Source organism: Oryzias latipes, chromosome 21, assembly GCF_053564925.1.
Source record: "Oryzias latipes strain Hd-rR chromosome 21, Olatipes_Hd-rR_3.1".
In the NCBI taxonomy this organism is placed as follows: Eukaryota; Metazoa; Chordata; class Actinopteri; order Beloniformes; family Adrianichthyidae; genus Oryzias; species Oryzias latipes.
This window is the reverse complement of record NC_136257.1, coordinates 35,337,694-35,481,441: the sequence shown is the minus strand read 5'-3', so window position 1 is coordinate 35,481,441 and position 143,748 is coordinate 35,337,694. Positions and strand designations below refer to the sequence as shown.

Genomic DNA, 143,748 nt, shown 5'->3' with positions numbered 1-143,748 from the left:
AGGAGTTTAATTCATCAACAAGACGTTGTCCATGATAATAAATCAGACCGAGAGAAAACCCTGACGTTTACCAAGATCTTTCTCGTTCAACTGTGAAGGAATGCAGGTCAGTCTTACCTCTGTCTGCTTAGTTTAACCCTTTATTGGGGACAAACATGTGACTTTTAAACCTTTGATTGTCCTCATTCGTCATAAATGAAGCTTTTGTGAGCGGACACACAATGCAGAGATCTCATCAAATGTGAGGGAAACGTCGTACAGAGCAACATGTTTGTCTCCCTGCCTGACAATTCAAAGGAATGATAAGGTCCAGATAGAGCTGGATGGGAGGAACCAAAACCATTGGACTTGTGGGAACATGTTCTTTCCTCAGAGGACAGAAGACCCCAGGTTGTGTGACTCATTTCGGTCCAGATGACTTCTGAAGTTTGCAGGCTGCAGGTATGAACTAAAAATAATGGTTTTGTTTGTCAGAGGGGAGTTTGGGTGTCCTCCTGCATGTGTGGGTTTTCTCCAGCTTCCTCCCAAAATCACACATCCTAGGCAGCTTTATTGGTATTGCACATTTCATGAACAAAGACAATTAAAAGGGTTTTGCATAAAACATTAAAAGAAGCAACTACAAGAAATAGTGATCATTGCAATACACGTTTACAGAAGGTTAAAAAGAACTGAATGTAAAGTCAACTTAAAATAGCAGTATGCATGCGAAATTTTGAATGCTAACTATAATCGGTGAACAGGTAGGTCTTTAGCCTGGTTTAACTGGTCTAAGGCTTTCTGGAAGTAGGTTCTAGATTTGTGGAGCATAGAAGCAGAAAGCAGATCCTCTATGTTTGGTTCGGTCAACTGATGACTCCAAAACTGTCTCTAGACTGAAGAATTGCGCAGCAAAACAGTAAAACCGCTCATCAAAACCTCAAATCTGAGAATCAAAATGCATAAATTGAGAACCAAAACCTATAATTTGCAACCAAAAGCTATAACCCAAAGCACAATCATACATCTCAGTTCCCGATTTGTTTTCTCGCCATTCTGAAATCCTGTTTTTGAGTTGCAGTTTTATTTTGAAATCGTCTTTTTGACTTCCGCTTTTATTTTTTGAGTTTTGATTCTAAAACCTGTGACACGTAAAAACAGTGTCATGTCAGTCAAGGGGAGGGGAGGCGGGACACCCCCACATCCAGAAGCTCATTGGCTGCCGAATAACACCAAGTCTTACGTCAACAGACCAGTTTAGAATGTGCCGGTAAGTTTTTCATGTTTTTCAAATCTTTTACTATGTTAAACTATCAAATTTTACTTTATTTAACCAGAGGACGCCAGCACAGTCAGATGAGGAGTTCCACCAGTAGCTGCTAGTGAAAAAAGATGTTAGAAAGTAAGACGTTGCATGAAAAACTACCACCAATGTTCTCCTGTGTTAGCATGCTAGCTAGCTCAATGTTAGCGGGGTTTCCAGCTCTTTTCATGACTTTTATGGATTAAACAAAGTCCATTTTTTACCACAGTGTCAGGATCGGTCATGTCAAACCTGGGAATAATTGCCAATTTATGCATTTTGATTTTCAGATTTGAGGTTTTGATGCGCGGTTTTACTGTCTGAGTGCGCATTTCATTAGACACTATATTGAGACCATATGAAACCCTCTAGTGGACTGGCAAACCATCCAGGGTGGACCGCCTCTGCCTGACAGTGGCTGGGAATGGATAGATGGATGGATGGATGGGTGGATGAGTTTTAGAGTTAAAAGACAGAACTTAGCCCTCCCTGTTGTAACATATAATTCCTAATGGGGAACCTACTGCATTTGGGACTTACTGAAAATGTTTGCCTTCACAAAGATGGAGGTCCCACAGGCAGAATGGACACCCTTGTTATTCCCATGTTGGGTGTTAAAGCCCTGTTACCTGATTGACCGGTGAGGATTCTTTTTTTTTTTTCTTTTTAACTTGTTCCGTCCAACAGCTGAGCAAACAGATTAGAGCTGAAGGCTTTTTGTGTTGGACAGGTTTTACTATCACAAAAACAGGTTATATAGCTTCGAGAAACCAGAGTGTAGATTTGTATAAACCCCTTTTTGTTGTATTATTTTTTATTTATTTGTTACATTTAGTGTGTGTGGGGAGGGAGAGGGGAAGAATGTGAGGGGGGGTGGGGGGGTGGAAGAGGTGGGGGATACAAGCACTGATTTGAATAAGTTATTATTTTAAGCTGTAACAATTATACCAGATCTGCTGGAAAGACAAATATTACATCAAAGGTGAAATTCTGACACTAAGATGAGCGAAAAACATCTGTCCATCAATACACTGTAGGTAAGGAGGAGGGATGAAGCAGACAGGGAGCAGTGTGGCAGTGTGCACGTGCACGTGGGGGTGGAGATACATGCACGCTGCCGAAGTGAACCGTGTGTTCATAAGGGGAGCCAGATCCTACCCAGCCAGACCAGCCAGACCAGGAAAGGGGAGGAGAGCCCCCCAGGCCAGGAACCCCCCTGGCACTGGACCCAGGCAGCCCGGGAGGGGAGGAGGAGGGGATCCCCCACCCACCCAGCCAGGCGCAGAGAATGCCCCCCTACAGGGGCCCCCCCGACGCCAAAAGGCATAAGCGAACCCGGCGTCCGGCCCCAAGGCCACAGGACAGGAGAGCTTGGCCATGCGGCAGCCATGGGGGCCACTGGGCGCCGGACACCGCGACAAGGGCCAGGGACGACGCCAGGGCCCCGAGAAGCAATGAGCCGCCCACCACCCAACCGGCGCCCCGTCTCCGCGAGCCAGTCTCGGCACCCGGCCCGAGCATCCCAGAGATCGCCGTGCACCCACAGCCACCCTCCATAACCCTATCCTCAACAACCCTCCTCCCCCGCCATATTATCTAAGCCTCCCTCCCCAACACCCTTAATGCCCTCCCCCCTCTGTGATGGGGAGGGAGAGCCCCAGAGGATCCCAGCGAGCCAGCCCCCAGGTCCGTCCCACTCATGCACTCTCCCACACATACTCACAATCTTCTGGTTACCCCCCGCCGCCACGCAGTAACCCCCTTCGGCCGACCGACCCCTCCAGCGCCGCATGCCCGACCAATTACCGCAGCCGAGAGGACACCCACAAGCCCGGCCGCCCTGAGAGGACCAGGCGGGTGAACACCGGCCGCCCCTCCCCGACCCCACCTATGTATGGAGGTGTGGGTGTGCTGTGTGTGTGCTGCAGGTAAAATAGCGGGTCTCCAGTGTGGGGGGCCCCACCGCACAGAGCCCCCCCACTCGGGGTCCCTCTGTGCCTGTGTCCAACATTTGTTTGGGTGAGAGCGGGGAGGAGCAGGCGGATGGGCACAACCGGGGGAAGAAGGCTCCCCCAGCCGGCCGCGGTAGGCACCCCCCCCTCCCAGGGCGGCCAGGCAGTCAGGAGGCGGCATGCCAGCCGCAGATGGAGGCCAGAGCCTCGTAGCGCCGAGAGACGGCCAGCAAGGAAGGGGCCCGGTGCCAAAACGGTGGGGCAGGGGGTCCAGCCCCACCATTCATGTCCTGACCTCCCTAAGGGGGCGGTGTGCTAGTCCTTTTTCTCCTAATTAAAAAAGGAGAAAAAAATAATAAGAAGAATAAATAAAAATTAAAAAATACAGCTACGACTGTGTGGTCCCACTGTACAGAGTGGGGCTGTGATAGTGCCCCCTGTGGCAGAGGTGGATGGTGAGTTAGATGCCAATGGGGAGGCTGATGACTCCGTGATTGGTGTCCTTGTGCCTATCACTGGGTCCAGTCTTGAGGTTCAGGGGCCTGGTTCTTGTAGGGGTGGGGCTGAGGCTTCAGCTACTTCTCTTGACACTTCCGCACCGTGTGTGCCAGTTCCCACAGTGCTTCCCTCAGCATGTGGGGTTGAAAGGGGGGCAGATGACACACAGTTGGCACCCATAGTGTCTGGGCCTGTTGGGCCTCGCCGGACGACTCGTTCCACTGCAGGGTTACACTCTAACCCTTTTCGTTTGCCCAGGTCAGTGTTACCATCTGATGGCAGATCAGTGGGGCACTGATCTTTTCTTGGGGGGGCATAAGTGTGACCAATGGGGATTTGGTTCGGGGGCGTGATACAATATATAAGGAGAACAGGTGTGTGTGTGGGATGTAACACTTGGCCGTTTCCGGTTTTGCGGTGTGTCGTGTCGGGAAGTTGCTGTTTCTGGTATGTGTTTGTTTTCACATTCATATATTTAGTGTGTTTAACGTTTCACCTGTTTCTTTCTTTGTGTATATCACATTATTGTATGTCATCTTTTGGTTGCAGTGCCGCTGCTTTGGTTTGACAATATAAATAATAAAAGGGCTTGAACCTTTCTATTGTCTTCGCTCTTGTTTCTGCCGTCGTGGCACGCACCTGCGGAGGAACCGGCTACATTTGGCGTTGTCAGCAGGATCGTTGCGTTACGGAGCGGAGGCGGCCGGAGTCTGACACGTAAACATCCAACATTAAGCACTGGGATGGCCACATGGCCATGGTCTATAGGGACTAAAGCCTTGGAGACAAGCAGTTCCCCTGGCAATCCCCCTTCTTCCGCGCTAAGTGCCTCCACAAGAGCAAAAGCATCTGAGGAGGAGTAGCCAAATTGTAAAGTTGCTGGAACAAAACACAGTACACCAGCTGGACAAGTAAAAGGAACAGTGGAATAAACATAAGTGTTCGTTGAACCAACCTGTTGAGACTGGCAAACTCTGAAGGCATTTTGCCATGCATCAGGGACCGAATGACTGCGCGTTTCATAACCATGGCCTTCACTCTCATAAAAACACTTAATCACGGTCATCCCCAAAATGCAGGGGACAGTGTTTTTACGTTGCCTCATAAGGTTAGTCTCTGGATCTTTGACCACAAGGATCCCTCTACCTTTTATGGTGACACCAAATGCATGAACATCTCTTTCAAAATAGTCCAAATAAGGTATACTTAAACCATTTGCGGCAGAGAGTGAAAGCCATTCACAATTTTTCAAAGACGGACGGAAGTGTTCTTTGAAAAATGACTCAGTGACTGTTGACACATTTGAACCCGTGTCCAAAAGACATTTCACCTGTACATCACCAATGAAAACATCGACAGTGGGACAAACTCCAATTAAACATTCAACCTCGAGTGTGTCAGATTTCTTTGATTCAGAGCCCATCACGTCCTCTCCTGTAGTTGGGCTCATCACCACAGGGGCAGAGAGTTTCCCTGTTGCTCGCCAACAATGCCCGAGTTGCCGCGACCAGAAGCGTTACGTGATCCAAAAACGGTCTTATTTCCCGGAGCTCCCCATCTACACTGACGAGCAATATGCCCCGCCCTCTGACACCTAAAGCAGATGGGTTTACCATCCGAGTCGAACCGTGGTTGGACCCCTCGACCAGCTGTCTGTCCGATCTCTACTGACAAATCTGACACCTTCTTAGCCAAGTCAGTAATTTGTTGCTGTTGCTGTTTCATAAGGCTGATCATTTCTGCATTTGGATCCACAACCGGCTTAGCTGTAACCACGTTTACATTCTGGACCTCCTTTTCCCCCTCAACCAGACACACGTCAGCTCTACGTCGGCTGTAAGATGCAGTCGCGTCCCGATCCTCCCACAGTAAAGCTTCTTTCCGCAGGTTGAAAAACGAGATGGCAGAATCCTCCCGTCTCAGAACCGAATCCCGCACATTCTCAGCAAACTGATCCCGCAAGGCAAAATCACTACACCAAGTGTAATTTACTTCACAGCGGTTGATTTCATCAATGATTGCCATGAGCGCGTGTGAGTCCTCACGGATCGTTCCCCCGTCACGTTGTTTTCTGTCAAAGAAAAGCTTCTGCGGGCGAGTCAACGAAGAAGGCTGTCCATAAATTTCTTTTAATATTGCCAGCACACTATCCGGGTCGGCCCTTTCTGCAGAAGACCGGTATTTTATTTCCTGCTTGGCCTCGCCCCCAAGATGGTCATATATATACATTGCCTTCTCGCTCTGCTGAAAATGACGGAAACTTAACACCGAGTTAATCTCATCCAGCCATTCGTAAAAGTCCGCACACGAACCCCCGGAAAACATTTCTTCTCCTTAGGGAGGTAAATGACACAGTCCTTCGGCCCAGTTGATGACCAACCACCTGCTGCTCCGTCCAATTGGGACGCCTCCGCCGAACCAGACCCAGCAAGTGAAGCTTCCTGCTCCCGCAGCTTCTCAGTCAACGCGTCATTCATGTTCCGCAATGCGTCCATGGTCGCTTTGTCCACAGCTATCCTGTCCTTCAAGGCCTGCAGCTCCGCTCGCAGCTCCTCCATGACGACAGCGGCAAAGGGAATCCCCGGGATCCCGTGATGACGTCAGCCAGCGAACACCTGATCCAGCCGCTGCTTTGGTTTACGTGTCAGACTCCGGCCGCCTCCGCTCTGTAACGCAATGATCCTGCTCACAGCGCCAAATGTAGCCGGTTCCTCCGCAGGTGCGTGCCATGACGGCAGAAACAAGAGCGAAGACAATAGAAAGGTTCAAGCCCTTTTATTATTTATATTGTCAAACCAAAGCAGCAGCACTGCAACCAAAAGATGACATACAATAATGTGATATACACAAAGAAAGAAACAGGTGAAACGTTAAACACACTAAATATATGAATGTGAAAACAAACACATACCAGAAACAGCAACTTCCCGACACGACACACCGCAAAACCGGAAACGGCCAAGTGTTACATCCCACACACACACCTGTTCTCCTTATATATTGTATCACGCCCCCGAACCAAATCCCCATTGGTCACACTACATATAAAAAAAAAAAACGCCCCTCTCACCCTCCGCGGGTGGTTTCTCCTCCAAGCTCGGGTCCTCTACCAGAGGCCTGGGAGCTTGAGGGTCCTGCAGTATCTTAGCTGTTCCTAGCACTGCGCTTTTCTGGACTGAGAGGTCTGAGGTCTTTCCAGGTATCTGTTGTAGCCACTCCTCCAGCTTGGGGGTTACTGCCCCGAGTGCTCCAATTACCACAGGCACCACTGTCACCTTCACTTTCCAAGCTTTCTCCAGTTCTTCTTTGAGTCCCTGGTATTTCTCCAGTTTCTCATGTTCCTTCTTCCTGATGTTCCCATCGCTTGGCACTGCCACATCCACCACAATGGCTTTCCTCTGTTCTTTTTCCACCACTACAATGTCTGGTTGGTTCGCCATTACCATCCTATCAGTCTGGATCTGGAAGTCCCACTGAATCTTTGCCCTCTCATTCTCTACCACCTTCGGAGGTGTTTCCCATTTTGACCTTGGGGTTTCCAGTTCATATTCTGCACACTTGTTCCTGTATATTATTCCAGGCACTTGATTGTGGCGCTTCATGTATGCTTTACCTGCCAGCATCTTACATCCTGCAGTTATGTGCTGGATTGTTTCAGGCGCCTCTTTACACAGCCTACACCTTGGGTCTTGTCTGGTGTGGTAGATCTTCACCTTGGGTCTTGTCTGGTGTGGTAGATCTACACCTTGGGTCTTGTCTGGTGTGGTAGATCTACACCTTGGGTCTTGTCTGGTGTGGTAGATCTATACCTTGGGTCTTGTCTGGTGTGGTAGATCTGAGCCTCTATCGCTCTGGTGCTCAGGGCTTGTTCCTGGGCTGCCAGGATGAGCGCTTCAGTGCTGTCCTGTAGGCCAGCCCTTTCTAGCCATTGGTAGGACTTCTTCATATCAGCCACTTCAGTTATGGTCCGGTGGTACATCCCATGCAGGGGTTTGTCCTCCCATGAGGATCTGTCCTCCAGCACTGTATCCTCTGTTCTCCATTGCCCGAGACATTCACTGAGCACACTGTCATTTGGGGCCTTGAGCTTGATGTACTCATGCATCTTGGATGTTTCATCCTGGATTGTGGCTTCTACGCTCACTAGTCCTCGGCCTCCTTCCTTGCGGCTAGCATACAGTCTCAGGGTGCTGGATTTGGGGTGGAACCCTCCATGCATGGTGAGGAGCTTTCGTGTTTTAACATCTGTGGTCTGTATCTCTTCCTTTGGCCATCTTATTATTCCTGCAGGGTATCTGATAACTGGCAGTGCGTAGCTGTTTATTGCCCGGGTCTTATTTTTGCCATTGAGCTGGCTTCTCAGGACTTGCCTTACTCGTTGGAAGTATTTAGCTGTTGCAGCTTTCCTTGTTGCCTGCTCCAGGTTGCCATTTGCCTGTGGAATTCCAAGGTACCTGTAACTGTCCTCGATGTCTGCTTTTGTTCCTTCTGGGAGTGAGACCCCTCCTGTGTGGACTACCTTGCCTCTCTTTGTCACCATCCGGCTGCATTTCTCGAGCCCGAATGACATCCCAATGTCAGTACTGTAGATCCTGGTGGTGTGGATCAGGGAGTCAATGTCACGCTCGCTCTTAGCATATAGCTTGATGTCATCCATGTAGAGGAGGTGACTGACGTTGGCCCCATTTCTGAGTCGGTATCCAAAGCCAGTCTTGGTGATTATTTGACTGAGGGGGTTCAGACCTATGCAGAACAGCAGTGGGGACAGAGCATCACCTTGGTATATCCCACATTTGATGGACACTTGTGCAAGTGGCTTCCCATTGGCTTCAAGGGTGGTTTTCCACAGCTTCATTGAGTTTCCTATGAAGGCTCTTAGAGTCCTGTTGATGTTGTACAGCTCCAAGCATTCAGTGAATCATCTGTGTGGCATTGAGTCATAGGCCTTCTTGTAATCAATCCAGGCTGTGCACAGGTTGGTGTGTCGTGACTTACAGTCTTGAGCGACTGTTCTGTCAACCAGGAGTTGGTGTTTGGCTCCTCTGGAGTCTCTACCAATGCCCTTCTGTGTGTTACTCATGAATTGATCCATGTGCCTATTTATCTTGGTTGCAATGATGCCTGACATGAGCTTCCATGTTGTGGACAGACAGGTTATTGGCCGGTAGTTGGATGGGACTGCACCCTTTAAGGGATCCTTCTGGATCAGGATCATTCGCCCTTCCGTTATATATATATATATATATATATATATATATATATATATATATATATATATATATATATATATATATATAAATAAAATAAAATAATAAAATAAAATAAACCCACCCAAGTGAGTCCCTTAACCCCTGCTGTGAATGCAACGTCAACCCCCCGGAGGCCAGGCCATGCGCCAACTACTGGCCACGGCGACACACCGGCCGCGGGCAGACAACCCCAGGCCCCAGAACCCCAAGCCCCCCCCAGCCCCCGCCATGGCGACCAGCCACCCACAGCACGGCACAAAAATCCGTTGGATGGTTCTTATTTATGTTTTGTAAAGAATTGAGGTAGCATCTTACCTGCCGGATTTACTAAAATCTTCAGATTTTATCACATTCTTTCATTTCTGAGGTGGCTGAGATACAGCAGTGAACCAGTACACCGGACCAGCCTGGCACAGCTCAGAAGGCCTTCTCACTGCTGACTAACCCTGCTTGGTGGTTAAAAACATAACCACTCAGTCAGTTCCAGTTGCAGGATAGGTTTTTGCTTCGTTTGTTTCCCTGGAAAACACAACAAAGAGCTAAATGTCATGAAGACTAGTGGATGAAAAACATCTACCAGCTGACATAGTCAGGAGCTGAGAGCAGAAGACGCTGACCTAGAGCTGATGTTCAGCCTGTCCTTCTGCAGGATCCAACATTCAGGATTTCTGTCAAAACTTGCTTCAGGAATGTGTTTCTTTGTTGCTGTCCCGATCCTGTTTGTGAGGTACTACTCGAGCGTTCAATGGAGAACGGCAGGAATGGAGGTGTTGCAACACAGAAAGCTTTGCAACATTGCAGCGCTGCAGATTCCTGAAAAACACAGATGAGGAAACTTGCAGATTATTAAAGGAACATTTAAATGTGAATGAAATGAAGCCTGCTGAAATGGATTGTCTGGAGGTCTCATGGAGGTCTCATGTTTTAAAGGACAGCGGTCCCTTCAGGGGCTGTGCTCGGTGTTAGGAAAATGTTATTTGGGCTTTTGGTGGAATTCAAGAAACAATTTACAGCCACTAGATTTCAGCTTAGGAACCCATCAGAGCCAAAGGTGAAGAGTTCACTCACACCAGACTGTCTGACTCCACAGGACCTCACTCACGCCTACATGGACAAAGATCTCTCATGTGACCTGCAGGCGTGAAGCATCTCTGGAGTTCTGGAGAGGCGGAGCAGAGCCTAAGGTTTTGCTGTGGCCTTACAGACCAGTCTCAGATTGGTTTTAGCAGAGCCCCCTCCCCATGTTTTCCTGCTGGTAGAACTGGAATTTACTTTAAGAACTGGTCTTGATACCAAAAACAATTTTGTCCGGAGCAGCCGGAGGTCCGGTCTTTGGTCCCTGATCCTGTTGCATGGCGATCACATAGTTAGTGGCACTAAAGAGCAGCCTATAGCTGAAGGCTGTGCCACCCCCATTCTAATTGAGGAAATTCCAGAAACATCTATGGAGATGCAGAGCAAAGTGTTCTCTTTGGAAAACATGAGTTTTTTTTAGAAAAGACAGAGCTGTTCCATAAAGCCGTTAAGAAAATGAATTCTGCTTCTGAGAGGCAGCAACGCAGAGAAGTTAAAACTGGACCCATTTGATTTATTCTGTCTGTTTTCATTCGCATTTTCAGAGACGTTTTGGACCGGTAGGGGTCTAACCCTTGTTCTATCCTAGGCACTTTAACGTTGGGAGTGGGGTCATCTAGACCCACTAGACCAGGGGTCACCAACCCTGTGCCCGCGGGCGCTAGTGCGCCCGCGAGCACCCCTTGTGGCGGCCGCAGAGAATGCACCCCAAAAAAAATCTTTTTTTTTTTTTATTGAAGCAAATATTCAACAAACAACCACGGCATGTCTGTCAATGACAACAATATCAATTCTGAGATAAAGGTAGACAAAGAAAACCCAAATATGTAAACAAATATAACTTAAAAAATAATCACTAAAAGTAAGGGTCTATTACAAAAGTTTAAATAGATCAAATAAATTACACAATTTCTGGACATTCTTATGATTCATGTAATGTAAAGATTTTGAGAATAGGTTGAGGTGGTTGAGTAATCCATTAATGTGAGGATTAATATTCCTGTCTGTTTGTATTTACATTTATGTTTAAAAAGTTAAAATTAAGTTAAAGTTCTAAAGGTTTAAAAGTTTAGCTTTAGTGTGTTCAATAAATATTTATCTTGTTCGGCTGCAACCTAAAGTCTGTTTTGAAATTAGGCTCCCTCTGCAACTGAGTTTGCCCCCCCCCCCCTGTAATACGAGTCTAGAAAATTCATGCATGTTTTTGTGTGTAAAATGAGCAAATAAAAATAGGGCACACAAAAGGAAGTCCTCAAATTGGGTGATTTTTGGGGGGGGGGGGGGGGGGCGCCCTTCATACCACTTGGTGCCCATGAAATAGCCCTCGGTCTCAAAAAGGTAGGTGAACCCTGCACTAGACAGTGCTCTGAACCTTTTTTCTTCAATGATTTGTGATCTTCACTGGTGTCCATGGATTACATGAAATCTTTCCACCTTTATCCACCTTTGTCATGGTAGGGAGAACACCTCAATGGAAGGGGGGGGGGGGGTCATGTAAGATAGCACAAAGGTTAAAGACCCACCCGGTTATTGATTGTGGATGAAATGAATATTTGGAACAACTTTGGTGTTTTTAGAGTGGTTTCATGAACACAAACATGCCAGGACTGGAAGGACATTGTGATGAAATTCAAAGCACAAACTACAGCTAAGGAGGTTTCTCTCCTCATGAGGAAGCATGTCTGTGGATTCTTTCTCATCATAGTTGATTCCTCAAAATCAAAACAGCCTTTTCTTATTGAAGACGTTTCATTTCTCGGCCATGAATTAAATGAACTTTCTCATTTGATCTCAGAACTGAGTAGCCGAATCAGTTGTTGACTGTCCTCGCTTCCTATTTTCATGTTTCCTCATTAGATACACTAACTTAATTGGTTTCAAAAATGATGTATTCATATTTATTTAACAGAAAAGGGCTGGGTTAAACCCTCACAGAGCTGAAATTACAGCCCCCCCAGACACACACTTCAGCATCGTTAATGTCTAAAGAGAAATCTGAATAAATCACGGCTTAAATCATGCCGGTCTGATAGATTTATAAGGATCAGTCCAAACTCCAGTCTCTCTATATAATCCTCCGTTATGTCTGAGAAAGGCCAGTTTCAGCTCCAAAGAGGCCATGAAGCAACAGTGAATTTTCTCACATTTATTTAGAGAAAGGTTTCATGAAAGCCTGTTGTGTTGTCCGAGTCCCACGAGGCAACGCCATAAACCAGAGTCTAGCTAAAAAGTGTCTGAATGGCGTCTCATAAGTGCAGAATTCCAGCCAGACCATAAAATCAAGGCGCCGCATGCATATAAAGAATCAGACACCCCCCCCCATTACATGCTGGACACATTCAGACAGTCCTGGGTTATTTGGGACAGAGCTCTTGACCTACAGAGTGTGCCTTGCTCAGAGGCACTTCAGATGTTTGGTGGGTCTGCAACAGGTCAGAAGATTGAGATTAACCCCCCCACCCTCACACATAGACCCCTACATCTAGACAGTCTCTTGCTGTAAACATCTCCCCACTCATAAAAGGGGTCCTCTACCTGCAGGGTTAAGACGATGATGAATTAGGCTCCTCCCCCTCCTGGGGACAGTTGGAAGAAACTGCATAAACCATTGCAGAACACAGATTTTGTGTCTTAAAGCCACTTTGGTTAAATGCTGAGCTTTTTCTCTTTCTAAGAACCCCCCCCCCCCCCCCCCCCCCCCCTGAAAGTCATGGATCATAGCACAAACCAGCTAAAATACAGATTACCCTCTTCATGCCTTCCCCTGCCCCCCCTGAAATGTGGCCTTACTACAATCCTCTCCTACCCCCCCCCCAAAGAAAAACAAATAAATAAAAAAACACCACCCACTGTTCCAGTAGCTCCTCTAATCATCTGCCCCCCCCCCCACACACACACACACACACATGTCAGTTTAACCCTTGTGTGGTGTTCATATTGTTGTTACTCAGCCAGTGTTCGTGGGTCTGGTGGACCCGTTGCATGTTGTGGTTTTTAATGCCTCACAATCAAACACTTTGATGTTAAACTACTCGACAGATGTTTACCTCATCCAATTACAATCAGTTTATTTGGTTAATATTTGCCCTTTACCTTTGTATACATTGCTAAAAAAACTATTTTAATAAATTGGAAAAGCAAAAAAAATATAAATATAAGTCAACACAGAAATCTGCTGCTTGATCATATCAGCTTGGAAAAAATGTCAGCCCAAAGTTCAAGTAACTTTGAAAGAATTCGGTCTCTCTGGTCTCCCATAGCTAACTCCGTGACTTAGGGGGTGGGGGGGGCATGGTCGTCGCTGCTCCTTGCCCTTCTGCCGTGGGCCGGGGTGGGGGTCGGGGCCTCCGGTGCCTGGCCGGGGGTGGTGGGGGCTCCGTTGGTCGGGGGGTTGGGTCCGGCGCCTGGGTGGGGCGGCCTGGGGCGCTGCGTGGTCCTCTGGGCTTGGGTGTGGGGGTGCGTGGTGGGGGGGTGGGGTGGTGGTCTGGCTTGGCTTGGGGGGGTGGTCCCTTTGCCTGTGCTGGGGGGGGTTGGCGGGGGGCGCTGTTCGGGGGGGGGGCCCAGCGGCGCTGGATGGGCTTCCCGTCTACACCTGGGGCTGGGATCGGCCCTTCCCTGGCTCTGGGGCGGGACGGGACAACCCTCTTGGGGCCCCCGGTCGCTCTGGGTGTCATCCGCTTCGGCTGCGGGGTCTGGGGGTGGGGTGGGGGTCTTGTCGGCCCTGTCCTGTGGGGGGGCATTCTGGGGGAGGGGGGGGGGCACTATTGGTACGGGGCAGGGGGGGTTGACGGGTCGGGGTCTCCGCTGAGGCCATCGGCGGTTTCCCCGGCCGGTTGGCTGCCTCGGTCCCGTCGAGGCCTGACCAGAGCTCTTCTAGGGCCGGCGTTTGGGGGTGGGGGCCTGGGCTTGCTCCGGGGGGGGGGGGGGGGGGGGGGGCGGCGCTTTCTGGCTCCCCTCTCTCTGTGTGGGGGTGGTGGTGCTGGGCCTGGGGTGTCTGCGCCTCCGGGGGTGGGGCCCCGGGGCTGGGTGGGCCTGGCCCCCTTGCTGGGGGGGGGGGGGGGGCGGGGGACAGCTGTTTGACCACCGGGGGACAGTCTATCATCTGTCCCCAACTTACCCCCTTCCTCATATAACCTCATAATAGGGTGAGGGGGTGGGGGGCTTAGCCTGCGATGAGCCTTGGGGGGGGGGGTTTACTAGGCAGTGACCCCCCTCCTGTGGTTGCCGTATGGAGTGGGCCCCCCCTCTTTCGGTTTTATTTGCACCTTAGACATGTAGGGTCCTTGGTAGGGGGGGTGCTTGGACATCACTGCCAGCAAGCAGCAGATGTCCTCCTAGCACCCTACCCGCCAATTTTAACCGCACCTTAGACATTTAGGGCCCCTTGGTGGGGAGGGTGAGGGGACGTCACTGTGAGTAATCAGGAGACGTCCCCTTAGTGCCCTACCCGCCAATTTTAACCGCACCCCCCTTAGTACACACACCCCTCCCCCCTCAATATATACATCCCAACATAAACACACACACATGCACACACACTCTCTCAAACACACATACACGCACACACATTTTGCAAGGAAGGTGGGACCTAGGACCATCTGTCCCCTGCTTCTTCCCTGGTGGGGGGTACGGGCCCCTTTGCAACGGCGGCTGTGTCCCCGGGGTGCCGGCTTCCTGGGCCCGGCGGTGCTCTCTCCGCGCGGTGGGGGGGTTCACATTACATCTGAGCCGGGGGTGTTAGTGTCCCTGGGGGGTGGGTTCTGGTCCTTGCTCCTGAGTGCTGGGCCCCGCCAAATTTCCAACTGTGGCCGAGCCTGGTCGGGCCATATTTACAACACCCCTTGTGGGCCCTCTTTTTTCCCCGGGGTTCCCCCCTTCTGGGCGGGGGCGGCGGGCCCCTGCCTCGCTCCTCCCTGGACCAACCGTGGGCCGGGCGGATGGCTGCCTGGAGTGCGGAGTGGGTCTCCCTTGGGGGGTCCTGGCTCGTACCTGGGGTTGGGGCAGGGGGATGCCCGGAACTCCTGGGTGGTGGTGGGGTGCTCGTCTGGGGCTGTGGGCGTCCTTCTTCGGTGGGGCCCTGCGTTGGGTTCTCCCGGCGCGGCGGGGGGGGCTGCTCTCCTGGTTGGGCTGGGGCGGCGCCCTCTTTCCCTCCGTGCCTCCCTGCTCTCTGGCTCTGGGAGGCACGGGGGTTCCCGTGTGGCGTTGGGGGGATTCCGGCTGCCGCTGCTGGTGCGGTGGGGGTCTTGGGGTGGGGATGGCTGGGCACTCTCCCTCCTTCTTTTCACGTTCCACCATCCATTTTAGAAGAACATAAACACTCACCTGAGCACTGGTGTTAGCTCAACAAACTGAATGACTGAAATATTTCACACTAGTTGGTTTTAAGGCATAAGTATGCGTGTGAACACTATCTGTTTTGTGTACATGTCGACAGGTGGACATTTTTGCAACTAACAGGTGTGTTTATAACATTTGAGTGTGTGTGTGGACAGGCTCCGCCCTTTTTTTTTTGTTTTTTTTTACATTTGAACCTTACCATAATGATTAACAACCAGTAAACTTGGTGCTTTATGCTGCTTCATGGTCTTATCCCCCTTCCCCTCCTATTATCACCCCCTACCCCCCCTCTCTCTAACGTCCCTCTCTCTTCTTCCCCTCTTTCCTTTTCCGTCCGGTCCAACACCAAAGATTTTCAGACATGTTTGAAATCAATAAAGTTTGGCCTCAATTACAAAAGGGGTTTATTCAGACATACCTTTGGTTTGTCTGAAGATTAATAACCCCTCTTGTTAAAGCAAAATATGTCCAACCCAAGAGGCCCTCAGCTCTCATCTGTCTGCCCAGCTGTTGGACAGGACAAGTTAAAAAAAAAAATGTATTCTGATATATGTTCTTCACAGAAAATGAGCCAAGGCCAGTGAGTCTGAGTTCTAAAAATTAATTAATTGTATCATTTTTCTTTTGATAAAAAATGAAAACGGGTCCCACAGACCCGAACACCACATAAGGGTTAATGCAGCTGCTTGTTTTCTGTGGCTAAAAAGGATTTTGAACCTTTGATCTTCTGATGCATTCAGGGGCAGACAAAGGAGCCTCTGTGTACTTTATGGATTCTAGGTGGGTCTGTAAGGTCACTATTTGGTGTCTCTTCTTGAAATGGTGGAGCAGTTGAATCCCTGTGGATCAGGAAAAGCATTAAGACCTTGGAAACTTGACAGAGGCTGAAACTTAAATGTAACAGATCCGTGTGAACATGGATTCCAGTAACATTCATGTTGCTTCTGCATGTGTCCCGAACATACACAGCTCTGTGCAGCAGATAGCCAGACGCTCCCCAGCCTTCAGAGCAGTCGTGAACCTGCCTTCATGCACTTTTCAGGGTTTTCATCTCCAGTTTCCTGCTTTTTTTCACATGAACCGAAATGACCATGTGTGGAGAAAAGACACACGTTTGGAGGAAAACCAGACATACGCCTCCTTTAGTGATCTTCCTCCAGCTAGTTTTAGAACCTGGTTCAGTATTTTTACATTTCCATGACCTTCAGCTACCTGAACACAATTGTGTTGCCTTTTAATGTATTAAAAACAGCACGTAGCTTCACATTAGTTTAATTTTATTCGGCCGTCTTACTGTTTCTTTCTGCTTTTTTTCTGCTGAGGTTGTTCCTAATCAATTCAATTCAATTTTATTTGTATAGCCCAAATTCACAACAACAGTCGTCTCCATGGGCTTCATATCGGTAATTGAAAAAGTTAAACATAAAATCAAAAGGATCATGAAACCATAGAATTCAATAGGAAAATACTAAAATGAACTAACAAACTGACTAAACTAAACTCGACATCCCTGCCCTTAGACCCCCCTTCTATAAGGAAAAACTCCTAAAAAGACCGGATTCCAGAAAAAACAAGAAACCTCAGGGGTGTCCACATGAAGGAGGGATCCTCCCCCAGGACGGACAGGCGATTTACCAGAACTCTTAGAGAAGAATTAACTTATCTAAATCTACAACTACATATATAAAAGTCCAGCAGACGAGCTTCATCCATCCAGAGTTGGGGGGACGGCTGGGGGCACGGAGTCAAACCGGAGACAGGATCCACAGCCAGGTGAAGGAGCAGGACCAGAGACGAGGTACTCGGTCAGGAACAGGAGCACGGATGAGCCAACTGGAGTCTGGAAGCACTCCCACTCCCCAGGAGGGGAGAGGAAAAGAGGGACAATACATGAATCACTGCACCAAACAGAGGCATGGAGAACTAAATGATGAATAATGATCAAGAATAGAGGAGAGGAAGGGTAGAAGTAGAAGAGAAAAGAGGACAGAACCCCAGAGCACCATAGTTACCCCAGCTTCAACTTCTAGCAGCCTTTTAAAAGAAATAGTTATTATTAAGTTTAATTTAAACACATTAACATTAAGTTAAATAATCTCTGAATACTAACTAGTCTGACAATAAGCCTGTCCACAGAGGAATGTTTTCAGTCTAACTTTGAATGTAGAAACTGAGTCGGCCTCTCTTCCATGAGCTGGGAGTTTATTCCATAAGACAGGGGCTTGGTGGCTAAACGCTCTACCTCCAACCGTACTTTTACTAATTCTAGGAACCACAAGCAGTCCTGCATTTAGTGAGTGAAGTGTTCTGATTGGATGGTAAGGGACTATGAGGTCCTTAATATAGGACGGGGCCATTCCATGTAAGGCCTTATAGGTTAACAGGAGGATCTTGAACTTGATTCTAGAATCAACTGGGATCCAGTGAAGTGAAACTAACACAGGAGTGATGTGATCTCTTCTGCTAGTTCCAGCTAACAATCTAGCTGCTGCGTTCTGAACAAGCTGGAGACTTCTTAAGGAACTCTTAGGACACGCTGCTAACAAGGAGTTACAGTAATCCAGCCTCGACGTAACAAATGCATGGATGAGTTTTTCAGCATCACTCTTAGAAAGTAGATTTCTGATCTTAGCAATATTCCACAGGTGAAAAAAGGCAGTTCTACACGCCTGAGATATGTGAGCCTTAAATGATAAATCCTGGTCAAATAAAACCCCAAGGTTTCTAACTGTGGAATTGGGGGCTATACTTATGACATCCAGGGAGACTATCTGATCAGACAGAGTATCTCTGAGCTTTTTAGGACCTAGTATAATGACCTCAGTTTTTTCTGGGTTCAAGAGGAGGTAATTAATTGTCATCCAGGTCTTGATGTCTCTGATGCAGGCGTTCAGTTTCTCTATCTGGTCATTCTGGTCAGGCTTCATGGATAAATACAACTGCGTATCATCGGCATAGCAATGAAAATCAATGCTGTGTTTCCTGATTATGTTTCCTAGGGGTAGCATATAAAGCATAAACAGGATCGGTCCCAAGACTGAGCCCTGTGGGACTCCATAGTTGACTCGAGTGCACTGAGAGGAATGGCCATTTACATTAACGAACTGATACCTATCGGACAGATAGGATTTAAACCACTGGAGAGCAGATCCTCTGATCCCTATGTCCTGCTCTAGTCTATGGAGTAAAATACCGTGGTCGATAGTGTCAAAGGCTGCACTGAGGTCCAATAGGACCAGAATAGAAAGTAGTCCCTTTTCTGAGGCCAATAACAAGTCATTAGAGACTCTAACTAGTGCAGTTTCCGTGCTGTGGTGGGGTCTAAACCCCGACTGAAAGTCTTCAAAGTGGCTGTTGTCCTGTAGGTGGCAGTAAAGCTGCTTAACTACAACTCTTTCTAGGATTTTAGAAATAAAGGGCAGGTTTGATATCGGTCTATAGTTGGCCAAGATGCTAGGATCCAAACTGGGCTTTTTCAGAAGAGGTTTAAGACTTGCATATTTAAAAGACTGTGGCACGTAACCCGTTTCCAGAGAGGCATTTATCATTGTTAATATGGAATCATTAATTAGGGGAAAAGTTTCTTTAGAAAGTCTAGTGGGAATTGGGTCTAGCAGACACGTTGAGGATTTGGAGGACGTAATAATTGATGTTATTTCCACTTGATCCACAATAGTGAAGCAGTCTAATGTTACAGAGGTTTCTATGGATGCCTCCACTTCTACCGCTTCAGCCTGTTCTGGGCTGATAGTAGGAATAACTTGATTTAACTTATGTCTAATATTTGAGATTTTACTATCGAAAAATGTAAGAAAATCATCAGAGCTGAGAGAAACAGGAACATGTGGTTCTACTGAGCTCTCACTGCTAGTTAATCTAGCAATAGTACTAAAAAGAAATCTTGGATTGTTTCCATTCTCTGATATTAAGGTTGAATAGTACTGGCTTCTAGCTCTACGCAGAGCTTTTTTATAATTTAATAGGCTATGTTTCCAGATATCCAGAGACTGCTCTGAACCGGAGCGGCGGCATTCTCTTTCCAACTTACGGGTTTCTTGTTTGAGAGAACGAGTTTCAGCGTTAAACCACGGTGCTACTCGGTTTTGTCTGACAAACTTAGGTTTCAGGGGGGCAACAACATGGAGTGTACTCCTGAGGGCTTGTAAGGCATCATTAACAAAGTGGTCATTTATACTAGGACTGATACTATGGGAGCTGGACTCAGAGTATTTTCTCAGAATATCACTAAGTACTGGCTGAACTGTGTGTTTAAACTCAGACACAGAACGGTCAGTAAAGTTCCTTTAGGCTGTTTCTTACTCAATTGGGCAGAAGGATGTTCTAATGTAAACTGGAAGGTGATCAGAAAGTGATCAGAAATGATGGGGTTAAGAGGAAGGACACTCAGCTGGCTGATCTCTATACCATGGGTTAAAACAAGGTCCAGGGTGTGCTTATTACAGTGAGTGGGTTCATTCACACTTTGGGTGAAACCAACTTCTTCTAATAAAGCTGCAAAAGCCTTTCCTAGGCAGTCACTGGGGTCATCAACATGAATAGTAATATTAATCAGATCAGGGGTTTTAGGAGGATGCGGTGAGGCCTCTAATCTGCTCCCGTGGTTTCCCCATCCCGTCATCTGCTTCTGTTTCTGTCAGAATGCAGCTGGAATTTTTCCAGCTTGAAAGTCTGTCCTCCCCTAGTCTGATTTATTTAGCCCAACACTATTTAGTTTAGAAATCAGCTATTCTATTTTATAACTGGTTTCATGTTCTTACACAGTTACCGGCATGAAGCCCATTCAGACGACTATTGTTGTAATATTGCGCTATATAAATAAAATTGAATTGAAAAGAATTTATGAAGCTGATTGTCTTCATGGGGTGACTTTGTGTTCAAATGCAGACATGAGCAGCAGATGCAATACAGTAACAAACAGAAAACACAGGTTTGCATTGTTTGGTCAGCAACGTTCTGATGTGAACAAATACTCGGACGGTCTGTAGCTGCCCTCAGACCGGGTATCTGCCCCCCTCTGCTGTTGTAAGATCAGGCTTTGGGGGCTCCAAAAGAACCTTGAAGGAGTTATCTGGGGGTTGGAGGCTACCTCTTACAGGTTTTAACTGCTTAACCACTATTACCCCTGGCTCCATGTTCCTTTATTAAGTCCTGCCTTTCCCAGTGCTAACACAATGGTTAAACACTGTGTCAGGAGTAATTAGGTTCAAAAGGCTTCTGACCCTGATATAATCAACTCTGAAAGGATCATCCAACTGTTTGCTGGGATAAGCACTAACTGTGGCACCAGGATAATTCACTGCATTGAGATGCTCCACCACAGGACGATCTGCTGCTGGACGATCCGCTGCTGGATGATCTGCTGCAGGACATAGTGATTACACTGTTATAACGCAGTGATCGGACCATTAACACGTAGTGATCGGACCGTTAACACGCAGTGATCGGACCGTTATCACGCAGTGATCGGACCGTTATCACGCAGTGATGGGACCGTTATGACGCAAAGATCGGACTGTTATCACGCAGTGATCACACTGTAATCACGCAGTTATCACGCAGTGATCGGACCGTAATCACGCAGTTATCACACCGTTTACACACAGTGATCGGACCGTCATCATGCAGTTAACACGCAGTGATCAGATCGTTATCACACCGTTAACAGGCAGTGATCGGATCGTTATCACACCGTTATCACGCAGTGATCGGACCGTTTTCACGCTGTGAACACGCAGTGATCGGACCGTTATCACGCAGTGATCAGACGGTGATCAGACCATTAACACGCAGTGATCACACTGTTAAAACGCAGTGATCGGATCGTAATCACACTGTTATCACGCAGTGATCGGACCGTTAACACGCAGTGATTGGACCGTTAACACACAGTTATCACGCCGTTAAAATGCAGTGATCGGATTGTAATCACACCGTTAACATGCGGTGATCGGACCGTTAACACGCAGTGATCGGACCGTTAACACGCAGTGATCGGACCGTTAACACGCAGTGATCGGAACGATAACACGCAGTGATCGGACTGTTTTCATGAAGTGATTAGACCATTAACATGCAGTGTTCGGACCGTTAACACGCCATGATTGGACCGTTATCCAGAGTGATCACACCGTTAACACGCAGTGATCGGACCGTTATCAGCCAGTTATCACGCAGTGATCTGATCGTTATCACACCGTTATCATGCAGTGATTGGATCGTTATCACTCAGTGATCGGACCGTTAACACGCAGTGTTCAGACCGTTAACACGCCATGATTGGACCGTTATCATGTCGTGATCACACCGTTAACACGCAGTGATCGAACCATTATTACGCAGTTATAACGCAGTGATCAGATCGTTATCACAGCGTTATCACAGCGTTATCACAGCGTTATCACAGCGTTATCACGCAGTGATCGGATCGTTATCACGCAGTGATCGGACCGTTATCACGCAGTGATCGGACCGTTATCACGCTGTGATCGGACCGTTAACACGCTGTGATCGGACCGTTAACACGCTGTGATCGGACCGTTATCACGCAGTGATCGGACCGTTATCACGCAGTGATCGGATCGTTATTACGCTGTGATCAAACCATTATCACACAGTCATCTGAACGTTAACACGCAGTGATCAGACCATTATCATGAAGTGATCGGACCGTTAACACGCAGTGATCGGACCGTTAACACGCAGTGATCGGACCGTTAACACGCAGTGAGCGGATCGTTAACACGCAGTGATCAGACCATTATCATTTAGTGATCGGACCGTTAACACGCAGTGATCGGACCGTTATCACGCAGTGATCACACCGTTAACACGCAGTGATCGGACCGTTATCAGCTAGTTATCACGCAGTGATCAGATCGTTATCACAACGTTATCACACCGTTATCATGCAGTGATCGGATCGTTATCACGCAGTGATCGGACCGTTAACACGCAGTGTTCGGACCGTTAACACGCTGTGATCAGACCATTATCATGCAGTGATCGGACCGTTAACATGCAGTGAGCGGATCGTTAACACGCAGTGATCAGACCATTATCATGTAGTGATCGGACCGTTAACACGCAGTGATCGGACAGTTATCACGCAGTGATCACACCGTTAACACGCAGTGATCGGACCATTATCAGCCAGTTATCACGCAGTGATCAGATCGTTATCACAACGTTATCACACCGTTATCACACCGTTATCATGCAGTGATCGGATTGTTATCACGCAGTGATCGGACCGTTAACACGCAGTGTTCGGACCGTTATCACGCAGTGATCGGAACGTTAACACGCTGTGATCGGACCGTTATCCCGCAGTGATCAGAACGTTAACACACTGTGATCGGACCGTTATCACGCAGTGATCGGATCGTTATCACGCAGTGATCAGACCGTTATCACGCAGTGATCGGAACGTTAACACGCTGTGATCAGTGTGTTAACACGCAGTGATCGGACCGTTAACACGCAGTGATCGGACTGTTATTACGCAGTTATCACGCAGTGATCAGATCGTTGTCACACCGTTATCACAGCGTTATCACGCAGTATTCGGACTGTTAACACGCAGTGTTCGGACTGTTAACACGCCATGATTGGACCGTTATCATATAGTGATCACACCGTTAACATGCAGTGATCGAACCGTTATTACGCAGTTATCACGCAGTGATCAGATCGTTATCACACCGTTATCACAGCGTTATCACAGAGTTATCACAGAGTTATCACGCAGTGATCGGATCGTTATTACGCAGTGATCAGACCATTATCACACAGTGATCGGAACGTTAACACGCTGTGATCAGACCATTATCATGCAGTGATCGGACCGTTAACACGCAGTGATCGGACCGTTAACACGCAGTGATCGGATTGTTATCACGCAGTGAGCGGATCGTTAACACGCAGTGATCAGACCATTGTCATGTAGTGATCTGACCGTTAACACGCAGTGATCGGACCGTTATCACGCAGTGATCACACCGTTAACACGCAGTGATCGGACCGTTAACACGCAGTGATCGGACCCTTAACACGCAGTGAGCGGATCGTTAACACGCAGTGATCGGACCGTTATTACGCAGTTATCACGCAGTGATCAGATCGTTGTCACACCGTTATCACAGCGTTAACACGCAGTGATCGAACCGTTATTACGCAGTTATCACGCAGTGATCAGATCGTTATCACAGCGCTTTCACGCAGTGATTGGATCGTTATCACGCATTGATCAGACCGTTATCACGCAGTGATCGGAACGTTAACACGCTGTGATCGGATCGTTATCACGCATTGATAAGACCGTTATCACGCAGTGATCGAACCGTTATTACGCAGTTATCACACAGTTATCAGATCGTTATCACACCGTTATCATGCAGTGATCTGATCGTTATCACGCAGTGATTGGACCGTTAACACGCAGTGTTCAGACCGTTAACACGCCGTGATTGGACCGTTATCATGTAGTGATCACACCGTTAACATGCAGTGATCGAACCGTTATTACGCAGTTATCACGCAGTGATCAGATCGTTATCACACCGTTATCACAGCGTTATCACAGAGTTATCACAGAGTTATCACGCAGTGATCGGATCGTTATTACGCAGTGATCAGACCATTATCACACAGTGATCGGAACGTTAACACGCTGTGATCAGACCATTATCATGCAGTGATCGGACCGTTAACACGCAGTGATCGGACCGTTAACACGCAGTGATCGGATTGTTATCACGCAGTGAGCGGATCGTTAACACGCAGTGATCAGACCATTGTCATGTAGTGATCTGACCGTTAACACGCAGTGATCGGACCGTTATCACGCAGTGATCACACCGTTAACACGCAGTGATCGGACCGTTAACACGCAGTGATCGGACCCTTAACACGCAGTGAGCGGATCGTTAACACGCAGTGATCGGACCGTTATTACGCAGTTATCACGCAGTGATCAGATCGTTGTCACACCGTTATCACAGCGTTAACACGCAGTGATCGAACCGTTATTACGCAGTTATCACGCAGTGATCAGATCGTTATCACAGCGATTTCACGCAATGATTGGATCGTTATCACGCATTGATCAGACCGTTATCACGCAGTGATCGGAACGTTAACACGCTGTGATCGGATCGTTATCACGCATTGATAAGACCGTTATCACGCAGTGATCGGAACGTTAACACGCTGTGATCGGACCGTTATCACGCATTGATCACACCGTTAACACGCAGTGATCGGACCGTTAACACACAGTGAGCGGATCGTTAACACGCAGTGATCAGACCGTTATCACGCAGTGATCGGAACGTTAACACGCTGTGATCAGACCGTTAACACGCAGTGATCGGACCGTTATTACGCAGTCATCACGCAGTGATCAGATCATTGTCACACCATTATCACAGCGTTATCACGCAGTGGTCGGACCGTTAACACGCAGTGATCGGACCGTTAACACGCAGTGTTCGGACCGTTATCACGCAGTGATCGGAACGTTAACACGCTGTGATCAGACCGTTAACACGCAGTTATCACGCAGTGATCAGATCATTGTCACACCGTTATCACAGCGTTATCACGCAGTGGTCGGACCGTTAACACGCAGTGATCGGACCGTTATCACGCAGTGATCGGAACGTTAACACGCTGTGATCAGACCGTTAACACGCAGTGATCGGACCGTTATTACGCAGTTATCACGCAGTGATCAGATCATTGTCACACCGTTATCACACCGTTATCATATAGTGATCACACCGTTAACACGCAGTGATCAAACCGTTATTACGCAGTTATCACGCAGTTATCATGCAATGATCAGATCGTTATCACAGCGCTTTCACGCAGTGATCGGATCGTTATCACGCATTGATCAGACCGTTATCACGCAGTGATCGGAACGTTAACACGCTGTGATCGGACCGTTATCACGCAGTGATCGGACCGTTAACACGCCATGATTGGACCGTTATCATATAGTGATCACACCGTTAACACGCAGTGATCGAACCGTTATTACGCAGTTATCACAGCGTTATCACAGAGTTATCACGCAGTGATCGGATCGTTATTACGCAGTGATCAGACCATTATCAAGCAGTGATCGGAACGTTAACACGCTGTGATCAGACCATTATCATGCAGTGATCGGACCGTTAACACGCCATGATTGGACCGTTATCATATAGTGATCACACCGTTAACACGCAGTGATCGAACCGTTATTACGCAGTTATCACGCAGTGATCAGATCGTTGTCACACCGTTATCACAGCGTTAACACGCAGTGATCGAACCGTTATTACGCAGTTATCACGCAGTGATCAGATCGTTATCACAGCGCTTTCACGCAGTGATTGGATCGTTATCACGCATTGATCAGACCGTTATCACGCAGTGATCGGAACGTTAACACGCTGTGATCGGATCGTTATCACGCATTGATAAGACCGTTATCACGCAGTGATCGGAACGTTAACACGCTGTGATCGGACCGTTATCACGCATTGATCACACCGTTAACACGCAGTGATCGGACCGTTAACACACAGTGAGCGGATCGTTAACATGCAGTGATCAGACCGTTATCACGCAGTGATCGGAACGTTAACACGCTGTGATCAGACCGTTAACACGCAGTGATCGGACCGTTATTACGCAGTCATCACGCAGTGATCAGATCATTGTCACACCGTTATCACAGCGTTATCACGCAGTGGTCGGACCGTTAACACGCAGTGATCGGACCGTTAACACGCAGTGTTCGGACCGTTATCACGCAGTGATCGGAACGTTAACACGCTGTGATCAGACCGTTAACACGCAGTTATCACGCAGTGATCAGATCATTGTCACACCGTTATCACATCGTTATCACGCAGTGGTCGGACCGTTAACACGCAGTGATCGGACCGTTATCACGCAGTGATCGGACCGTTATCACGCAGTGATCGGAACGTTAACACGCTGTGATCAGACCGTTAACACGCAGTGATCGGACCGTTATTACGCAGTTATCACGCAGTGATCAGATCATTGTCACACCGTTATCACACCGTTATCATATAGTGATCACACCGTTAACACGCAGTGATCAAACCGTTATTACGCAGTTATCACGCAGTTATCATGCAGTGATCAGATCGTTATCACAGCGCTTTCACGCAGTGATCGGATCGTTATCACGCATTGATCAGACCGTTATCACGTAGTGATCGGAACGTTAACACGCTGTGATCGGACCGTTATCTCGCAGTGATCGGACCGTTAACACGCCATGATTGGACCGTTATCATATAGTGATCACACCGTTAACACGCAGTGATCGAACCCTTATTACGCAGTTATCACAGCGTTATCACAGAGTTATCACGCAGTGATCGGATCGTTATTACTTAGTGATCAGACCATTATCAAGCAGTGATCGGAACGTTAACACGCTGTGATCAGACCATTATCATGCAGTGATCGGACCGTTAACACGCCATGATTGGACCGTTATCATATAGTGATCACACCGTTAACACGCAGTGATCGAACCGTTATTACGCAGTTATCACGCAGTGATCAGATCGTTATCACAGCGCTTTCACGCAGTGATCGGATCGTTATCACGCATTGATCAGACCGTTATCACGCAGTGATCGGAACGTTAACACGCAGTGTTCGGACCGTTATCACGCATTGATCACACCGTTAACACGCAGTGATCGAACTGTTATTACGCAGTTATCACGCAGTGATCAGATCGTTATCACAGCGCTTTCACGCAGTGATCGGATCGTTATCACGCATTGATCAGACTGTTATCACGCAGTGATCGGAACGTTAACACGCAGTGTTCGGACCGTTATCACGCATTGATCAGACCGTTATCACGCAGTGATCGGAACGTTAACACGCTGTGATCGGACCGTTATCACGCATTGATCACACCGTTAACACGCAGTGATCGGACCGTTAACACGCAGTGATCGGACCGTTAACACGCAGTGAGCGGATCGTTAACACGCAGTGATCGGACCGTTATCACACAGTGATCGGAACGTTAACACGCTGTGATCAGACCGTTAACACGCAGTGATCGGACCGTTATTACGCAGTTATCACAGCGTTATCACAGAGTTATCACGCAGTGATCGGATCGTTATTACGCAGTGATCAGACCATTATCAAGCAGTGATCGGAACGTTAACACGCTGTGATCAGACCATTATCATGCAGTGATCGGACCGTTAACACGCCATGATTGGACCGTTATCATATAGTGATCACACCGTTAACACGCAGTGATCGAACCGTTATTACGCAGTTATCACGCAGTGATCAGATCGTTGTCACACCGTTATCACAGCGTTAACACGCAGTGATCGAACCGTTATTACGCAGTTATCACGCAGTGATCAGATCGTTATCACAGCGCTTTCACGCAGTGATTGGATCGTTATCACGCATTGATCAGACCGTTATCACGCAGTGATCGGAACGTTAACACGCTGTGATCGGATCGTTATCACGCATTGATAAGACCGTTATCACGCAGTGATCGGAACGTTAACACGCTGTGATCGGACCGTTATCACGCATTGATCACACCGTTAACACGCAGTGATCGGACCGTTAACACACAGTGAGCGGATCGTTAACACGCAGTGATCAGACCGTTATCACGCAGTGATCGGAACGTTAACACGCTGTGATCAGACCGTTAACACGCAGTGATCGGACCGTTATTACGCAGTCATCACGCAGTGATCAGATCATTGTCACACCGTTATCACAGCGTTATCACGCAGTGGTCGGACCGTTAACACGCAGTGATCGGACCGTTAACACGCAGTGTTCGGACCGTTATCACGCAGTGATCGGAACGTTAACACGCTGTGATCAGACCGTTAACACGCAGTTATCACGCAGTGATCAGATCATTGTCACACCGTTATCACATCGTTATCACGCAGTGGTCGGACCGTTAACACGCAGTGATCGGACCGTTATCACGCAGTGATCGGAACGTTAACACGCTGTGATCAGACCGTTAACACGCAGTGATCGGACCGTTATTACGCAGTTATCACGCAGTGATCAGATCATTGTCACACCGTTATCACACCGTTATCATATAGTGATCACACCGTTAACACGCAGTGATCAAACCGTTATTACGCAGTTATCACGCAGTTATCATGCAGTGATCAGATCGTTATCACAGCGCTTTCACGCAGTGATCGGATCGTTATCACGCATTGATCAGACCGTTATCACGTAGTGATCGGAACGTTAACACGCTGTGATCGGACCGTTATCTCGCAGTGATCGGACCGTTAACACGCCATGATTGGACCGTTATCATATAGTGATCACACCGTTAACACGCAGTGATCGAACCCTTATTACGCAGTTATCACAGCGTTATCACAGAGTTATCACGCAGTGATCGGATCGTTATTACTTAGTGATCAGACCATTATCAAGCAGTGATCGGAACGTTAACACGCTGTGATCAGACCATTATCATGCAGTGATCGGACCGTTAACACGCCATGATTGGACCGTTATCATATAGTGATCACACCGTTAACACGCAGTGATCGAACCGTTATTACGCAGTTATCACGCAGTGATCAGATCGTTATCACAGCGCTTTCACGCAGTGATCGGATCGTTATCACGCATTGATCAGACCGTTATCACGCAGTGATCGGAACGTTAACACGCAGTGTTCGGACCGTTATCACGCATTGATCACACCGTTAACACGCAGTGATCGAACTGTTATTACGCAGTTATCACGCAGTGATCAGATCGTTATCACAGCGCTTTCACGCAGTGATCGGATCGTTATCACGCATTGATCAGACTGTTATCACGCAGTGATCGGAACGTTAACACGCAGTGTTCGGACCGTTATCACGCATTGATCAGACCGTTATCACGCAGTGATCGGAACGTTAACACGCTGTGATCGGACCGTTATCACGCATTGATCACACCGTTAACACGCAGTGATCGGACCGTTAACACGCAGTGATCGGACCGTTAACACGCAGTGAGCGGATCGTTAACACGCAGTGATCGGACCGTTATCACACAGTGATCGGAACGTTAACACGCTGTGATCAGACCGTTAACACGCAGTGATCGGACCGTTATTACGCAGTTATCACGCAGTGATCAGATCGTTGTCACACCGTTATCACAGCGTTATCACGCAGTGATCGGACCGTTAACACGCAGTGATGGGACCGTTAACACGCAGTGTTCGGACCGTTAACACGCCATGATTGGACCGTTATCATATAGTGATCACACCGTTAACACGCAGTGATCGAACCGTTATTGCGCAGTTATCACGCAGTTATCACGCAGTGATCAGATCGTTATCACAGAGCTTTCACGCAGTGATCGGATCGTTATCACGCAGTGATCACAACGTTAACATGCAGTGATTGGACCGTTATTATGTAGTGATCACACCGTTAAAACGCAGTGATCGGAACGTTAACACGCTGTGATCGGACCGTTATCACGCAGTGATCACAACGTTAACATGCAGTGATTGGACCGTTATTATGTAGTGATCACACCGTTAAAACGCAGTGATCAGATCGTTATTTCACCGTTATTACGCAGTTATCACGCAGTGATTGGACCATTAACACGCAGTGATCACACCGTTAAAACGTAGTGATCAGATCGTTATTTCACCGTTATCACACCGTTATCACGCAGTGTTCGGACCGTTAACATGCAGTGATCGGACCGTTAACACGCCATGATTGGACCGTTATCATGTAGTGATCGCACCGTTAACACGCAGTGATCGAACCGTTATTACGCAGTTATCACGCAGTGATCAGAGCGTTATCACGCAGTGATCGGATCGTTATCACGCAGTGATCGGACCGTTTACACGGAGTGATCGGACTGTTATCACGCAGTGGGGACACCGTTATCACGCAGTTATCACGCAGTGATCGGACCGTTAACACGCAGCGATCGGAACGTTAACATGCTGTGATCGGACCGTTATCACGCAGTTATCGGACCGTTAACACGCAGTGAGTGGATCGTTAACATGCAGTGATCGGACCGTTATCACGCGGTCAACACGTAGTGATCGGATCGTTATCACACCGTTATCATCCAGTGAATCGGATCATTATCATGCAGTTATCACACAGTGAACGGACCGTTATCACGCAGTGATCGGATCGTTAACACGCAGTGATCGGACCGTGAACACGCTGTGATCGGACCGTCATCACGCAGTAGTCACACCGTTATCACACAGTGATCGGACCGTTATTCCACTGTTATTTGTCTCTGTGTTCAAACAGAGAAAACATCAGGAACACTGGGACAGATCCCTCTTGTTGCAGGATAATTTGTCCCAGTGTTCCTGATATTTTCTCTCTCCAAAGCACATCCTTGGTGTTTGGATTACCTTTGTAATAACCGTTTACATCTTTTTTTTTTTTTTTTTTTTAACTTGTCCTGTCCAACAGCTGGGCAGACAGATGAGAGCTGAGGGCCTCTTGTGTTGGACATATTTTACTTTAACAAGAGGGGTTATTAATCTTCAGACAGACCAAAGGTATGTCTGAATAAACCCCTTTTGTAATTGAGGCCAAACTTTATTGATTTCAATCATGTCTGAAAATCTTTGGTGTTGGACCGGACGGAAAAGGAAAGAGGGGAAGAAGAGAGAGGGACGTTAGAGAGAGGGGGGCTAGGGGGTGATAATAGGAGGGGAAGGGGGGTAAGACCATGAAGCAGCATAAAGCAACAAGTTTACTGGTTGTTAATCATTATGGTAAGGTTCAAATGTAGTACAAAAAGGGCGGGGCCTGTCCACACACACACTCCAATGTTATAAACACACCTGCTAGCTGCAAAAATGTCCACCTGTCGACATGTACACAAAACAGATAGTGTTCACACGCATACTTATGCCTTAAAACCAACCAGTGTTAAATATTTCAGTCATTCAGTCATGCAAACTGTTAGTGCAAAGGTGAGCTAACACCAGTGCTCAGGTGAGTGTTTATGTTCTTCTAAAATGGATGGTGGAACGTGAAAAGAAGGAGGGAGAGTGCCCAGCCATCCCCACCCCAAGACCCCCACCGCAGCAGCGGCAGCCGGAATCCCACCAACGCCACACGGGAACCGGCAGGGAACAACCGCCGCCCGGGCGACCAAGCCCGCCACCCAGGCCAGGGCCAGCAGGGCCGCCGCAAGGCCCCCAGAGCCAGAGGCCAGGGAGGCACGGAGGGAAAGAGAGCGACGGCCCAGCCCAACCAGGAGAGCACCCCCCCCGCCGCGCCGGGAGAACCCAACGCAGGGCCCCACCGGAGAAGGACGCCCACAGCCCCAAACGAGCACCCCACCACCACCCAGGAGTTCCGGGCATCCCCCCGCCCCAACCCCAGGTACGAGCCAGGACCCCCCAAGGGAGACCCGCCCCGCACTCCAGGCAGCCACCCGTCCGGCCCACGGTTGGCCCAGGGAGGAGCGAGGCAGGGGGCCCGCCGCCCCCGCCCAGGAGGGGGGAACCCCGGGGAAAAAAAGAGGGCCCACAAGGGGTGTTGTAAATATGGCCAGACCAGGCTCGGCCACAGTTGGAAATTTGGCGGGGCCCAGCACCCAGGAGCAAGGACCAGAACCCATCCCCCAGGGACCAGACACCCCCGGCTCAGATGTAATGTGAACCCCCCCACCGCGCGGAGAGAGCACCGCCGGGCCCAGGAAGCCGGCACCCCGGGGACACGACCGCCGTTGCAAAGGGGCCCGTACCCCCCACCAGGGAAGAGGCAGGGGACAGATGGACCCAGGTCCCACCTTCCTTGCAACATGTGTGTGCGTGTATGTGTGTTTGAGAAGGTGTGTGTGTGCATGTGTGTGTGTTTATGTTGGGATGTATATATTAAGGGGGGAGGGGTGTGTGTACTAAGGGGGGTGCAGTTAAAATTGGCGGGTAGGGCACTAAGGGGACATCTCCTGATTACTCACAGTGACGTCCCCTCACCCTCCCCACCAAGGGGCCCTAAATGTCTAAGATGCGGTTAAAATTGGCGGGTAGGGTGCTAGGAGGACATCCGCTGCTTGCTGGCAGTGATGTCCAAGCACCCCCCCTACCAAGGGCCCTACATGTCTAAGGTGCAAATAAAACCGAAAGAGGGGGAGCCCACTCCATACGGCAACCATAGGAGGGGGGCCACTGCCTAGTAAACCCCCCCCCCAAGGCTCATCGCAGGCTAAGCCCCCCACCTCCTCACCCTATTATGAGGTTATATGAGGAAGGGGGTAAGTTGGGGACAGCTGATAGACTGTCCCCCGGTGGTCAACCAGCTGTCCCCCGCCCCCCCCCAGCAAGGGGGCCAGGCCCACCCAGCCCAGGGGCCCCACCCCCGGAGGCGCCGACACCCCAGGCCCAGCACCACCCCCCCACACAGAGAGAGAGGAGCCAGAAAGCGCCAGCCCCCCCCGGAGCAAGCCCAGGCCCCCACCCCCAAACGCCGGCCCTAAAAGAGCTCTGGTCAGGCCTCGACGGGACCGAGGCAGCCAACCGGCCGGGGAAACCGCCGATGGCCTCAGCGGAGACCCCGACCCGTCAACCCCCCCTGCCCCGTACCAATAGTGCCCCCCCCCCTCCCCCAGAATGCCCCCCCACAGGACAGGGCCGACAAGACCCCCCACCCCACCCCACCCCAGACCCCGCAGCCGAAGCGGATGACACCCAGAGCGACCGGGGGCCCCAAGAGGGTTGTCCCGTCCCGCCCCAGAGCCAGGGAAGGGCCGATCCCAGCCCCAGGTGTAGATGGGAAGCCCATCCAGCGCCGCTGGGTCCCCCCCCGAGCAGCGCCCCCCGCCAACCCCCCCCAGCACAGGCAAAGGGACCACCCCCACAAGCCAAGCCAGACTGCCCCCCCCCCCCACCACGCACCCCCACACCCAAGCCCAGAGGACCACGCAGCGCCCCAGCCCGCCCCACCCAGGCGCCGGACCCGACCCCCCGACCAACGGAGCCCCCACCACCCCCCGCCAGGCACCGGAGGCCCCGACCCCCACCCCAGCCCACGGCAGAAGGGCAAGGAGCAGCGACGACCAGGCCCCCCCCACCCCCTAAGTCACGGAGTTAGCTATGGGAGACCAGAGAGACCGAATTCTTTCAAAGTTACTTGAACTTTGGGCTGACATTTTTTCCAAGCTGATATGATCAAGCAGCAGATTTCTGTGTTGACTTATATTTATATTTTTTTTGCTTTTCCAATTTATTAAAATAGTTTTTTTAGCAATGCAAAGAGTTATGAAAATGATAGAGCCTAATCCTCCTTCTACATCGATGGCACTCATGTCACCAAGCACACAAAGTGACGGTGAAGCTGTGATTGAAACCTTAAGCCAGACTGATAGATCGGCACATACCTGCTGCCAGAGAGCCTGGACAGGCGTGCAGAACCATAGTGCATGCATGTAACTGTCGGGTAGATTACTGTCACAGTGCTGACAAATGTCTGAGTTACTGAGACCCATCTTGAACATCCTCTGTCCAGTGTAGTAAATTCTGTGTAGAGTTTTGAAATGGATTACCTGCAGATTTGGACTTTTTGTCATTTTAAAGGTGTTTAGACAAAGTTCTGACCAAAAACTTTCATCTGTGCTGATGCTCAAATCCGCATCCCATTTTGTTGTCGGAAGTGAAATATTGTTATCTAAATTACATAAAAGTTTGTATATTTTGGAGAGAGTTTTATTCATTGAGAAATTGATCAGAGTGGTAACTACATCTGGTAGCTTTAAATCGTTGTCTCTGTATTTAAACTTTTTAGTAATAATTGATTTAAGTTGCTGATATTCCAAGAAGTTATATATTCCATATTTGTCTTGAAGTTCCTGGGGAGTTATGAATCTTCTATCAATAATTATGTGCTCTAGTTGTTTTATGCCCCCTGCTTGCCAAGCTGGGAAGTGGATAATTTTTTTGTTTATGAGGATGTCCGGGTTGTTCCAGATGGGTGTCATTTTGCACGGTTGAATTGATGATTTTGATATTTTGAGAAATTCCCACCAGGCTGTTAAAGTGGCGTTTATATTAATACTTTTGAAACAATCCTGTTTTTTAACTATTTGGCTAATAAATGGAAGATCTGACAGGTTGATCTTTCCACATAACGCCTGTTCCAAGTCTAACCATGAGTTGGTTTCTGGATTATTTTTTAACCATTTTAAGATGTATTGTAATCTATTTGCAAGAAAGTAATTGTGGAAGTTAGGTAATTCTAATCCTCCACAGCTTTTTGCAGATTTTAAAGTTTTTAGACTAATTCTTGCAGGTTTATTGTTCCATAGAAAGCTTGATATGGATGAGTCTAATGTTTTGAACCATTTTAATGGCGGTTGTGTGGGAATCATTGAGAAGAGATAATAACCGTTTACATCTTTGCAGGCGACACAGAGACCTGTCAGGGGGTGTGTCCCACTCTCCTCTTTAGATGGATGACTCATTGTGCTCGCTGTTTAAACATCCAAGCTAGTAATTGCTGTTTTGTGACTTCTGTAGATGATACATCCACAGGCAGAGCTGCTCGCCTGGGAATGTTGCTTCGTTCATGTGGGAATAATGAAGCAGTTAGCTTAAATAATCTCTTGGGCTCAACAATCAGTGTTTTTGGTGTGAGACCCCCCCCACACACATACACACACGTGTCGTCGTTTATGTAACAATAAAGGTTTGTTTCTGTGACGAGAGTAGAAGACCTGCAGACAGACCCTTAAATTTGACTGTAACGCTTTGATTCCAGAGAAATGTCAACTCATTTCTCAGTGATGTTCAAACTAACCTGCAACATTCTGGAGTCCTCCATTTCGGCGTTTTGATAGATAGATAGATAGATAGATAGATAGATAGATAGATAGATAGATAGATAGATAGATAGATAGATAGATAGATAGATAGATAGATAGATAGATAGATAGATAGATAGATAGATAGATAGATAGATAGATAGATAGATAGATAGATAGATAGATAGATGGATGTGTGGATGGATGGATGGATGGATGGATGACTTTATTAATCCCACAATGGGGAAATTTCGTTTCTGTGGCAGCAACACGAAAATTATTATGAAAAATTATTATCAAAAATGAAATTCTTATTAAATAAATAAATATTAAATATCAAATAAATACAGCTGCAAAAGTGTAAAAAACATGCGGTCTGCAAAACATGTAAACTGTAAAAAAAAAAATATTACAAATTTTTTTTCAAAATACAGAAATAACTAATGAAGTTCACACCAAAAACAAAAAAAAACAACTTTTCAGTAATAAAAAATGAAAATAAATAAATAAATAAATAAATAAATAAATAAATAAGTGTATGAAAAAACACCCTGGGACCGTGGAGTGTCACTGTAACACAGTGTTGTACAGTCTGATGGCTGTGGGGAGGAATGACCTGCGGTAGCGCTCCTTCTTACACTGAGGGTGCAACAGTCTGGTGCTGAAGGAGCTGGTCAGCGCCTCTACAGTTTGGTGTAGGGGGTGGGAGGGGTTATCCATGATGGATGTCAGCTTAGCCAACATCCTCCTGTCCGCCACCTCCTCCATGGACTCAAGTGTGCAGCCCAGGACAGAGCCGGCCCTCCTAACCAGTTTGTTAAGCCTCTTCAAGTCTCTGCCTGCACTGCCCCCCCCCCCCCCCCCCAGCACACAACTCCATAAAGGACCACTGAGGCCCCCACAGTGTCGTAAAAGGTCCTCAGCAGCTGTCTGCACACGCCAAAGGACCTCAGGCTCCTCAACAGGTGAAGGCGACTCTGGCCCCTCCTGTACAGAGCATCCGTGTTGTTGGACCAGTCCAGTCTGTTGTTCAGGTGAACACCCAGATATTTAAATGTGTCCACGACCTCAATGTCTGAACCCTGGATGTTCACCGGTGACTGTGATGGTGAGGACCTCCTGAAGTCCAGGATCAGCTCCTTTGTCTTGCTGGTGTTAAGCAGCAGGTGGTTAACTTCACACCAGCTAACAAAGTCAGAGATGACCCCCCTGTACTCCTGCTCACCCCCCCCTGATACACAGCCCACAATGGCACTGTCCTCTGAGAACTTCTGCAGATGACAGTGGTGGGAGTCGTAGGTGAAGTCTGATGTGTACAGGGTGAACAGGAATGGGGAGAGCACAGTCCCTTGAGGTGCCCCCGTGCTGCAGACCACCACATCAGACACACAGTCACGCAGCCTCACAAACTGTGGCCTGTCTGTGAGGTAGTTGATGGTCCAAGCAACCAGATGTTGGTCCACTCCTGCAACCTCCAGCTTCCTCCTCAGCAGTGATGGCTGAATTGTGTTGAAAGCACTGGAGAAATCAAAAAACATGACTCTTACAGTGCTCCCAGGGGCCTCCAGGTGAGACAGGGCCCGATGCTGCAGGTAGATGATGGCGTCATCCACCCCGATGCCTGGTCGATATGCAAACTGCAGCGGGTCCAGTGCTGAGCTCACCTGAGTGTGGAGATGGCTGAGGATGATCCTCTCCATAGCCTTCATCAGGTGGGAAGTCAAGGCGACAGGTCTGAAGTGGTTCGGTTCCGTAGGACGAGGTACCTTTGGAACCGGAACCAGGCAGGAAGTCCTCCAGAGGACTGGTACCTTCTCCAGTCTGAGGCTCATATTAAATCTGAACAGCATCACCACACAGAGCTGGTCTGCACACTCCCTGAGGAGCCTGGAGGTGATGCTGTCAGGGCCTGTTGCCTTCCTGGCCTTTGTTCTCCTTAACTCCATCCTAACCTGATTCAGGGTGAGGCAGAGGGGGGTTGGAGGGTGGGTGGGCGGTGGCTGGTCTGGTGCTGTGAGTCGTTGGGGGGGGTCCTTTTGCTTCTGTTGGAAGAAGGGGAGAGTGGACTGTTTGGTGCTGAGGTGGTAACAGCTGCAGCTGGGAGGAGACGCCTGAGCTGTAAAGGTGTGAAGAGGGGGCCGAGTGGGTGGAGACTGGGGGCTGGGCAGAATCAAATCTGTTAAAGAACAGGTTCAGTTCATTTATCCAGGCTTGGTCACCTGTGACCTGGCGACCATTTCCAGCCTCAGCATGTCCTGAGATGTGTTTTAGACCCCTCCACACATCACAGATGTTGTTCTGTTCCAGGCGCTGCTCCAGCTTCTTCCTGTAGCAGTCCTTGCACTTCCTGATCTTATATTTCAGGTCCCTCTGTACTCTGTAGCTCCTCCTTGTCCCCAGAGAGAAAAGCCCTCTTCTTCTCATTTAGGAGGGTCTTCAGCTCAGGAGTGACCCAGGGCTTGTTGTTGGAAAAACACTGCACTGATTTTGTTTGCACTGTGTTTTCCACACAAAAATTGACATAGTCCGTGATGCAGTCAGTAAGACTGTCAATGCCCCCCCCCCGTGTGGACTGCAGAGAACGTCCCAGTCTGTGGTGTTAAAACAGTCCCTTAGTCGCTCTGTTACTTCCTCAGTCCAGATCTTCACCGTTTTAATCTGTGGTTTCTGCTGTTTCACCACTGGAGTGTACGCAGAGGACAGATGGACCAGGTTGTGATCAGAGCGTCCTAAAGGGGGGAGGGGGGCAGAAGCATATGCATTCTTGACGTTAGCATAGAAAAGGTCCAGAGTTTTAGTTCTTGTATGACAGTTCACATACTGGGTGAAGTTGGACAGGGTGGCGGAGAGGGGGGTGCATGCATGGTTAAAGTCCCCAGAAATCAGGATCAGGGCCTGTGGGTGTTGTGTCTGCAGCTGGGACACGGTGCTGTGCACGCGCTCACAAGCGACAGCAGCGTCAGCCGACGGAGGGACGTAAACAGTCACCACCAGCACATGGGAGAACTCCCGTGGAAGGTAGTACGGCCGAACGCTGACTGCCACCAGTTCAATGTCCTTGCTGCAGTGCTGTTCTTTCACAGTGATGTGGTTCCGGTTACACCACCTGTCATTCACGAACACCACCAGACCACCGCCTTTCTTCTTTCTGCTCTGCGCCGCGCTCCGGTCCGCCCGCACCAGCGTGAATCCAGTAACTGAGACCACGGAGTTTGTCATGTCCTGGTTGAGCCACGTCTCTGTGAAACACAGCAGGCTGCTCTCCCGGTACACCCGCTGCAGACGCATGAGCGCTGTTAGCTCGTCCAGCTTGTTAGAGAGCGCGCGGACGTTTCCATAGTAACGGATGGTAAGTATGGCTTGTACCTCCGTCTTCTCTCCCGGCGTTTAACTCCAGCTCTGCAGCCTCGTCGTTTCCTCCGTATTTCAGCTGGAACATCTGGCTTTCCAGCGAGGAGAATCTCAACTCGTCCAAGAGCTAACAGCTGATCTCGAGTTTAACAATGGAGCTGCATCCTAACGGATCCCCCGAGGCCGGTTCAAAAGGTTGAGAAAAAATAAAAAAACAAAAAGCAAAAGTAATGATGTTCCTGTCCTTTGTCGCAGAACTTTGTAATAGTTGTTGAAAAATACAAAAAACACAAATAAGGTGGAAGAAAATATTAAAAAACGCAAAGTAAGGAACACAAAAAGGTAGAGCTGCCCAGATAAGCTGCCACACACGCGGCGCCATGGTAACTATATGATCTGCTGGATTCAAATATTGTAGATCACCTGTTGGAGTTTACTTTAAGAAATGTTTGTCTTTTTATGAAAACCTTTTCATGTAGTTTATTCCATCCCAATGACTGATGATTATTTTGCCCTTTCAATTCAATTCAATTCAGTTTTATTTACATAGCCCAGTATCACAACAATAGTCGTCTCAATGGGCTTCACACCAATAATTGAACAAAGACATAGAATCAGTCATAAAATATGAACAACAGCTAATTGCCAAACTGAACTAAACAGACCCTGCTGCCCTTAGACTGCCCTTCTCAGTGAGGAAAAACCTGATACTAAGAAAAAAAGAGGAAACCTCAAGGGTGTCCACATGAAGGAGGGATCCTCCCCCAGGACGGAAGGGCGATGTACCAGAACTCTTAGAGAAGAATTGGCTTGTCTAACTGTACAACTACATGTGTAACCCTTGTTCTATCCAAGGCACTTTAACGTTGGGAGTTGGGTCATCTAGACCCACTAGACAGTGCTCTGAACCTTTTTTCTTCAATGATTTGTGATCTTCACTGGTGTCCATGGATTACATGAAATCTTATCCACCTTTGTCATGTTAGGGAGAACACCAATGCAAGGAGGGGGGGGGGTCATAGGATAGCACAAGGGTTAACTGGTAATTCTTTGTAACTCAACATTTCTCTTTCAATCACCCTTATAACAACAAATACACAAACATCTGGACTAAGCCTCTTTCTGGTGTCTAAGTGATTCATATTCACAATAAACACATTAAATACATTACATTTCAGTTGTGTGCAACTTAAATTATTTTTACCTTCATTAGAATATCTTGCTTTTATATGCTTTTTTATTTCAAATTGAATGACTGACTTTTTGCATCAAAAGCAAAAAAATTATTAAATGTTAATACATTGCAATGACTCAGTTCATTCTTCAACGTAGTAAGCAAACAAGTGCTAAGTTACCATTAAACTGGCAGTGATAACCCCCCCCCCCCTCGTTCACATAGGAGCCCATTAACTTGAACACACACACTGCCAAATGGCATGCAACTCACTTCTGCTAACAGCTCCCTGGCTTGTAGTTTGACACTTGAGATTTCCCACTTCCCATGAGTCTTAGGGGCTGAAGGCGGGGCTAACCCCCAGGCCAGTTGTAGCCTCTCTGATTGGTTCCTTCAAGTGAGTGTCAGTCAGAACGGACCAATGCCTTGATTTCACGTGTTTCAAGGTAATAATCAGGGGCTGGCAGACATATATTGAGGAGAACATTGAGAGCAGCTCTTTTGCAGACGGGTATTTTTCCATTCTCCAAAACGTAACAGGACCTTCTTTCAGAGAGATTTCAGCTCAATCATGTCCGGTTCTCTCCTTGCCTCATTAGTGACAAGCGGGGATCTCAGGCAGTCAGTCTCTGCATTAAAGGATCCATGAGAAAAGTGATCTGTGGTCGTTTCCGTCCAGTTGCGCAAGCAGCGTCACGTTTTGCGCTTTATTCATTCTGATTGCAGCTTTCTGCTGTGAACTCCACAAAGAAGGAAAGTGGAATGATGGCCGTTTTGAATGCACACTGAAAGCTTCAACTTGCTAATAAAGGAGACAATTTTTGTCAGATCAGGAAGAGTTTTTAATTTTCTCCGGGATATGTTTTGTTCTTTTCTGCCATGACCTATTTTACTGCTTCCAAAAGCTCATAATGATAAACATAGTGACTTGCTATTCTGTTCAGTAAAAAAGTAAGAATCTTCCCGTTCTTCCAGAAACGTCCTGTGTTTATCTTTATACTGCATTTGACCATTTTGACCATGAGGGTAACAGTCTGCACGCTGCGCCCTCCTGGTTGGGCTGGGGCGGCACTCTCTGTCCCCCCATGCCTCCCTGCTCTCTGGGGGCCCTGTGGCGGTCCTGCTATCCCTGGCCTGGGTGGCGGATGTGATCGCCCAGGGGGCGGTTGTTCTCTGCCTGCTGCCGTGTGGCGTTGGGGGTTCTGGCTGCAGCTGCTGCTGCGGCGGGGGTCTTGGTGTGGGGGTGGCTGGGCGCTCCTCCTCCTTCTTTTCACATTCCACCGTCCATTTTAGAAGAACATAAACACTCACCTCAACACAGGTGTTAGCTCACCTTTGCTCAAACACTTTGCGTGATTGAATGAAATATTTCACACTAGTTGGTTTGAAGGCATAAGTATGCGTGTGAACACTATCTGTTTTGTGTACATGTTGACATGTGGACATTTTTGCAGCCAACAGGTGTGTTGATAACATTTGAGTGTTTGAGTGTGTGAGTGGACAGGCCCCGCCCCTTCTAGATTTGTATTACATCTGAACCTGACCGTATTGATAAACATCCAAACCCCCCATCCCTCTCTCTTCTTCCCTCCTTTCCTTTTCCGCCCTGTACAACACAAAAAATCTTCAAATACGATTAAAATTAATAAAGTTTGGCCTCAATTACAAAAGGGGTTTATTCAGACATACCTCTGGTTTGTCTGAAGATTAATAATCCCTGTTGTTAAAGTAAAATATGTCCAACACAAGAGGCCTTCAGCTTTCATCTGTGTTCCCAGCTGTTGGACAGGACAAGTTAAAAAAAAAACAGTCTGCATGCACATCAAATCTTTATCTATGTTTTCCGGCATTGGGCGTAACCTGCGCAAATGATTGGAGGTCACATATGTGTCGGGAGCAGCATCAAACACACACACTGCCAAATTACTTTTAATAATATTTATTTTCAATACCCTCTGATGGTTTAAGTGTGGTTTAAGAGGGAAAAAATATGAAATGAGGCACAGTATATCAAAAATATGATGAGACGCAAAGAGCCGCACGCTCATTGGCCAAGAGAGCCGGGTGTCTAGTCTGACAATAAGCCTATCCAAAGAGGAATATTTTCAGTCTAACTTTGAATGTAGAAACTGAGTCGGCCTTTCTTCCATGAGCTGGGAGTTTATTCCATAAAACAGAAATGTAGATGACCCCCCCCCCCCCCCCTTCCATTGAGGTGTTCCCCCTACCATGACAAAGGTGGATGAAGGTGGAAAGATTTCATGTAATCCATGGACACCAGAGAAGATCACAAATCATTGAAGAAAAAAGGTTCAGAGCACTGTCTAGTGGGTCTATATGACCCACCTCACAATGTTAAAGTGTCTATGATAGCACAAGGGTTACAGGGAAGAAGTTCCACTTCAACCTCCTAAAACCATATATGGCTGCCAGTCAAGAAGCTGTAATGGAGGGATGGATGTATGGAAGGATGGATGGATGGATGGATGGATAGATGGATGGATGGATGGATGGATGGATGAATGAATCGATGGATTGATGGATGGATGGATTGGTAGATGGATGGATGGATTGGTAGATGTATGGATGGATTGATGAATGGATGGATTGATGGATTGAAGGATGTTAATACAGAGCCTTAAATTCTGGACCAGAATCTGACGTTTCTGTTCTAAGACCTCCAGCTGATGTGAAGAGCGGACCTGGATTCAGACTGGAGAAACTCTAACATTTCTATTTGGCTGAATGCCACGGAGGGGCGGGGGTGGTGGTGGCTACCCTTAGGGGTCGCTATGGCAGAAAGATAGAAAATGCAGGCAGTGGGTTGATGACCCCCATCCACATCCCTGCTAGTGTCATGACATGAAGGGTAAAATCTTCGTTGCCGTTTCCGTACATCTGGACGTCCTTACTCCATGTCTCGGGCCGTGGCGCTGACTCAGACGCTGCTAACAACCTGGTCCAGACTTTTGCTGGTACAGCAGTGCGGTTGATATGAATCAGAATCAGAATCCTTTATTGTCATTGTATATACTAATACAATGAAGTGGTAGAAATACTGTAAATCTAATCAAAATATGTACAAGAAACAGATAATGCAAGGATGAAAAAATAGGAAAAGGTGGAAACAACTACAATTAACGCTGTTAACACATTAACAGCTTTTCTTACATAACCCACCCATTCCCTTTGCTGGCATTGTGTGGGGGGGTCATCTAGACCTATTGTCTGCATTCAAAGGTAAGGGGGGGGCTGGAAGCACATCTCATGTAGAACCTTCCCTCTAATGGCTACACTTGACATGCAGGGGACAGCTGAGCGGGACATTCAGCCTGTAGGAAGAACCGACGGGGGGGTCTGAAAAGCAAAGGCTGAAAGAAGCTGAAGGTGGGGGGTGGAGGAAAACTTTGACCCAAATAGAGTTCAAGACTTTGGCTTTGACAGACGGAAAAACACGAGGAAAGCTCAAAGTTCAAGGGGGGCGTTTGTTCAAAACGTGCTCGTTGTCGAGGTGAGTGGGTCCATGGGGGGGTTTAGGGTCTTTGGAAGCACAGGTCCTCGAGCCCAAGGCAAGCTATGAGAGGAATACCAAGCTATTGGAACAATGGGGGGGGGGGGGGGGGGTGTCACCCCTGCCCAAGAGTCTTACACCACACTGACCGCTGAGAGTGCAACGACCAGCGGCAGGCCTCTGGGAATGGAAGGTGGGGCTTCTTTACAGATTCAGACTTTTCTTTTTTTTCTTTTTTTTTTATATACTGTATTTTATCCCATGGAGGGAAATTCTTTCTCTGCATTTGACCCATCCCCTTGGGGAGCGGTGAGCTGCACCCGAAACTGCGCTCGGGAGTCAATAGAGTTAAGGGTCTTGCCTAAGGACCCTCACTGGGTGATGTTAACTGCTCGCCATTGATATGGTAATTGCCCCCAGTACCATTGCTCATTCCCCTCCGGGAATCGAACCCTGGTTTCCTGCATGGTAGCTTCCCATCTTACCAACCGAGCTACCCAGCCCAGCCCAGGGGTGGCGAACACCCATTTTCATTTGAAAAAGAATGACCAGGAACCAGTTTTTTGTTGACACGTTATGGGTTACCAGAAACCAGCCTGGACTCGGGTCTGGACTCAGGTCTGGAGTCGGGTCTGGACTCAGGGGCTTCCGGTTCCGGGTTACGGGCAGGGCGTGTGGCGTGCCTCTCTGCGAATACAACTATCTTCGAATTACTTAAAAGGTTGATTTTCCCCAAAAAAGAGAGCTGACCATGCCCTCGAAGAAACCCCAGGAATACGAAGACCTCAAAAAGTCTCTTGACATTATTCAAGAAACGCTGAAAAGTTTTATGGAACAAGTGTCGGCTAAGCTAACGCCACTTTGGGAAATGATGGAAGAGTTCCGAAGATTTCGGGCTCAAAACGAGCAGCGAGAAAACCGGGTCGAGATTCTGGAGAAAAGACTGGACGATGTGGATCAGCAAGTAAGGATGAATAATGTCATTCTCACTGGAGTACCAATCATCAAGCCTCAAGCGAAACTGAATGCAGGAGCAAGCACTGCTAATGCTAGCGCTAGCGTAGCTAGCAGTGCTAATACGGAGATTGGTGCAGAGTCTCTTGAGCAGCAAATACATTCATTTCTCACATCTAAAGGGATTTCCCTGGATCTCAATACCATCGAGACCTGCCACCTGCTCCCCAGGAGAAAGGAGACGGATAAACCAGCGATCCTCATCAGGTTTGTGAATCACAAACACAAGCTAGCTCTGATGAATCAACGCAAAAATCTCAGAGGATCTGCTGTTTATCTGAACGACCATCTGACCAGAAGGAATGCACAAATCTCAAAACATGCACGGCTTCTCAGGAAGCGTAAGCAGATTGAGAACACTTGGGTTAAAGGCTGCAGGATTCACGTCAAACCACTCGGTCAACCGGACCGATCCAAGGTTCTGGTTGTGAACACCATGAAGGACTTTGAGAAGTGGTTGATGACGGTCGTCTGAAACAACATGGAGTAATAAACCAAAGAGCCAAATAATTTCAAGAAATATGACACGTGGATTCCTCACTTTCTCTGTATGTCTGAAGTCACCTGAATAACAGCAGAGTTCTGACCTGCAGACAACTTGACCTCAACTTTCACCGCAGCTGATATCAGCTGAAGAAGGATATGGACCTGAATCTAATGTCTGCAGACATAACATTGAAGAGAACTATAAACTCTGTTTAAACCCAGAAGATCAGCTGTTATCAGTAAAAGAAGAAATACCAACCTTGGACAATCGACAGTTATGGACCCTTTTTACTTTCCCCTACAGCATTACTTTATTATAAAAAAAATAATAATAAAAATACAAAAAAAATATTAAAAAAAGTAAAACAAATGATTAATCACTTTTTGAAAATTGTTAAATTGATTGACTTTTAATGATATTACTTCACTTTCTCCAAAAATTGATAAATTGATTCAAAAATCTTTCCTAATGTAGCATAATTTTACACATGTTTTTAACTTTTGATACTTGATGAAATTTTGCTATGAAAATTCCTGAAACAGTGTTGTGTCTACTTTACTGATATAGTATTATGTTTTATTCATATGAATGGCTTTTATAAGTAACATAATCTGCATATATTTCAGATGACTGATATGCATTTGCCATGTTGATTTCTAAAATAGTTATTTTTGACGTAATACTTAAGTAATTCATCTTTGTCATGTGCTTTATCGATATCTTATGATTTTTAATTCTGTCTGATAAAAACTGGGAACCGGATATTGATAAATCATGTAATAAAATGGTTATAGTACAACGGGGTGGGATTATATAAGTTCGCTTCCTTCCACTCCTTTTCAAGCAATATTTATTAATATGTATAATTATCCTAAGTTTGATTAGTTACTGTATGAATGTATAACTGATGATTATATTGCTGTTGTGTATTATTTGTACTTAATTGCTTGAAATAAACCATTTCAAATCAAATTCAAATCAAATCAAAGGTTTGGACTCAGGTCTGGTCTCAGGCCTGACCCAGATCTGTACTCAGGTCTGGACTCAGACCTGGACTCGGGTCCGGACTCGAGTCTGGCCTCGGGTCTGGACTTAGGTCTGGAGTCAGGTCTGAACTCAGGCCTGACTCAGGGTCTGGACTCAGGTCTGGACTCGGGTCTGGACTTAGGTCTGACCCTGGGTCTGGACTCAGGCCTGGACTTGTGTCTGGACTCAGGTCTGGACTCGGGTCTGGACTTAGGTCTGACCCCGGGTCTGGAGTCGGGTCTGGACTCAGGTCAGGACTCGGGTCTGGACACGGGTTTGGACTCAGGTCTGAACTCAGGTCTGAACTCGAGTCTGGACTCAGATCTGGTCTCAGCCCTGACCCAGATCTGTACTCAAGTCTGGACTCAGGCCTGACACAGGCCTGACCCCGGGTCCGGACTCGAGTCTTGCCTCGGGTCTGGGCTCAGGTCTGGACCCAGGTCTGTACTGGGGTCTGGACTTAGGTCTGAACTCGAGTCTGGACTCGGGTCTGGACTCAGGCCTGGACTTGGGTCTGGACTCAGGTCTGGAGTCAGGTGTGGAATCAGGTCTGGGGGAGGGGCCTGAGGATGAACATTTATGATTATAACTTTATTTCTCTCACGACTGCCGATGATGATGATGTTGAGCACTAACAGGACTCGTGCTGGTCTGTGACATCAGACTCCTGGACCTTGGACCAATAACACCACAACTACTGATTGACCTTCTCCGCCTGGTGTCAGTTGAAGGTCTGCAAAGCGACAACATAAAGGTTTAAGGCTCCTTCTAGACGTGACCTCGTTTGTCTTTGCAAGAGGAACTTGGGGATGTCCAATGGAACGCTCTACTGGGAGGGGGGCACATAAAACCACCTTAACGATGAGAGAATGGAATTCAAATATCAAATAAAACTGTGAAGGAAAGAAACAGAAACCAGCTGTTGTTCTGTTCACAGACTTTATGCAGACTTAATATTTGCCCCACCGTTTTTATCCTCACCATGGGGGCAATTTAAGGAACAACACAGCACTCTGGTGGGTAACAGAGGCCCCTTTGTGGCTTGGCCTGGGGGGCCACCAATCTCTAATAGGGTGTTCCTGCACTAGGAATCTGCTGCCAGCAGTGTGTACGGCACACTCAACACTGATGCCATCCGACTTTACATCCAGCAGACCAAACATGGTGGGGTTTTTCATTAGATCTACAAAAACCAGAACATGGCGAGATTTAGCAAACACAGATGAAGTTGAAGTTTTTAACCCTTGTGCTATCTTAGATGACCCCCCCCCCCCCTTCCATTGAGGTGTTCTCCCTACCATGACAAAGGTGGATAAAGGTGGAAAGATTTCATGTAATCCATGGACACCAGTGAAGATCACAAATCATTGAAGAAAAAAGGTTCAGAGCACTGTCTAGTGGGTCTAGATGACCCAACTCCCAACGCTAAAGTGCCTAGGATAGAACAAGGGTTAAGTCAGTCAGGGATCTACTCATTTCATGGGGGGGGGCAGTTTTAACTAAAAAACAGACCACAGATAAACTCATCCATGTGTTTGGAGGCTGTTCAAGGTTGTTTCTGAAGTTATCTGGGGTTCTGGTCTTTCGTCCATCCATCACATTCCCAGAGAGTTCAGGCTGGACTTGATACTGGACCTGGACCTGGACTGAGTCTTGCAGTTCTGCATGTCAGTCAGGAGGAACAGCCTTTGGCTTCAGCTGAAGCAGCTTCTCACTTTCCTGATCTTCTCCATTTTGTGGTTCATCCCGAGCGGCGCTTCATGTGTAAAACACTGTTGTGCAGGTCACTCCCACAGTGTAAATCATTTCAGATTACCTGGTATTGTGTTTTAAGTAATCACATTACACCATCCCTGCTTCATGGTAATGTGTTAAATGATTTCTGCTTCACTTTTAGTTCAGATAAAATCAGCTGTTTCTTTATTGTTCTCTAAGTGGAGACGTTTTCACATCTTAGCATCACAGTTTACAACAGCAACAGATCAGAAAAATATCAAGAAAAAATACAGATTAGGTTCAGAAAATGTTCGTGTGCTCAATCAACCTGAATAAGGTAAAATCCAAACACAAAGAAAGAATTCAAGAAAATGCAAATATATAATTTTTTTTGAAGGAGGCACTAAAATTTGGTTAATATACTGTATATTACACTGACCAAAAATATAAACGCAACACTTTTGTTATTGCTCCCATTTTTTATGGTCTGAACTCCAAGATGTGAAACATTTTCCACATACACAAAATAACCAGTTCTCTGAAATATTGTTCACAAATCTGTCTGCTAATTAGACAGCATGATTATTGCACAGGTGTGCCTTAGACTGGCCACAAGAAAAGGCCACTCTGAAATCTTCAGTTTTGTTTTATTGAGGGGGTCAGGGGACTCAGACAACCAGTCAGTATCTGGTGTGACCTCCATTTGCCTCATGAAGTGCGACACATCTCCTTCGCATAGAGTTGATCAGGTTGTCTATTGTGACCTGTGGAATGTTGGTCCACTCTTCTTCAATGGCTGTGCGAAGTTGCAGGATATTGGCAGGAACTGGAACACGCTGTCATATACGCCGATCCAGAGCATCCCAAACATGCTCAATGGGTGACATGTCCGGTGAGTATGCTGGCCATGCAAGAACTGGGATGTTTTCAGCTTCCAAGAATTGTGTGCAGATCCTTGCAACATGGGGCCGTGCATTATCATGCTGCAACATGAGGTGATGTTGTTGGATGTACGGCACAACAATGGGCCCCAGGATCTCGTCACGGCATCTCTGTGCATTCAAAATGCCATCAATGAAATGCACCTGTGTTCTTCACCCATAACATATGCCTGCCCAAACCATAACCCCACCACCACCATGGGCTACTCCATCCACAACATTGACATCAGAAAACCGCTCACCCACACAACGCCACACACGCTGTCTGCCATCTGCCCTGAACAGTGTAAACCGGGATTCATCCGTGAAGAGAACACCTCTCCAACGTGCCAGACGCCATCGCATGTGAGCATTTGTCCACTCAAGTCGGTTACGACGACAAACTGGAGTGAGGTGGAGACCTCGATGAGGACGACGAGCATGCAGATGAGCTTCCCTGAGACGGTTTCTGACAGTTTGTGCAGACATTCTGTGGTTATGCAAAGCGATTGTTTCAGCAGCTGTCCGAGTGGCTGGTCTCAGACAATCTTGGAGGTGGACATGCTGGATGTGGAGGTCTTGGGCTGGTGTGGTTACACGTGGTCTGGGGTTGTGAGGCCGGTTGGATGTGCTGCCAAATTCTCGGAAACGCCTTTGGAGACGGCTTATGGTGGAGAAATGGAGATTCAATTTCCTAGAAACAGCTCTGGTGGACATTCCTGCTATCATTTCAGCTAGTTACAGCAGCTCTCTCTTTTCTTCTCTTTTCTTTTGTTTTTTGGCCCGCTCTACGGCTTTTCCTTTATGTGGTCAATGCCTTTTGCAAGTCTGCACATAAGGAGACCAATTTTATTATTTTTGCATTCTGTTTTTCATTGTTTTTTAATTTGTTTGGGAGTGTGTCGGCGGGCCCCCTCAGCTTCGCACATGGCTCCATTGTTTACTCCAGGGATCAGCTGTTGGCTCTGCGCGGCCCTGCACCTTTCTACACCGAAAGACCTGAGGTTCCACCTGAAATACGGAGGAAACGGAGAGGCTGCAGAGCAGGACGTAGGCTTCGGGAGATGAGATATGGAGGTACAAACCATACGTTCCATCCATCATTATGGGAAACGTCCGTTCCCTGTCCAACAAGATGGACGAGCTGACGCCGCTGACCCGGTTGATGACACCGGACCGAATGAATCGACACCGGACTCCGTGGTCGCACTGGATGGATTCAAACTGGTTCGGGCGGACAGGAGTTTGAGAGACAGTGGTAAGAAGAAGGGAGGAGAACTGGCGGTGTTAATTAACGAGAGATGGTGCAACTCGGCGCACGTCTCTGTGAAGGAACAGTTTTGCTCCCGTGACATTGAGCTGCTCGCTGTGGGCATTCGGCCGTATTACATCCCGAGGGAGTTTTCTCATGTTATAATTTTTAACGTGTACATCCCTCCATCGGCCGACGCGCAGGCAGCCTGCGAGCAACGCCACGGAGCGGTGACGCGCATGCAGACCCGGCACCCGCAGGCGCTGCTTCTCATCAGCGGGGACTTCAACCATGCCTCGCTCTCCTCCATTCTCCCCACTTTCACTCAGTATGTTAAGTGCCACACTAGGGAGAACAAGACGCTGGACTTAATGTATGCTAACGTTAAGGACGCATATGACTCCAACCCCCTCCCCCCACTCGGCCGCTCTGATCACAACCTGGTGCATCTGCTCCCTGAAAACAAACCCAGGGCAAAAAGAGAGCCACCCCAGAAGGAGAAGTTAGTGAGAGCGTGGACTGATGAGGCCAGGGAGAGACTGAGAGACCACGGACTGGGAGACACTCTGCAGCTCTCATGGAGATGACATCGACAGCCTGACCCACTGCATCACTGACTACATCAGCTGACACTGTACCAACTCGGAGGGTGCGGTGTTTCTCCAACAGCAAGCCCTGGGTGACCCCTGAGCTGAGAGCCCTACTGAAGGAGAAGAGGAAGGCTTTTATTTCGGGGGACAGAGAGGAGCAAAGGAGAGTTCAGCATGAACTCAAATACAAGATCAGACAGGCCAAGAACAGCTACAGGAGGAAGCTGGAGGAGCGGCTGGAGAACAACGTTCGAGGTGTGTGGAGAGGTCTAAAGACCATCAGTGGTCACGGACAGAGAGCAGACACGGTGGCATCTGATGAAGACCAGGACTTGGCCAACCAGTTAAATCTGTTCTTCAACAGGTTTGACTCCAGCCCTCCCCCCTCCACTTCACACATCTCCAGCCCAGCAGCTAAACCAACCCCCACCCCCAATCACACTCATCACTGCACACCACCCCCATCCACAGCCGTACCATCTCTGCCCCCCACCTCCACCCCCCCTTTGCCTCACTTCTGATCCAGTGAGGAGAGTACTGAGGCGACTTAAGACCAGGAAAGCTGCAGGTCCAGACGGCATCGGACCTGGACTGCTCAGGGACTGTGCTGACCCGCTCTGTGAGGTGGTCACTTACATCTTCAACCTGAGCCTGAGTCTGGAGACGGTCCCGGTCCTGTGGAAGACCTCCTGTGTGGTTCCGGTTCCTAAGATGGCACACGCTAAGGAGCTGAACCACTACAGACCAGCAGCCCTGACCTCCCACCTGATGAAGACCATGGAGAGGCTCATCCTCAGCCACCTTCGCTCAGTGGTCAGCACTGCGACGGACCCGCTGCAGTTTGCCTACAGGCCGAACATCAGGGTGGATGACGCTGTCATCTACCTGCTGCACCGGGCGTTGACTCATCTGGAGGACGCTGGAACCGCTGTGAGGGTCATGTTCTTTGAATTCTCCAGCGCCTTCAACACCATCCGGCCAGCTCTGCTGAGAGAGAAGCTGGAAGGGGCTGGAGTGGACAGACGACTGACTGCATGGACGACCGACTACCTCACCAACAGACCACAGTATGTGAGGCTTCAAAACTGTGTGTCGGAGGTGGTGGTTTCCAGCACTGGGGCTCCTCAGGGGACGGTGCTCTCACCGTTCCTCTTCACCCTCTATACCTCGGACTTTACATACAACACTGGCAGTTGTCACCTCCAGAAGTTCTCTGATGACTCGGCCATTGTCAGCTGTGTGTCGGGGGGGGGGACGAGCTGGAGTACAGGTCAGTCATCAAGGACTTTGTGGACTGGTGTGAGCGTAATCACCTGTGCTTGAACACCAGTAAAACAAAGGAGATGGTGATTGATTTCCGGAGGAGAAAACCACAATTCACACCGGTGAGCATCCAGGGCTCAGACATTGAGGTAGTGGACAGTTTTAAGTACCTGGGTGTTCACCTCAACAAGAAACTGGACTGGACTCAAAACACAGATGCCCTGTATAAGAAGGGGCAAAGTCGCCTCCACCTTCTGAGGAGACTGAGGTCCTTTGGAGTGTGCAGGCCTCTCTTAAGGACATTTTATGACTCTGTGGTAGCCTCTGTTATCCACTACGCCGTGGCCTGTTGGGGGGCAGGCAGCACAGACCGGGACAGGAAGAGACTGAACAAGCTGGTCAGGAGGGCCAGTTCTGTCCTGGGGTGTCCACTGGACTCTGTGGAGGAAGTGGGTGGCCAAGCTAACATCATGGACAACACCTCTCACCCACGACATCAGACAGTGGAGGCACTGAACAGCTCCTTCAGTGGCAGACTGTTACACCCCCCATGCAGGAAGGAACGGTTCAGGAGGTCATTCATCCCAACAGCTGTAAGACTGTACAATGCCACAGTTTAAAAATGCATGTACAAACCGGTTTTTCATACATCCATAGCTCATCTGTATATTCTGTGTCCTTACTTTATTTATTTAATTTTATTATTAGGCATAACATGTGTTATGTTGTAATAGTGTACATAATTTATTACTTACTTACTTTTACTTTTTTCTATTTTTGCACATTTTTTTGTATTTGAATACTTGCACATTTGGGAACACCCCTCACTTTTGCACATTGCTGTCACTTTTCTTTTCTCTGCTCTTTGGAACTGCTGTGACAATTGAATTTCCCCAATGTGGGATCAATAAAGAATATCTATCTATCTATCTATCTATCTATCTATCTATCTATCTATCTATCTATCTATCTATCTATCTATCTATCTATCTATCTATCTATCTATCTATCTATCTATCTATCTATCTATCTATCTATCTATCTATCTATCTATCTATCTATCTATCTATCTATCTATCTATCTATCTATCTATCTATCTATCTATCTATCAGCATGCCAATTGAACGCTCCCTCAAAAGTTGCCACATCTGTGGCATTGTGCTGTGTGATACAACTGAAGATTTCAGAGTGGCCTTTTCTTGTGGCCAGTCTAGTGGCCACAAGGGATATACATCCATCCTACTCTGGATGGTGCCGCTCTTCTTTCTAGGAACATTTCTGCTAGCCTTAGTCTTGCAACCTGACACCCCAGAGACGAGACCCGGGCGCAGAGCAGCAGTGTAAAACTCTCTTCTCAGCCTCCCTTAGTGTTAATGCTGGTGCAAAACCCATGCAGGGAAAGTCAAGCAGTTCCTAGCTTTAGCTTATGTGCTGAAAGACAAATGAAAGGAGTGAGACACAGAAACCTTAACCCTTGTGCTATCCTATGACCCCCCCCCCCCTTCCATTGATGTGTTCTCCTACCATGACAAAGGTGGATAAAGGTGGAAAGATTTCATGTAATCCATGGACACCAGTGAAGATCACAAATCATTGAAGAAAAAAGGTTCAGAGCACTGTCTAGTGGGTCTAGATGACCCAACTCCCTATGTTAAAGTGCCTAGGATAGAACAAGGGTTAAAGAGACACCAGTCCTCTCAATAACAAGAAGCAGAATTATGATGCCATTAATAAGAGTTCTGCTTTAGTTTAGCAATTACCTATTGTATTTTATGACTGGTTCCATGTTCTTATTCAATTACCGGTGTGAATCCCGTTGAGACAACTATGTCGAAATGTCGGGCTATATAAACAAAATTAAATTGAAGGGAATTGAACCCTCGCAGCGGAGTGATGTGGAGCTCTCCTCCGCAAGGTGTTCCGCGTCGCACTGTGGAGGAGAAGCGATGTTGTTATGTATTTTTCAAGCGTTAGCAGTTCCACACTAACGTAGCTGACAAGCGACTATTGATGACGTTTAGTGGGAGTAATGTCTGAATTTGAATACACATTTTTCCATATCTCTCCATTTGGAGGGCGGAATTAGCGGTAGAGAGAAGCCGTGGGGCAGGGGAAGAATTCAGAATGGTTTACATCTACATCCCATGAATCCAACCAACAAAAACCCCAACCATGCAACTTGTTAGATCATCCCTTGATCTATTTTCTCCATTCAGATTTCTGGTGAGTTCATGGAGAAGTCATCAGCATCGGAAAAACACATTCCCACCTTAACTTTGAATATCCCATTTAAAACTGGTTTAACTGGCCTTCATTTGATGTATGTCATGTCTGAATTGGAGTATAACAAGAGTGTAGCGGCAAGCGTGAACCCTACAGGTGCAATTAATGTAATAAAGAGGCTCAAAGCAGACCTTAAAGAGGCAGTAAATGAATACTGCACATTTTCCCCCCATCCATTTATCTTCTATTTTGTTTTGTCCCTTTCGGGGAAATGGGGCTGCTGGAGCCTATACCAGCCACTCATGGGCAAAGGCTGGGGACACCCTGGACAGGTCACCTGTCTGTCACAGGGCCACAATCACACACTCACATTCACACCTATGGATAATTTAGAGTAACCAATTAACCTATGAAGCATGTTTTTGGATGGTGGGAGGAAGCCGGAGAAAACCCACTCATGCATGGGGAGAACATGCAAACTCCACACAGAAAAGTCCACCATTGATGTTCTGTTTCAGGTCCCCCAGCTGGGGCTCAAACCAGAGACCTTCTTGCTGTGAGGCAAAAGCGCTAACCACTGCTCCACCGTTCATCAAGTAAGACAAGAAAAAAATGGCAAACTGGACAAAACTTTCACAGCCCCAACCGCCACCCACGCCATTCAGTCTAACCATTTTGGAATACTCAACTAAACATGTGGCTCTGAGAGAAGCATGTAAGAAAACTCCAGATTGGCTCCAGAATACTGACCATAAATATTCAGCTGTGAACATGCCAACGCCTTCAAGAAAAGGCTCCAAGGACAGTTCCAAACACTGTGTAAGAATAAAAGGTTTCATTGAGTGACTGCAATGTCTACGTCAAATGTCTACGTCAAAGCAGCGTGGATTTCGGCCATTGATGAGACCAGCACTCAGACAGGACTGGCGATGGTTGGATGACCGTGGCCTCAACGTGATCCAGAGAGTGAAGATTCAAACTGCAGGCATTCCAAAGAGACCCAGACGAGAAAAAATAAGCCGGGATTCAAACCACAACACAAGGTTTTTTTGGCCCGACATTGATCACCTAGCGTGTGGGACAGAAGATTCTCTTCACCCTTGTTCTATCCTAGGCACTTTAACATTGGGAGGTGGGTCATCTAGACCCACTAGACAGAGCTCTGAACCTTTTTTCTTCAATGATTTGTGATCTTCACTGGTGTCCATGGATTACATGAAATCTTTCCACCTTTATCCACCTTTGTCATGGTAGGGAGAACACGACAATGGAAGGGGGGGGGGGTCATCAGAGATAGCACAAGGGTTAAATGATTTATTCTCAATTATTATTACAATTATTGTATTACTCAGCAAATACCACATTCACTGTTGCAAATGGAGAGGCAGTGTACTGTCTTTTCTAAATATATCATAGCTCAATAAAACCTGGAAAATGGCCAGATGAAGGTTTCAACCAAATTTTACTTGGTTATGGTTTTAGTTTCCTTTAATTTTTTTGGCTACTCCTTCATTTTCTTTCCTATCGTAAGTATTTTGTCATTTTGCTCATCACATGACCGTCTCATGTCTTTTCTGCAGCCTCTATAATGTTTCTGTATTATCCCCTGTAGGACTATGAATGCTTGTGATCTGTTCAATAAAGAAAAGACAGATCAGAGCTGAGGGCCTCTAGTGGTGGACAGATGTTGCTGTTACATGCGAGGGTTATGTTGCTTCAGACACACGAGGAGTTTATTTGTAAAAAACCCTTTCCGATGTGAGGATAGTTTATTTTTCTTTTGACAGAAGACAGAGGGACAGGGGTCAGTCACAGACTTAGACCCCAGCCAGTACTGAAACTGATCATTGAGCTTCTTGAAGTTCTATCTTCCTTTCTCAGCCCCCCCCCCCCCCCTCCCCCCACAAACCTGTGGTAAGGTTGGTAGAGACTGAGCCTCACTACCCCCTCTGTGGTAAGGTTCTCAGCATCATGAGTTTCTCCCATTATGCTTGTGTCAGTCAGGAAAACCTGCTGGGTGCATCTGTGCAGCTGCTGGGGAGTCCTGCAGGTGGATCCCACCACATCTGCTTGAGTCACACCTGGACTCTGTGATGGTGAGCCTCGTGCTACCTCAATGATTTCCCAAAGACTGGAGCACATGCTGAAGCTTCCACAGATGATGTGGTCCAGACGGACGATGAAGAAGCCCCGCCTCTGCAGCACGTCTTCTTCATCTGCTGCGGGGATTCGTGCTGTCATCACTTGAGAGAAAACATCTGAAATATTAATGTCAGGAATATTTCAGTGAAAATCTGCTTCTGTTAGGAATTTGTATTTTTTTATAATCAGCTGCTTCTGAATGATTTAGGACTTAATTTTTGTCATTAGATTGTCTTTTTTTAAAAAACCTGAAACGTTTTTTAACGTGTTGACCAGAGTTTTAGTAGACTTGCAGGTCAGAGATGTTCTGAAACTCCAACTGGGTTTTAGGGTGTGGCCGTCAGAGTGGGTGGTAACATATTGATGGACTTTGACTCCGCCCTTCCCTGGTACGAGGTTGAAGTCAGCGTCTAAAGTCATTCGTTACCCATAAGTTTTGAGGCAAAAGTGAACTAAAATCTAGCAGTCAGAAGGTAAGACCGGAGAACGTCCCGACCATGAACATGGTTTATGATGAGACAAAATCAAACTTCCTTTAGAGGCAGACAATATATAAACAGATTATATTTCCTCTGAGGCCCGGTTCCCAGCTGACCCACAGAGTGGTACCGGCATGCGGGTTGGAGATCTCTGCCATCAGAGAGTTTAGGCGGAACCACAACCAATAAACAGGTGGAAAGCCAGAGAGAAGATGTTTTAGTAAAACCGTCGGTTTGCCACTTGATACTACGGAACAATCTAATCGGGTCGCTTCAACGCGGCAGAATTTCCATCCTGACCTCAGCTGACATGAATATGGTCAGGAGGAGGACGTTCTGAGGTAAATCAGCCTCTTAGCCACGAGCGAGGGCATCAGGAATCTGAGGAGGCATTACGCCGCTCCCAAGAGGGTTTCTATTTTAGGCCCTTTGTCAACATTGTCTGTCAGGTCTGGCAATAGACTCGGTGAGTTATGACATCACCATCGGGGGAGGGGGGAGGGGGTTGTATGGAATGATGGGCTGTCTGTTCATGGTGAGACACTCTGCTGATCCAGGTAAACTTCAAGAAGATGTTTCATCAAACATGAGTCCATCCATCCATGCATCCATCCTTTCATCCATCCATCCATCCATCCATCCATCCATCCGTCCATCCGTCCGTCCGTCCATGTCAGCACTCTGTTCTTGGTGAGACGCTCAGCTGAATCCTGGTAATATTGGGTTTAGTCTCGATCAGCCGTCATAGCCTGATAAAAACCTGTTTTCTATTGAAAGCAGTGGAGCAAACATCACTGTCTCATTAACTCCACAACATCAACTGCTGTTAGAAGACCAGCAGTCATGGAAGAAGTGGGGTCGATGTTAAGGTCAGCCCAAAAAAACAAAACCCACTAGCTTTAGCTCAGACACTAAGGCCTTCAGCATGTTCACAATAAAAGCTAAGAGACTTGAAGAACAGACAGTTCTGGATAAAAAGAACTTAAAATAAGAACTTTGGATCCCAAAATGCATCTGAAGAATTTTTGAAAGGACGTTTCCTGAACACAAGAGACCAAATAGATGTTTGGTCTTCATGCTCTGTACCACATTTAGACATCCCTCTGAGGTGCAGGCAGTATTTTTCTAAACTGTAAACGCTGTGAGAACGTTGAGTCAGGAGTTGTCAGGTTAAGGTGCTCCACTTGTCTTTGGGTTTGGTGGATGCGTCTGCAGACCTTTTGCTCGTGTGCTGACAGATTCCAGCTCCTCTTAAAAACTCGGACATCAAAGCAGATTCAAGGAGAACCTTTGGCTCCCTGCTGACCAGTGGTGAGGAACGGCGGTGGAACACTGATCTGCTGGTTTTGGATCTGAAATGGACTGAAGGTTTCTGCTGGACATGTGAAGGTCTGTGCTCGTCCTCCAGGAGCCTTCTCCTTGTTTTCTGTTCCGCTTCCAGAATGATGGAAGGTGTTTTCTGCATTTATGCATCAGCCAGGGAAATATCAGGAAGGGATGGTGTAAGGCGTGGCCTCAGATCATCCGTGACCACTTTAAAGCAGCGTCTAGTGTCTGCTTTCCTGTGGGACACGCCCCTCTGAGGGCCCATTATTCTGGCAGGTGCCCTATTGTCCCATCCATGCAAGCCTTTCAGATGCACAACACTGAAAAATGCCCCAGGAGGGGTGGGGGTGACCTCACCTCAAAAGGAAGAAGACTCAGGAAAAGTTCAGCATCAAAAGAAGACTATGGTGGGGGGGGGGGGGGGGTCATGGCAGTGCTGAGTGACGAGGAGGAGCACAGGAAACCCATTTTGTTCTCTTTCCAGGTCATTTCTAATGAATTTTGAATCATTTGGTTGTTGAACATGTCATGACCCCCCCTCTGTTAGTGGTTGTGTCTTTGTGTGACCTTATGGGAAAGTCCTTGTAGTCTGAACAAACACAACAAAAGATCCGCCGACAGACCGAAAGATGAAGAACGTTTCCTAACGTTTTATCCCGCGCTGACATTTCTCAGGAAGTGAGGAGGCGACTGAAGCTGAGCAGATCAAAGACGTCACAAAGTTTACCTGGTGTCAGCCGCGCTCAGACGGTTGAGCTTTTCGTCCCTTTAAAACCCAGTTTGAAGTATCGATCCATGTTTCTGTCTCACTTATTAAAAAGGAGGCGTTCAAGTGTCCGACAAAAACCGCTGGCTCCTGTAAGAGACTCATGTAACCCTTGTGCTATCCTAGGCACTTTAACGTCCATCTCTCTCACCCTTCCATTGAGGTGTTCTCCCTACCATGACAAAGGTGGATAAAGGTGGAAAGATTTCATGTAATCCATGGACACCAGTGAAGATCACAAATCATTGAAGAAAAAAGGTTCAGAGCACTGTCTAGTGGGTCTAGATGACCCACCTCCCAATGTTAAAGTGCCTAGGACGGCACAAGGGTTAACCTGTGGAGACGTTTTTATGCTGCTTTACTGTTGAGGAAACGCTCTAAGAGCTTTAAGACTGTTTCAAATGTAAACTTTCCTTCTTTTTTGAAAATGTTGCCATAAACTGAACCAAGTGGTCATGAATGAACAACCGGGATGAAATCTAACTTTAAAACAGCTTCTCTGTGAAAAATTTGAGCTGCAGGACTTTTGTAGTTTCAGAGGTCTGCAAACATCTGAAGGAGGAACAGGTTTCCTCAGAAGGACAGGAACTCCTCATGACATGGAGTTCCCAAAAGAAACCTGCACCCGGGTAGAACCGGGAGATTCCCTGAGGTTCTGCTGAGCTGCCTAGACTGGTTCCAGTTCTACCATCATCTTTGCCCTGATGGGTTAAAGCAGGACTGTCTTGAACCCCCAGACTCACCACCCTGCCTTTGACCAGCTGGACCATGAAAAGTCCCCTTCACAGAACAATCAGTTGGTGTTAACCCTTGTGCTATCTTAGATGACCCCCCCCCCTTCCATTGACGTGTTCTCCCTACCATGACAAAGGTGGATAAAGGTGGAAAGATTTCATGTAATCCATGGACACCAGTGAAGATCACAAATCATTGAAGAAAAAAGGTTCAGAGCACTGTCTAGTGGGTCTAGATGACCCAACTCCCAACGCTAAAGTGCCTATGATAGCACAAGGGTTAAGTCAGTCAGGGATCTACTCATTTCATGGGGGGGGGCAGTTTTAACTAAAAAACAGACCAAGTGGCTAGGATAGACCAAGGGTTACACATACAAATGTTTGTTTCATTTTTAAGTCGTACCTGGCATTAGGCAATAAGGTTCATTTATGGTATTTTAGAAGTAGCTATTGAACACATTTCTGAAGGGAATTTGGTTTCTTTACTTGGTAATTGTGCCTCGAAATGAAACATTTTTTTTGTTTTTGAAAATTTCACATCCTTTTAAACTATTAAGTACTTTATCTTTTTTTTTAACTTCTTTGTATGTTGTGGGAGAAACAACTGTCATGTGCTTTAAGCATGGATTCTAAAAGTCCCAACAGGAGAGAGCTGGCTGAGGAAGCAGACAGGACCGCATCCCACCACACAAGCAGCTTTGTGGTCCTGACTTCTCCTTCAGTGCTTGTAGAGGCAGGAGGTCACCGTGGTGGAAGGTGGGGTGAGAAGGTGAGGAGACTTATGGCTTGACATGGAGACACAGTTGGGGGGGGCTGTGAGGTGGTTGACAAGGCTTCAGTTGTTACACTGAACCAGGGAGGAACAAGCCACACATGAGGACATTGTGAACTCTCACAAACAACCCAGTGAGTGCCGCTGACCTCTGCACCTCCACCGCCGCAGTGCCAGCTGAGGAAAATTGGAGAACAGGTCATTTGTGATGGTTTTGGAGCTCAGAGCTGGACTGAAAGCTGCTTTTGTCATTGACACCAAGAGCTAGTGTTTGTCTGCAGGTGATAACTCAAACACACTTTCACCTCCCAGCCCCCAAAGAAATCCGAAGAGCCTGAATATTCTGACCGGCGTGTTTACATGACACATTTTTGTTCTGATCAGGCGTTCATTCGATTAGTTTTGTCCATGAAAACGCAGATATTGATGCCCTCAGCCCTCTTCATAGAGACAGCAGCTCAGAGTTATTAACATTCCAGTGGTGGAAACCTTGGCCTGCATCGGGAAACGTGAAGAGACAACGACTGCCCCGCCTCCACCCCTCCCCGTCTGCTAGCTGCCTCCCCGCCCTGCTATTTGCCCTGCAGGTGACAAAATCCCTGCAGATCCACAGAATGTTTGCAGACCAAAGCTCTGGTGACACAAACCTGCACAGATATGCAAACTGAGACCGAGCAGTCGGCGTGCACATGCAAAGAAGCTACGACAGAAACTCCACGTGCACGCTCATCGTGCACAGTCCAGTTCTAACCCCGCCCTTTTGCATCATTGGATGTCAGAATAAAAACCCTCAATTATCAGAAGACAGAAGACATGAAAATCCTTAAGAAAACATTTATTTGACAGGAGCTGAAGGTTCGGACTGAAGTCGCAGATGAACAAACGATTCTTTAAATAGAAACTTGGAATTTGCTTCTGGACAAAAGCACGGCTGGTTCAAACCCTGATTCACTTTCTCCTTCTCAGCAGCTAAAGTCTTGGCCTCTTTGGTTCTATAAATCATGAAAATCATCTGAAACTAGAAAAATAACTTTTCCTGGCAGCTTTTGTTTTGCTGATCTCTCAACTTTTTCAGTGCAAATGTCACACAGATCCTTTTGAAAAGATCCTGTTTCAAGTATTTCAAGCCAGGAGGAAGCAGAGACGGCGTGGATGAAGCCGTTCCATTGCATAGCTCTCATGGCACGTATGAAGGGACCTGACGGGACGCTCAGGCCCCGCCCAAAGCATCTTTTCTCTTAAAGTCATACAAGTGCTTTTCAGGTTGTGCATTTCACCCCCCCATCTGACATCTCCGTGTCCCGTGCACGCACCTCGTGCACATCAATGCTGCAGAGGGGAAGTGCTGCTGTTCAGAGCCGAGAGTCTCAGAGCTTTACTGTTGGGGCGGCCGAGGGCAGGGTGAGCGGAGGGCGGGGTCATCCTTAAGCGCTTCATTCGTCTTCTTTCAGATGACCTGCCATTGTTTTTGACTAGAAATGGCAAACTAGCCCTGGTTTAATGGCGGGCCGTTGTCCCAGCACCGGCTTGAACAGCTGTGCAGGGCGGACGGCCAGCACGTTGGGTACCCGCACAACGGACGAGTACAGAAGGCTTTCCAGCCTGGGGGGGCCTCAGGCACAGCCGCACTCCTCCACGATCATGTTGGGCACATCCCTCTTTATGATGTTATACTCGTCATCGAAGTACAGCATGGACATGGTGCTGAGTTTGGTCGGGATGCAGCAGGAGCTCACGGAGCCGGTGTTCATGCCCCGAATGCGGTACTGGTTCACCACCGCCGTGTGGAAAGATGAAATCGACCCCGGAACCCCAGCCATGTAGGCGGGGCAGCTGCCCTGGCAGTAGTTACCATAGTACCCGGCCGGGGCAATAATCCAGTCATTCCAGCCGATGATGCGGAAGTCGATGTAAAACTGCTGCCGGCAGCATAAGCCCCCGCTGTCGCCGTCACACTCCAGCCCTCGCTTTCGGATGCGGTGCCGGCCGTCCCCCTGTTGTGCACGCACCACCAGGAAGGGCCGGTGCGACGGCTTGTCAGGATCCACCAGAACAGGAGCCACGCTCGCGGCCTGGCAGCCCTCACAGTGAACCTGCAGGTCCTGGCGGCGGTTGCCCTTCTCAAAGATGGCCCTCACTGCCTCAGAGAGCAGGAAGGTATGCCAGCCGCTGCGCTTCAGGTCAATCCGCTTGTCCACCCGGACCCAGTGACCTGCCTCCCGTCCCGCCCCCCCTGGACTCCTGTTAGCGCCGTTTGGAATGCCTGCTTCCAGGTAAAGGATCTTGACCGTGACCTTCCTCCGAAGACCCTTCTCGGGTCCTCCAGGCAGCAGCTGCAGGTACAGCCAAAGGTGCGCCTGCGTCACCAGCAGATTCTGATGACCCTCGTTTGAGATGTGGAAGAACAGGCCCAACCCAGGCGCTGTGCGCTCGTCTGTGGAGACAGAAAGGTTTGACAGTTTAATTTTTGACCCTTCAGGGTCGTCTTGATAGAACCAAACATGGAAGCACAGACGTTGTCGTTTCTCCTCTGACGGGTCAGTCCATCTCTGATCATCTTTGATCATCTTTGTACTTTAAAAGGTGAGATGGACCGAATCTGTGGAAAAGTGGAAATATCGTTCCAACAGAAACCAAACCAACATCAACAGCAGAGCAAGAAAACAGACGACTCCGTGCACGCAAATGTAGGACTTTGACAACCTTCAATGTTCCTGTAGTTTTGATGTGTTTCTACATTTAGATCAGGCAGCGTGTGATCTCCGTAGGACCGACCGAAGCAACATGAACGTCTGGGACTGATCTGTCACGTCTACTCAGATTCCTCTTTACTCACACAGATGACTAACTTTGATCGTTCAAACAAACTTAGCCGAGTACAAAGATTTGAAGGGTTTTTGTAGTAGTCCTGGTTTTCTGGCTGCTTTTCAGTCCAATCCTTGCACCCGAGCATCCGCAGGACTTGACGGGATGACATCATCTCGTCAGGCACTCCTATATGGGGTGGGGGGTTTCTGAATTGTTTAAGTCTGGATGAATGGAGCCAGAAGTTCTTAGAGTTTTTCTGGTTTAACGGATTCCCTCCGAGCCGGATCCTGAGCCCGCCGCTGCTCCTCGTGCACTTTGAGGATTTGACTGTTAAAGAAAGTGTAACACGCACACTATCACAGAGAGCCCCCCCAAGGGCCTTTTCCCAGCAGATACTTTTGCTGTTGCTTTCAAACATCAGCTGACCCCGCTGGCAGCCCCTTACTGGCTGGCTTGCTTCTGGATCGGGCTCAGTTGGCTTCTGGCTCAGAGTTTGAAGTGACTGGACTGAAAGGGGTGGACACGGCTGAGCCCGCAGGGGGTTCATTGAGTTCAAAGTTGGAGCCCAAACTAAAGCCCCCCCCCCCCCCCCCCCCCCCCACTCCCTGAGAGTGGAGTGACAGCATAAGGGCGGCTGGCGTGCAGCGCCGCATTCACACGTGTGGGTCTCCTGCAGAACGCACGTTAGTGACATGCACAATTGAGAGCCCCCATGGGGTTGTCCAAAGAGGGGCTGTCCACAAGTGGGGGCCCCCACTCCTGTCTACTGGTTCTGTTCAGAAGCCTAATGATGACTGCAAACTGACTCCAGGCAGTTGGAAGGTTTGGACCTCAGGAGATCTAAGCCTGTCGGGGAACTTCCACCGGGGTGTTTGTCCAGTGATTAGCATGTCAGAATCAACAACATGGAAACGGCCCCCCGCCCTTAAAGGTACCTCACCTCCACACTCAAAGGCCTGTTCAGACCAGCAGAACCGTGGCTGTCTAAGACACGCCCACATGCGGTACATAAAGGCCCACCCTCAGAGAGAGATCCACCACACATCAACTGCTCGGATCCTAGTGGCTTCTGGGTAAAGGCCCCCGCCTCATTTCAGTGGGTGTTCGCAGATACTGACTTGTATTAGAATGCCATGGCGTTAGCCGGACATAAAAGAGTTTCCGTGTTTGTGGGATGACATTCACAATGGAAGGAAGGACTGCAGGCAGCCAAGATGGCGTTTGCAAAGCGCCATCACGTATGTTTGTAGGCGACGTGCGGCGCAGCAAGTTTTGCTCGCGTGACACATGAACGCAGACGGAGCAACGAAATGTTGGTATGCGGATGGCGCCATGGAGGAAAGATGGCGTACAGAAAAGCTTGCATGCAGGGGCCATGCGGGAGGGGGGGGGGCATGCGGGGGGGGGGGGGGGGATGCAGGGGCCATTAATGGGTAGCAGCATCCAGGCGCCACGTGGGGGGGGTGCATGCAGGTGCCCTGGGGGGAGCGGCATGCAGGTAACATGGGGGGGCCATCCAGGCACAACCATGTTTTACGGGGGGGGGGCAGCCAATTTCCTGTTCATTCAATCATGTTAAGGACGATTCAGAAAGCTAAAAATTCTTCAATAAATCCAGACGTTTGTTGTTTGAGTTTCCCGTCTGGACGTTCTGTAACTTTCAGGCAGAAGGATTTAGAACCAGCAGCCCCTCCATGGTTGTTCTAACTGAAAACAAGGATCTTTTTTTGGTCTTAGTATTGAAATGTAAACAAAACTTGAAACTTTGATCAGAATTCTGGAAAACCTCACAGAAATCAGATCTTCTCTACAATAGTCACAGAGAGCAGACAGGAAGTGATGTCACCTTTACCCCAAAAACGTTGTGAAAGCTTCCTTTTGAAAATGGTTTTAAATTCTGACTGTACGGAGTCAAGAACACGACGGTGACAAAAAAAACTCTCTAGTGACATCATCACCAGTGTCTCCCCATCGTAACGCCAAACAAACAGACTGGGAGGCAGAGGAGGAGCTTCCATTGAGCTAAAACGACAGAACTTCCAGAGGTTCTGATTCTCTGGAGGTTCTGATCATCTGGAGGTTCTGATCATCTGGAGGTTCTGATCGTCTGGAGGTTCTGATCATCTGGAGGTTCTGATTGTCTGGAGGTTCTGATTCTCTGGACGTTCTGATTCTCTGGAGGTTCTGATTGTCTGGAGGTTCTGATCATCTGGAGGTTCTTATGGTGTGGAGGTTCTGATTCTGTGGAGGTTCTGATTATCTGGAGGTTCTGATTGTCTGGAGGTTCTTATGGTGTGGCGGTTCTGATTCTCTGGAAGTTCTGATCGTCTGGAGGTTCTGATCATCTGGAGGTTCTGATCATCTGGAGGTTCTGATTGTCTGGCGGTTCTGATTCTCTTGAGGTTCTGATCATCTGGAGATTCTGATTGTCTGGCGGTTCTGATTCTCTGGAGGTTCTGATCATCTGGAGGTTCTGATGGTGTGGTGGTTCTGATTCTCTTGAGGCTCTGATCATCTGGAGGTTCTGATTGTCTGGCGGTTCTGATTCTCTGGAGGTTCTGATCATCTGGAGGTTCTGATGGTGTGGTGGTTCTGATTCTCTTGAGGCTCTGATCATCTGGAGGTTCTGATTGTCTGGCGGTTCTGATTCTCTGGAGGTTCTGATCATCTGGAGGTTCTGATTGTCTGGAGGTTCTGATTCTCTTGAGGTTCTGATCATCTGGAGGTTCTTATGGTGTGGAGGTTCTGATTCTCTGGAGGTTCTGATTCTCTGGAGGTTCTGATTCTCTGGAGGTTCTGATCATCTGGAGGTTCTGATTGTCTTGCGGTTCTGATTCTCTTGAGGTTCTGATCCTCTGGAGGTTCTTATGGTGTGGAGGTTCTGATTCTCTGGAGGTTCTGATTCTCTGGAGGTTCTGATTCTCTGGAGGTTCTGATCATCTGGAGGTTCTGATTGTCTTGCGGTTCTGATTCTCTGGAGGTTCTGATTGTCTGGAGGTTCTGATCGTCTGGAGGTTCTTATGGTGTGGAGGTTCTGATTCTCTGGAGGTTCTGATTCTCTGGAGGTTCTGATCATCTGGAGGTTCTGATTGTCTGGAGGTTCTGATCGTCTGGAGGTTCTTATGGTGTGGAGGTTCTGATTCTCTGGAGGTTCTGATTCTCTGGAGGTTCTGATTCTCTGGAGGTTCTGATCATCTGGAGGTTCTTATGGTGTGGAGGTTCTGATTCTGTGGAGGTTCTGATTATCTGGAGGTTCTGATTGTCTGGAGGTTCTTATGGTGTGGCGGTTCTGATTCTCTGGAGGTTCTGATCGTCTGGAGGTTCTGATCATCTGGAGGTTCTGATTCTCTTGAGGTTCTGATCATCTGGAGGTTCTGATCATCTGGAGGTTCTTATGGTGTGGCGGTTCTGATTCTCTGGAGGTTCTGATTCTCTGGAGGTTCTGATCATCTGGAGGTTCTGATTCTCTGGAGGTTCTGATCGTCTGGAGGTTCTGATGGTGTGGTGGTTCTGATTCTCTTGAGGTTCTGATCATCTGGAGGTTCTGATCGTCTGGAGGTTCTGATTCTCTGGAGGTTCTGATCATCTGGAGGTTCTGATTCTCTGGAGGTTCTGATTATCTGGCGGTTCTGATCATCTGGAGGTTCTGATGGTGTGGTGGTTCTGATTCTCTTGAGGTTCTGATCATCTGGAGGTTCTGATTGTCTGGCGGCTCTGATTCTCTTGAGGTTCTGATCATCTGGAGGTTCTGATTGTCTGGCGGTTCTGATTGTCTGGCGGTTCTGATTCTCTGGAGGTTCTGATCGTCTGGAGGTTCTGATCATCTGGAGGTTCTGATTGTCTGGCGGTTCTGATTCTCTGGAGGTTCTGATCATCTGGTGGTTCTGATTGTCTGGCGGTTCTGATTCTCTGGAGGTTCTGATCATCTGGAGGTTCTGATCATCTGGAGGTTCTGATTGTCTGGCGGTTCTGATTCTCTGGAGGTTCTGATCGTCTGGAGGTTCTGATTGTCTGGCGGTTCTGATTCTCTGGAGGTTCTGATCATCTGGCGGTTCTGATTGTCTGGCGGTTCTGATTCTCTTGAGGTTCTGATCATCTGGAGGTTCTGATTGTCTGGAGGTTCTGATTGTCTGGCGGTTCTGATTCTCTGGAGGTTCTGATCGTCTGGAGGTTCTGATTGTCTGGCGGCTCTGATTCTCTTGAGGTTCTGATCATCTGGAGGTCCTGATTCTCTGGAGGTTCTGATCGTCTGGAGGTTCTGATTGTCTGGCGGTTCTGATTGTCTGGCGGTTCTGATTGTCTGGAGGTTCTGATTCTCTTGAGGTTCTGATCATCTGGAGATTCTGATTGTCTGGCGGTTCTGATTCTCTGGAGGTTCTGATCATCTGGAGGTTCTGATGGTGTGGTGGTTCTGATTCTCTTGAGGCTCTGATCATCTGGAGGTTCTGATTGTCTGGCGGTTCTGATTCTCTGGAGGTTCTGATCATCTGGAGGTTCTGATTGTCTGGAGGTTCTGATTCTCTTGAGGTTCTGATCATCTGGAGGTTCTTATGGTGTGGAGGTTCTGATTCTCTGGAGGTTCTGATTCTCTGGAGGTTCTGATTCTCTGGAGGTTCTGATCATCTGGAGGTTCTGATTGTCTTGCGGTTCTGATTCTCTTGAGGTTCTGATCATCTGGAGGTTCTTATGGTGTGGAGGTTCTGATTCTCTGGAGGTTCTGATTCTCTGGAGGTTCTGATCATCTGGAGGTTCTGATTGTCTTGCGGTTCTGATTCTCTGGAGGTTCTGATTGTCTGGAGGTTCTGATCGTCTGGAGGTTCTTATGGTGTGGAGGTTCTGATTCTCTGGAGGTTCTGATTCTCTGGAGGTTCTGATTCTCTGGAGGTTCTGATCATCTGGAGGTTCTGATTGTCTGGAGGTTCTGATCGTCTGGAGGTTCTTATGGTGTGGAGGTTCTGATTCTCTGGAGGTTCTGATTCTCTGGAGGTTCTGATTCTCTGGAGGTTCTGATCATCTGGAGGTTCTTATGGTGTGGAGGTTCTGATTCTGTGGAGGTTCTGATTATCTGGAGGTTCTGATTGTCTGGAGGTTCTTATGGTGTGGCGGTTCTGATTCTCTGGAGGTTCTGATCGTCTGGAGGTTCTGATCATCTGGAGGTTCTGATTCTCTTGAGGTTCTGATCATCTGGAGGTTCTGATCATCTGGAGGTTCTTATGGTGTGGCGGTTCTGATTCTCTGGAGGTTCTGATTCTCTGGAGGTTCTGATCATCTGGAGGTTCTGATTCTCTGGAGGTTCTGATCGTCTGGAGGTTCTGATGGTGTGGTGGTTCTGATTCTCTTGAGGTTCTGATCATCTGGAGGTTCTGATCGTCTGGAGGTTCTGATTCTCTGGAGGTTCTGATCATCTGGAGGTTCTGATTCTCTGGAGGTTCTGATTATCTGGCGGTTCTGATCATCTGGAGGTTCTGATGGTGTGGTGGTTCTGATTCTCTTGAGGTTCTGATCATCTGGAGGTTCTGATTGTCTGGCGGCTCTGATTCTCTTGAGGTTCTGATCATCTGGAGGTTCTGATTGTCTGGCGGTTCTGATTGTCTGGCGGTTCTGATTCTCTGGAGGTTCTGATCGTCTGGAGGTTCTGATCATCTGGAGGTTCTGATTGTCTGGCGGTTCTGATTCTCTGGAGGTTCTGATCATCTGGTGGTTCTGATTGTCTGGCGGTTCTGATTCTCTGGAGGTTCTGATCATCTGGAGGTTCTGATCATCTGGAGGTTCTGATTGTCTGGCGGTTCTGATTCTCTGGAGGTTCTGATCGTCTGGAGGTTCTGATTGTCTGGCGGTTCTGATTCTCTGGAGGTTCTGATCATCTGGCGGTTCTGATTGTCTGGCGGTTCTGATTCTCTTGAGGTTCTGATCATCTGGAGGTTCTGATTGTCTGGAGGTTCTGATTCTCTGGAGGTTCGGATCATCTGGAGGTTCTGATTCTCTGGAGGTTCGGATCATCTGGAGGTTCTGATGGTCTGGAGGTTCTGATTGTCTGGTGATTCTGATTCTCTTGAGGTTCTGATCATCTGGAGGTTCTTATGGTGTGGTGGTTCTGATTCTCTTGAGGTTCTGATCATCTGGAGGTTCTGATTCTCTGGAGGTTCTGATCGTCTGGAGGTTCTGATCATCTGGAGGTTCTGATTGTCTTGCGGTTCTGATTCTCTGGAGGTTCTGATCGTCTGGAGGTTCTGATCATCTGGAGGTTCTGATTCTCTGGAGGTTCTGATTCTCTGGAGGTTCTGATTATCTGGCGGTTCTGATTCTCTGGAGGTTCTGATTATCTGGAGGTTCTGATTCTCTGGAGGTTCGGATCATCTGGAGGTTCTGATGGTCTGGAGGTTCTGATTGTCTGGCGGTTCTGATTCTCTGGAGGTTCTGATCGTCTGGAGGTTCTGATCATCTGGAGGTTCTGATTGTCTGGAGGTTCTGATTCTCTGGAGGTTCTGATCATCTGGAGGTTCTGATTGTCTTGCGGTTCTGATTGTCTTGCGGTTCTGATCGTCTGGAGGTTCTGATCATCTGGAGGTTCTGATTCTCTGGAGGTTCTGATTCTCTGGAGGTTCTGATTATCTGGCGGTTCTGATTCTCTGGAGGTTCTGATTGTCTGGAGGTTCTGATTCTCTGGAGGTTCTGATCATCTGGAGGTTCTGATTGTCTTGCGGTTCTGATTCTCTGGAGGTTCTGATCGTCTGGAGGTTCTGATCATCTGGAGGTTCTGATTCTCTGGAGGTTCTGATTCTCTGGAGGTTCTGATTGTCTGGCGGTTCTGATCATCTGGAGGTTCTGATTGTCTTGCGGTTCTGATTCTCTGGAGGTTCTGATCGTCTGGAGGTTCTGATCATCTGGAGGTTCTGATTCTCTGGAGGTTCTGATTCTCTGGAGGTTCTGATTATCTGGCGGTTCTGATTCTCTGGAGGTTCTGATTATCTGGAGGTTCTGATTCTCTGGAGGTTCGGATCATCTGGAGGTTCTGATGGTCTGGAGGTTCTGATTCTCTGGAGGTTCTGATTCTCTGGAGGTTCTGGTTCTCTGGCGGTTCTGATTATCTGGCGGTTCTGATTCTCTGGAGGTTCTGATTATCTGGCGGTTCTGATTCTCTGGAGGTTCCGATCATCTGGAGGTTCTGATTCTCTGGAGGTTCTGATTATCTGGCGGTTCTGATCATCTGGAGGTTCTGATGGTGTGGTGGTTCTGATTCTCTTGAGGTTCTGATCATCTGGAGGTTCTGATTGTCTGGCGGTTCTGATTCTCTGGAGGTTCTGATCATCTGGAGGTTCTGATGGTGTGGTGGTTCTGATTCTCTTGAGGTTCTGATCATCTGGAGGTTCTGATTGTCTGGTGATTCTGATTCTCTTGAGGTTCTGATCATCTGGAGGTTCTTATGGTGTGGTGGTTCTGATTCTCTTGAGGTTCTGATCATCTGGAGGTTCTGATTCTCTGGAGGTTCTGATCGTCTGGAGGTTCTGATCATCTGGAGGTTCTGATTGTCTTGCGGTTCTGATTCTCTGGAGGTTCTGATCGTCTGGAGGTTCTGATCATCTGGAGGTTCTGATTCTCTGGAGGTTCTGATTCTCTGGAGGTTCTGATTATCTGGCGGTTCTGATTCTCTGGAGGTTCTGATTATCTGGAGGTTCTGATTCTCTGGAGGTTCGGATCATCTGGAGGTTCTGATGGTCTGGAGGTTCTGATTGTCTGGCGGTTCTGATTCTCTGGAGGTTCTGATCGTCTGGAGGTTCTGATCATCTGGAGGTTCTGATTGTCTGGAGGTTCTGATTCTCTGGAGGTTCTGATCATCTGGAGGTTCTGATTGTCTTGCGATTCTGATTGTCTTGCGGTTCTGATCGTCTGGAGGTTCTGATTCTCTGGAGGTTCTGATTCTCTGGAGGTTCTGATTATCTGGCGGTTCTGATTCTCTGGAGGTTCTGATTATCTGGAGGTTCTGATTCTCTGGAGGTTCGGATCATCTGGAGGTTCTGATGGTCTGGAGGTTCTGATTGTCTGGCGGTTCTGATTCTCTGGAGGTTCTGATCGTCTGGAGGTTCTGATCATCTGGAGGTTCTGATTGTCTGGAGGTTCTGATTCTCTGGAGGTTCTGATCATCTGGAGGTTCTGATTGTCTTGCGGTTCTGATTGTCTTGCGGTTCTGATCGTCTGGAGGTTCTGATTCTCTGGAGGTTCTGATTCTCTGGAGGTTCTGATTATCTGGCGGTTCTGATTCTCTGGAGGTTCTGATTATCTGGAGGTTCTGATTCTCTGGAGGTTCGGATCATCTGGAGGTTCTGATGGTCTGGAGGTTCTGATTGTCTGGCGGTTCTGATTCTCTGGAGGTTCTGATCGTCTGGAGGTTCTGATTGTCTTGCGGTTCTGATTCTCTGGAGGTTCTGATCGTCTGGAGGTTCTGATCATCTGGAGGTTCTGATTCTCTGGAGGTTCTGATTCTCTGGAGGTTCTGATTGTCTGGCGGTTCTGATTCTCTGGAGGTTCTGATCGTCTGGAGGTTCTGATCATCTGGAGGTTCTGATTGTCTTGCGGTTCTGATTCTCTGGAGGTTCTGATCGTCTGGAGGTTCTGATCATCTGGAGGTTCTGATTCTCTGGAGGTTCTGATTCTCTGGAGGTTCTGATTATCTGGCGGTTCTGATTCTCTGGAGGTTCTGATTATCTGGAGGTTCTGATTCTCTGGAGGTTCGGATCATCTGGAGGTTCTGATGGTCTGGAGGTTCTGATTCTCTGGAGGTTCTGATTCTCTGGAGGTTCTGGTTCTCTGGTGGTTCTGATTCTCTGGAGGTTCTGATTATCTGGAGGTTCTGATTCTCTGGAGGTTCGGATCATCTGGAGGTTCTGATGGTCTGGAGGTTCTGATTCTCTGGAGGTTCTGATTCTCTGGAGGTTCTGGTTCTCTGGCGGTTCTGATTATCTGGCGGTTCTGATTCTCTGGAGGTTCTGATTATCTGGAGGTTCTGATTCTCTGGAGGTTCGGATCGTCTGGAGGTTCTGATTCTCTGGAGGTTCGGATCATCTGGAGGTTCTGATGGTGTGGTGGTTCTGATTCTCTTGAGGTTCTGATCATCTGGAGGTTCTGATTGTCTGGTGATTCTGATTCTCTTGAGGTTCTGATCATCTGGAGGTTCTTATGGTGTGGTGGTTCTGATTCTCTTGAGGTTCTGATCATCTGGAGGTTCTGATTCTCTGGAGGTTCTGATCGTCTGGAGGTTCTGATCATCTGGAGGTTCTGATTGTCTTGCGGTTCTGATTCTCTGGAGGTTCTGATCGTCTGGAGGTTCTGATCATCTGGAGGTTCTGATTCTCTGGAGGTTCTGATTCTCTGGAGGTTCTGATTATCTGGCGGTTCTGATTCTCTGGAGGTTCTGATTATCTGGAGGTTCTGATTCTCTGGAGGTTCGGATCATCTGGAGGTTCTGATGGTCTGGAGGTTCTGATTGTCTGGCGGTTCTGATTCTCTGGAGGTTCTGATCGTCTGGAGGTTCTGATCATCTGGAGGTTCTGATTGTCTGGAGGTTCTGATTCTCTGGAGGTTCTGATCATCTGGAGGTTCTGATTGTCTTGCGGTTCTGATTGTCTTGCGGTTCTGATCGTCTGGAGGTTCTGATCATCTGGAGGTTCTGATTCTCTGGAGGTTCTGATTCTCTGGAGGTTCTGATTATCTGGCGGTTCTGATTCTCTGGAGGTTCTGATTGTCTGGAGGTTCTGATTCTCTGGAGGTTCTGATCATCTGGAGGTTCTGATTGTCTTGCGGTTCTGATTCTCTGGAGGTTCTGATCGTCTGGAGGTTCTGATCATCTGGAGGTTCTGATTCTCTGGAGGTTCTGATTCTCTGGAGGTTCTGATTGTCTGGCGGTTCTGATCATCTGGAGGTTCTGATTGTCTTGCGGTTCTGATTGTCTTGCGGTCCTGATCGTCTGGAGGTTCTGATCATCTGGAGGTTCTGATTCTCTGGAGGTTCTGGTTCTCTGGAGGTTCTGATTCTCTGGAGGTTCTGATTATCTGGAGGTTCTGATTCTCTGGAGGTTCGGATCATCTGGAGGTTCTGATGGTCTGGAGGTTCTGATTGTCTGGCGGTTCTGATTCTCTGGAGGTTCTGATCGTCTGGAGGTTCTGATCATCTGGAGGTTCTGATTGTCTGGAGGTTCTGATTCTCTGGAGGTTCTGATCATCTGGAGGTTCTGATTCTCTGGAGGTTCTGATTCTCTGGAGGTTCTGATTGTCTGGCGGTTCTGATCATCTGGAGGTTCTGATTGTCTTGCGGTTCTGATTCTCTGGAGGTTCTGATCGTCTGGAGGTTCTGATCATCTGGAGGTTCTGATTCTCTGGAGGTTCTGATTATCTGGCGGTTCTGATTCTCTGGAGGTTCTGATTCTCTGGAGGTTCTGATCGTCTGGAGGTTCTGATCATCTGGAGGTTCTGATTCTCTGGAGGTTCTGATTATCTGGCGGTTCTGATTCTCTGGAGGTTCTGATTCTCTGGAGGTTCGGATCATCTGGAGGTTCTGATTCTCTGGAGGTTCTGATTCTCTGGAGGTTCTGATTATCTGGCGGTTCTGATTCTCTGGAGGTTCTGATTGTCTGGAGGTTCTGATTCTCTGGAGGTTCTGATCATCTGGAGGTTCTGATTGTCTTGCGGTTCTGATTCTCTGGAGGTTCTGATCGTCTGGAGGTTCTGATCATCTGGAGGTTCTGATTCTCTGGAGTTTCTGATTCTCTGGAGGTTCTGATTGTCTGGCGGTTCTGATCATCTGGAGGTTCTGATTGTCTTGCGGTTCTGATTGTCTTGCGGTTCTGATCGTCTGGAGGTTCTGATCATCTGGAGGTTCTGATTCTCTGGAGGTTCTGATTCTCTGGAGGTTCTGATTATCTGGCGGTTCTGATTCTCTGGAGGTTCTGATTATCTGGAGGTTCTGATTCTCTGGAGGTTCGGATCATCTGGAGGTTCTGATGGTCTGGAGGTTCTGATTGTCTGGCGGTTCTGATTCTCTGGAGGTTCTGATCGTCTGGAGGTTCTGATCATCTGGAGGTTCTGATTGTCTGGAGGTTCTGATTCTCTGGAGGTTCTGATCATCTGGAGGTTCTGATTCTCTGGAGGTTCTGATTCTCTGGAGGTTCTGATTGTCTGGCGGTTCTGATCATCTGGAGGTTCTGATTGTCTTGCGGTTCTGATTCTCTGGAGGTTCTGATCGTCTGGAGGTTCTGATCATCTGGAGGTTCTGATTCTCTGGAGGTTCTGATTCTCTGGAGGTTCTGATCGTCTGGAGGTTCTGATCATCTGGAGGTTCTGATTCTCTGGAGGTTCTGATTATCTGGCGGTTCTGATTCTCTGGAGGTTCTGATTCTCTGGAGGTTCGGATCATCTGGAGGTTCTGATTGTCTTGCGGTTCTGATTGTCTTGCGGTTCTGATCGTCTGGAGGTTCTGATCATCTGGAGGTTCTGATTCTCTGGAGGTTCTGATTCTCTGGAGGTTCTGATTATCTGGCGGTTCTGATTCTCTGGAGGTTCTGATTATCTGGAGGTTCTGATTCTCTGGAGGTTCGGATCATCTGGAGGTTCTGATGGTCTGGAGGTTCTGATTGTCTGGCGGTTCTGATTCTCTGGAGGTTCTGATCGTCTGGAGGTTCTGATCATCTGGAGGTTCTGATTGTCTGGAGGTTCTGATTCTCTGGAGGTTCTGATCATCTGGAGGTTCTGATTCTCTGGAGGTTCTGATTCTCTGGAGGTTCTGATTGTCTGGCGGTTCTGATCATCTGGAGGTTCTGATTGTCTTGCGGTTCTGATTCTCTGGAGGTTCTGATCGTCTGGAGGTTCTGATCATCTGGAGGTTCTGATTCTCTGGAGGTTCTGATTCTCTGGAGGTTCTGATCGTCTGGAGGTTCTGATCATCTGGAGGTTCTGATTCTCTGGAGGTTCTGATTATCTGGCGGTTCTGATTCTCTGGAGGTTCTGATTCTCTGGAGGTTCGGATCATCTGGAGGTTCTGATGGTCAGACTTTAGGGACCAGGGGCCTCATTCATAAAGCTTTGCGTAGGATTTGCGTCAGAAGTGGCGTACGGATGAAACATAGGACGTGCGTACGCACAGAAATATTGGGATTTATAAAACCGTGCGCACACACATCCTACGCATCTTTCCCTTAATAAATCACAACCAATTCTAAATGCAGCGCAGCTTTTGCGGCTTCATGACACGCCCATAGTTGCCCATAAATAGTCCGTGAAACGGCCACAAACACAGAGAGGAAATCAAAACAACGTAACTTGACTCAATGTGAAGTAGAAGTTATCGTTGGCGAGGTGGAAAAGAGGAGAAAAGTGTTGTTTGGAGGGCACAGTGTGGGCATTACTAATGCCAAAAAGACACGTGAGAAAATGCTGCAGCCTCACAACCTCGGACCGTGGCCGAAATAAAAAAGAAAAGGTCGAACATCAAAGTCAAGGCAAAAAAACGTCTAGCGCTTTCTAAAGGTTGCGTACGCACAAAAACGGGTGAAATGAGAAACGGCGACGCCGTCGGCAGATGGAAGAAACACGTGAAAGTGAAAATGACAATACTGCCTCTCAGAAATAACATGAAGACTTCACAAAGCAAGTCTGACAATTAACAGCTACACCAACACCCGTTTGATCGATCAGCAGTGAAACAAAAGAAAAAATCAAACGAAAATTACAACAGAAATTCAAATGAACACTTATTTGCAGAAAGAAAAGTGAAATATGTTCTGCAATATTGGCATGTTGTGCAATTCATCCTCATAAATAATATAGTTAACAGAACGAAATAATGTACAAAACAGACGGACATATTAATTGTCCACTGGGGAAAGTTGTTTTCATAGTAAAACATTTCTTCATAAGCTACAGAATTATGGTATTCATGCATATGCCTTTAGTTTGTTTTATTTTTGATAAAACAATGTATGGCGTATGTCTCAACCATTCAGAAAGCAACAAGAAATTACATTTGCTGATCAATTTCCCATTTCCACGTGGATTATTACCGACATCTGTAGCTTGTCAGATGTAATTAAATGGATGGAAATAAAATGCCCCATCACAATGCGTAATGACGCACAATGGCTGATCTTGTGCTCTTAGAAGATGTGACAAATGGAAGAATTCAGAGTGAACGCATCTTTAGACAGCAAGAAGACTTGCTGGCAAACGAGGACGAGTGGCTTATGAGCCGGTTCAGACTTCCTCCAGCCGTCCTGTTGGCATGGCCGGCCCTCCCTATACGCGAATTACGCAGCCGCGTAGGGTCCCCGTCACCAGCAGGGCCCCGAAGTGGCGACAAAAATTAAATTAAAAAAGACCCAAATCTGGCAACCCATTTCATAGAACTTCCTTACCAACGTGTGCTCTGAATGTTGTGCAAAAGAAAGTTGCCTGCACTTTAATGACCCCCCTTGTCAGCACACATGAACCAATCTGGCAACCCAAATAATGACGTTACACCATTTAGCAACGATTGGTCAACATAATTGCATCTGAGCCTGGCACGGTGTGCATTTACGAGCGCATTTTGTTTCAATAAAGTTGGGGAAAAGAAAAAAACAGCACATTTTGTCACGCTGATCAAAGCGACAACAAGAAAACGTCATGCCTCAGAGACTTTATCATCAGGAGCGAAAAAAAGATAAATAACTTCAACATCAATCACAAGGTAAGTTTGGAGGATGTTGGGGCTTTATTTTTACATTATCCAGCATTTCTGTGCAGCTGCGCAATTTACGTAAAATACTAAGCGATGTGTCTGAGCTGAAGTTTGCACATAAACGACCCCGTTTGTCGTAATTTCCCATGGAAAACTCGAAAATAATTTTGATACCCAAGTTTCCAAGATGTGGTCGGACATGACCTTCTAAAACGGCGGAAAGTAAAGAAAAGTAAATAATGACAACGATATGGTGGCTGAAAAATGTTTTAACTCACGTTATCGTTTTGTTTCATTGTTTTGCTAACACATATTTAGTGCGTTCTGCATTTTCCGGTTTATTACATCATAAAAACTCCTGTTTATCTGTTATAGACAGTCAGGTAGTCTGAGTTTTACAACAATGAGTGTGTCTTAAAATCTTGCATTGGCATGAAATATGGAGAATGAAAACTGCCAAATACACAGGACATAAAGGTTCTCATCTATAAATGACAAACAAAATAAATGTACTAATTTTAAAATTATGAACATGCAAAATAATACAAAAAGAAGTCTATAAAAGGCTTATATTTCCACTTATTCTCAAATTAGTGTTCACATTTTATTATTTATAAATAGGTACATTTATTTCTTATTTGTAGTTTGCACATGCATTATTTTACATAATGATGATGTTTTGCACAGTTGTGTCTCATCAGACAGTTTCTTCTGCTCTCAAAAAGTATTGGAGGTGGTGCAGCGTCCAAATCCCAAGATGTTCCTGACTTCACTGAAGATTTCATCTCAGGTAATTTTAAAAGCATGTAAAGTAATAAAAAAAACAGTGTCTGCATAAACCCTTTTTTTCATAAACAGCAGCTGAAGAGTATGGAGCTCCAAACTGTTCATAATTAAATTAATGAAATATGACCTTATGCAAATATACAATCAAACAATAAATCTCTCATAAATATATAAAAAGATCATGAAATTGTGAAAACCTGCACACAGATTTTAAACGAGCCAATATATTATTAGTATTCTGCTATAGATATTTTATTAGCTTTATCAGTGATTATTGTATAATAATAATTCTTGTTTTTTAGCTGCAGAAGAAACTGCTGTCACCACATCTACTGTTGAAAGGGAAACATTTGACTGTTTTACTTTTCACTGTTTGCTTTTGTTGAAGTTCTGTATCTCATGTTCCAGAGGCTCCAAGAGAGGCGTATATGAAAGAGGAGCTACTGGATCCAAAATTCCACCTACCGGTACCTCAAATCCAGTTGGTCCAGCTGAACGACCAACCACACTCTCTGATCCAGTAAGAATGGATTTGGTCCTTTTCAGACTGATGAAGACTCTGACTTTCCAAAATCCCCTCATTGAGCTGTTGTGTTCTTTATGTTGGATTGTTTTATTGTCATTTGATTTGCAATTAAGTTGCTGTTTTTAATAAGTTGGAGTTTTGTGAATGTCATTTGTTGAGTGCCTAATGTTACATTAAAAAATATATATCTATATACATTTGTCATTCTTTTTTTTTCTTTGCATTTAAAATTTGTTTAGCACCACTTAATGTGCATCCAACATGCAGCTAATATACTGTATTCAATTCTTTGGCAGCAACAATAATTCACAAATGTATTAATAGACATATCTCATTTATATTACAACAACAGCTGTGTTTTTTTGATGCTGCTGATCAGTTAGAGGGCCCACAAATTACATTTCGCTTAGGGCCCCCAGAAGACCAGGGCCGGCCCTGCCTGTTGGAGCTCTGCGGGCTTTTGGGGGGGTGTCACCCCGTGCATCTGGCGCGTCGGTGTCCCCCTCCGCCTCAGTCACCACTCCACTTAAAAGGGATTCCCCAATTATTGCCGCCAGTCTCTCATCAGGAGGGGTCAGCTCCGGTGTCCCCCCCCCCACACACACACACACACCCGTGGCAGACACGGGTGTGTGTGTGTGTGTGTGTGTGTGTGGGGGGGGGGGTTCAGCGGTTTTTTGCCTTGACTTTGATGTCCGACCTTTTCTTTTTTATTTCGGCCACGGTCCAAGGTTGTGAGGCTGCAGCATTTACGGCGTCTGCCACCGTCTGCCGCTCACGTGCCTTTTAGGCATTAGTAATGCCTACACTGTGCCCTCCAAACAACACTTTTCTCCTCTTTTCCACCTCGCCAACGATAACTTCTACTTCACATTGAGTGAAGTTACGTTTTTTTCATTTCCTCTCGGTGTTTGCCATGGTTTCACAATCAATGAATATTCATTTGTGGGCGTTTCACGGACTATTTATGGGCAACTATGGGCGTGTCATGAAGCCGCAAAAGCTGCGCTGCATTTAGAATTGGTTGTGATTTATTAAGGGAAAGATGCGTAGGATGTGCGTGCGCACGGTTTTATAAATCCCAATATTTCTGTGCGTACGCACGTCCTATGTTTCATCCGTACGCCACTTCTGACGCAAATCCTACGCAAAGTTTTACAGATGAGGCCCCTGACCATCATCAGAAAACAGAACCCAATGCAACATCTAAGTGTTCCGGGAGGACACGTGACCGAACTCAGGTCGAAGTTCTGCATCTGCAGCAGAACACCTGACGGCCTCCGTAGCTGCAGCGTGCGCGTACATGGATGCGGGACACGCGCGGCTGGAGCGCACAAAAAGTAATATCAAACGACCTCGGGTAGTGACGTCAACGGGTCAGCTCGGGTTCACGTTCGTCCACCTGCGCGCAGGCGCAGTGGGCCTTTACCTGACTCTGCGAAGCTGATGATCTCAGAGGTCTCAGCGTGCGCCTCGGTGCTGAAGGCGTGTCCGGCGAGGCTCGGGATCTCCACGCGGCCGTCTTCCCGCAGCTTCCCCGCGTGCAGTCTGCGCAGCGCCGTCACCATGGCGGCCTTCGGGAGGGGGCGCGTGATGTTGGGTCGCGCGCTCATCTGCAGGCGGCTCAGGATGTGCCGCTTCACTGCCTCTACGAGCTCCGGCTGCGCGTGCGTCCTCACTCTGCAGGACGCGCACGAGTCTCTGGGAGCGCTGCTGCGCGCGCTCAGGACGCACGAGAGCAACAATGTCAGGCAAAAGTAGATCATATTCTCCAGAAAGTCACGCAGAGGCAGAACCAACCCGAACCAGTACCACAGTCCTCCTGCATGGACAGAACAGTGGATCCACTGTGGCGCGTGCCGCTGTGCCGAGATGCGCACGGGCAAGTTTAAATCAGACAACAGAGCCTCGCGCAGCCCAACTTTTATACGGCAGGAACCACGTGGGCTGCAGGATTATGGCACGCGCGTCCCGACGGCGCGGAAAACAGACTTTATTGCGAGCGGCGTGCACGCGCCGACAATGATTGTTCATAAAATAAAGAATTAAGATGACACCCCCCCCCCCCCCCAAAAAAAAAACCACACACACACACGCGCGCGCTCCCAGATCTGACTTTCATCCTCTTCCTTTCAAGTTCGGATGTCACGGACCACACTGCTGACTCTGCAGCGCCACCTCGTGGCCACAGTGGTTCGTTGTAACCCCTTGTGCTATTTTAGGCACGTTAACATTGGGAGTTGGGTCATCTAGACCAGTGTTTTCCAACCTTTTTTGAGCCACGGCACACTTTAACCTTGACAAAAATCCCGCGGCACACCAGCATCCAAAAAAATAGATAAATAAAAAAAAAGAAAAAGCTCAGTCTGTATTGATCTACAGCCGCTCTGCAATCTCACATGCATTTTTGTGATAAATGTTGCAGAAAAAGCTGGAAGCTGCAGCTGTTTTTTCTAAAAGATGTATTAAAAATTAAGTCAAAAGATTCAAAAACTGTTTGATGTTTGTTCGTTGTTTTAAGACGTTAAGAGGAGAGACTCATTGTGCGCTAAAACAGTCACTTTACTGCATCATGGGAGAAGTAGTGCCCGTAATCCGCCGACCGCGGAAAGACCAGCGTCTTTGAGCTTCATGGTTTTGTTCACTTGTTCCAGTCTGATACCAGATTCTGTGGAAAGCTACACCGCTAAAGACGAGCTTTAGCTGGTATTTTTGTTAGAACAGAGAGACTTTTTTGCGCTAAATCGAAACAAGGAAGTGAATACTTTAACCACTTCTGATTGGTCAGACTGATGACATGTGATTAAGCCTTCAAGAATGATTGGTGGAGACAGTTAAAGGGGCGAGACTTTTCCTTACACAGTTATAGCTGCAGCTAAATCGCGGTATCCCGTTATTGTTATCAAAATGTCTTTAATAGAATCATATAAACACAAAGAAAAAAGTATTTTATGATATTTCATATTCTTAACTTCTCAGTGTTTTATCAGGGCCTGTTTGGATGAACAAAGAGCTGATTTCCTGGAGATGGTAATTGCTTTTAGATCAGTTAATGAGGGCAATTTCTCACGGCACACTTGACCATCTCCCACGGCACACTAGTGTGCCGCGGCACACTAGTTGAAAAACACTGATCTAGACCAGTGTTTTTCAACCTTTTTTGAGCCACGGCACACTTTAACCTTGACAAAAATCCCGCGGCACACCAGCATCCCAAAAAAAAAAGCAGAAACTCATAGACTGTATTGATCTACAGCCCCCCCCCCCCCCGAAAATCTGACGTGCATTTTTGTGATAATTGTGGCAGAAAAAACAGGAAGTTGCAGATGTTTTTCTAAAAGATGTAATAAAAGTTAAGTTACATACAAACTGTATGTTCGTTGTGTTTTCAAGACGTGTAACAAGGACGACTCATTGTACGCTGAGGCGCTGTCCCTTTCAAGCCAATGCATCATGGTAGATGTAGTGCAAAAACTGCCAGAAAACGGCAGAAAGACTCGCGTCTCTGAGCTTCATGGTTTTGTTCACCTGTTCCACGGTCTGATACCGGATTCTGTGGAAAGCTACACCGCTAAAGACGAGCTTTAGCTGGTGTTTTTGTTGGAACTGAGAGAGTTATGAGCTAAATTGGAACAAGGAAGTGAAGACTTCAAACACTTCTGATTGGTCAGACTGATGACATGTGATTAAGCCTTCAAGAATGATTGGTGGAGTCGTGGAGACAGTAAAAGCTGCGGGACTTTTCAGAAAACAGTTATAGCTGCAGCTAAATCGCGTTACCGTCATTCTTATCAAAATGTCTTTAATAGAATCAAATAAACACAAAGAAAAAAGTATTTTATGATCTTTTATATTCCTAACTACTCAGTGTTTTCTCAGGACCTGTTTGGATGAACAAAGAGCTGATTTCCTGGAGATGGTAATTGTTTTGAGATCAGTTAATGAGGGCAATTTTCCACGGCACACTTGACCATCTCCCACGGCACACTAGTGTGCCGCGGCACACTGGTTGAATAACACTGATCTAGACCCACTAGATAGTGCTCTGAACCTTTTTTCTTAGTGTTTCTTAACACTTTTCTTCAAAGATTTGTGATCTTCACTGGTGTCCATGGATTACATGAAATCTTTCCAGCTTTATACACCTTTGTCATGGTAGGGAGAACACGTTAATGGACGGGGGGGGGGTCATAGGATAGTACAAGGGTTACGTGGTTCTAAAAATATTACTGCAAATAAAACCTGAAACAGAAGTTTAAACAGCAGAGAGACTCCACATAGAACTTTCTCCACCAGAGATGCTCCGAGGAAAACCAACAGACATGATCAGAGTAAGAAGCTGCTTCGGTTCTGTGAAGTGCTTCACTTGGTTTCAGTGACGTCATAAAGGCAGGTATGAGCCAGGAACCCCCAAGGGGGACCCGCTCCGCGCTCCAGGCAGCCACCCACCGGACCCACGGTTGGTCCAGGAATGAGCAAGGCAGGGGCCAGCCGTCCCCGCCCAGGAGGGGGGCACCCAGGGGAAAGGGGGGGCCTACGAGGGGTGTTGTAAACATGGCCCGACCAGGCTCGGCCACAGTTGGAAATTTGGCGAGGCCCAGCACGCGGGGGCAAGGACCAGAACCCACCCCTCAAGGACACGGAGACCCCCGGCTCAGGCGTGATGTGATCCCCGGCTCTTGGCCTTGCCAGAAAGCTCAGGGATCCCTCTCCCTGCGTGAAGAGAGGACTGCCGGGCCCAGGAAGAAAGCACTCAGGGAACAGGGCCGCCGTTGCCAAGGGCCCAGTACTCCTTACCAGGGATGGGGTAGGGGACAGATGGTCCAAGGTCCCACTTTCCTTGCGAAATGCGTGTGTGTGTGCATGTGTGTGTGTTTATGTTAGAATGTATATATATTATATGTATACTTTGAGGGGTGTGTGTACTAAGGGGGTGCAATTAAAATTGGTGGGTAGGGCACTGAGGGGACATCTGCCGCTTGCTGGCAGTGATGTCCAAGCACCCCCCCTACCAAGGGCCCTACATGTCTAAGGTGCAAATAAAACCGAGAGAGGGGGGGGCCCATTCCATTCGGCAACCATGGGAGGGGGACCACTCCCAAGTAGCTCCTCCCCCCAAGGTACATCGCAGGCTAAACCCCCCACCCCGTCACCCTAATATGAGATTATATGAGAAAGGGGATAAGTTGGGGACAGCTGGTAGACTGTCCCCCGGTGGTCAAACAGCCGTCCCCCAGCCCCCCCCAGCATAGGGCCCAGGTCCCCTCAGCCCAGGGGTCCCACCCACCGAGGCGCCGAAACCCCAGGCCCAGCACCACCCACCCCACACAGAGAGAGAGGAGCCAGAAAGCGCCGCCCCCCTGGAGCAAGTCCAGGCCCCCGCCTCCCCTGGGAGAGTTCTGTTCAGGCCTTGGTCTTGGACTGAGGCAGCCAACCAGCCGGGGCAACCGCCGATTGCCTCAGCGGAGACCTTGACCTGTCAAACCCCCAAGGTCCCGTACCGATAGTGTCCCCCCCCAAAAGCCCCCCCACAGGACAGGCCAACAAGCCCCCCCCACACACACACCCAGACCCTGCAGCCCCAGCGGGTGACACCCAGAGGGTTGCCCCGCCCCGTCCCAGAGCCAGGGAAGGGTTGATCCCAGCCCCAGGTGTAGATGGGCAGCCCATCCAGCGCTGCTGGACCTCCCCCCGCGAGCAGGGCCCCCCGCCAACCCCCCCCAGCACAGGCAAAGAGACCACCCCCTCAAGCCAAGCCAGACCACCACTCAACCTCCCCCACCATACACACCTGAGCCCGGAAGACCGCGCAGCGCCCCAGCCCGCTCCACCCAGGCACCAGACCCGACCCCCCGGCCAAAGGAGTCCCCACCGCCCCCCACGGGCACCCGACCCCCATCCTGAACCACGGCAGAAAGGTAAGGAGCAGTGAGCACCAGGCCCCCCACCCTCTAAGTCATGGAGTTAGCTATGGGAGACCAGAGAGACTGAATTCTTTCAAAGTTACTTGAACTTTGGGCTGACATTTTTTCCAACTGATATGATCATTGAAATTGTTTTTTTAGCAATACAAAGAGTTATGAAAATGATAGATACTAATCCTTCTTCTATATCGAAGGCACTCATGTCACCAAGCACACAAAGTGACCGTGAAGCTGTGATTGAAACCTTAAGCCAGACTGATAGATCGGCACATACCTGCTGCCAGAGAGCCTGGACAGGCGTGCAGAACCACAGTGCATGCATGTAACTGTCGGGTAGATTACTGTCACAGTGCTGACAAATGTCTGAGTTACTGAGACCCATCTTGAACATCCTCTGTCCAGTGTAGTAAATTCTGTGAAGAGTTTTGAGATGGATTAGCTGCAGATTTGGACTTTTTGTCAGTTTAAAGGTGTTTAGACAGAGTTCTGACCAGAAGCTTTCATCTGTGCTGATGCTCAAATCCGCATCCCATTTTTTTGTTGGAAGGGCAATATTGTTATCTAAATTACATAAAAGTTTGTATATTTTGGAGAGAGTTCTATTCATTGAATAATTAATCAGAGAGGTAACTACATCTGGTAACTTTAAATCGTTGTCTCTGTATTTATACTTCTTAGTAATAATTGATTTAAGTTGCTGATATTCCAAGAAGTTATTTATTCCATGTTTGTCTTGAAGTTCCTGGGGAGTTATAAATCTTCTATTAATAATTATGTGCTCTAGTTGTTTTATGCCCCCTGCTTGCCAAGCTGGGAAGTGAATCATTTTTTTGTTTATAAGGATGTCCGGGTTGTTCCAGATGGGTGTCATTTTGCACGGTTGAATTGATGATTTTGATATTTTGAGAAATTCCCAGCAGGCTGTTAAAGTGGGGTTTATATTAATACTTTGAAACAATCCTGTTTTTTAACTGTTTGGCTAATAAATGGAAGATCTGACAGGTTGATCTTTCCACATAACGCCTGTTCCAAGTCTAACCATGAGTTGGTTTCTGGATTTTTTTTAACCATTTTAAGATGTATTGGAATCTATTTGCAATAAAGTAATTGTGGAAGTTAGGTAATTCTAATCCTCCACAGCTTTTTGCAGATTTTAAAGTTTTTAGACTAATTCTTGCAGGTTTATTGTTCCATAGAAAGCTTGATATGGATGAGTCTAATGTTTTGAACCATTTTAATGGCGGTTGTGTGGGAATCATTGAGAAGAGATAATTAACCTTGGGTAAGATTTTCATTTTAACCGTGGCTACCTTGCCCATAAGGGACAAAGGCAGGTTGGTCCAGCGTGTTAGATCGTCCTGTATGTTTTTCAGTAATGGGGTCTGGTTTAGCTGCACCAGTTCTGATAGTTTGGGGGGAAAGTAGATACCCAGATATTTCCTGTTTTAACTGGAATTGCGAGTCTTTGTTCCATATTCCTGTTGAGTGGTCATAAAACAGACTTATTCCAATTAATGGAATAGTCTGATATGGAGGAGAATTCATTTATGATCATTGCTGTTTCATTTACAGAATGTAAATTACTTAAAAACAGTAATATGTCATCTGCATAGAGACTAATTTTATGATGGCTGTGTTTGGTTTTTATTCCTATAATGCTCTCATTCTGTCTTATTGCTGCAGCTAGAGGCTCAATAAATATAGCAAAAAGAGAAGGAGAGAGTGGGCAACCCTGTCTGGTTCCTCTTCCGAGAAAAAATCTGTTGGAAGTCTGTTTATTAGTTCTTACTGATGCATAGGGGTTGTGATATAATGTTTTAATCCAATTAACGAATGATTCTCCAAACCCAAATTTATGGAGGGCAGCAATGAGGAATTTCCAGTTTACTCTGTCAAAAGCTTTTTCAGCATCCAGCGATAGAATGGTCATTTCCTGGTTTTTAATGGTGGCAAAGTCTATTATATTAACAAGTCTGCGGAGATTGTCGGCCTTCTTTTCTACCAAGAGAGCTGACTGTTGTGATTATCACGGCTGTACATCCCGCCAGACACCAACGTAAACACAGCACTCTCTCCTGCTGAACGCCACAAACAAACAGCACTGGGCTCCTCCTGATGGCGTTCATATTTTGGCAGGAGACTTTGATAAGGCCAATTTAAAGACTGTTCTCCCGAAGTTCTACCAGCATGTGAAGTGTTCTACAAGGAGTGAGAACACTCTTGATCATGTCTACATAAAGATCAAGCATGAATGCAGAGCCCCCCCCCCTCCCCCACCTTGGGCAGTCAGACCATCTTTCCCTCCTGCTCTTCCCAGTTTACACCCCCGTCAGACACCAGTCCAGGCCCACCACAAAGACCATCACAGTCTGGCCTGATGATGCCCTTCCTATGCTGCAGGACTGCTTCCAACAGACAGACTGGGACTTATTCCACCGTCAGGAGCTGGAGACACTCACAGGAACAGTGTTGGACTGCATACAGTTCTGCATTAGAAATGTGACTGTGGAATAAATCATCAGGGTTTTTCCAAACCGGAAACCCTGGATGACCACATAAATCCGCTCTCTCCTCAGAGCTCGAGACGCTGCCTTAACCCTTGTGCTATCTTAGATGACCCCCCCCCCCCCCCCACTTCCATTGACGTGTTCTCCCTACCATGACAAAGGTGGATAAAGGTGGAAAGATTTCATGTAATCCATGGACACCAGTGAAGATCACAAATCATTGAAGAAAAAAGGTTCAGAGCTCTGTCTAGTGGGTCTAGATGACCCACCTCCCAATGGTAAAGTGCCTAGGATAACACAAGAAGGCTGCTGGCCCCGATGGAGTACCGGGCAAAGTGCTCAGGGTGTGCGCCCCACCAGCTTGCCCCCACCTTCACCAATACCTTTAACCTCTCCCTGGCCCAGGCAGTAATCCCATCCATCCTGAAATCAGCAACCATAATCCCTGTGCCAAAACCGTCTCCCACCACCAGCCTTAACGACTATCGCCCAGTGGCCCTCACTCCGGTCATAATGGAGTGCTTTGAAAGGCGTATCCTCCAGCACACCAGGGACCACCTTCCCACACACTTGGACGCCCACCAGTTCGCATACCGCAAGAACAGATCCACAGAGGACGCCGTAGCCGTGGCTCTCCACTCTGCTCTGAACCACCTGGAGCAGCAGCAGAGCTACGTCCGGATGCTCTTTGTGGATTACAGTTCTGCTTTCAACACAATAATCCCGGACAGACTCTGCAACAAACTGCTCACTCTTGGCCTCCGGCCCTCACATGCAATTGGATTAACAACTTCCTCACAAACCGAACCCAGACTGTGAGACTTGGCCCCCACCTCTCCTCCATCCCCACACTGAGCATCGGCGCCCCACAGGGCTGTGTGCTAAGCCCCCTGCTGTACTGCCTCTACAATTACGACTGCAGCCCAGCCCACAACAACAACAGCATCATCAAGTTTGCTGACGACACCACGGTGGTCGGACTCATTCCCAGGGGGGATGAGTCTGCCTACAGAGAGGAGGTCCTGAAGCTGACAACCTGGTCCTCAGAGAACAACCTCACCCTGAACACCAGCAAAACCAGGGAGATCACAGTCGACTTCAGGAAACATGGCGCGGACCCAGCCCCCCTCCTTATTAATGGGGAGCATGTGGAGAGGGTCCACACCTTCAGGTTCCTCAGCATCACCATCTCTGCCGACCTTTCCTGGACAGCCAACACCACCGCCATCATCAAGAAGGCTCAGCAGCGTCTGCATGTCCTGAGGGTCCTCAGGAAGAACAACATCAGCACCAACCTGCTGCTGACTTTCTACCAGTCATCCATCCAGAGCCTGCTTAATTACTGCATAACTGTTTGGTTCGGCAGCTGCACGGATAAGAGACTGCAGAGAGTCGTAGACACGCTCAGAAAATCATTGGGTGTCCTCTCCCCACCCTGACGGACATCTACTCCGTGCGCTGTCTCACTAGGGCTCATAACATCATCAGGGACAGTTCACACCCCGGCTCAGACCTGTTCCACCTGTTGCCCTCTGGGAGGCGCTACAGAGGCATCAGAAGCAAAACGAACAGACTAAAAAACAGCTTTTTTCCAAACGCAATAACCATCCACAATTCCAAAATGCACAGATCCATATACCTGTCTACTTACTCTGTCCACAGTGTCAACACTCTACCTCATTGCTACCTCTTGCACATCTGACATGTTTACACACAATTCTAGTACGCAATTTTGCACACTAATTGCAGCCCTCTTCATTACAGTTTTATATTTGCACAATTGTATATACTGTTTGTTTGTGTGATATTGTATTACGATGTTCCTTCCTTGCTATTCTTGCACCGATGGCGATGCTTCAATCTCATTGAACAAACGACAATGACAATAAAGCAAATCTAATCTCATCTCATTATGGAGAAATGCTGTTTCCATTGAAGCAGCTCTGGCTCTCCCTGGTGTTAATCTGCAGAACTACAGCCTGGTAGGAAAAGAAGAAAATAACTGGACGCAGATTTCTGGTTTTATTTGTAACAAGAAATTCATTAGAAAAAGTAACAGCTGAACTTCTGCTATGAGTTTCCAGGAAGGCTGCTTCCACGTCAGCAGTCCGTCAGGGTCATCTGCCACACAGAGATGGGGCTGTGATGGCTCACAGGCCGTCCTCCAAGCACCAGCAGCAGGTCGGGTAGATGTTCGCTGAAGTCTTCATCCTCCTCTTTACCCCCCAGGGCTTCCTGGGTGCAGTTCAGCTGCAGTTCAGAAGTCAAGGGGATGTCTCTACACACAAAGCCGTGTTCCAGATCCGACGAAGAACTTCCGTCTGACCCAAGCACCTGCAGCTCGATGGCGTCCTCAAAGTTCTGAAAAGGAGGGGGCACCGGGCAGCAGCGGTTTTTGAAGACCTTGCATTTTTTTCCCAGCTTGAAGGAGTTTCCTGTCTGAGCAGGAAGGACAGTGCTGGACGCGTAGCCTCGACCAATCCCAGCACAGCAATGGTGAATTTTTTCTGGAGGGGCGGACCCCGGCAGGCTGGTAACCCGGCTCCATCTTTGGGAGATGAAACTGAACTTCCAGAGGCAGCTTTGAGGAGAATCCTGGCACTCCCCCCCTCCAAATAAGAACATGCTGTCTCTGTAGGTCACTGCTGAGTGTCCCATTAGCCTGGGGGGCCCAGACCTGAAAACCGTGGAAAAAAGTCAAAGAAAAGGTTTTTTTTGGTGTTTCTTACATTTTGCTGCATTTTTCTGAGAACAGATAATGAAAATTAGGATTGGGGTGAACACTGTCTGTTTGGCTGCTGCTGCTCCCTGGACTCTATACCACTTTAAGGCTCTACTTGGGCATGTGGACTATGTCTTTTGCTGTTAATGTGCATTTTCCTCACTTATTACCTTCTTGCAAATATCTGCAGTTTGGATCAGTGTACGTTAACGTTTGAGCTCTGATCACCATTCACGCAGTGTGTGAGCTAGCTTACCTGCTGCTTACTCCCAAGGCTGCTACAATGTGGATCAACTGTGTTTGGATTCTAGTCGCCTGGATCATCCTGTCTTTTCCCAAACATCCACTGACAGCCCTGCTCCAGTACTCTGTCGCTGACTTTGCCAAGCTTCGCTCTTCTCCACTCGATTCACCTCCACCACTAGCGCAGCTCCAGCACCCAGACATCCTATACCAGCTCTTTCGGAGATACATTCACCGCGGCTCGTGTCGGATCATCCATGATGAGAACTCCAACTCCAACTCCATCAAGTCATTTTGGTCCGCCAGTTGCCATCCGCCGAGAAACTTTGGTCGTCTTGTAATCCTACTTCCTGGCCCGTCTACCTCGGCCACCTAACGATGCGGCTGCCAAACTCTCCGCCAACTTTGGACTTCTGAATATCCGCTCTCTCACGAGAAAGGGTCATCTCATCCAAGATCTCCTACTAGACCACAAGTTGGATTTTATGTGCCTAACAGAGACATGGCAGCAGCCAAAAGACTTCACCTCACTGAATGATGCCACCCCTGCGAGGTGCCCCCCCTCCGGCCGTGGAGGGGGGGCTCGCCATGATCTATCGCGAGAGTTGGAGGACAACGCCTGTGACTGTCCCTGCTGTGTATCTCAACTCTCTGGCCCTGTTCCAACTATTGTTGCTGCATTTTACAGACCCCCAAAATCAGTCAAAAACTTTATTACTGACTTTTCTGATCTTTTAACTCTCCTTTCTACTCTTTCACACAGAATAATAATTTTAGGGGATTTTAATATTCACATGGACAATGACACCAACTCCTCACCAAAGACTTTGTTTCCTGTCTGGATAGCTTCAGTCTCAATCAACATGTCAACTTTCCCACCCATTTTAAGGGTCATGTATTGGACCTTGTTTGCTGCTCGGGTGTTACACCTGCGGACTGTAAACCAGACCCGTATTCTGATCATATGCTGTTATCTTTTCATGTCAACCTCTCTGTTTCTAAATCCAATCTTCCTCGCACCATAAGCTTCCGTAAAATTACGGACATTAACCTGGACCATTTATCCTCACTCATCCATAGCCTGCCCAGTCCTGATAGTGCTTCCCCTCCAGAGGAACTGATCTCCCACTACAATTATAACCTCCATTAGTTTCTAGACATTCTCGCCCCACTCAAAACAAGGTCTATCTCATTCAAAGTTTCTGCACCCTGGTTCACTCCAAACTTCAGACAACTCAAAGCCAAAGGTCGTCAACTACAAACGACTCTACCAGAAAACTGGGCTCACTATTCACAAGCACATGTATTGTAACCATTTCATCCAATACAAAGACTCCATCTCCAAGACCAAAACAAAATATTTCTCCGGTTTGATAAATTACGCTAATGGCAACTCAAAGGCGCTATTTTCTATCCTCTCACGTACAACAACCTGCCAGAATTCACTTCCTCCTCATTTGTACTCCTCTGATCTCTGTAACACCCTAGCGTCTTACTTCTGTACAAAAATCCACGACATTCACCAACGACTTCAATCCAACTCAAGTCAGAATGTAACGGCACCAGCTCTTCTCTCCCCTCATCGACCATTCTCATCATTTCATCTACCATCAGTTGACCAAATCACTGACCAAAGTAAAAAATCCAAAACCACCTACTGCCAACTTGACCCAAATTCCACTGCCCTGGTCAAGGCTACTCTCCCCTCTTTATCCCCCCTCATTGCTAGCATCATTCACGCCTCCCTTAAGACTGGAACTGTTCTCAAAACCGCAGCTGTCACCCCCATACTGAAAAAAACAGGTTCTGATCCCACCTATCTCAATAACTACTGTCCAATCTCAAACGTTCCACTCATTGCAAAAATCCTTGAAAAACCTCTCACCTCCACACCCACCTCTCTTCCAATAATTTATATGAAGATAAGATAAGATAAGATAAGAAAAGACAGGACTTTTTTGATCCCTGGAGAGAAATTCGGTTGTCACAGCAGCCAAAAACAAGAAATATAGCAGTTGGAAAAGTACAAAAAAACAAAGTAGCATTGAGTAAGAATAAAATAGTAATAATACAAAGTGGAAGTAAAAGTACACGTCATAAATAACGAGTTAAATAGGGCAATAAATAAATAACAGCAGCGGTTTCAGCAGTCCTAGACTGTGCTGTTGAATAGTCTGACTGCTGTTGGGATGAAGGACCTCCGGTAATGCTCTTTTTTGCACTGGAGCCATGGAGTGGGCCCTGGGCTGCTCTGTGTTGGGCGGGCGCTGTGGTAATGGCCCCTGTGGTCCGGCTGGGTCTTGAATAAATGGACCCCCATGATATTGTTTCCTCACAGCAGAACCAGGCCAGACCTTCTTTAAACTGCAGTTCTTTGTTTCTGTTCAGGGTTCTACTGGGGGAACTGGGTAGGTGGGGTGTGGGTGGGTGGGTGGGGGGTGAGGGAGGGGTCCCATCTTTGTGTGATTGTCCTTTGTTTGCTGTTTTTAACAATTTTCGGTTTTTATGACTGTTTTATCTGCTTTTATGTGAAGCGCTTTGTGTTTTTAACTGAAATGAAAGTTTGAGTTTGAGTTTTGTCCTGGGGCCCCTGCTATTCATCATTTACCTTCTCCCCCTTGGTTATATCTTCCATAAACACAACATCCACGTTCAATGGTATGCAGATGATACCCAGCTCTACCTCTCCTCCAAGCCTGACTCCACTCTTCCACCTGCCTCCCGCTCCAAATGCCTTTTTGAAATAAAGTCCTGGTTCACTGCAAACTTCCTTAAATTGAATAGCAACAAAACTGAACTTCTCAAAGACCACCCTGAATAAACTCCCTAACCTTTCCATTTCCTATGATAACTGCTCCATCCCTCCCTCCCCACAAGTTAAGAGTCTGGGTGTCATCCTTGACAGCACTCTCTCCTTTACTGCCCACATCAATAGAATCACCCGGACGGCCTATTTCCACCTCCGAAACATCCGCCGTCTCCGCCCCTCTCTCAGTCCTCACTCCATGGCCATTCTAGTCCACAGTCTCATCACCTCCTGTCTGGACGACTGAAACTCCCTCTTATCTGGACCCCCCCCCCCCCCTACAAAACTATTCACAAACTACAACTGCTCCAAAACTCTGCTGCCCGGATCAGAACACAAACCCCCTCCACTATGCACATCACACCTGTCCTACAGAAGCTTCACTGGCTACCAGTGCTTCTCCGGATTAATTATCAAATCCTTATTTTGACCTTCAAAGCCCTCCATAACCTCACCCCCCCCATGTCTGTCTGACCTTATCCATGTTGCCATTCCCACCCGCTTCCTTAGGTCCGCCTCCTCCCTCCAGCTTGTTACACCCACCGCTCGGCTCGTCACTATGGGGGGCAGAGCATTCAGCCACTCTGCCCCCCAGCTCTGGAATTCACTTCCCTCAGGTCTGCGGAACATGAACTCACTCCCACAGTTTGCTAAAAATCTGAAAACCCACCTCTTCAGACAAGCATACCCACCCTAATTCATTTATGATTCTATTGTTTTGTTTGTTTTTAACTAAGGTGTCTTTCTGTTAACCCTTGTGTTGTCCTATGACCCCCCCCCCCACCCTTCCATTGAGGTGTTCTCCCTACCATGACAAAGGTGGATAAAGGTGGAAAGATTTCATGTAATCCATGGACACCAGTGAAGATCACAAATCATTGAAGAACAAAGGTTCAGAGCACTGTCTAGTGGGTCTAGATGACCCACCTCCCAATGTTAAAGTGCCTAGGATAGAACAAGGGTTACTTGCATTCTATTGTTTTCTATCTGTAAGGTGACCTTGGGTGCCTAGAAAGGCGCCATACAAATAAAATTCATTATTATTATTACTTTAATTAATTTTATTTAATTTCTTTATTCAAATCGTTGTTGATGAGGAGCAGACGAAGAAATGCCATTTGAAAAAGATCGTATTTGAGACATGGAAACAATGCTGGGCGGAGCCACCGTCTCCCTGCTCCGCCCCTTTCTCATCATCCACCTGCAGAGACACAGATCCATGAACGTCTTGGTTTTCCTGGTCTGAGCTGGAATCTGGATCAGAACTGGACGGATGGACGGATCTGACACTACTAGCATTTTGTTGAACTGCTAATGTTAGGTCGGGGGCAATGAGTTATGTCGCTAGAGGAGACATCACGTGGTTCCTCATGGGAGGAGAGCGCCGCCATCTTGGTGAGGTCAAGTTACTGCTGCAGTGTATGCATGTGAACACATTTTTTGCAAAATGCCAGTTCATTGTGAAGTTTTCAACTGCCAAAATCGAAGAAATGAGTCCAGGAAGGAGGAAGGCAGAACATTTCACAGGTAAGGACTATAATTTCTTTCTTTTAATGCTGCAGAGGCTTCATTAATAGAACACATGTTGACATGCATGATGCTGCAGGGCAATTATTATCAACATGTAGGGATGATGAATGTATAATTTTCTGTCGACATGAATGTACATTTTATTATGTTAAACCTGTATACAGTATACTAGGACTAGGCTATTATAGTAATATAGATTTATACATTTCTGACTCAGTGACTGAACTTTTCTTGCAGGTTTCCAAAGGATTCAGACTTCAGGAAAAAGTGGATCTTAGCAATAAAAAGCGCTAATCCAGATGGATCACTGTGGTACGAACTAGCAATTCAGTCTGGCTGTTCACAACATTTGGTGGAAACACATTTTGATGAGAGGCCAGACTGTTGGTTTGAAACCCGGAACCACCATAGCATCAGTGTTCCACTAACATGAATCAGTAAATCTATTGTTTTTCTTTGTTTTCTTCTTTTTCTTAAGGGTTAGTCTGTTATTGACTTTTGGACTTATTATTGATTTATTGTTGGGCTTTTTTAAATAATTTAAATTACATGTCAAAAAGGTCTAAAACTTCTACATGTTTAAAAATTGTTTTTAAAAATTCTTTGTCCTGCATTTTTCATTAAAGTTTAAGCTTTTAAGGCTGACAGTTTCTCTTACTTAACAACAGCAAATAATGTATATATAAATTATATACATATCTATGTATATATATATATAAACATAAATATATATAAATTATTTAAAAGGTACTTAGATGCCACCGAAAGCTATAGAAATCATGGTCATGTGGACGCCGTCGACCTCACCAAGATGGCGTCGCACTCCGCCGCCGTCGGCCAGGCTTCCCAAGGGGGCGTGTCTCCTCTAACGATATAACTCATTGGTTGGGGGTGTGAGGGCTGTAAGCTAGCAGGAGAGAGTGTAAACTAATGGGAAATGTCGGCAGGCTTCCTCCTCACAAACGGTCCCGCCAACAACTCAGAGGGGAATTTCTAACGAACTCATGCTGCTCTGCAGAAACTAGGTCCTAGAAAACCACAGTTTGTGGATTTAGGCTAAAAACTGGATCAAAGACCCCTGAGAACGCTTTAGATCAGATCAGAAGATGATCGGGGGGGGGGTCTTTAACCACACAGGTCTCATCACACGTTCTGTGTCCTGCTCACTTGGTGCTGACGGATGTCCACAGGTGGGCGCTGTTGTTCCACTGCCAGAGGTCTCTCTGCTCCTGCAACCCTTTCAGACCTCCAAACACATACATGTTGCTCTGGAAGGCAGCAGCAGAGTGGCTGTGACGAGGACCGGGGCCCTGAGAGGTCCGCTGGGAGCCTCCTGGCAAACACCAGCTCATGGAGTCTGTGAGGAGGAGACGCGGCTTCAGGGAACCATGATCACCAAGCCAGGATCTTCTGACAACCTTCAATTTACCAAAGTGTAGAATCCAGAGCTCTTCAGAGGAACCTCTGACATCCACAAGTCCTCCATAGACCACCATGGTGGAGCCCATGAGCACGGCGCTGTGGCCCTTCCTGTTGCTCGGTGTGTGTGTCTGCACACACACACCCCCAGACACACACACACACACACACACACGCACACACACACACCGACACACACACACAGACACACACACACCCAGACACACAGACACGCACACACACACACACACACACGCACACACACACATGCACACACCCACACAGACGCACACATCAAACCACATAATGCTTTCCTGTTGCTGCTCCACATGTCAGGTCTTGACTAATTCTCAGTCTCTGCGTGTCGACACCAACATGAGGTGGAGCCACGGCTCCTAGAGGAGTGTCTGTCGGGACACAAATGCCAGAGATTCCTACCTGAACCCAGCCGGTCCTTCCATGAGGGTTCACCCACATCTGCTCCCCTAAAACACAAAAACACCATCCAGAACCCAGAAGAACCAGCAGGAGCAGAGTCTACACAACTGTCAGAACAAACTGAAGGAGGGAGGTGAAGGAGGAGGACACTACAAAATACAAAACCAAGGAAGTTTGCTGCCGACTAGGCAAAAACTAAGACGTTCCTCGTCAGATGTTTCAGGTTCTGCTTTAGCTTTTTTCATCTGTGTCACACGGTAACCACGGCAACACATGTCTGTACCTGGCTGAATGAATGTGTGAGACTCACTGATGTCGAACATCCACAGAGGAAATCTACATGAGGTAAAAGCCGAGTCCATCATCCCTCCAAACACGTACAGGAAGCCCTGCAGACGGCACGCAGGTCAGAGGTCAGAGGTCACAGAACCAGAAAGAGGCCAAATTCAGACCTCAACTACACCCAAACCTCTGTGATAACCAGAACTGAGACCTGGTTCTGCACCTCAAGAGAAGAACCAGAACTGAACAACAGCACTGGACAGAGGCAATGCTCTTGGAGGAGAACCAAAACCGAAGCAGTCCGGTTAAAAAAGAACCCAACAGAACCCAACACTCTGGAGTAGAAACAGAGGGGAACCAGAGAAGAGGAAAGTCCTGACTGTTGGACTGAGAGTCGGAACTAAGACAGGAAAAGGTAGAGTTAGTGTACACGACGCAGAGCAGGAGCAGGTGGAGGAGAGGCTAGAGGGGTGGAGGTTTGTCCTGGAGAGGAGAGGACTGAAGGTTAGCGGCAGGAAGACGGAGACCATGTGAGCGAATGAGAAGAACCCAAGAGGAAGAGGGAGGATTGGAGGAAGATGCTGAGGTTCTCTTTGACTTATGGGGCGGTCAGCAAAAAGAAGGTTGAGAACCATGACTGTAGAGGTTAGGGGTTTATGTGATGGTTCGATTCCCAAGGAAAGGCTAGCGGAATATGTGGACTGTATTTCTCTACTGGCACCTTCATTTTATAGTCTGAGCTCCCAATTTCAGGGCTGTCCACCACAGACGCACCAGACGGAACCCAGTCAATTACTGCTGAGAACCAGACAGAACCAAGTCCATTCTTTCATAGGAGAACCAGAACTGAGGGTGTATTCAGACTGAGTCCTGAACCTTGTATATACACCATGTGAATAAAGATCTCTTCAGTCATTGGCCAGAAAGTAAAAGGGCGAGTCAGAAACAACCAGAGAAAGACGTTGAACGTCGGGAAAAAAACATTTGATTTGTTTGGTTTGTGCTGCAAGGCGGTTACTGACAGGAGACGTGGCGTGTTCGCTTGGACTCAGAGATGCTAGCAGCTGATGAGGAAGACGAAGGGACGCTGAGACGTTTTATGACAAATAGATTGTCATAAACAACATGAGCCTGCATTCATCCGACCACATTTCGATGAGCTGTTGTCTCATTGTTGTGGTGTCATGGTATTGGTTTAAGAATTCTGTTAAGGAGCTAGCAGGTAGCTTTTAGGATGAGGTCACAGCAGCGGCGGGCGTGCGCTGTGTAACGAGACACTGAAAAGCACGGAAGAAGCATTTTCAGGGGGGATAAAATAAACGTTCTAACAAATAAACAGTTGGACTCTGACAATTGTTTCACATTTTTCCGCGGCTCAAACATTCCGACATTCCTACTGTCGCTATGGCGGCCGTTTCTGTCCAGTTGTTCCGGTCAGAGGATGGAGTCTATTCAGACAAAGGAATCTCAGAGCGAACCAGAGCTCAGTCCGATTGGAAACAAGTCTGAGACCACCTTGAAACACGGGTCAGAGAGTGGGTTCTGGTCTCGGACCAGGGTCTGCTTGGTTGTATTTGTTCCGGATTAAAAAGATCAGAGGCCTGTAATTACTTAATAGCCGAGTCTGTTCCCCCAAAGAAGAACCAGGCAGACCCAAATCCGTTCCTCTGGAGAGTAAGACAGAACCGAACTGTTATCCAGTGAGAACCAGACAGAACTGAGACTCTTCCTCTGAGGAAGTACCAGACCGGACCATGACCGTTCTGGAACCACATGTACCTTGTGAGCTACCATGGTGTGTTCCTCCAGTTCCTCCGGGGCGGCGTCACCAGCACACGCCAGCTCCGTCCATTCATTACGCACTGAAACCACAGAGACGGTTAAAGGTGAGAGGGGTGGAGTTACAGCTTTGTGGCGGGCTTCCACAGGATTGGACGAAGCATTTAGAGGAGCAAACATGGCTGCGTATAAAGTTTACGGAAACACCGTTAGTGGAGGCTCTCACATGCGCGCACACATGCATGCCAATCAAGTTTATGATCACAGCAGAATTATTGCTCAGGAAGTTCTCATCAGAACAAAACCAAGAACCCAGAAACCCTCCAGGTACAAAGTTTGTTTTTATGACTCAAAGCTGAAATAACAGCAGTTTGTTCTCCAACCGATTCCAAACGGATCCTGAACCTGACGGAACGTTTCCGTTGTGCCGTTTCCTCATTCCTGACCTCCGTTCAGGTTAGAGAGCCGAGGTGGCGTGAGGGGCTCGCCGCTCTTACCCACGCTGTACTTCCAGAAGTCTCGGAGACAGCCGCTGTCTCGTCCTCCCAGCACAAACACGTCTCCACGGTAACTGCAGCAGGCGTGTTTGCTGCGGTCACGCGGCGCCCGGCTGCTCTGAGGGAGGGGCCTCCACAGACAGGGGCTGCCGTCAGACATGCTGCCAGCTCAGCTTCATCCTCTGGAGGACGAGATGCTCCTGCAGGATGTGAGTCTGGGGAGAAGCAGACCAAAAACACAAAAACATCACCTTCCTGTTTATAAACTACGACAGAGATCCCACGCCGATTCTGACCTTCTGATCAACAGAATCATGAAGTCAGAACCGACCAATCAGAAGAGATGAACAGGTAAAGTCAGGTGATTCCTCTGACTACCTTCAGTCATGTAGAGTTTGTAGATGGAAATGCTGTTTTATGGTCTTTTTGTTGCATTTCTCTCATGATGGAGGACATTCAGAAAGAAAATTAGGATTACAACCGCCTCTCTGAGGATCTCTGTATTCATATCACTGTGAATCAGGAGCAGACGAAGAAATGCCGTTTGAAAGAGATTGTATTTGTGACATAGAAAATCAGCTGGGAGGGGCTACAGCTCCCTGCTCCGCCTCTTTCTGATCCTCCTCCTGCAGACCAACAGATCCATGAACGCCTCTGTTTTCCTGGTCTGAGCTGGAATCTGGATCAGGGGGGTATTCCATGTTTAAACTAGCCTGACTTTAACCCTGACCTCTGGCTGAAATCCGCCTGAACTTGCTTACTCTGGGTATGTCGGTTCCAAAAGACCGGATATGAGTTAGTGTAATTACGCTCCACTTGGTAACCCTGGGTTAATGCACGTGCACAGCAGGGACATAAAGACATTCTCAATAGAGTCACCATGGAAACGCGTGGGGAAAAAACAGAGCGCTACACTTCAGTGAGACGGAGTCTGAAGGCCCGTACACACCGAGACGAATATTCGCCAGTGTTTTTTGACACGTTTTTTTGTGTTCACACCCAGGCGATTTTCGCTGACGATGAGCCGAGCGAACATGCAATTTCCTTCCCTGACATTAGATGGCGCTTAATGTAAAACAGAAATACTCCTGTACACAAGGTGGCGCTGCGCAACTTTACGCTTCTTAAAGTCGCTTTTCACTCAGAAGAAGAGAGCAAGTATTTACGCGCTTGTCAGAATAATACAAAGAAAACATGAATATTGGGTTCGGGGATATTTCAGACTCGGCGTCTATCTTCTTTGCTGGTATGTGTGCTCAGCAAGGCAGTTTTGTGTTTGAGCGCCCCCAAGTTGTGTTTTACTGTAACTTCAGAAGCTCCAGACACGTGTGCAAAAGCGCCATTCTCATTGGTCGAATAGATTTCGACGCAACGCGTCAAACCAAAAAAAACGAACCCGAGGCGTTTGTTTTCTTTTTTGACGCTTTGGCGCGTGCCGTTTTTTCGCGTCGGTGTGCACACTCACATTGGTGCCCTTTGTTTAGTCACGAGGCGTTAAACGTCGGCGAAAATCGCGCGAAATTCGTCCCGGTGTGAACGGGCCTTGAGATTTTAATGACGGTGTATGAAGATTACACGTCCATCAAAAAAGTAATACAGCTGCATCATCAAAAGAAAGAGTTTCTGCTTGTAGTAGAAGAACAGACAAAGTAAACGCACAAGTTTCTGATCTGATTTCCATTTTCCTTGTGACGCATATATATATACCACCATTGAAGAGAGAAAGATGCTGCAGAGGCTCATCAACACAGCTGGCAAAATTATAGGTTGCAACCTTCCATCCATGGACACCATCTATGAACAGCGCTGCAGGAGGAGAGTCTCTAAGATCATCAGAGACAGACACCACCCCGCTCACACACTGATCAAGTGTGTGGACTCAGGCCACTACCTGAGACGTTGCAGGCCTGAAAGCATCCACGCACACACCACACGCTTCCACAGCAGCTTCTTCCCAACAGCAATCAGAATGCTGGCAAAGGACATCAGAAAAGGAAGACCGGACTGAATCACTAAGTGCCATAAACAGAAAATATGTGCAATAATTCTTCTGTACAGACTGGGTCGCTGCAATATTCATGTTCATATTTTACTCATACTTATATTTTTATATGCCTTGTAAGTTTGTTGTCTAATTTTAACTTTTGACTTTATTCTATTTATTTTTCTAACTTTTCATCTACCCTGACGTGAGAGATGCCAAAGGAAAATTCCGATGTACTGCATGTGCAAACGGCAATAAGACCTTAAACCGTAAACCGTATATATATATATATATATATATATATATATATATATATATATATATATATATATATATATATATATATATATATATATATATATATATATATATATATATATATATATATATATATATATACACACATATATATGTAACTTATCCAATTTTGCCAACTTACCGTAAATAAATTACTTCTATTGGTAACAAGTAATTGAGTTAAATTTCTTCAACCCAATTTCTTACGTCTATAAAACTCAATAATTGTTCATACAATTCAAATTTACATATTTATCTAACTAAATGTCATATTACTCCAATTCAATTAATCTTTTTTCCATCTTAAGGAATTATAATTCTGGATCTCTCATACGTCTAAGTTTGAGCCGGCAGATCCTCATTTTTATAACAATAAAAAGAACAAAACAGTATGAGCTCAGTGCGATCATTCATTTAAGAATTTTCCGACATTAGCAATATCCCTTTCTGTTAGTAGGGGTGCTATTTAAACTCATCATCCTCTCCCTCCCTCTCACTCATGGTGCAGAGACTTGAGCAATGTAGGACAAAAAACTCAACAAAACACAGTAAAACAACTAAACACATTTGGTCAAAAAGCCACACTTAAACCCAAATCCGTCCAGACAGGCAAAGGGAATGGTATCCCACAATCCCTTGCGGTGCCGATCTAACAGCAGCACCAAAGTTACACCTACTTCATTGAATTAACTTGAATGAAAGTAAAATAACTGTCTGATAACTACGTGTTATTTTTAAACTGACTAAATAAAAAAGATTTATCTTAACTGAAGCAAATAATGAAGTTAGATCAAAGTAAAAGTTTCTCTTTCCAACATCCATATGTGGTCTTATCAGCCTCTCATGGTGGAAAAAGTATTATCTGAGCTTCTTCATCCACTAAATCATCTTCAAATGGACACGCCATGCTGCTTCACCTCTCTGAAAACAAACTAACCTTCAACTAAACCTGCTCCAGACCAGGTTATGTTCAGAGCATGAGTTGCTATGGCAACTTGACCCACCCTGAAACATACCTCCATTTCTGGAACAATAGCTGAGGTTAAGGTCCACTTCCTTAGCCTCAAACTTACCGTGGTAACTAGCATAACCTGCTTTCTGGAATACCCCCAGAACTGGACGCATGGATGGATCTGACATCGCTGCCATTTTTGTTGAACTGCTAATGTTAGGGTGGGAGTGTGAGGGGCTGTAAGCTAGCAAGAGAGAGTGTAAACCAATGAGTTATATCACTAGAGGAGACATCACGTGGTTCCTCATGGGAGGAGAGCACCGCCATCTTGGTGAGGTCAAGTTACTGCTGCAGTGAATGCATTTGAACACATTTTTTGCATAATACCAGTTCATTGTTTGTGTTTCAACTGCCAAAATCAGAGAAATGAGTCCATGAAGGAGGAAGTATATCATTTCACAGATAAGTATTATAATTTTTTTCTTTTAATGCTGCAGGGGCTTCATTAATAGAACACATGTTGACATGCATGATGCTGCAGGGCTATTATCAACATGCTGCATGATGTACGGAGAATTTGCTGTCAACATAAATGTACATTTTATTTGCTAAACCTGTATACAGCATACTAGGCTATTATAGTAATATAGATTTATACATTTCTGACTCAGTGACTGAACTTTTCATTATTCAGACTGAAGGAAAAAGTGGATCTTAGCAATAAAAAGAGCTAACCCAGATGGATCACTGTGGTACCAACCAGTAATACAGTCTGACTGTTCAAAACATTTGTGGAAACACATTTAGATAAGAGGTCAGACTGTTTGCTTGAAACCCGACACCATAACATCTGTGTTACACAAATTGATCACTCACATGAATCAGTATCAATCTATTGTTTTTCTTTGTTGGTGTTATTTTAGGGTAAATTTATTGTTCACTTTTGGACTTCTTTTGAATATTTATTTTATTATTATTGTTATTATTAATAATAATATTAAAAGACTTATATTTTATTATTTATTGACTTATTATGTATGTATTGCTATTATTTATTGTTTGTATTGACTTACTATTGATTTATTATTATTATTATTATTATTGACTTATTGTTGGGTTTTTCTAAATAATTTAAATTACATGTCAAAGAGGTCTAAAACTCCTAAATGTTTACAAATAATTTTTTTAAAATTCTTTGTAATAATTTTTTTATTTGTAAGAAGTCCTGCAACAATGCCTTTTCATTAAAGTTTGAGCTTTTAAGGCTGACTGTTTCTCTTCTTTAACAACAACAAATTATGTATCTATATATATATTATATATATATAAAAATAATATATTTACATATATGTATAAATATATATAAATTGTAAAAACATATATAGTATATAAAAGCTACTTAGACACCACTAAAAGCAATAGAAATCATTGTCATGTGGGCGTCGTCGACCTCACCAAGATGGCGTCGTGCTCCGCCACCGTCGGCCAGGCTTCTAAAGCGGGCGTGTCTCCTCTAGTGATATAACTCATTGGTGTAAACTAAGGGATGATGGGAAATAAGGGCAAGTTTACTCCACTCCAACAGTCCCGCCCACAACTCAGAGGTGAATTTCTGATGAACTCCTGCTGCTCTGCAGAAACTAGGTCCTAGAAAAACGACAAGGGTTTGTGGATTTTGGCAAAAACAGGATGATCCGAATGAAAACCCCACTGGGAACGCCTTGAAAACAGATCAGATGGTCGGCGTGGAACTATAAGGTTCTGAATGATAGTGGGCGGTTGAGCAGGTCGTCCAATGATCGAAGGGTCGTCGGTTCGATACCCGCTCCTCCCAGTCAACTTTCGTGTCCTTGGACCAGACACTTCCCCCTACTTGCTTCCAGTGTGTCTCCGCTGGTGTGTGAATGTCCCGGTGATGGTCAGAGGGGCCGTATACTAGCAGCCGCGCCTCTGGCAGTCTGCCCCGGGGCAGCTGTGGTGCATCAGCAGTTACCCTCACCAAAAATGAATGAATGATGGAAGAACTTTGAGCGTCTGGAAAAGAACAGATACATCTATTATTATTATTTCTGCAGCTTTATTCACAAGAACATCCAGCTGCCGGGAGATGTTCTGACAGATGTTCTCTCAGATGTTCTCTCAGATGTTCTGACAGATGTTCTGACAGACGTTCTCCCTGATGTTCTGACAGATGTTCTGACAGATGTTCTGACAGATGTTCTGACAGACGTTCTCCCGGATGTTCTCCCTGATGTTCTCTCAGATGTTCTGACAGATGTTCTCTCAGATGTTCTCTCAGATGTTCTGACAGATGTTCTGACAGATGTTCTCTCAGATGTTCTCCCTGATGTTCTCTCAGATGTTCTCTCAGATGTTCTGACAGATGTTCTGACAGATGTTCTGACAGACGTTCTCCCTGATGTTCTGACAGACGTTCTCCCGGATGTTCTCCCGGATGTTCTCCCTGATGTTCTCTCAGATGTTCTGACAGATGTTCTGACAGATGTTCTGACAGACGTTCTCCCTGATGTTCTGACAGACGTTCTCCCGGATGTTCTCCCGGATGTTCTCCCTGATGTTCTCTCAGATGTTCTGACAGATGTTCTGACAGATGTTCTGACAGACGTTCTCCCGGATGGTCTCAGCCTCTCAGGAGCTCCTCTGCCGGTCTTCAGACCGGTTCAGGTTCTAGGACATCTGTGATGCTGATCAGAACATCCGGTGGTTCTGAGACGGTTCTGCTGCGTCGGAACATTGTGCTGTCAAAGTTTAGACGGACTGAAAACCTTGTTCTTCTTGTTGACTCAAACGTCAAAGGATCCAGTTGATCCGTGATCTGTAATCATTGGGATCCCTGCGGGATCCGCGGGACCACATTCTGGGTCCTTGGTGTCCGGAAGCCATTGCAACGAGCCGTTAACTTCCAGAAAACGAAGCCCCGCGCGCCGTGGACCCGCGGCGGCTCTCTCCGTCCACTTCCCCGCAGAAAGTCACGCTCACGGACTGGAAACGGCGGAAATGTTGGAATGTTTCCCCGAAGAAACGGTGAACGGTTTCAGCGGCGGCGGAGACTTTTTCCCGCGCAGGAAACAGACCGACCGGGTGTGTGTTCCGGTGACCAACGTGTTTACCGACCCGTCAACAAACAAACAAACAAGAAGGCAAACAAAACTCCCCGACAGGAACGTTACTTACTTACGCCGCTCCCTAGCAGCCCCAGTTATGTACAGACCCGTGATGCGTTCACGGCTGGCTCAGAAAATCACCCCGAAAAGAAACACAGAACGATTTTTTGTTTGAACGTTAAACTGAAAACTGAACGCGAACATTTTTATAAAACAGTAAATGTTTGGTAATAATGAGTTTTTAACGATAGAATGATGCATTTGAGAACATTTATTCTGATTATTGCTGCTTCAATAAAACAACAGAAGAAAAAAACGTCTGTGTTTACTCCAGGATGCATTAAACCATCTTTATATGTAATGATGGTTCTATCTGACAAAACCAAACCGTTTCCCGCCCACAGTTCTACACAGACAGACAATAATCAGGTTCATCTGGTTCAGGGGGACATTAGAGACAACCTCGGCCTGTGGGATCTACTACTGCAGGTCTCTGATTGGCCAACAAACATTTTTACGTTTTTATCTTCACCCAAATAACGTCTTACTAAAAAGACGTTTAGGTTTACAAATAAATCTTTCAAAATCAGACATTGTGGTTTTCTGGATTTCCATTTTGTCTCTCATAGTTGAGGTTTACCTAAATTACAGCCTGTCTCATCTTTTTAAGTGGGAGAAGTTGCTCATTTGGTGGCTGACTGAATCCTTGTTTAACCCACACTGTCAGTGTTGTATCCTTTAGCAGAAGCATTGCTGTTCTCTAGGATTAGCGTAACTAAACACATTGTGTCTTTTCATGACCTGACTTATTTCACCCTTGTGCTATCCTAGGCACTTTAACATTGGTAGGGAGAACACGTCAGTGTAGGGGGGGTGTCATAGGGTCATAGGATAGCACAAGGGTTAAAGACTGTTCTGAGACTCTGAGGAGCATGTTATGGAGCGGGCTCAAAGCACCTCAGTGGGCGGAGTCTCTGTTCTGAGGGGCTCCTGAAGGACAGAGTGAGTCATATCATAAAGCAACAGTAGTTAAAGTGTGACCGGATGGTCTGGAAGCAAAGACCAAGCTGAACCTGTAAAAGCCCGAAGGTGCAGATGCTCATTAGCTGCAGGCCGGTTTTCCTAACCTGTTGGAACACCTGACCTTTCGTTTTTACTGAAACCTGATGAGTCACACCCGAGACAATATTTCTTTATATAAAACTGAGACGTGGACCCGCAGCAGCAAAGCCTTTATCCCTTTAGTGTTATGTAAAGATTTTTTTCTGAGGCGTCAGGCGGACACGCACAGCCAAAGACCTTCAGACTCTGGGTAAATCTTTTCCTTTCAGGGGAATAGCTCATGGTCTCAATCTCACCTGGTAACCATGGTGATGTGGGACCAACCCACTGTCTTACCACCCTCTCTACCACAGGTTGTTGCGAGTCAAACACTGACATGCTCTGCCTTTGCTTCAGGAAACATCCGTGAGCTTCAGTTTGGTGTGAAGTTTTTTCTGCAGCTTCATTAAAACTGCAGCTCAGTTTTTTATTTATTGTTACGTTGGACACTTTGTCTGCAGCTTCACAGAGAAACTGTGTTTACACGTATGAACTCAGAGGTTTGCTGACATTAACAAGAATCCATGTCAGAGGACTGAAATTAAACATCCAAGACGTCCATAAACGCAGAAGAACAGCCGTCTTCCTCGGACGGATCATCTTTGTCTTTACATGCAGCACAAACAAGAAGACTTTAACAAGTTCAATCAAGATAATTAAAAAGAATCTCTTCATGGTCAAAACATACAGTCAGAGACATTAAAGATCTGTGAACTTCTGCTGCGTTTCAAAGGATTTTTTTCTTTTTTAGAACCTTCTGTTTGTCTTTTCCGGTTCCTCTTTTCTTCAGGAACATGTGATGACGGTAGCTTCGAATCAATCACATGATCACGTCTGTACGCACAACAGGAAACCCACATAGCAGCCAAATGCTTCAGTCAGAATGGGGAGGGGAAACAGACACACAACTGTGAGTAAATAAATGACAGGAAACAATCAAACCAAGTCCAAATAGAAAAAGAGGTCAGCAGAAACCTGTGGCGGGTTTCTGGCTCCACCGGTGTGAAGCCTGTTGAGACGACTATTGTTGTAATATAGAAATAAAACTGAACTGAATTGAACCTGAAGTCATGTTTAGAGACGCTTTTCTTTTCCAAACTTTTCAGCTGCTGCCATCAGGTCTGTCCTGCAGAGGGCGCTGTGAGCTCCGCCCCTATGACGGCCCTGCAGGTCTGTGACCTCACAGCTCGATGTTCTTGTATGTGCCTTTCATCTGGGTTTCAATCATCTCTGGAGACTCAAAGCCTTCGTTGACCACGGCACCATCCTTCTCCTTTGCCGCCTCGCTGTCGCCGTCCTTCCGGGAGAACTTCCTCTTATACAGCTGGTAGACTGTAGAGGACAGGTCATGCATCAGAACCGAACCCTCGCCGCTTCCTGTCTAAACCACAGAGTGAACAACTTTTCCCGGTCCCAAACACAGAAAAAGCTGAAGCACACCTGTTGATGGATAGCAATGCTCCTGCAGTAACACAAGTTCCCAAAAAGACACACAACATGCTAAAAAGGAGACAAAAGCTTCACTTGGACATTATTTGGACACCTCCTTGATTAAAGCATCACTTTTGACGTGGAAACAATGGCTGCTGCCTCAATGATCAACAGCTGTAATGTAAGGCAGATCAGTGGTTGTCCCCCCCCCCCCCCCCCCCCATCACACCTACTCCTCTCTGAGAGTCAACAAGGACTGGTCCCCTAGTTCTAGTCCAGGTTCAAATCCCAGCTGAGTTGTGTGTGGCTGTGTGTGGTTGTGCGTGGTTGTGTGTGGTTGTGTGTGGCTGTGCGTGGTTGTGTGTGGCTGTGTGTGGCTGTGTGTGGCTGTGTGGTTGTGTGGCTGTGTGTGGCTGTGTGGTTGTCTGTGGCTGTGTGTGGTTGTGTGTGGCTGTGTGTGGCTGTGTGGTTGTGTGGCTGTGTGTGGTTGTGTGTGGCTGTTTGTGGCTGTGTGTGGTTCTGTGTGGCTGTGTGTGGTTGTGTGTGGTTGTGTGTGGCTGTGTGTGGCTGTGTGTGGTTGTGTGTGGTTGTGTGTGGCTGTGTGTGGTTGTGTGTGGTTGTGTGTGGCTGTGTGTGGCTGTGTGTGGTTGTTTGTGGTTGTGTGTGGTTGTGTGTGGTTGTGTGTGGCTGTGCGTGGTTATGCGTGGTTGTGTGTGGCTGTGCGTGGTTGTGTGTGGTTGTGTGTGGTTGTGTGTGGCTGTCTGTGGCTGTGTGTGGTTGTGTGTGGCTGTGCGTGGTTGTGCGTGGTTGTGCGTGGCTGTCTGTGGCTGTGTGTGGTTGTGTGTGGCTGTGCGTGGTTGTGTGTGGTTGTGTGTTTGTGTGGCTGTGTGTGGCTGTGTGTGGTTGTGTGTGGTTGTGTGGTTGTGTGGCTGTGTGGTTGTGTGGTTGTGTGTGGTTGTGTGTGGCTGTGCGTGGTTGTGTGTGGTTGTGTGTTTGTGTGGCTGTGTGTGGCTGTGTGTGGTTGTGTGTGGTTGTGTGTGGCTGTGTGGTTGTGTGGCTGTGTGGTTGTGTGGTTGTGTGGTTGTGTGTGGCTGTGCGTGGTTGTGTGTGGCTGTGTGTGGCTGTGTGGTTGTGTGGTTGTGTGTGGCTGTGTGTTTGTGTGGCTGTGTGGTTGTGTGGTTGTGTGTGGTTGTGTGTGGTTGTGTGTGGCTGTGTGTGGCTGTGTGGTTGTGTGTGGCTGTGTGTGGCTGTGTGGCTGTGTGTGGCTGTGTGGCTGTTTGTGGCTGTGTGGTTGTGTGGTTGTGTGTGGTTGTGTGTGGTTGTGTGTGGTTGTGCGTGGTTGTGTGTGGTTGTGTGTGGTTGTGTGTGGTTGTGTGTGGCTGTGTGTGGTTGTGTGGTTGTGTGTGGTTGTGTGTGGCTGTGTGGCTGTGTGTGGCTGTGTGGTTGTGTGTGGTTGTGTGTGGTTGTGTGTGGCTGAGCGTGGTTGTGCGTGGTTGTGTGTGGTTGTGTGTGGCTGTCTGTGGCTGTGTGTGGTTGTGTGTGGCTGTGTGTGGCTGTGTGGCTGTGTGTGGTTGTGTGTTTGTGTGTGGTTGTGTGTGGTTTTGTGTGGTTGTGTGTGGTTGTGTGTGGCTGTGCGTGGTTGTGTGGTTGTGTGTGGTTGTGTGTGGCTGTTTGGTTGTGTGGTTGTGTGGCTGTGTGTGGTTGTGTGGTTGTGTGGTTGTGTATGGCTGTGTGTGGTTGTGTGTGGTTGTGTGTGGTTGTGTGTGGCTGTGTGTGGTTGTGTGTGGCTGTGCGTGGTTGTGTGTGGTTGTGTGTGGCTGTGCGTGGTTGTGTGTGGTTGTGTGTGGCTGTGTGTGGTTGTGTGTGGCTGTGCGTGGTTGTGTGTGGTTGTGTGTGGTTGTGTGTGGCTGTGCGTGGTTGTGTGTGGTTGTGATTGGCTGTGTGGTTGTGTGGTTGTGTGTGGTTGTGTGTGGCTGTGTGTGGTTGTGTGGTTGTGTGTGTGGTTGTGTGGTTGTGTGTGGTTGTGTGTGGCTGTGTGTGGCTGTGTGTGGTTGTGTGGTTGTGTGTGGTTTTGTGTGGCTGTGTGTGGTTTTGTGTGGTTGTGTGTGGCTGTGTGTGGTTGTGTGTGGCTGTGCGTGGTTGTGCGTGGTTGTGTGTGGTTGTGTGTGGTTGTGTGTGGCTGTGTGTGGCTGTGCGTGGTTGTGTGTGGTTGTGATTGGCTGTGTGGTTGTGTGGTTGTGTGTGGTTGTGTGTGGTTGTGTGTGGCTGTGCGTGGTTGTGTGTGGTTGTGATTGGCTGTGTGGTTGTGTGTGGTTGTGTGTGGTTGTGTGTGGCTGTGTGTGGTTGTGTGGTTGTGTGTGGTTGTGTGGTTGTGTGTGGTTGTGTGTGGCTGTGCATGGTTGTGTGTGGTTGTGTGTGGTTTTGTGTGGCTGTCTGTGGCTGTGTGTGGTTGTGTGGTTGTGTGTGGTTGTGTGGTTGTGTGTGGCTGTGTGTGGTTGTGTGTGGCTGTGCGTGGTTGTGTGTGGCTGTGCGTGGTTGTGTGTGGTTGTGTGTGGTTGTGTGTGGCTGTCTGTGGCTGTGTGTGGTTGTGTGTGGCTGTGCGTGGTTGTGCGTGGTTGTGTGTGGTTGTGTGTGGCTGTCTGTGGCTGTGTGTGGTTGTGTGTGGCTGTGCGTGGTTGTGTGTGGTTGTGTGTGGTTGTGTGTGTTTGTGTGGCTGTGTGTGGCTGTGTGTGGTTGTGTGGTTGTGTGTGGTTGTGTGTGGCTGTGTGGTTGTGTGGCTGTGTGGTTGTGTGATTGTGTGGTTGTGTGTGGTTGTGTGTGGTTGTGTGTGGCTGTGTGGTTGTGTGGTTGTGTGTGGTTGTGTGTGGCTGTGTGTGGCTGTGTGGTTGTGTGTGGCTGTGTGTTTGTGTGGCTGTGTGGTTGTGTGGTTGTGTGTGGTTGTGTGTGGCTGTGTGGTTGTGTGGTTGTGTGTGGCTGTTTGTGGCTGTGTGTGGCTGTGTGGTTGTGTGGCTGTGTGTGGCTGTGTGGCTGTTTGTGGCTGTGTGGTTGTGTGGTTGTGTGGTTGTGTGTGGTTGTGTGTGGTTGTGTGGTTGTGCGTGGTTGTGTGTGGCTGTGCGTGGTTGTGTGTGGTTGTGTGTGGTTGTGTGTGGCTGTGTGTGGTTGTGTGTGGCTGTGTGGCTGTGTGTGGCTGTGTGGTTGTGTGGTTGTGTGTGGTTGTGTGTGGTTGTGTGTGGTTGTGTGTGGCTGTGCGTGGTTGTGTGGTTGTGTGTGGCTGTGCGTGGTTGTGTGGTTGTGTGTGGCTGTCTGTGGCTGTGTGTGGTTGTGTGTGGCTGTGTGTGGCTGTGTGGCTGTGTGTGGTTGTGTGGTTGTGTGTGGTTGTGTGTGGTTTTGTGTGGTTGTGTGTGGTTGTGTGTGGCTGTGCGTGGTTGTGTGGTTGTGTGTGGTTGTGTGTGGTTGTGTGTGGCTGTTTGGTTGTGTGGTTGTGTGTGGTTGTGCGTGGTTGTGTGGTTGTGTGTGGTTGTGTGGTTGTGTATGGCTGTGTGTGGTTGTGTGTGGTTGTGTGTGGTTGTGTGTGGTTGTGTGTGGCTGTGTGTGGTTGTGTGTGGCTGTGCGTGGTTGTGTGTGGTTGTGTGTGGCTGTGCGTGGTTGTGTGTGGTTGTGTGTGGCTGTGTGTGGTTGTGTGTGGCTGTGCGTGGTTGTGTGTGGTTGTGTGTGGTTGTGTGTGGCTGTGCGTGGTTGTGTGTGGTTGTGTGTGGTTGTGTGTAGCTGTGTGGGTGTGTGGTTGTGTGTGGTTGTGTGTGGTTGTGTGTGGCTGTGTGTGGTTGTGTGGTTGTGTGTGGTTGTGTGTGGTTGTGTGTGGCTGTGCATGGTTGTGTGTGGTTGTGTGTGGTTGTGTGTGGCTGTCTGTGGCTGTGTGTGGTTGTGTGTGGCTGTGTGTGGCTGTGTGTGGTTGTGTGTGGTTGTGTGGCTGTGTGTGGTTGTGTGTGGTTGTGTGTGGTTGTGTGTGGTTTTGTGTGGTTGTGTGTGGTTGTGTGTGGCTGTGCGTGGTTGTGTGGTTGTGTGTGGTTGTGTGTGGTTGTGTGTGGCTGTCTGTGGCTGTGTGTGGTTGTGTGTGGCTGTGTGTGGCTGTGTGTGGTTGTGTGTGGTTGTGTGGCTGTGTGTGGTTGTGTGGTTGTGTGTGGTTGTGTGTGGTTTTGTGTGGTTGTGTGTGGTTGTGTGTGGCTGTGCGTGGTTGTGTGGTTGTGTGTGGTTGTGTGTGGTTGTGTGTGGCTGTGTGGTTGTGTGGTTGTGTGGCTGTGTGTGGTTGTGTGTGGTTGTGCGGTTGTGTGGCTGTGTGTGGTTGTGTGGTTGTGTGGTTGTGTATGGCTGTGTGTGGTTGTGTGTGGTTGTGTGTGGTTGTGTGTGGTTGTGTGTGGTTGTGTGTGGCTGTGTGTGGTTGTGTGTGGCTGTGCGTGGCTGTGTGTGGTTGTGTGTGGTTGTGCGGTTGTGTGGCTGTGTGTGGTTGTGTGGTTGTGTGGTTGTGTATGGCTGTGTGTGGCTGTGTGTGGTTGTGTGTGGTTGTGTGTGGTTGTGTGTGGTTGTGTGTGGTTGTGTGTGGCTGTGTGTGGTTGTGTGTGGTTGTGTGTGGCTGTGCGTGGTTGTGTGTGGTTGTGTGTGGCTGTGCGTGGTTGTGTGTGGTTGTGTGTGGTTGTGTGTGGCTGTGTGTGGTTGTGTGTGGTTGTGTGTGGTTGTGTGTGGCTGTGTGGTTGTGTGGTTGTGTGGCTGTGTGGTTGTGTGGCTGTGTGTCAAGCACAGCATCATTGCTAGTAGAGCTGTGGTAAGGACCGGTGGAGACGATGCAGCACCAGGAGAACGTGTGAAGCAGGAAAGCTGAGGAACGTCTGGACTTCCTGCTCTGATACCTGGAGTTTCCGTCAGAGTGACCATCGCCACAAACACGTCATCAAAAAGCTGGTACCTCCCACAGAAACGACGGCTGCTGCCAGCTGGAAGATGCTGTAGATGAGCGGGAACGCAAACATGATCTCCAGCTCCTCCTGGCTGAAGGACAGCTGGACGATGGTGCTGCAGAGCTGGGAGTTCTGGAAACCCGTCTCCAGGGCGATGGTTCGACACCTGAACAGAGCGGGTCTCATGAAAGTTCTGCCTCCTTTATAGCTCCACATCACAAACAGCGCTGCACCCACTTGTCCCATGGCTGACCCACAAAACGAGCCAACAGGAAGCCCAGTCCGAATCCGACGAAGGGGTAGATGGCTCCAATGATCCACAGAGAGGGGGAGATGGTCCAGGAGGACTGGTACAGGACTCCTCCAACCACAGCGATGATGATGATCAGAGCAAACCCAACAACGGAGCCCACCTGTGTGTCACACAATCACCTGAGGTGAAGCTGCGCTTTGACCCTGGAATAGGCCACTCCCACATGAGGGCGGAGCCAGCCTACCTTCAAGATCTTCTTGGCCTGGCTGGGCCACTTCTTCTTCACAACCATTCCTGCTGCAATCGGGATGAGCAAGGCGGCCAGCGTGATGCCTGCAAACATGCCGACAAAGATGTCAGACAGGTGTGACAGCCAGCAGAGCTGCAGAGGGTCAGGGTTCACCCTGATCACGCAGATAAAAGGAAACATGTCTGTGGTCGTTTCAAAGACCTGAACATCCACATGGCTGGGTCCCATTTTAAAGTCAGCCAAAGTGCAACGTGTCAATCGGTAACTGAAATGAGTCAAAGGTCATACCAGCAGAAAGACAAGAAAAAGCTTCATTTTGTCAAAGTTTCTCCAAAGAAGAAGCTGAGAGCAAAAAATGAGTCTGCCCTCTTTTCAGTCCACCCACTCATGAGTGGAAAGGAAAGTTGGTTCTCAGTGGGCTGATGTGGTTAAATGAACACATGGAAGAGTTCTCAGCTGCTTACCGATGCTGTCAAAGGGGATCATGATGGAGTCGCTGGAGGTCCACACGCTGGTGTAGATGAACAGGCAGAGGGGCATCATCCCCAGGGCCAGGATGGAGGAACAGGCCGTCATACTGATGCTGCAGACCAGACCACAACCACAACCTGCTTACTCCACCACCCAGAGGAAACCTCTCATCTTACGCGGCAGATTCAGACTTTTAGGAGGTAATAACCAAAAGGCGGAGACTGCAGCTGAAATTCACCTTCAAGAACTCCTTCTTGGTCCTAAAACCGGAGAGCTGGTGCTGATTGATGCACCCATGTTTCCATGATTGAAGGTTAAGCAAGTAAAACAGGTTTTTGTGAACCATTAGCTGACCCAGAACTGTGTCCTACCTCAGGTCCATGTCTCCATCCAGCCAGTAACAGATGATGTTGGAGCTGGAGCCTCCAGGACAGCAACCCATGATGATGATGACGATGGCCTGCACAGGCAGAACGTTGAAGGCGAGGGACAGGGCGAAGGCTGTGAAGGGCATGATGCCAAACTGGCAGATGAAGCCGATGACGATGCCCCAAGGTCTCCTGATGTGACCCCACAGCTTCCAGAAGTCCACCGTGCAGCCCATGGCGAACATGACCATGGCGAGCATGACAGTGAGCACGGTACTCATGACCACGCTAAGAACAGCATTGAAGTTGTTGGCGGGAGCTAGGCAGCTGGTGCCTGAACATATGGCGGCATCAGACACGCAGACCGGATCTGACAGCACCGCAGCCTTCAGACCAGACATTGTGGACCGTAAGATGGACGCAGGAGCAGAACGGTGGCGATCTCAGATCCAGGAATATGTTTCCTTCTCTGCTCATCCAGGAAGACCCAGCGGATAATGACCTGGGGGGTATGGCTCAGCACTCTTTAAGCCCGTTCTGGTTAAATAAAAAAATTAAAAATTAACCTGAACACAATGTTTTATGGGCTACATAAAAATGTGCATATAAAAATCTTATTGAAACACAAAATGTCATTGCTCCAAGTTTTACAGCTCCTTAAAACTTTATTGGGCAGCGGTGGAATGCAGCCGCATCACCGCCAACACCAGGCAGGAGGAACTCACCCTGAAGGGCCACAACACAGATCATCTCCAATAAAATCCTCCCTTTGGTCTCTACTTTATAACGTTTTCAACAGCAAATCTTTAGCAAACGTTGAGTAAGAACGCAGGAACGGTCAACCCAACACGATGAAGCAAAAACAAGGACGACAGAAACAGAGCTGGTTCTGGTTCTGCACAGAAGCTTACAGACTGATGAAGAAAGACCCACTTCAGCCATGAAGGAAAAGCTTCTGAACAGGTCTCTGAAAGACTGGGTTAGGACCAGACGGGGGGAACTGCCCCCACTGCCTTCTCCTGACAAGACCTTCAGATTATGCTGAACAGAATAGAAATATCTCAAGAAGGAGCATCTCAGACTCTACAAGCCTCAGGTCACATGAAAGCCTGTAAAAGTACAACTAAAGTTCACTAAACTTAAAAACCTCTGGAAGTCAAGAGGGAACCGTCCAAAATAAAAATAAAAATAAATTACAACATGGTCCTTGCAGTCAGTGACTGCTGCGAGCCATAAAAATATACATGTTATTGTGAGGAAGATCAGAGGTTGACCGCTGATGGTAGATTGTTCACTTCCTGCTGTAGATCCTTTACTTCCTGCTGTAGATCCTTTACTTCCTGCTATAGATCATTTACTTCCTGTTGTAGATCCTTCACTTCCTGCTGTAGATCCCTTACTCCCTGATTTAGATGATTTACTTCCTGCTGTAGATCCTTCACTTCCTGCTGTAGATCCTTCACTTCCTGCAGGAGATTCTTTACTTCCTGCTGTAGATCCTTTACTTCCTGCTGGAGATCCTCTATTTACTGATTTAGATCCTTCACTTCCTGCTCCAGATCCTTTACTTCTTGCTGTACATCCTTTACTTCCTGCTGTAGATCCTTTAATTCCTGCTGTAGATCCTTCACTTCCTGCTGTAGATCCTTCACTTCCTGTTGTAGATAATTTACTTCCTGCTGTAGATCCCTTACTTCCTGCTGTACATCCTTTACTTCCTGTTGTAGATCCTTTACTTCCTGCTGTAGATCATTTAATTCCTGCTGTAGATCCTTCACTTCCTGCTGTAGATCCCTTACTCCCTGATTTAGATGATTTACTTCCTGCTGTAGATCCTTCACTTCCTGCTGTAGATCCTTCACTTCCTGCTGTAGATCCTTCACTTCCTGCAGGAGATTCTTTACTTCCTGCTGTAGATCCTTCACTTCCTGCTGTAGATCCCTTACTCCCTGATTTAGATGATTTACTTCCTGCTGTAGATCCTTCACTTCCTGCTGTAGATCCTTCACTTCCTGCTGTAGATCCTTCACTTCCTGCAGGAGATTCTTTACTTCCTGCTGTAGATCCTTTACTTCCTGCCGTAGATCCTCCACTTCCTGCTTCCCCTGAAGCTGTCTTTTATGCATCACATTGAGTAGTTGCATAAACTTCAAGCACCTTCATTTCCATCACAATCTGGATTTGATCAGGACAAGAAACTTCTCACCTTGCTGAAGTGCTGAACATCCAGGGCCTAATGTTAGTCTGGGGGGGGGGTAAAGTCTAACATCATGGTTAAAAGACAGCCAGACTGTTATTATTTAGGGGGTGGCACAAATGACCTTAAAAGCAATGACAAAGAATAATACTTATTAAAAGAATCATTTTAAGGAATTAACATATATGTGTGTATTTATTTTTCTGCTTTTATTTTCCAATCAATGTATGATTCAATATCTTAAACAGGTCTGATCTATAATCCATCTGACCGTCTTTATCTATCTGTCTGTTTGTTTGTCTTTATCAATTATTGGTTGACACAAACATTTTAAGTTCAATAAGATTTCTGTGATTCTGTGCTGGTGGGATGTCTGTGGGATCCAAAAGCTGAAAGAATCGTTGTAGAACCTTAGCAACTGGAACCAAAAAGATCAACAGAAGTCGGATTTCCACCACAGACAGAGAAAGGCCAGAGGAGCAGAGCGTGGATCGGTTCTACCAAACAAAATACGGAGATGAGGTGGAACAGCAGAGAAGAGGACAAACTGGTGAAGAATGTTGCAGGACTGTTAAGAAGCAGTTGAAACTAGTGATGGAGAAACCAAAGCTTTCTGAACCACTGAACCAAAACCAATCAAATTGTATTGAAGTGGTTCAGGGTTGTGAAGCATTTGACAACCTGAAACTAGTGACATCTATTGGTCAGACTACAGAATGACAGAAAAGACCAGCATGTCATAAAGAGTCGTTCTGTGTGTTCAGTCATGTGTGGCAATAAACGATTTCCAAAATCTGTTTCTTTCCTAAATCATCATAATGTAGTTGTCACATAGTGTCATTTCATGTATAGAATGCTTCATGCTGGCGGCTGGGGGACCTGGACCAGAACACCAATGTGGGGCTTTTCCTGTGTGGAGTTAGCATGTTCTCCCCATGTGTGCGTGGGTTTTCTCCGGCTTCCTCCCACCGTCCAAAAACATGCTTCCTAGGCTAATTGGTTCCTCTAAGTGTTCCTTAGGTGTGAGTGTGAGAGTGAATGGGTGTGTGATATGTGTGACCTTGTGACAGACTGGCGACCTGTCCAGGGTGTCCCTGCCTTCGCTCATAAGTGGTCGGCATAGGGTCTGGCAGCCCGTGACCCCGAAAGGGAATAAACAAAGAAGATGAATGAATTGTCTCTCATAGTTTACCTCTGATGAAAATGACAGGCCTCTCATCTTCTGAAGCGGGAGAAGTTGCTTATTTGGTGGCTGACTGAATACTTTTTTACCCACTGTATGGAAGTGTCTAGGAGAGATGGCTGCTGAGTTCCTGACAGGTGTTACGACCCTTGTCGTATGTGCTCTACTTGTGATAAATACTACTTCGGGGAAGAAGTTTTATCTTGGGTAGGGGGGTGTTACGTCTGTATTTGGGTTCATTTAGTTCTGTTTGTTCTGTTTTGTGTATTATTTCTATATCAGAGTGGGATCTCTGTGTTCTTGTGCATCTTTGTGTTTGTTTGTGATTATTTGCAGGTGTGGTGCATGAAGGTGGCCTCCAATTGGACCCAAGCTGATGGAGGCAGCCTTACAAGCACCACATGGACCTCCAGCCTGTGAGAAGGGAGCCTTGCAGCAGCGGCCTGTCCCCGCTGCCGCGGCGGCCTGTCCCCGCTGCCGCGGCGGCCTGTCCCCGCTGCCGCAGCGGCCTGTCCCCGCTGCCGCAGCGGCCTCTCCCCGCTGCCGCAGCGAACCTTGGCCCTCTTCTCCATTTTGTTTTGTAATTCTCAATTTGTTTTGGTTGTGTGTTGCACTTTATTGTTGTGGTTCAGTATTTTGTATTAGTATTTTGTAGTTTTTGGCGTTTTGTGTCCACTCTGTTTAGTCTTTTGGTTTGTAGTTATGTCATGTGAAGCTGTAGGGGTGAACTGCCATTTTCTTTACTTGTTTTCTCCTTTTTTCTTAGTCCAGGAAGGTTAGTCTTTGTCTTTGTCTTCCCTTTTCCGTTATACATTTAAAAAACAAGATTTCAGTTGGGGGGGGGGGGGGGGGGGTTATTTTGGCCTTGGTTCACCCTGAACAATTTACTTTTATGTTCTGCCCCTCGGGGTACCCCTAGACACAAAAGAGGGCGTTACACAGGATCTTAGGTGGTGAGAAGATGCCTGAGGAATGGAGGACAAGTGTGATGGAGTTCATTTGTAACCCTTGTTCTATCCTAGGCACTTTAACGTTGGGAGTGGGGTCATCTAGACCCACTAGACAGAGCTCTGAACCTTTTTTCTTCAATGATTTGTGATCTTCACTGGTGTCCATGGATTACATGAAATCTTTCCACCTTTATCCACCTTTGTCATGGTAGGGAGAACACGTCAATGGAAGGGGGGGGGTCATCAGAGATAACACAAGGGTTAAGAATGAGATATGCAGAGTTGTGGCAACTGCAGAGAAATAAAGCTGATGAACCAAACAAGTGATGGCAAAGAGTTTCTGAAGCCAGACTAAGAGCAGACGTGAACATTTGTGAGCAGCAGGATGGTTTCATGCCAAGAAAGAGAACTACAGATGCAATCTTTGCTTTGAGGATGTTGATAGAGAAGCACAGAGAGAGTTTATGCCCAGAGAGGAACCTATGAGGAAGTCTAGACTGACAGAAATAAGTTAGAGCAGGACATGCAAGAGGGCTGGAAGACAGTGGTGAGGAGTGCTGTAGGGGTAAGTGAAGGAGTTCAAGGTGGAGGTGGGATTACATCAGGCATCAGCTCTGAGCCACTTCCTGACTCCCAATTTAGTTCTAACACCCTCCCCAATCAGTGAACCTCATGGAAAGGGGCGGAGCCTCAGATCTTCAGCTTTGATTTGGGGTTCCAGTTCTCTGTGGTTCTACCGGACCAAAAGTCTCTGAAGGCACATTTCGTGTTTCCATAAAGGTGGAGTCATTCAAACACCTGGAGGTCATTCCATTGATGATGCTCATAAAGGTGGAGGTGTGAGCGCTGCATCATCCTCTGCATGTGAAGCGGAGCAGCGCCTTATTGCTCCTTATCTGTCCATCAGACGCTTCAAGTGCAGTAAAGCTCTGCGTGAGCTCGTTATATCAGATCGGGTCACCTGCTGGTTCCACGTTTGTTCTCTCCTGACGTTTGGTCAAAGGGTTTTCTGTCATTTTTACGGTGTGCGAGGGTTTTTCACCATCATCATCTTTTGATTTCCCCGTACGTTCCTCTCAGACTTTTTACACAGACTAGAACTTCTGGGACAGATTTCTTAACATTTTAATCTGTTTTTGTGAAACCTTTTCACCCTGATGACATGTTGCTCACCGAACAGAACGACTGAATCTTTTCTGTTCCATGTTGTAATAAATGCTTCCAATCCCCCCCCCCCCCCCCCCGTCTGTAACATGGACTCTTCTTCAGTACATGTCAATCAGCTTCCCTGTTTGCTGCTTTGCAGCTGCAGTTTGTCAACCACACGTTTCCCCAAAGCTTCCTATCAATAAAGTTTGTAGAAACGTTTCTGTCCACAGTCACATGTTCACGATCAGAGAAGACTTCAGAATCACTAACATGAGGAAGAACCCACACATGATCCAGGAGGACATACAAACTCCACACAGAAAAAACCCAGCCGGGATTTGAACCTTCTTTCTGTGAAGACAGACAACCACTCCCCCACTAACCGATAAACATTTCTCTTTGTTAATATTTCTTGGAGTTTACTTTCCATCTTTGTGAAATTCTGAACTGAACAATCTCTGGTTTGCTGGTTTAGAAATGAAGCACAGATTCTGCAGTTAGGAAGAGAACCAGCAGCTTCAGGATCCCACAAAAACTAGAACTGACTCGCCAGAGCCAATCTGCTAGAACTGATCTGCTAAAACATCTTTACAGGCAGCCGAAGCCCCGCCCACAAATACTTTGAAAACAGGAAAGTCATAAAGAAGATGACACGAATGCCAGACGCCTTTAGTTTGAACCAATATTTATTCAGTTACATAATGTTCTACATGCATGCACACACACACACAACTACACACGGCTGCATCTCTTTGCACATCCATGACAGACAGACTCCGTGTTCACTGGACGTGTCGGCGCATCTGCAGCCGTTTCCTTCAGGCTTCTACGGTTGAAGGAAACGGCCGCAGCTCCACTGGAAGCAGAGAAACACGCTGCTTTGGAGAACGACCTCATGACCTTCTGCGTATGGGAGGGGGCGTGGCCATCAGCTCTGTAATGAAGTCTTCTGTCAGCCTCAGAGCAGCTCTGAAGCTCCTCCTCTGCTCCTCCTCAGGGGGGAGCTCCTCCTCTGCTCCTCCTCACGGGGGAGCTGCTCCTCTGCTCCTCCTCAGGGGGGAGCTCCTCCTCAGGGGGGACCTGCTCCTCAGGGGGGACCTGCTCCTCTGCTCCTCCTCAGGGGGGAGCTCCTCCTCTGCTCCTCCTCAGGGGGGAGCTGCTCCCCTGCTCCTCCTCAGGGGGGAGCTGCTCCTCTGGTCATCCTCAGGGGGGAGCTGCTCCCCTGCTCCTCCTCAGGGGGGAGCTCCTCCTATGCTCCTCCTCAGGGGCTAGCTGCTCCTCTGGTCCTCCTCAGGGGGGAGCTGCTCCTCTGGTCCTCCTCAGGGGGGAGCTCCTCCTCTGCTCCTCCTCACGGGGGAGCTGCTCCTCTGGTCCTCCTCAGGGGGGAGCTGCTCCCCTGCTCCTCCTCAGGGGGGAGCTGCTCCTCTGGTCATCCTCAGGGGGGAGCTGCTCCCCTGCTCCTCCTCAGGGGGGAGCTCCTCCTCTGCTCCTCCTCAGGGGCTAGCTGCTCCTCTGGTCCTCCTCAGGGGGGAGCTGCTCCTCTGGTCCTCCTCAGGGGGGAGCTGCTCCTCTGCTCCTCCTCAGGGGGGAGCTGCTCCTCTGGTCATCCTCAGGGGGGAGCTGCTCCCCTGCTCCTCCTCAGGGGGGAGCTCCTCCTCTGCTCCTCCTCAGGGGCTAGCTGCTCCTCTGGTCCTCCTCAGGGGGGAGCTGCTCCTCTGGTCCTCCTCAGGGGGGAGCTCCTCCTCAGGGGGGAGCTCCTCCTCTGCTCCTCCTCACGGGGGAGCTGCTCCTCTGGTCCTCCTCACGGGGGAGCTGCTCCTCTGGTCCTCCTCAGGGGGGAGCTGCTCCTCTGGTCCTCCTCACGGGGGAGCTGCTCCTCTGGTCCTCCTCAGGGGGGAGCTCCTCCTCAGGGGGGACCTGCTCCTCTGCTCCTCCTCAGGGGGGAGCTCCTCCTCTGCTCCTCCTCACGGGGGAGCTGCTCCCCTGCTCCTCCTCAGGGGGGAGCTCCTCCCCTGCTCCTCCTCAGGGGGGAGCTCCTCCTCTGCTCCTCCTCAGGGGGGAGCTGCTCCTTTGCTCCTCCTCAGGGGGGAGCTCCTCCTCTGGTCCTCCTCACGGGGGAGCTGCTCCCCTGCTCCTCCTCAGGGGGGAGCTCCTCCCCTGCTCCTCCTCAGGGGGGACCTCCTCCTCTGCTCCTCCTCAGGGGGGAGCTCCTCCTCTGGTCCTCCTCACGGGGGAGCTGCTCCCCTGCTCCTCCTCAGGGGGGAGCTCCTCCCCTGCTCCTCCTCAGGGGGGACCTCCTCCTCTGCTCCTCCTCAGGGGGGAGCTCCTCCTCTGGTCCTCCTCACGGGGGAGCTGCTCCCCTGCTCCTCCTCAGGGGGGACCTCCTCCCCTGCTCCTCCTCAGGGGGGACCTCCTCCCCTGCTCCTCCTCAGGGGGGAGCTCCTCCTCTGCTCCTCCTCAGGGGCTAGCTGCTCCTCTGGTCCTCCTCAGGGGGGAGCTCCTCCTCAGGGGGGACCTGCTCCTCTGGTCCTCCTCACGGGGGAGCTGCTCCTCTGGTCCTCCTCACGGGGGAGCTGCTCCTCAGGGGGGACCTGCTCCTCTGGTCCTCCTCAGGGGGGAGCTCCTCCTCAGGGGGGACCTGCTCCTCTGCTCCTCCTCAGGGGGGAGCTCCTCCTCTGCTCCTCCTCACGGGGGAGCTGCTCCTCTGCTCCTCCTCAGGGGGGAGCTGCTCCTTTGCTCCTCCTCAGGGGGGAGCTCCTCCTCTGGTCCTCCTCACGGGGGAGCTGCTCCCCTGCTCCTCCTCAGGGGGGAGCTCCTCCCCTGCTCCTCCTCAGGGGGGAGCTCCTCCCCTGCTCCTCCCCAGGGGGGAGCTCCTCCTCTGGTCCTCCTCACGGGGGAGCTGCTCCCCTGCTCCTCCTCAGGGGGGAGCTCCTCCTCTGCTCCTCCCTCCTGCTTCAGCTCGTAGACGTGTCCTTCAGCCGGATGCTGCCCGTCACATGAGCCAGGAAACATCTCAGCAGGTGGATCCCAGAATAATCCAGAGAGCTGGGAGAAAGACGGAGAGCTTCGTTACTGAAAGCAGACCTCCCGATCTTCATCTCCGGACGTCTTCATCACCTGATCAGGAAGGGCTGAGGGAAGCAGCGGCTCGTCCTGGTTTTCAGGAATTCCTGCAGGTCCATAAGGTTGGTGAGCAGAACTCCTGCTCCACTTTTGTCCACCTTGGTCACCACCACCTGAAACCCAACAGCTTCATCACCTCTTCATCATCATCCAGATCTTTCTCATGCATCCAGGTTTTCTCCAGCAAACCTTTTCTATTCTCTAGTGACAGAATGTTTTAGCTGAGAAAGAAAACCACTTCATCATCATCATAACCCTCCTCCTCATCATATTTCAAAAGCTGAACTCTGTTTTGGTTGAACCTTGACCTCTAACAGGAAGTCATCTGGAACCTCACCACGAACGGACTCCGGATCTCCTCACACATCTGCATGGCGATCAGGTCGGCCTTCTGCAGACCCACGGCGCCGTCCACCAGCAGGAAGGTCCTGACCAGACTGCAGAGAAACGGCGCATCCTGAACGCACCGCCGCCCTTTAGCGGATCAGTGACACCCCCACCAAGACTCACTTCCTCCTGCCAAACAGGTACGGCTCCACCATCTCCACAAAGTCCCGGGGGGCCCGGTGTCCGTACCCCGGCAAGTCGACCACAGTGAAGGCTCCGCCCACTCTGAAGAAATTCATCTTCTTGGTGTGACCCTAAAGGACGGCGAAGGTTACGGATCATCCGGGGGGGGGGTCTACAGGTCTGCCAGCAGAACCTGATCAGGTTCCTGCAGGACTTAGGCTCTGACTCACATGCACCCCCCCTCCCCCCTCCCTCAGTGGGGCTCACCGGTGTCTTGGAGACTCTGACCTCCAGTCCAGGAACCAGGGAGAACAGAGCTCTGATGAGGGAGGACTTCCCCACGTTGCTCCTGCCGATGAAGCACACCTGCAGAGACCGCATGCCAGGACAGGGGGTCAGCACGCCATCTGCTCCCAGAACCCCCCGCTGCGCCCTGGATGACAGTGTCAGTGCGAGGTGGCGCTCACCTCTGGGGCCTTCAGGGCGGGGGCGTGCGCCATCCTCTCTGCAGACGTGACGTATTCGATCCTGTGAGACGGCGAGCAGCGGAAGAGCTTCTCCGCCTCCATCATGTCCTCCAGGCTGGGGTGGAACAGCTGGAAAGGAGTCCGGTCCACAGACCTGGAAGAGTGGAGAACGTGAGAAGACCCGCTGAGCGAGGAGCTCACAGTCCCACAAACGCAGCACCTGTCCAGGTACGCCTCCAGCCCGCTGAACGGATAGAGGAGGCTCTGCATCGTCCTGGAGGGCAGAGCGGCGACCTTCTGAAGCGACGCCAGCCTGTGGACGCTCCTGCAGGTCGGCGCATGAAAAGGAAGTCCTGGCTGGAGGAGCAGCCGCAGCTTCTGCCGAAACATCTGGAGAGGTCAGACGTGCAAAACCCCTGGATCCAAGAGTGGAGGACAAGTCTGCGCAGACGGATGCACGCCGGGTCTGCGCAGACGGATGCGCGCCGGGTCTGGGCAGACGAATGCACGCCGGGTCTGGGCAGACGAATGCACGCCGGGTCTACGCAATACCAAGGAACCAAGATAGAAGTATAGTTGGTGGGTTGTTGCTTTAACAACAGCTGTACAGACGCACACGCACGCACACACGTTTGTCTTTGCGTTTCTGACGCTGTTTGGACTTTCTTTTAAAACATCTGGTAGTGACGTCATCATGTCTTTTTCTGCTGTTAAATATATTTGAACGTTAATCTTCCCTGTGAAACTTCTTTCATGAATGCTCGAAGGAAAACAACGCCTGGTGCGCACGCGCAGACAACGCACGTGCTTAAATGAAGACTCACCTCAGAGGTTACGGCGGTTTTCTCCTATCTTGCCGCAGACGGATTTTCCCGCCTCTGCTCGCGCTCAGAGTCTGACCGGCGGAAGCGTTCGGCTGTCTTCGCCATTCTGCCCTCAGGACGGGACGTTTACCGGCGGTCCGGCCGCCATGTTGCTGCTTGTGCTTCTTCTTCGTTGGTGCCACAGGAGGCCGTGGCGCCATCCTGTGGACATCTATGTAAATGACACACCCGAACCCGAACCCCCCCATCCCATTCCTGACGCTGCAGTCAGGTGTTCTTCATGAGCAGAACTGCGGTTGCTTTGCAGCAGCTTCACCTCCTGCTGAACCTCCTGCTGCTCCTCTGGCTCTTCGAAGACGACAGCATCCGTTTGCTCCTCAGAAAAACTCATTCTCTGGTCTCTCCTTCCTCCAGATGCTGGAACCTCCTCATTCACCCCCTGTTCCATGATCAGGGCTTCATGGGGAGAAAAACACCAGATTGGTTCTCTGCTCCTCGTCACAGGTGAGGAGGAACCAGGAGTTTAACAGATCCATCTGCTCCTCTTTTCTGGGACACATTTTATGACTCTGAAGATCTGTCAGGTCTTCACAGACTGAAAGGCCACGTCCTTCCCTGGGGGGTGGCTGAACCCCCCACTTCACACGTTCCCCCACCCGAACAAGATAATGAAGGATGTGGAGCAGCTGAAGGAGCAAGGAAATGGGGGGCGGAGGGGGGGGGGGGGGACTCCCATGACTCCATCACCTCCTCCGTCACTTCAATCAATCTTCCAGCCAGCAAACATCTGCAGCGTTCCCTCATGGTCTTTGCCTCCGTGGGAGGGGGGCAGTAGAAGACAACAGCAATCAGAGAGAATGGATCATCCCCACAGGGAGCTTCAGCTTTACTCCTTCACCTCCTAACCCGTGTCAGAACCTGCAGGACGTCAGCCTCCGGAACTCCAAGTGAATTCAAAAACGGTCTCAGTTCATCCAATGGATGTACAGTATACCTCACAGGAAGAGAACCAAAGGTAGGACAACCATGGAAGACAACAAACAAAGGGAGGAGAACCATGGAGGAGGAGAAGCAAAGGGAGGAGAACCATGGAGGGGCAGATCCAAAGGGAGGAGAACCATAAAGGAGGAGAACCATGGAGGAGGAGAACCAAAGGGAGGAGAACCATAAAGGAGGAGAACCATGGAGGAGAAGAACCAAAGGGAGGAGTAGAACCATGGGGAGGACACCCATGGAGGAGGAGAAGCTGCCCCCGCCCTGGAGGGGGGTACCCCGGGGAAAAGGGGGGCCCACAAGGGGTTTTGTAAACATGGCCAGGCTCAGCCACAGTTGGAAATTTGCCGAGGCCCAGCACGCGGGGGCCAGGACCAGAACCCACCCCTCAAGGACACGGAGACCCCCGGCTCAGGTGTGATGTGATCCCCGGCTCTTGGCCTTGCCAGAAAGCTCAGGGATCCCTCTCCCTGCGTGAAGAGAGGACTGCCGGGCCCAGGAAGAAAGCACTCAGGGAACAGGGCCGCCGTTGCCAAGGGCCCAGTACTCCTTACCAGGGATGGGGTTGGGGACAGATGGTCCAAGGTCCCACCTTCCTTGCGAAATGAGTGTGTGTGTGTTTGTGAGGGTGTGTGTGTGCATGTGCATGTGTGTGTGTTTATGTTGACATGTATATTTTGAGGAGTGACGGGTGTGTGTACTAAGGGGGTGCAATTAAAATTGTCGGGTAGGGCACTAAGGGGACATCTCCTTATTACTCACAGTGATGTCCCATCACCCTCCACACCAAGGGGCCCTAAATGTCTAAGGTGCAGTTAAAATTGGCGGGTAGAGCGCTAAGAGGACATGTGCTGCTGGCTGGCAGTGATGTCCAAGCACCCCCCCCCTACCAAGGGCCCTACATGTCTAAGATGCAAATAAAACCGAGAGAGGAGGGCCCACTCCATATGGCAACCACCGAAGGGGGACCACTGCCAAGTAGCTCCCCCCCCAAGGTGCATCGCAGGCTAAGCCCCCCCACCCCCTCACCCTATTATGAGATTATATGAGGAAGGGGGTAAGTTGGGGACAGCTGGTAGACTGGCCCCCGGTGGTCGAACAGCCGCCCCCCCCAGCATAGGGCCGAGGTCCCCCCCAGCCCAGGGGTCCCACCCCCCGAAGCGCCGAAATCGCAGGCCCAGCCCCACCCACCCCACACAGAGAAAGAGGAGCCAGAAAGCGCCGGCTCCCCGGAGTGACCCGACCCCCAGGCGCCGGCCTTGGGAGAGCTCTGGTCAGGCCTTGACGGGACCGAGGCAGCCAACCGCACGGGGCAACCGCGGATTGCCTCGGCAGAGACCCCGACCCGTCAAGCCCCCAAGGACCCGTACCGATAGTGCCCCCCCCAGAAAGCCCCACCCACAAGACAGGGCCGACAAGCCCCCCCCCCCAGCGGGTGACACCCAGAGCGACTGGGGTTCCCAAGGGGGTTGCCCCGCCCCGTCCCAGAGCCAGGGAAGGGTTAATCCCAACCCCAGGTGTAGATGGGCAGCCCATCCAGCGCCGCTGGACCCCCGCCCTAGCACAGGCAGAGAGATCCCCCCCCCCCCCCCCCGGCCAAGCAGGGGCCGAGCACTCTACCGCTGCACCACACCCGCCCAAGATCCATAAACGTTGGTTATGACAGGTAGATTTCAGGCGTTTCCATGTTCTTCCTTCCATGTGTGCTGCAGGTTTGAGCCCCTGCAGCTTCTGCTGTGCTGCAGTGGACGACAGCCTCTGAGCTCCTGCAGCTAGGCAGCAGCACAGGCCTTTGGACTCAATCCTCTGCTCTTCATCCTGCAGGACAAAGATGACCAAGAGGCTACGAGGAACCACTGAGGTACTGTCAGGGGTCAGAGGTTAACATGCTATTTAAGAATCGAATGTGTGTCAAAGGTCAGAGTGTAGAGTGTTTATGAAGGCCTGCGGTTGATCAGAACTGAAGCAGTTTAGAATGAAGATAAAAGCTTTTAGAAGAGGATGAGGAGGAGAAGGACAGCTGGACTTCCTGAAGAAGAGCACCTCAGAACTCAGGACTCATGCAAATGATGAACATGTGTCAGGTGTTAAAAGCTCTCCTCCAGACATTTTGGAGGTGTTTTCTGTCAACACTGGGGGTGCAGTTCCTTCCTGCATCCAGCAGCAGGTGTCAGTGAAGGACCACCGATGGACCTGGAGAGCTGACCATGTGCTGCACTGCTCCAGGAGGTGGTCTTCAGGAGTACTCAGCTCCTCCCACTCTCTATTTATTTCAAAGCTTCAGTAGATCACAGTTGAAGTGAGAAAATCCTGCTGAATGTTCCACGAGCAGGTCCACTGATAATCCCAGATTCTTCTGGTTTCTGGATGTGAAGAACAGCGCATCTGCCTCGATGAGGAGGAAACCTGAAAGAACAACTTCAGTAGATGCTTCCGGAATAAAAAAAGGAATTCAGATAAATAAAGTTAAGCCTAGTAATGTGTTGCGTATCGGTGCAAAGCTGATATGAAACGCCGCTTTTCTCCGTGTCAGAATCAGCTGTTTCATGTAGAAGACCGTGTGTCGGTGAGGGGGCGCCGCTGACGGCCCTGGTGTCAAAGGTTACCAGGATTCAGAAGGAACCTGCTGCAAGAACTCCTGACTGTTGAGCAAATGACCCTCCAAAATCATCAGGGTCTATTTGAGAAAGAAAAAGGTTTGTGTCCACTAGGTTTCCATGGAAACTAGTATTTGGATTGAAGACTTAATTCTGGAGGAGTTAATTCTCCGTGCACGCACATACATGCACAGAGGCCGTCCTCATGGTCATAGACAGACATGACTACGGGCATTTTCCAGCAGACCTGTGTGGACAGCGTGTGATTCTGCAGCATGGATATTGACGCTGCAGCATGTTAACATGGAAAACCAGCAGATCTGCTAATGAGCGTGTGCAGCAGCAGCTGGCGAGTGGGGGTCAGCCAGGTGGGCAAAAATGACACATTTCTGAAATCCTCGAGGAAAAAAAACAATATGATTAATGTCTGGTTTCCTGCGCTGACACTCTCTCTTAAAAATAAACGATGGTCCCTGGAGTCGCGAGGAAAACGCTCAGTGCAGATTAGCACGGCTGTCCAAGCCCCATCATTCTTCTCCATAACTGTTTTCCTGCAGTGAACTGCATGTTTCCTCCACAGAGTCAGCGCTGCCTCATAAAACAGCAGCCATGCAGAGTTTTACAGCAGGACTGGCCGTGAATCCACCAGCATTAGTGGCTGAAACGGCCCATAATGCATCAGTGCACAGCGGGAGGCGTCCAGACTCACATTTACTTCACATCGACACGACTGTTGAGGAGCAAACACTCAAGATGATTTTATGGAGAGAAAAATGTCTACAGAAAGGTCTTTATGCACACAGTGGAGTGGCAACACACGTCCAACAGGGGGCGCTGTAGGCTGAACAGCATCGTGACATCAAAGTGCATTCATTCTTTTTTAGCTAAATTTGTGGGAGAACACATGAACCAAGGATGGAGAACGCCAAAACCTTCACCCGCCAGAGGAAGCCCCAAAGCTTCAGGAAGCAGCTCCAGCAAAAAGAGACGACCCCCACCCTGTTAAAAAAACCCCACCCTGTTAACGCAGCGCTTTCAGCGTTTCATCTGACAAGACGAATGATGATGCTGATGTTTGTGATCTGTCAGAAAACCCTGGTGCATCCTGAGATCTGCTGCAAAGACCAAAGCCTCTTCTCAGCATCTGGGCCCTCGTGTCTGGAGGAGCTGAGGTCTGCAGAGGCCGTAGATGTTTGAAGAACAGGCCGCAGAACCGTCTCTCTAACCGGGCTGCTTCGTTTTTCTACTGATTCTACCATTAAGTTTTGTTCTTAGAATATTCCCTATCTGGGAGGTTTAAAGGTTAACGTCTTTTTGTTGTTTTTAACGATCTCTCGTACTTTTTATAATCCTTTTTGTTTTCAGCGCGTCTTCAGCTGGATCCTCTCTCTGTGCCCCCCCTAAAGCCCCCACCTCAGAGAAGTCAGCTACCAAAATGGAGGCGTCTGAAACGTGGTGGTGGTGGTGGGGGGGGTGGTGTCACCGGCAGAAGATCCCATTATGCAGCAGCACACCCCGGACCACTCTGGGGATGGACTGCTCCCTGACGGGACCGTCCAGACTGAGCAATGGATCCCATAATGGGAAATCAATTTTATTTTGGTTGCTTGGGTAGGTGGGCTTAAGGAATAATTACTTTGGTACTCATCGCTCATGGCTGTGGTCCTCCTTCTGTGCTGAAGTGAATCCAATACCATTATCCCGTAAAATCCGCTTTAGACGGAGACTAACAGCAGCACCATTGACGTCTCAGCTCCTCTAACGAGATTCCTCAGGGTGCGCTCCGTTACAGCGGGACCCCTTCCAACGTGTTTCCATGCCCGTCCACGAACAGCCTGGGGGGGTAAAAGCCTCTGAGCAACAACCCTAACCCCAGAAAAGTTGGTATTTAAAACGGTGAGTTTGTGGACGGAGATTTTAAAAGTTTTCCACGACACAGCTGAAGACATTTGACGGTAAAAGGGCTAAAATAGGCTGTTAATTATTTTAGAGTCAATTTACGGATAACAATCTCAGATGGATTTGTAAATAAATCTTTATGTTTATTGACTTTTTCCCTTTAAAAAAATCAATCAATCAATTAACAGTGCTAATGTCCATTACACATTTATAACATGTGATCCATAGGGGGATCCAGACCCCACAGAGCTGAGCCAGGATCCAGAATCCAAATCTGGATAGTCTGATCATACTCCTTATCAAATCTGTTTCCAGGTTTCAACTAAAAATACACTTTTCATCTTTATATGTTTTCATTGTTAGTTTTTTCAGACCAAAGCTGCGTGTTTATATTTAGTTCTCACTAACCCCCCCGCTTTGAACAGGATTAAATGGGTATGGAGAAAGCAAACTAAACCAAACCGACTGGGTCTGATGGTAACTGGGTCTGATGGTAACTGGTGACTATGTCTGATGGTAACTGGGTCTGATGGTGACTGGGTCTGATGGTACCTGGGTCTGATTGTAACTGGGTCTGATGGTACCTGGGTCTGATTGTAACTGGGTCTGATGGTACCTGGGTCTGATGGTACCTGGGTCTGATGGTGACTGGGTCTGATGGTGACTGGGTCTGATGCTAACTGGGTCTGATGGTAACTGGGTCTGATGGTGAGTGGGTCTGATGGTACCTGGGTCTGATGGTAACTGGATCTGATCGTGACTGGGTCTGATGGTACCTGGGTCTGATGGTGAACGGGTCTGATGGTACCTGGGTCTGATGGTGACTGGGTCTGATGGTAACTGGGTTTGATGGTACCTGGGTCTGATGGTACCTGGGTCTGATGGTGACTGATCCATAGGGGGATCCAGACCCCACAGAGCTGAGCCAGGATCCAGAATCCAAATCTGGATAGTCTGATCATACTCCTTATCAAATCTGTTTCCAGGTTTCAACTAAAAATACACTTTTCATCTTTATATGTTTTCATTGTTAGTTTTTTCAGACCAAAGCTGCGTGTTTATATTTAGTTCTCACTAACCCCCCCGCTTTGAACAGGATTAAATGGGTATGGAGAAAGCAAACTAAACCAAACCGACTGGGTCTGATGGTAACTGGGTTTGATGGTACCTGGGTCTGATGGTACCTGGGTCTGATGGTGACTGGGTCTGATGGTAACTGGGTCTGAAGGTACCTGGTTCTGATGGTGACTGGGTCTGATGGTGACTGGGTCTGATTGTAACTGGGTCTGATGGTACCTGGGTCTGATGGTGACTATGTCTGATGGTAACTGGGTCTGATGGTGACTGGGTCTGATGGTGACTGGGTCTGATGGTACCTGGGTCTGATGGTAACTGGATCTGATGGTGACTGGGTCTGACGGTGAACGGGTCTGATGGTACCTGGGTCTGATGGTGACTGGGTCTGATGGTAACTGGGTTTGATGGTACCTGGGTCTGATGGTACCTGGGTCTGATGGTAACTGGGTCTGATGGTGACTGGGTCTGATGGTGACTGGGTCTGATGGTGACTGGGTCTTACGGTACCTGGGTCTGATGGTGACTGGGTCTGATGGTGACTGGGTCTGATGGTAACTGGGTCTGATGGTGACTGGGTCTGATGGTACTTGGGTCTGATGGTGAGTGGGTCTGATGGTAACTGGGTCTGAAGGTACCTGGTTCTGATGGTGAGTGGGTCTGATGGTGACTGGGTCTGATGGTAACTGGGTCTGATGGTACCTGGGTCTGATGGTGAGTGGGTCTGATGGTAACTGGGTCTGAAGGTACCTGGTTCTGATGGTGACTGGGTCTGATGGTGACTGGGTCTGATGGTAACTGGGTCTGATGGTACCTGGGTCTGATGGTGACTGGGTCTGATGGTACCTGGGTCTGATGGTGACTGGGTCTGATGGTGACTGGGTCTGATGGTAACTGGGTCTGATGGTACCTGGGTCTGATGGTGACTTGGTCTGATGGTACCTGGGTCTGATGTTGACTGGGTCTGACGGTGAACGGGTCTGATGGTACCTGGGTCTGATGGTGACTGGGTCTGATGGTAACTGGGTTTGATGGTACCTGGGTCTGATGGTACCTGGGTCTGATGGTGACTGGGTCTGATGGTAACTGGGTCTGAAGGTACCTGGTTCTGATGGTGACTGGGTCTGATGGTGACTGGGTCTGATTGTAACTGGGTCTGATGGTACCTGGGTCTGATGGTGACTATGTCTGATGGTAACTGGGTCTGATGGTGACTGGGTCTGATGGTACCTGGGTCTGATGGCACCTGGGTCTGATGGTGAATGGGTCTGATGGTACCTGGGTCTGATGGTGACTGGGTCTGATGGTACCTGCGTCTGATGGTGACTGGGTCTGATGGTAACTGGGTCTGAAGGTACCTGGGTCTGATGGTGAGTGGGTCTGATGGTAACTGGGTCTGATGGTGACTGGGTCTGATGGTAACTGGGTCTGATGGTACCTGGGTCTGATGGTGACTGGGTCTGATGGTACCTGGGTCTGATGGTGACTGGGTCTGATGGTGACTGGGTCTGATGGTAACTGGGTCTGATGGTACCTGGGTCTGATGGTGACTGGGTCTGATGGTACCTGGGTCTGATGTTGACTGGGTCTGACGGTGAACGGGTCTGATGGTACCTGGGTCTGATGGTGACTGGGTCTGATGGTAACTGGGTTTGATGGTACCTGGGTCTGATGGTACCTGGGTCTGATGGTGAGTGGGTCTGATGGTAACTGGGTCTGATGGTAACTGGGTCTGAAGGTACCTGGTTCTGATGGTGACTGGGTCTGATGGTGACTGGGTCTGATTGTAACTGGGTCTGATGGTACCTGGGTCTGATGGTGACTATGTCTGATGGTAACTGGGTCTGATGGTGACTGGGTCTGATGGTACCTGGGTCTGATGGCACCTGGGTCTGATGGTGAATGGGTCTGATGGTACCTGGGTCTGATGGTAACTGGGTCTGATGGTGACTGGGTCTGATGGTACCTGGGTCTGATGGTGACTGGGTCTGATGGTGACTGGGTCTGATGGTAACTGGGTCTGATGGTGACTGGGTCTGATGGTACTTGCGTCTGATGGTGACTGGGTCTGATGGTGACTGGGTCTGATGGTGACTGGGTCTGATGGTGACTGGGTCTTATGGTACCTGGGTCCGATGGTGACTGGGTCTGATGGTGACTGGGTCTGATGGTACCTGGGTCTGATGGTGACTATGTCTGATGGTACCTGGGTCTGATGGTACCTGGGTCTGATGGTGACTGGGTCTGATGGTACCTGGGTCTGATGGTGACTATGTCTGATGGTACCTGGGTCTGATGGTAACTGGGTCTGAATGGTACCTGGTTCTGATGGGGCCCGGCGTTTGATGGTACCTGGGTCTGATTGTAACTGGGTCTGATGGTACCTGGGTCTGATTGTGACTATGTCTGATGGTAACTGGGTCTGAATGTGACTGGGTCTGATGGTACCTGGGTCTGAAGGTACCTGGGTCTGATGATGACTGGGTCTGATGGTGACTGGGTCTGATGGTGACTGGGTCAGATTGTAACTGGGTCTGATGGTAACTGGGTCTGATGGTGACTGGGTCTGATGGTACCTGGGTCTGAAGTTGACTGGGTTTGCACATGAGAGGAAGTTAATTTTGTATTAAATATAAAACCACTCTTTTTAACTTTACACGGTTTATTAAGTCATTTCACCTGCTGGATTTAAGATGTTTTTCTCCACCTTTATATTGGCACGGTTCAACAATCGAGAAGACCCCCCCCAACCCTTTTGTTCAATGTGTGAAAATTACAAAGAAGGTTTAGGCTGATTGAACTCTGCACAGCTATCTGGATGCATCTCTATCCCGACCCAATTAACACAGAGTCAATAGAAAACAAATTAAAAAGCCCCCGGGGGGCAGACCTGCCCAAAGAAAGCCAATGGTATCAAGACAGTCAAGGCCAGCACAAAGGCGAGACCCAGTCGGTTCTGCAGAATCCTTCTGAGCCCGCTTGATTAGAGGAAGAAAAAAGGATTATCAGAGGCCTTTTCTCCGATGTGGGAGTAAATTAGGGAACGATGTATTCACTCGCTCAGGGCAAAAGTCTGGGAAAAATGTCAGACTTTAGGTAGAGACCATTGAGGATGTTCACCGAAGCAGAAACACATCAGCTCTGCAGACAACGAAGGATAAAACCCAAACGGAAGAGAAAACCACCCAGTAAACATCCTTCAGAGAAATGAGACGACGCAGCAATGAGGATGGTAAACGCAAGAACAGGGAGGGAAAACGCAGCAACAAGGAAGGAAAAAGCAGCAACGAGGAAGGAAAAATCCAATGACAAGGAAGGAAATGCAGAAACAAGGACGTAAAACCCAGCAACAAAGACAGAAAACATAGCAATGAGGAAGGAAAACGCAGCAACGAGGAAGGAAAACGCAGCAACAAAGACAGAAAACACAGCAACGAGTAAGAAAGAAGGAGCAACAAAGACAGAAAACGCAGCAATGCGGAAAGAAAGCGCAGCAACGACGAAGGAAAAAGCAGGCGAGGAAGGAAAAACAGAGCCATGAGGAAGGAAAATGCAGAAACAAGGACGTAAAACCTAAAAAACAAAGACGGAAAACACAGCAATGAGGAAGGAAAACGCAGCAACGAGGAAGGAAAGCGCAGAAACAAGGACGTAAACGCAGCAACAAAGATGGAAAACACAGCAATGAAGAACGAAAGCGCAGCAACGACGAAGGAAAATGCAGAAACAAGGACGTACAACCTAAAAAACAACGACGGAAAACGCAGCAACAAAGAAAGAAAACGCAGCAATGCGGAAAGACAACGCAGCAACGAGGAACGAAAACGCAGAAACAAAAACAGAAAACACAGCAACGAGTAAGATAAAATGAGCAACAAAGACGGTAAACACGGCAACAAAGAAGGAAAACGCAGCAATGAGGAAGGAAAACGCAGCAACGAGGAAGGAAAACGCAGCAACGACGAAGGAAAAAGCAGGCGAGGAAGGAAAAACAGAGCAATGAGGAAGGAAAATGCAGAAACAAGGACGTACAACCTAAAAACAAAGACGGAAAACACAGAAACAACAAATTAAACGCAGCAACAACGACGGAAAACACAGCAACAAGGACGGTAAACGCAGCAATGAGGAAAGAAAACGCAGCAACAAAGACAGAAAAAACAGTAACGAGTAAGAAAAAAGGAGCAACAAAGTCGGTAAACACGGCAACAAAGAAGGAAAACGCAGCAATGAGAAAGGAAAACGCAGCAACAAGGAAGGAAAACGCAGCAACAAAGACAGAAAACACAGCAACAAGGACGGTAAACGCAGCAACAAAGACAGAAAACACAGCAATGAGGAAGGAAAACGCAGCAACGAGGAAGGAAAGCGCAGCAACAAAGACAGAAAACACAGCAACAAGGACGGTAAACGCAGCAACAAAGACAGAAAACACAGCAATGAGGAAGGAAAACGCAGCAACGAGGAACGAAAACGCAGCAACGACGAAGGAAAAAGCAGGCGAGGAAGGAAAAACAGAGCAATGAGGAAGAAAAATGCAGAAACAAGGACGTACAACCTAAAAACAAAGACGGAAAACACAGAAACAACAAATTAAACGCAGCAACAAAGACGGAAAACACAGCAACAAGTAAGATAAAATGAGCAACAAAGACGGTAAACACGGCAACAAAGAAGGAAAACGCAGCAATGAGGAAGGAAAACGCAGCAACGACGAAGGAAAAAGCAGGCGAGGAAGGAAAAACAGAGCAATGAGGAAGGAAAATGCAGAAACAAGGACGTACAACCTAAAAAACAAAGACGGAAAACACAGCAACAACGACGGTAAACGTTGCAATGAGGAAAGAAAACGCAGCAACGAGGGACAAAATGCAGAAACAAGGACGTAAAACCTAAAAAACAAAGACGGAAAACACAGCAATGAGGAAGGAAAACGCAGCAACGAGGAAGGAAAGCGCAGAAACAAGGACGTAAACGCAGCAACAAAGATGGAAAACACAGCAATGAAGAACGAAAGCGCAGCAACGACGAAGGAAAATGCAGAAACAAGGACGTACAACCTAAAAAACAACGACGGAAAACGCAGCAACAAAGAAAGAAAACGCAGCAATGCGGAAAGACAACGCAGCAACGAGGAACGAAAACGCAGAAACAAAAACAGAAAACACAGCAACGAGTAAGATAAAATGAGCAACAAAGACGGTAAACACGGCAACAAAGAAGGAAAACGCAGCAATGAGGAAGGAAAACGCAGCAACGAGGAAGGAAAACGCAGCAACGACGAAGGAAAAAGCAGGCGAGGAAGGAAAAACAGAGCAATGAGGAAGGAAAATGCAGAAACAAGGACGTACAACCTAAAAACAAAGACGGAAAACACAGAAACAACAAATTAAACGCAGCAACAACGACGGAAAACACAGCAACAAGGACGGTAAACGCAGCAATGAGGAAAGAAAACGCAGCAACAAAGACAGAAAAAACAGTAACGAGTAAGAAAAAAGGAGCAACAAAGTCGGTAAACACGGCAACAAAGAAGGAAAACGCAGCAATGAGAAAGGAAAACGCAGCAACAAGGAAGGAAAACGCAGCAACAAAGACAGAAAACACAGCAACAAGGACGGTAAACGCAGCAACAAAGACAGAAAACACAGCAATGAGGAAGGAAAACGCAGCAACGAGGAAGGAAAGCGCAGCAACAAAGACAGAAAACACAGCAACAAGGACGGTAAACGCAGCAACAAAGACAGAAAACGCAGCAACGAGGAACGAAAACGCAGCAACGACGAAGGAAAAAGCAGGTGAGGAAGGAAAAACAGAGCAATGAGGAAGGAAAATGCAGAAACAAGGACGTACAACCTAAAAACAAAGACGGAAAACACAGAAACAACAAATTAAACGCAGCAACAAAGACGGAAAACACAGCAACAAGTAAGATAAAATGAGCAACAAAGACGGTAAACACGGCAACAAAGAAGGAAAACGCAGCAATGAGGAAGGAAAACGCAGCAACGAGGAAGGAAAACGCAGCAACGACGAAGGAAAAAGCAGGCGAGGAAGGAAAAACAGAGCAATGAGGAAGGAAAATGCAGAAACAAGGACGTACAACCTAAAAAACAAAGACGGAAAACACAGCAACAACGACGGTAAACGTTGCAATGAGGAAAGAAAACGCAGCAACGAGGGAGAAAATGCAGAAACAAGGACGTAAAACCTAAAAAACAAAGACGGAAAACACAGCAATGAGGAAGGAAAACGCAGCAACGAGGAAGGAAAGCGCAGAAACAAGGACGTAAACGCAGCAACAAAGATGGAAAACACAGCAATGAAGAACGAAAGCGCAGCAACGACGAAGGAAAATGCAGAAACAAGGACGTACAACCTAAAAAACAACGACGGAAAACGCAGCAACAAAGAAAGAAAACGCAGCAATGCGGAAAGACAACGCAGCAACGAGGAACGAAAACGCAGAAACAAAAACAGAAAACACAGCAACGAGTAAGATAAAATGAGCAACAAAGACGGTAAACACGGCAACAAAGAAGGAAAACGCAGCAATGAGGAAGGAAAACGCAGCAACGAGGAAGGAAAACGCAGCAACGACGAAGGAAAAAGCAGGCGAGGAAGGAAAAACAGAGCAATGAGGAAGGAAAATGCAGAAACAAGGACGTACAACCTAAAAACAAAGACGGAAAACACAGAAACAACAAATTAAACGCAGCAACAACGACGGAAAACACAGCAACAAGGACGGTAAACGCAGCAATGAGGAAAGAAAACGCAGCAACAAAGACAGAAAAAACAGTAACGAGTAAGAAAAAAGGAGCAACAAAGTCGGTAAACACGGCAACAAAGAAGGAAAACGCAGCAATGAGAAAGGAAAACGCAGCAACAAGGAAGGAAAACGCAGCAACAAAGACAGAAAACACAGCAATGAGGAAGGAAAACGCAGCAACGAGGAAGGAAAGCGCAGCAACAAAGACAGAAAACACAGCAACAAGGACGGTAAACGCAGCAACAAAGACAGAAAACACAGCAATGAGGAAGGAAAACGCAGCAACGAGGAACGAAAACGCAGCAACGACGAAGGAAAAAGCAGGCGAGGAAGGAAAAACAGAGCAATGAGGAAGGAAAATGCAGAAACAAGGACGTACAACCTAAAAACAAAGACGGAAAACACAGAAACAACAAATTAAACGCAGCAACAAAGACGGAAAACACAGCAACAAGTAAGATAAAATGAGCAACAAAGACGGTAAACACGGCAACAAAGAAGGAAAACGCAGCAATGAGGAAGGAAAACGCAGCAACGAGGAAGGAAAACGCAGCAACGACGAAGGAAAAAGCAGGCGAGGAAGGAAAAACAGAGCAATGAGGAAGGAAAATGCAGAAACAAGGACGTACAACCTAAAAAACAAAGATGGAAAACACAGCAACAACGACGGTAAACGTTGCAATGAGGAAAGAAAACGCAGCAACGAGGGAAAAAACGCAGAAACAAGGACGTAAAACCCAGCAACAAAGACAGAAAACAAAGCAATGAGGAAGGAAAACGCAGCAACGACGAAGGAAAAAGCAGGCGAGGAAGGAAAAACGGAGCAATGAGGAAGGAAAATGCAGAAACAAGGACGTAAACGCAGCAACAAAGACAGAAAACGCAGCAATGCGGAAAGAAAGCGCAGCAACGACATAGGAAAAAGCAGGCGAGGAAGGAAAAACAGAGCAATGAGGAAGGAAAATGCAGAAACAAGGACGTACAACCTAAAAAACAAAGACGGAAAACACAGGAACAAGAACGTAAATGCAGCAACAAAGATGGAAAACACAGCAATGAAGAACGAAAGCGCAGCAACGACGAAGGAAAATGCAGAAACAAGGACGTACAACCTAAAAAACAACGACGGAAAACGCAGCAACAATGAAAGAAAACGCAGCAACGCGGAAAGAAAACGCAGCAACGAGGAACGAAAACGCAGCAACGACGAAGGCAAAAGCAGGCGAGGAAGGAAAAACGGAGCAATGAGGAAGGAAAATGCAGAAACAAGGACGTACAACCTAAAAAACAAAGACGGAAAACACAGGAACAAGAACGTAAACGCAGCAACAAAGACGGAAAACACAGCAATGAGGAAGGAAAACGCAGCAACGAGGAAGGAAAGCGCAGAAACAAAAACAGAAAACGCAGCAATGCGGAAAGAAAACGCAGCAACAAAGACAGAAAACACAGCAACGCGGAAAGAAAACGCAGCAACTAGGAACAAAAACGCAGCAACGACGAAGGAAAAAGCAGGTGAGGAAGGAAAAACGGAGCAATGAGGAAGGAAAATGCAGAAACAAGGACGTACAACCTAAAAAACAAAGACGGAAAACACAGCAACAAGAACGTAAACGCAGCAACAAAGACGGAAAACACAGCAATGAGGAAGGAAAACGCAGCAACAAAAACAGAAAACACAGCAACGAGTACGAAAAAATGAGCAACAAAGTTGGTAAACACGGCAAAAAAGAAGGAAAACGCAGCAATGAGAAAGGAAAACGCAGCAACAAGGAAGGAAAACGCAGCAACAAAGACAGAAAACACAGCAATGAGGAAGGAAAACGCAGCAACAAAGACAGAAAACACATCAACGAGGAAGGCAAACGCAGCAACAAAGACAGAAAACACAGCAACGCGGAAAGAAAACGCAGCAACGAGGAACGAAAACGCAGCAACGACGAAGGAAAAAGCAGGCGAGGAAGGAAAAACGGACAAATGAGGAAGGAAAACGGAGCAACAAGGAAGGAAAACGCAGCAACAAAGAGAGAAAACACAGCAATGAGGAAGGAAAACGCAGCAACAAAGACAGAAAACACAGCAACGAGGAAGGCAAACGCAGCAACAAAGACAGAAAACACAGCAACGCGGAAAGAAAACGCAGCAACGAGGAACGAAAACGCAGCAACGACGAAGGAAAAAGCAGGCGAGGAAGGAAAAACGGACAAATGACGAAGGAAAACGCAGCAACAAAGACAGAAAACACAGCAACGCGGAAAGAAAACGCAGCAACTAGGAACAAAAACGCAGCAACGACGAAGGAAAAAGCAGGTGAGGAAGGAAAAACGGAGCAATGAGGAAGGAAAATGCAGAAACAAGGACGTACAACCTAAAAAACAAAGACGGAAAACACAGCAACAACAACGTAAACGCAGCAACAAAGACGGAAAACACAGCAATGAGGAAGGAAAACGCAGCAACAAAAACAGAAAACACAGCAACGAGTACGAAAAAATGAGCAACAAAGTTGGTAAACACGGCAAAAAAGAAGGAAAACGCAGCAATGAGAAAGGAAAACGCAGCAACAAGGAAGGAAAACGCAGCAACAAAGACAGAAAACACAGCAATGAGGAAGGAAAACGCAGCAACAAAGACAGAAAACACATCAACGAGGAAGGCAAACGCAGCAACAAAGACAGAAAACACAGCAACGCGGAAAGAAAACGCAGCAACGAGGAACGAAAACGCAGCAACGACGAAGGAAAAAGCAGGCGAGGAAGGAAAAACGGACAAATGAGGAAGGAAAACGGAGCAACAAGGAAGGAAAACGCAGCAACAAAGAGAGAAAACACAGCAATGAGGAAGGAAAACGCAGCAACAAAGACAGAAAACACAGCAACGAGGAAGGCAAACGCAGCAACAAAGACAGAAAACACAGCAACGCGGAAAGAAAACGCAGCAACGAGGAACGAAAACGCAGCAACGACGAAGGAAAAAGCAGGCGAGGAAGGAAAAACGGACAAATGACGAAGGAAAACGCAGCAACAAAGACAGAAAACACAGCAACGAGTAAGATAAAATGAGCAACAAAGACGGTAAACACGGCAACAAAGAAGGAAAACGCAGCAATGAGGAAGGAAAACGCAGCAACGAGGAAGGAAAACGCAGCAACGACGAAGGAAAAAGCAGGCGAGGAAGGAAAAACAGAGCAATGAGGAAGGAAAATGCAGAAACAAGGACGTACAACCTAAAAACAAAGACGGAAAACACAGAAACAACAAATTAAACGCAGCAACAACGACGGAAAACACAGCAACAAGGACGGTAAACGCAGCAATGAGGAAAGAAAACGCAGCAACAAAGACAGAAAAAACAGTAACGAGTAAGAAAAAAGGAGCAACAAAGTCGGTAAACACGGCAACAAAGAAGGAAAACGCAGCAATGAGAAAGGAAAACGCAGCAACAAGGAAGGAAAACGCAGCAACAAAGACAGAAAACACAGCAATGAGGAAGGAAAACGCAGCAACGAGGAAGGAAAGCGCAGCAACAAAGACAGAAAACACAGCAACAAGGACGGTAAACGCAGCAACAAAGACAGAAAACACAGCAATGAGGAAGGAAAACGCAGCAACGAGGAACGAAAACGCAGCAACGACGAAGGAAAAAGCAGGCGAGGAAGGAAAAACAGAGCAATGAGGAAGGAAAATGCAGAAACAAGGACGTACAACCTAAAAACAAAGACGGAAAACACAGAAACAACAAATTAAACGCAGCAACAAAGACGGAAAACACAGCAACAAGTAAGATAAAATGAGCAACAAAGACGGTAAACACGGCAACAAAGAAGGAAAACGCAGCAATGAGGAAGGAAAACGCAGCAACGAGGAAGGAAAACGCAGCAACGACGAAGGAAAAAGCAGGCGAGGAAGGAAAAACAGAGCAATGAGGAAGGAAAATGCAGAAACAAGGACGTACAACCTAAAAAACAAAGATGGAAAACACAGCAACAACGACGGTAAACGTTGCAATGAGGAAAGAAAACGCAGCAACGAGGGAAAAAACGCAGAAACAAGGACGTAAAACCCAGCAACAAAGACAGAAAACAAAGCAATGAGGAAGGAAAACGCAGCAACGACGAAGGAAAAAGCAGGCGAGGAAGGAAAAACGGAGCAATGAGGAAGGAAAATGCAGAAACAAGGACGTAAACGCAGCAACAAAGACAGAAAACGCAGCAATGCGGAAAGAAAGCGCAGCAACGACATAGGAAAAAGCAGGCGAGGAAGGAAAAACAGAGCAATGAGGAAGGAAAATGCAGAAACAAGGACGTACAACCTAAAAAACAAAGACGGAAAACACAGGAACAAGAACGTAAATGCAGCAACAAAGATGGAAAACACAGCAATGAAGAACGAAAGCGCAGCAACGACGAAGGAAAATGCAGAAACAAGGACGTACAACCTAAAAAACAACGACGGAAAACGCAGCAACAATGAAAGAAAACGCAGCAACGCGGAAAGAAAACGCAGCAACGAGGAACGAAAACGCAGCAACGACGAAGGCAAAAGCAGGCGAGGAAGGAAAAACGGAGCAATGAGGAAGGAAAATGCAGAAACAAGGACGTACAACCTAAAAAACAAAGACGGAAAACACAGGAACAAGAACGTAAACGCAGCAACAAAGACGGAAAACACAGCAATGAGGAAGGAAAACGCAGCAACGAGGAAGGAAAGCGCAGAAACAAAAACAGAAAACGCAGCAATGCGGAAAGAAAACGCAGCAACAAAGACAGAAAACACAGCAACGCGGAAAGAAAACGCAGCAACTAGGAACAAAAACGCAGCAACGACGAAGGAAAAAGCAGGTGAGGAAGGAAAAACGGAGCAATGAGGAAGGAAAATGCAGAAACAAGGACGTACAACCTAAAAAACAAAGACGGAAAACACAGCAACAAGAACGTAAACGCAGCAACAAAGACGGAAAACACAGCAATGAGGAAGGAAAACGCAGCAACAAAAACAGAAAACACAGCAACGAGTACGAAAAAATGAGCAACAAAGTTGGTAAACACGGCAAAAAAGAAGGAAAACGCAGCAATGAGAAAGGAAAACGCAGCAACAAGGAAGGAAAACGCAGCAACAAAGACAGAAAACACAGCAATGAGGAAGGAAAACGCAGCAACAAAGACAGAAAACACATCAACGAGGAAGGCAAACGCAGCAACAAAGACAGAAAACACAGCAACGCGGAAAGAAAACGCAGCAACGAGGAACGAAAACGCAGCAACGACGAAGGAAAAAGCAGGCGAGGAAGGAAAAACGGACAAATGAGGAAGGAAAACGGAGCAACAAGGAAGGAAAACGCAGCAACAAAGAGAGAAAACACAGCAATGAGGAAGGAAAACGCAGCAACAAAGACAGAAAACACAGCAACGAGGAAGGCAAACGCAGCAACAAAGACAGAAAACACAGCAACGCGGAAAGAAAACGCAGCAACGAGGAACGAAAACGCAGCAACGACGAAGGAAAAAGCAGGCGAGGAAGGAAAAACGGACAAATGACGAAGGAAAACGCAGCAACAAAGACAGAAAACACAGCAACGCGGAAAGAAAACGCAGCAACTAGGAACAAAAACGCAGCAACGACGAAGGAAAAAGCAGGTGAGGAAGGAAAAACGGAGCAATGAGGAAGGAAAATGCAGAAACAAGGACGTACAACCTAAAAAACAAAGACGGAAAACACAGCAACAAGAACGTAAACGCAGCAACAAAGACGGAAAACACAGCAATGAGGAAGGAAAACGCAGCAACAAAAACAGAAAACACAGCAACGAGTACGAAAAAATGAGCAACAAAGTTGGTAAACACGGCAAAAAAGAAGGAAAACGCAGCAATGAGAAAGGAAAACGCAGCAACAAGGAAGGAAAACGCAGCAACAAAGACAGAAAACACAGCAATGAGGAAGGAAAACGCAGCAACAAAGACAGAAAACACATCAACGAGGAAGGCAAACGCAGCAACAAAGACAGAAAACACAGCAACGCGGAAAGAAAACGCAGCAACGAGGAACGAAAACGCAGCAACGACGAAGGAAAAAGCAGGCGAGGAAGGAAAAACGGACAAATGAGGAAGGAAAACGGAGCAACAAGGAAGGAAAACGCAGCAACAAAGAGAGAAAACACAGCAATGAGGAAGGAAAACGCAGCAACAAAGACAGAAAACACAGCAACGAGGAAGGCAAACGCAGCAACAAAGACAGAAAACACAGCAACGCGGAAAGAAAACGCAGCAACGAGGAACGAAAACGCAGCAACGACGAAGGAAAAAGCAGGCGAGGAAGGAAAAACGGACAAATGACGAAGGAAAACGCAGCAACAAAGACAGAAAACACAGCAACGAGGAAGGCAAACGCAGCAACAAAGACAGAAAACACAGCAACGAGTAAGAAAAAAGGAGCAACAAAGACAGAAAACGCAGCAATGCGGAAAGAAAACGCAGCAACGAGGAAGGAAAACGCAGTAACAAAGACAGAAAACACAGCAACGCGGAAAGAAAACGCAGCAACGAGGAACGAAAACGCAGAAACGACGAAGGAAAAAGCAGGCGAGGAAGGAAAAACGGAGCAATGAGGAAGGAAAATGCAGAAACAAGGACGTACAACCTAAAAAAACAAAGATGGAAAACACAGCAACAATAATGTAAACGCAGCAACAAAGACGGAAAACACAGCAACAAAGAAGAAAAACGCAGCAATGAGAAAGGAAAACGCAGCAACAAGGAAGGAAAACGCAGCAACAAAGACAAAAAACACAGCAATGAGAAAGGAAAACGCAGCAACAAGGAGGAAAACGCAGC

General features: G+C 47.9%; 3 protein-coding genes across 18 annotated transcripts; all 3 read right to left on the bottom strand.

Annotated features, from left to right (window-relative positions):
• Positions 1-60,849: 60,849 nt before the first annotated feature.
• On the bottom strand, positions 60,850-104,554 carry LOC144988853 (inhibin beta B chain-like). 10 transcript variants are annotated; one of them, XM_078939976.1, is made up of 10 exons: positions 104,429-104,498; positions 103,233-103,267; positions 98,001-98,215; positions 97,504-97,586; positions 95,726-95,831; positions 95,443-95,489; positions 95,015-95,135; positions 94,753-94,942; positions 79,283-79,566; positions 60,850-62,463 (listed from the first exon to the last, which is right to left on the bottom strand). In XM_078939976.1, the coding sequence occupies exons 3-10, from the start codon at positions 98,158-98,160 to the stop codon at positions 61,643-61,645; spliced, it is 1,812 nt and encodes a 603-aa protein (XP_078796102.1). In that variant the 5' UTR covers positions 98,161-98,215; positions 103,233-103,267; positions 104,429-104,498; the 3' UTR covers positions 60,850-61,642. The 10 variants fall into 10 exon arrangements, with proteins under 10 accessions (XP_078796102.1, XP_078796100.1, XP_078796107.1 ...); XM_078939974.1 differs by lacking the exon at positions 103,233-103,267 and having other exon boundaries at positions 104,429-104,554; XM_078939981.1 differs by lacking the exon at positions 103,233-103,267 and having other exon boundaries at positions 79,283-79,563; positions 104,429-104,554.
• A 1,282-nt stretch (positions 104,555-105,836) lies between these two features.
• Positions 105,837-114,497, bottom strand: slc10a2 (solute carrier family 10 member 2). Its single transcript, XM_078939985.1, has 7 exons — positions 113,907-114,497; positions 113,185-113,718; positions 112,807-112,925; positions 112,337-112,425; positions 112,077-112,252; positions 111,848-112,005; positions 105,837-106,791 (listed from the first exon to the last, which is right to left on the bottom strand). Exons 2-7 carry the CDS (start codon positions 113,580-113,582, stop codon positions 106,640-106,642), a joined length of 1,092 nt encoding a protein of 363 aa, XP_078796111.1. The 5' UTR covers positions 113,583-113,718; positions 113,907-114,497; the 3' UTR covers positions 105,837-106,639.
• A 4,831-nt stretch (positions 114,498-119,328) lies between these two features.
• gtpbp8 (GTP binding protein 8) lies at positions 119,329-123,788 on the bottom strand. Of its 7 annotated transcripts, XM_078939990.1 has the most exons (10): positions 123,585-123,787; positions 122,981-123,301; positions 122,761-122,914; positions 122,561-122,659; positions 122,294-122,424; positions 122,121-122,220; positions 121,778-121,896; positions 121,252-121,705; positions 119,759-121,099; positions 119,329-119,664 (listed from the first exon to the last, which is right to left on the bottom strand). In XM_078939990.1, exons 2-8 carry the CDS (start codon positions 123,148-123,150, stop codon positions 121,615-121,617), a joined length of 864 nt encoding a protein of 287 aa, XP_078796116.1. In that variant the 5' UTR covers positions 123,151-123,301; positions 123,585-123,787; the 3' UTR covers positions 119,329-119,664; positions 119,759-121,099; positions 121,252-121,614. The 7 variants fall into 7 exon arrangements, with proteins under 7 accessions (XP_078796116.1, XP_078796119.1, XP_078796112.1 ...); XM_078939993.1 differs by having other exon boundaries at positions 119,329-121,099; positions 122,981-123,226; positions 123,585-123,788; XM_078939986.1 differs by having other exon boundaries at positions 119,329-121,099.
• Between the last annotated feature and the right edge of the window lie 19,960 nt (positions 123,789-143,748).

Bases quoted from the DNA above. Each gene is read 5' to 3' on its own strand.
- LOC144988853 (XM_078939974.1), bottom strand. From the start codon at position 98,160: ATGTCTGACGGCAGCCCCTGTCTGTGGAGGCCCCTCCCTCAGAGCAGC. The intron at 95,136-95,442 runs GTAGGAATCTCT...GTGTGTGTGCAG, and splicing joins GAAGGACCGGCTGGGTTCAG to ACACACACACCGAGCAACAG. The intron at 94,943-95,014 runs GTAAATTGAAGG...TCCTCCTCACAG, and splicing joins GCTCTGGATTCTACACTTTG to ACTCCATGAGCTGGTGTTTG.
- slc10a2 (XM_078939985.1), bottom strand. From the start codon at position 113,582: ATGTCTGGTCTGAAGGCTGCGGTGCTGTCAGATCCGGTCTGCGTGTCT. The intron at 112,926-113,184 runs GTAGGACACAGT...TCTGGTCTGCAG, and splicing joins GATGGAGACATGGACCTGAG to CATCAGTATGACGGCCTGTT. The intron at 112,006-112,076 runs GTGGGTGCAGCG...CGCTCTGTTCAG, and splicing joins GTGGGTCAGCCATGGGACAA to GTGTCGAACCATCGCCCTGG.
- gtpbp8 (XM_078939993.1), bottom strand. From the start codon at position 123,150: ATGTTTCGGCAGAAGCTGCGGCTGCTCCTCCAGCCAGGACTTCCTTTT. The intron at 122,660-122,760 runs GTGAGCGCCACC...CGGTCTCTGCAG, and splicing joins CCGCCCTGAAGGCCCCAGAG to GTGTGCTTCATCGGCAGGAG. The intron at 121,897-122,120 runs GTGAGGTTCCAG...GTTGGGTTTCAG, and splicing joins AGATCCGGAGTCCGTTCGTG to GTGGTGGTGACCAAGGTGGA.